This window comes from Ixodes scapularis, unplaced genomic scaffold (genome assembly GCF_016920785.2).
Source record: "Ixodes scapularis isolate PalLabHiFi unplaced genomic scaffold, ASM1692078v2 PGA_scaffold1__304_contigs__length_218370807, whole genome shotgun sequence".
NCBI lineage: Eukaryota > Metazoa > Arthropoda > Arachnida > Ixodida > Ixodidae > Ixodes > Ixodes scapularis.
Window position 1 is genome coordinate 195950762 of NW_024609846.1, and position 121896 is coordinate 196072657.

Consider the following 121896-nt stretch of genomic DNA (forward strand, 5'->3'; position numbering starts at 1 on the left):
ACGCAGGAAAGGTAAGCAGCCGTCGCTTTGACTAGCAGGCGTAAAGCAGACGGCGTTAACTGCGCCAACCCGCCGACGCCGTTAAAGAGTGAGAAGTCTCGCCGCACACGAAAGGAGGGAAAAGGTATTTGGGAGGGAACTTGCGGACACTAACCACCCTCACTCTCGGTTCTTAGCAAACAAACCTCGGCGCCTCGGGACACCTTGCCAGTGAGTCCTTTGACTTCCCTCCTTGATGCGCGTCGGCTAGTTGTTAGACAAAAACAACGTACCGCTCGAGTTATTTCGTCTGCCCCCTCTGAGTGGCGAAGTCGAGCTTGCTCGACTTCCGAAAGTCGCAGGAAAGGTAAGACAGCCGCAGACGACATTGCAAAGGAGCAGACGACGGTCAGATAGGGGGTCGCGATCAGCCAATCAGGGCTCGGCGATCTGACGTTTCCGCTACTTCCTTTTTCATGCGCAGAATACGAAAATGAGCCCACTTGCGAGGCGTATAGACGCTTTCAAGCCGGTGTGCATGGGCGCCGCCATAACCGACCTTCAGTTCTTGTTTCCTCTTATTCCGTTCGCTTCACTTTATCATTGCCACTGCAGGGCACGTTATCGCCACTTTAGGTGCTACTGCGTCCTTCTCCCCTGCATAGGCCTCTGTGGAGGCTCGTCAATGCCCGCTTCAGTGACTCGTGATTTTGGTAAAACAAGAGAAGGTCGGCTATGGCGGCTCAATCTGGCGCGTGATTAAAGCGTCTATACAAGCCTTCACAAGCCCCTCTATACTTGCGCGCCATCTATACCCGTGCGAGTGAAGCGCGCTCGGTGCGCCGAACATAATGTGGTCGCCGCGCGAGACAGAGAGTCATCACCTAAATGTATTTCTTCCACCGTGGCGCTAGCCCACTCGGCCGCCGAGTACATCATTTAATACTGAGGAACGGTGTTCTGCACGGCAGATCTTCGTCCGATGGCGTCAGGAAACCTCGCTCGAGCACACTGCTCGTGAACGTGCGCGCTCACTCCCCGCGCCCTTTGCGTCATACACAACAATTCACCGGAGGATTACCCATTGAGTGCAGAAATAAATTGTCCTAATATCATGAAAACTGAGTTAAAATCGGGTGTGCCTCGTGCACAATTGGAAGATGGAAAAAATATGGCGGTTCCTAATGGCAGTATGATGATAGCTGGCAAGAATTTTGCACATGACCTATACTCGCCCTGAACGGTTTGGGGACGGCTCTAAGTTGACGAGCTAGGCTCGCCGAAAATTGTTAAGGCGTTAAATAATCTCTGAATATGAACCTGAATAAGACATCCAGCCTCTATTACTTTCCGTTCAATACAATGTATTTTCAAAGAATGAATCGTGACTTTACTTGCAGGTTGAGGACTCGAAGGCTGTTCACAGGCTTTGAATTTAATTATTCTAGGCGGTGTTGAGTAGGGGCGCTTATACCCTTGTTACACGGGCACACTTAACTGCAGTTACGCTAAACCACAATTAGCGCACAATACTTGCCGACAACATTCTGCGGCGATGCAGTCAGAGCTATGGGCGAACGTGCGCTTGAGCATCTTGAGCACCGAATAAAGCAGTGCACGAGCTCTCTTCACTTCTTTTGAAATAGCTGTCCGAGGGTATAGTGCGGCATCTGTGCAGCCACGTAACCGCAGTTAAAGCTCAGTTAATTGCGGTTAAGTGTGCCCGTGTAACAGGGGTATTAAACGGTCCTCAATTTGACTGTTGCAAGCTTTCTTTGTGTGCTAACGCCATCATTATCAGCAGCCGAAGACGTGCTGGCTGTGCGCGTGCCCGTGCGTTCCACTCCGCCATTCGTCGTTGCGTTCAGGGACCGATAAAACCGACCTGCCCGATGCTGCGGGCTAAGGAGGACCTGGCTCGACGTATGCACGCCATCGGGGAGCAGCTTGAGGTGGGGCACTCCCAGTACCAAGAAAGCATCAAGGAGCTGGAGTGGGAGGCGTCGCTGCTCATGAAAAAGTGCACGACCTTGGTGGTGACTGGCAACAGTGCCAACAAGAAGTCCCAGCAGACTCGTATCTTGGAGCAACGGCGCAAGCGCATCAAGGAGCTGGAGGAACGCGTTGCGAAGCTGCGAAAGAAAGTCCAGGAGCAGGCCACGGTGATCGGGCTGAAGGAGGAAGAACGAGATGTTAGGAAACTCAAGGAAGAAATTCTGGAGATGAAGAAGACGCGCGTGCGGCTAATGCGCCAGCTCAAGGATGAGTCAGAGCAGCACCACCGGGCCCAAAGGGAGCCCGGTGGTGCTGTTTGGTGAACAAGTCGCGACTGGAGGCGGCACTGCAGACGCAGCAGGTCGACGCCGGCAAGACGGACACCCCGGGGGAAATGGCTCCTCGCATCCAGGGAACAGTTGAGCAGGAGCTCGCCCTTCCAGTGCGCAAACGATCGGAGCAGCTGCAGACTGAACCGCCAGGCGCGCAACGCCAACACAACACCACTCCTGAAGGCGCAGTCGAAGCTCCTGGAGGCTGAGACCAAGCTCCGGGAGGTTGAAGAACGCAAGGAACGGAAGATCAAGGGACTAGAGTTGCAGCTGCTGGTCACCAAAAAGGAGCACCGAGATTGAATGCTGTGCCTGCTGAAGCACTCCACGAGCACAACCTTGGGCAAGACCCCCACCCTGGAGACCTCCCTCAACGAAAGCCTCAAGTTGCAGGAAAAAAAGATCTCTCGGCTACAGGCCGTTCATAAAGAAATTGAAAAAAGACCAAAGAAGATGAGCAACTTAAGAATGAGCTTAAGCATGCCAGAAGACCTGTGCTGGGGGTGGACTACTCCGTCAAGACAGATAATCCTAGCAAGCCCATGCGGGTCGTGCCAGTAGCCACCAGCGACCTCCTCTTTGGCGACAGTCTCGATGACTACGGCAACGACGAGGACAATCCGGACTGTTCCGAGAGTCGGACACTTCTTTAGACGAGCCGCAAGAGGAACTCTCATTAAAGAGTTGAGTCGAAACTTATAAAATACCTTTCTTGTTCAGATACAAGTTAAAAATAATTAACTATATCTCCTAATGACAATCGCACGCTCGTATTTCAAACGGGTGGCTATATATTTCGTTATTTGCGATTGTGGCGGGCGCTTATACATCAGCGACCGGAGAGCGCTGTGTGTCTAGCGATATTCGACCCGCCTACGATTTGCCCGGGACGTCATCTGCCTCCCTACGGCCAAGCGTACCGTAGTTACGGCGTGTACGTGTTACTACCAGAGTACGCGAAGGCTGTAACATATTCCCGGGAGATTCTGGAGCCGGCGGAGTGGCGGAGTCGTGCGCGTTCTGAAAACAGCACGACCGACCGCCTCTTAGAGAGCGAGATGTTCCGGTGGGCGCTTTTTCGAGAATACATTCGGAAGTACTACTGAGTTCCACCGATTGTACCTGTTCGGTCGATTCAAAGTCTGCAGCAGAATGGGGTTCCTGACGCAGTCGTCAATCCGAAAGTGCTCGCCGCACATTCGGGTTTACGAGTCAACGCCGAGTCAACCGCGTTGACTCAGCGGGATGCCGAAACACTTTGTTGCATAAGGCTGTGGGAATACACTTGTGAATTTTGAGACGCCGGTACACAGCTCACGCGCGCTCGTCATTTCCAACCTGGACTCCTGCGGAAGGGGATCGCTTGTACGGCGAGCACGTTAAGGTGGAGGAAGTACATTAGGAACCCCAGTGTGCTCCAGAGTTTGAATTGATCGAACAGATACAATCGGTTGAACCCAGGAGTTATTCCGAGTGTATTCTCCAAGAAGCGCACACCGGAACAGCTCCCTCTCGGAGCGATGCTCGGCGTTAGTGTTGTGATAGCGCGCACGACTCCGCCACTGCGCCGGCTCCGAAATCTCCCGGTGGTATTAGGGAGTTTTAGCATAACTTACGTGATCTAGCGCACGCTGGAGCTAAATTTAGTGCTTGCGTTAGCGCACGCTACGCAAGAGACTTTTAGAATAGCGTTTCTCTGCCGCGACGCAAAAGCCCAAGTGTCTCGCGCTTGCAACGCCACCAAGATAGTCACAATTTTTATTCCACATATGAAATGCAGTAAGTTGAGAAAAAAATCGTTTTTCGGGGATCCAGAGTAACATTTTAGATTTATTTAAACATGAGAATGCTACGCGAGCGGTCGACCGGTCGTGTCCGCCTGCGTTGCCCGGGCAAGAGAGGTCTCGTGTACTGACCTTCGCACACCGTACCTTCGTCGAGAAATGTTCGCGCGCCGCAAGCACCAGGTTGCCGGTGATCGTTGCCCACCTTCCTGGGTTTTCGAAACCGAGTACAACGTCGTCCCATATTGAAAATCGCAGTCGCGACGATGCCGCCGACGTCGCGCTCACGACGCCGCCAGAGCGGCCGCAACCATGGCCCTGAGAGCCGCCAACTCTGCTCGTCTTGGCTTTAGTCAACTTCTTTCTCATTACGAATCTACCTTGGAGGACCGCAGACTATTGGCTGTGTATTTTCGGCAGAGATTTGGTATCCAAAAGGCGTGGCCAATGACGTCACGGACGTCAAAATATCAGCTTTTATTTTGAAGTCTTAGTTATTTTGACGTCAACAACACGTTTTCTTTGGATGCCGCTGACTGCATTTTGAAATATTGCTCGCTCGGCGTAAGTGTGGCTGGGTGCTCGGCGGCTCGGTGGTGTCCGCGCTGGTGCGTGTTGTCGACGTTGCCGCCTGTACTCGTCGCGTCCTTACGAACATCAAACCACGACCTTCTCTAACAAACTATAAGCGTTCTCCATTTTAAAACTTAGCCCGGTGCCGTCCGTCACTCCTGTTGCAAATGAAGATACCTGTACCGGAGGCGACAGAGCCCAGCCGCAGTAATTTCGTACGCATTTTTCTGAAGCTGTACTTCTGTGTAATGCGACGGATTATCACCCTTGCATAGAATAGCCGCAAGGCCGTGCAAGCGGCGAGCGGGTAGCCTTGACTGGCATGACTGCACCCGTTGCAAGAGCGCTCGTGCCGCGTGATTCGAAGCAACTAGCTCGCGCTTTTAGCACTGTCATCGACAAATGTTTTTTTTCAGTGGGTATATACTCTTCAGTTTCCGTAAAGTGAGCGATAATGATGTTTGTTCTTTGTATGTTCCTTAGATGACTCGCTTTTTCCTTCCTGTTGATTATAGTCCGTTTTTTGCATTCAGTACGGATTTTTTATCCTTATATACATGGCTTTTATTGTTGCATTTGTGTTATGTATGTGTGCCTCAGTTCTCTAAAAGTTTGTATCCTGCTGCTCTGTTAGATGTAATGCATTTCCATGTTATTTTTTATGTGTGGGCTGTAAGGGACCGGTGCCACGTGAGGCATTTTTTTTTTTTCTTTTTAGCCTTTTGCACTGGTCCTTCTTTCGGGCTCTGCCCGAAGGAAAACAAATAAAGAAAGAATAAATCGTAAAAAAGAAATGTCGTAAATATCGCCAAATGCCCCAACAAAACAAAATGTTCGAAAAAAAGAAAAGTAAGCCTCCACTGCGGATCGAACTTACGACCGATTGCGTATAAGGCAGACATCTTAACCGCTAAGCTACGCTACATTTTTTTTTCTTTATTGCAAGAAAGCAGCTGGTACAAATTCCAAATAAAAATGCACTGCAGCACACTTGGCAGCGCACATTAAAATTCTCGCATCTCGAGAATAGGGCCACACACTCTCAGCCACTCGGGCTTGGGCTCGCAGGCCGAAAAAACGCTCTCAACACGCTTCACGAGGTTGAAAAAATAAAACCGAACTTCCTTCGCAGTTGGGTCCGTATGTCTCACTGCCATACGCGAATGCCATATGCTGAAAAGTCCCAGAAGAAAAAACATGTCATGCGGTACATTGTCACCGTTCCTCACGTCCAAAAAACGCATGCCCAATGGGCTAATGGAAAACTGTTTCTTTAGCGTGCGTTGGAGGACATCCCAAAAAAAATAAAGCGTCCCAACAGAAAATAAATACATGCTCAATGGTCTCCGGTTCTTTGCATAAAGGACAGTCAACAGACCAGGGAATTTCTAACCCCTTTTCTCTTAGCCACGCCTTCACAGGTAAACTGTTGCTGTGCAATTTAAAAAAGAAAGTTTTCGCCGCAGGGGGTATGCACATGCGCTTCACTCGCTTCAAAACGTCTTGGGCGCCATTACACATAACAGCACGGTACATTGGGGTGGGAAATAAAGTGATCAGCAAGTCACGCTTGAGTGTTTTCTTGCTTACAACAGAGAGGTAATCTAAAGAAAAACGCGCATTCAAAAAAAGGACTGCGTCGACAACTTCTTTCTGGAAGCCAACCAGTCTCATTGGCTCGCCGTCACACGAAGATACAAGGAAGAAGGGAAGATGGGGCGCCAGTTTTACTTGGATAAATGTACGTATGAATGGGTGTTCGTGATCGAGCAAAAAGAATAAACGGGACACAAGTTGCCTTACAAACAAATGCGACAGCCCCAACCCACCATCACGTAGACGGTGAAACAAATTGTCACGTCTCATTGGTTCCCAACACGAGTTCCAGATGAACTTTGCGAAAACTCGATGCAACTTCAGTATATTTACGCGCGCACAATGAATGGCCTGCAGGACATACGACACTTTAGAAATCAGAAACACGTTGCAGACCATCGTTTTAGCAAAAATCGACAGATCACGCCTCTTCCAGCAAAAAGCGCGCCAGTCGAGGCCGGTGGCGACGCCCGACCAATATTGTTTGTTCTCCCGCTAACCGTTAAGAGGCACGCCAAGGTATGCGCACGGTACGCTGTCCCACCCCACACCTTCGTACACCGAAGGCGTCGTGGCCCACGCCCCATACCATAAGCCTCGACACCTTGACCAATTTACGGCAGCCCCTGTAGCCTCACAATACCTATTGACCAAAGTCACCGCAGCACTCACGCTCCTCTTGTCGCTACAAAAAACAGCTACGTCGTCGGCGTAGCTCATGACTTTCACTTCCACGTTTCCCAGCCGGAAACCACTACGCTGTTCACTGTTTAAAACGCTCAGACAAAATAGCTCCAGGTAAAAATTGAAAAATAAAGGTGACAAGGAACATCCTTGTCTGACAAAGGAACGAACGTTTATCACATCGGTTAACTCCTTGTTAACGATGAGCCGGGTTGTGCAATCTTTATACGCCCCATTCTGGCCCCCTCCAAAATAACTGTATTAGGTCCACTTCTATTTCTTATATATATTAACGATCTTCCCACGCATGTAACCTCTTCTATTAGCCTATTCGCTGATGACTGTGTGATTTATACGGAAATCATTAACGACTCTGACATATCTGCTCTTCAGACCGATATTAACAACGTCACCACTGGTGCGATAATTGGCTTATGGAACTTAACACCTTTAAACGTAAATCTATGAGAGTGTCCCGTCAAAATAACACTTGTCCCTCCTACTGTATTAATAACTCCACGTTGATTTCTGTGTCAACCTATAAATAACTCGGTGTTCATATAACTAACGATCTCTCCTGGAACATCCATGTCGAATATATCACTAACAACGCTAATCGCTTATTAGGCTATCTCAGAAGAAACTTTTCCCTTGCCCCTGTTTCACTTAAACTTCTCCTATATAAAACTTTAGTGCGCACCAAACTTTAATATGCAAGCTCTATCTGGAACCCTGGCGTATCCCTAGCATCATCCATTGAATCCATTCAAAATCGCTCCGCACGTTTTATACTTTCTAACTATCACCGTACAGCCAGCGTCACCTCCATGAAAGCGTCTCTACATTTGCCCAATCTCTCCTTTCGTAGAAAAATAGCTCGCCTCTCCTTATTTCACAAAATTTATCACTCTAACCCAGCACTTCGAGCCTTAATATTTTCAGAACCATCATACATATCGCCGCGCACCGATCATCCACTAAAAGTGGGAATCCACTACTGCATCACTTCAACCTTTTATGCCTCCTTCCTACCTCTGACCTCCGTCGACTGGAACCGCCTTCCCGCATCCGTAGTCTCACTTGCTGAGGCTGCTGATTTTAAAACCGCCATAACTGATGTTCTTAACAATGTTCTATAGCGATTCTGTACCTTGTGTTTTGTTTTTGTTTTTTTGCGTTTTGTTTTTATTGTTCACCTTATATTGATGTATATAATTCCACTCCTCTCTGTAATGCCTTCGGGCCCTGAGAGTATAATAAATGAAATGAAATGAAAATAGCTCGCTCTAAAACATCAAAGAGTACGTGATGTTTAACGCGATCAAATGCTTTATCGAAGTCGATTTGAAGCATGGCGGCCTGGCCGTTGCCGTTATCACACGCCTCCAAAACAGTGCGAGCTACGTGAATGTTTGTTGTGATTGAGCGGCCCTGGATCCCGCGGGTCTGATGCTCCCCGATCAGTTGGCGGGCTACGCCTTGAAACCGACGAGCTAAGATTTTGTAGCCGACGTTGCACAACGTTATCGGCCGATAACCTGTTACTTTACGTAGTTTATCGTCGTCGTCGCTTTTTGGGATAAGTACGGTGTGCGCTCGCCCGAAAGAATGAGGCAGCGTTTTACGTTCGTACGCTTGGGAAAACACTCCTAACAAAACAACGTCTGCTGAGTTTTTGAACTTTTTGTAGAACTCCGCCCCTATACCATCTGGCCCCGGCGTTTTTGCGTTGGGCGAATTGTCGATGGCCCAATGCACCTCCTCTATAGAAATGGGTTCTTCGAGCCTCTCCCGCTCGTCTGCGTCTAAATGGGGAAGATACTCTAGTAGGCTCCCGCACGCGGGGTCTTTCCTCCCTTTGGTATGGCTATCAAATAGCTGGCTGCAATGTTCCACGAAGGCCTTCTGTATTACAGCCGGGCTCGTGCTGCTCGCCCCCCGATATTCTATTTCCCTTATTTCGTTCCGGAGCGCGTACCTCTTCTCCTCGGCCATGGCACGTCTAGACGGAGCTCGCCGTAGTGCGAGCTCCGAGCGAGCTCGCACTACGGCTCTCCGGAACCGCTCGCGGTGCAACTCGTCCAGACATTATTTTACTCCCTCTAAATCTTTAAGTCGAGTACGAGGATTCTCACACTCGGCTCTCGACAGGGCCGCTAAATCGGCGGTTAAACTGTCCTCAGCACGGCGAGCCTCAAAAGCTAAGACAGAGGACCTTTCCATCGCAACCATTTTAATCTCTTGCTTAAAGAGCTTCCACGACTCAGAAATGTCCCCTCTCGCTCCTTCACAAGCTTTATCTGCCGCCATTACAAAGGCTTCGTCGTTGAGTAGTTTTGCATTAAACTTCCAGAGCCTCCAGTTGAATGGCTTCGGCGACGCATTTTCTCCTATAGTAGTCGAAATAAAACAGTGATCCGAAAAATAAACAGGCATGACGCGGTACTTTCTTAACACGGCTGCAACAGAAGCCGACACGTACACTCTATCTAATCGCGCGTGTGAGGACGCCTGGAAGTGTGTGAAACGAATCTCCGACGTTTCGTTTCTCACGGTTCCGGCGTCCACCAAATCAAAATCATCGATCAAATCACTTAGTACTGTAACACTCCTATCTGTGCGTTGCCGAGACGGCTATCTGTTCGCTGTTCGGATAACACAGTTAAAATCCCCACACAATACGACTATTCTATCACATTCTACAAAACGGCTCAAGCCGTAAAAAAAGGCAGCACGGTCTTTCACCGTACTGGGTGCATATATACAAATAAACCGCCATTGGACTGTTGAAAATAAGAAATCGCACACAATAAAGCGCTCCACTTGGTCGGTGGTGACTGCCAACTCCGAGAAGGGTAGGGACTTACTCAAAAACAAAAACCAACCCCCAGAAGCGCCGACGGCCGGCGTGACACAAACTTCGTAAGATGTTAAAAAAGGCTTTAGCGCGGTCGCTACCTGCTCTTCCTCAGCCATCTTATACCCCTGTCAGACGGGCTAGTTTAGTGTCACTACAAGCGAGTGCACTTCAACCCGTCGAAACACACTCCAAGAGAGAGAGAGAGAAAATCACTTTAATTAGAGCACAGATTAAGTACCCAAGATATCCTCCGCCTGAAGTACCAGGGCGAGCTGATCTTCCAGTTGCGGCGACGCCAACCATGCACTCCAGGAGGGTGGTGGGGGGTTAAGAAGAAATGAGGTGGTGTAGGCGACCGGGCAATGAAGGAGACAATGTTCTTGATTGGCATAGGGAGCTGGGCAGTTGGGACAGGAAGGGTCTGATCGATAGCGGAAGAGGTAAAGGCGAGCAGGTGTGACGAGTGTGTTTGTCTGGATTTTACGGAGAATGTGGGTCTGCGCGACACTAAGCTGTGGATGTGGTCGAGGTAGAAGTTCATGAGATATACGGATCTGTTTGTAATGTAACTTGAGTGTTTTTTTGTACTCTGCTGCCTCGTCATTGGTCGGGGGGCTTAGCCAGGGGATTGCAGGTGCCCGGCTGTGAAATTCGCGGGCGAGCTGATGTACCAGCGCATTACCTGCTATCCCTGCATGACCAGGGACCCATCGAATCGTGACCGAGGATGAGGAGAGAGAGTGTAGGGCCATTTCAAGGTCCTCTCGAAGATCGGCAGGAATTTGTCTCTGTTGCAAGGAGCGTATAGCAGCCATAGAATCAGAGTAGACAGTGTAAGCGGACGTGCGCGGCAATTGGGAGAATGATATGATGGCATGGATAATGGGGACAAGTTCTAACGTAGTGATTGACGGGGGGTCGCTGTATGGACCGCACGTGTGAAGAATAGGTAAGGAATGTTTAGGTATGTAGATTGCGTACGCAGCCGTGCCGGTGTCCAAGATGGAAGCGTCGGTATAGGCTACCGTCTGTGTCTGAAATGGTGGATTATGATGCAAGGCCTGAGCATCTCTGCGACCGTCGTCCAGGCCCGGAGTCATGCGGCGGGGCAGAAGAGCGAAACGCAGATTAGAGGGCAATGGCAAAGCGGGTAAGTGCAAGTAAAAAAATGAAAGCAGCTTACAACTCCCTGTAACGCCGAATTAGAGCGCAGCTCTTGAGGAGAAGGGAAGGGCACTGGGGGGGGGTTAAACTAACCAGGGGGGGTCACGTGACCTTGGGGGTCACGTGACCCCCAATGCCGATGATGTCATCACTGACGTCACTGATGACGTCATCAGTGACGACGATGCGGGTACCAATGACGTCATTAGTGACGTCACTGATGACTTCACCAGTGATGATGACGATGCGAATGTCGGTGACGTCATCAGTGACGTCGCTGATGACGTCATCAGTGATGATGACGATGACGATACGGATGCCGGTGACGACATCAGTGACGTCACTGATGACGTCATCGGTGATGATGACGATGACGATGCGGATGTCGGTAACGTCATCAGTGATGATGACGATGACGATGCGGATGCCGGTGACGTCATCAGTGATGATGACGATGACGATGTGGATGCCGGTGACGTCATCAGTGATGATGACGATGACGATGCGGATGCCGGTGACGTCATCAGTGATGATGACGATGACGATGTGGATGCCGGTGACGTCATCAGTGATGATGACGATGACGATGTGGATGCCGGTGACGTCATCAGTGATGATGACGATGACGATGTGGATGCCGGTGACGTCATCAGTGATGATGACGATGACGATGTGGATGCCGGTGACGTCATCAGTGATGATGACGATGACGATGTGGATGCCGGTGACGTCATCAGTGATGATGACGATGACGATGTGGATGCCGGTGTCGTCATCAGTGACGATGACGTCATCGGGGGGTCACGCGACATCGGCGGGGGTCACGTGACCTCGAGGAGGGGGTCACGTGACCTCGAGGAGGGGGTCACGTGACCCCGGTGGGGGGCTCGCGCGGTGCATTATGGGACATTTCCCATGATGCACCGCGCGGTTACGCCGACGGCGACGCCAACGGCGACGGCGACGCCGACGCCGCTCAAGCCGGAAACGGGCCCCTAAGAGCTGCGCTCTAAAAGTGAAAGCCGTTTACAAATCCCTGTAACGCCGAATTGGAGCGCAGCTCTTGAGGAGGAGGAGTGAAGGGTACTGAGGGGAGGGTAGACCCCTCCTCCTCCCCTTATTCTTTAATATGCTCCGGGGGGGCGGTCACGTGACCTCGGGGGGGGGGTGTCACGTGACTTCGGGGAGGGGGGTCACGTGACCTCGGGGGGTCACGTGACCTCAGAGGGGTCACGTGACCTCAGAGGGGTCACGTGACCTCAGAGGGGTCACGTGACCTGGGGGTCACGTGACCTGGGGGTCACGTAGGGGTCACCTTGGGGTCACGTGACCTTGAGATGACCATGGGAGGGGTCACGTGACCTTGGGCAGGAGACCACGTGACCTCGGGGGTCACGTGACCTCAGAGGGGTCACGTGACTTGGGGGTCACGTGACCTTCAAAGGGTCACGTGGGGTCTTGGGGTCACGTGACCTTGAGATGACCTTGGGAGGGGTCACGTGACCTCGAGGGGTCACGTGACCTTGGGAGACGTGGGGTCACGTGACCTTGAGATGACCTTGGGAGGGGTCACGTGACCTGGAGGGGTCACGTGACCTTGGGATGACCTTGGTGACGCCGACGGCGACGGCGACGGCGACGGCGACGGCGACGGCGACGCCGCTCAAGCCGGGAACGGGCCCCTAAGAGCTGCGCTCTAAAATCAATTGGTGAGAGTCCAGCTTGTTCTAGGATCCAGCGCCCTTGATGTGACCCCGAGAGGCGGGCTAGCTGTCGGTCACGATGGAGGTGTAGGAGTGAGGAGAGGGGAAGGAATAGGCCAGTCTCGTAGAGTCTTTGCGTTGAGGTATGGATTGGAAGGTTAAGGGAGGCCTTGTACAGAGTGCTTAATGCAGAGCTGAGTTTATTAAGTTGCTGTCGTGTGAGCGTGAAATATGGAACCGAATAAAGAATTTTACTAAGAGCCAATGCATGAACCAATTGACTCGCTTGTTTTTCATTGAGGCCCGCACGTCTTTGCACGACTCTGCGGACAAGATGTGTTATCGAGTGGCACGTGTTTATCGCCGGAGTGATGTTAGCCTGATTTGATCGATCGTGGAGATGGATGCCGAGGACCTTGCATAAGGATACTCGCGGGATGGTCTGATGGTCTAAATAGAGAGAAATGAGATGGTTTACAGAGCGCTGATACTGGGTTTGAGACAGCAGGAGTAATTCCGATTTTTCTGGGGCCGGTTTCAGCCCTGCTTGGGTTAGGAACACAGTTATGGTGTCTAGACCTTTCTGAAGAGTAGATTCAACTTCCCCTGGTGATCCGTGAGTGCACCAGAGGGTGAGGTCATCAGAATAAAATATGTGGGAAAGGTGGGGTATCTGCTGCAGGCAGCGAGCTAGCTGGGCCATACCCAGATTGAAAAGAGTAGGGGAGAGGACAGCCCCTTGAGGTGTACCTCGTGTGAGTGAGAATGGTTGGGACAACTCGCCCCCTATACGAAAGCATGCAGTGCGGTCCTTAAGAATGTTTTGGATGTAGGTATACAAATTTTGTCCGCATTCTGTTTCTCGAACTGAAGCGAGTATGTGATCATGACTTATGTTGTCAAATGCTTTGCGAACGTCTACTGTGACGAGCGCATGCACCTGACAGGAAGATGGGGAGAGGAATGTGTGCTGGAGTAAAAGGAATAGGTCTTGAGTGGAAACATGGGAACGAAAGCCGATTTGGGTGTGTGGCAGGAATACAGTGGCTTCAAGATGTTCTTGAAAACGATCGAGGACCATCCGCTCCATCGTCTTGCCCACGCAAGAGGTTAAGGAAATGGGACGGAGGTTATTAAGTGATGGGGGTTTTCCAGGTTTGGGGATCATGATAATAGTAGAAGATTTCCATTCCTTTGGGTATGTACCCTCCGACCAATGTTCATTTATGTAGGTCAGGAGCTGTTTTTTATTCGCTCCTGGAAGGTTACGGAGGAGGCAGTACGTGATGGTATCTTCTCCTGGGGCTGATTTTCGTGAGTTTTTTGCTAGGGCCAAGTCTAAGTCTGCTAGTGTGAAAGGGCTGTCTAAAGTCGGGTTTTCAGGGCCCGAGTAGGAGGGGTAGTTTGAGGTCAATGCTGGAGGGATGTATAGGTTCTGTAAGGCTTGGATAAGGTCTGTGCTACCTTGTAAAGCTAAGTGTTTGTCTAGCGTGGGAGCGGGAGGTGGCTGAGGCCCTAGAAGTGAACGGAGGAGATGCCATGCGGTCTTTTGGTGGAGGGTACCGTTTATCTGATCACATACTCTGTTCCAGTTCGAGATGTCGAGAGTGCTGCAGTGTGTAGTAATGTCTGCATCTAGGTGTTGTAAACGTTCTCGGAGTTGTTGATTGTGGGGTTGCTGGCTAATGCATCTTAAGATACGGTTACGACGTCTCCAGAGGCGCACTAGATGTGGGTCTGGCCGTATCGCCGGGGCTGTGGTGTTTTCTATTTTTGTGGCTTGTGTTCGGGCTTGTTTGATGGCGCATATCCAGGTCTCGTAAGAGCCTGATTGCTGCCCGGGTGAAACAAGGATGCTGCGAAATTTATCCCAGTTTGTATTTTTGACTGATATTTTCCGTGAGCGGCTAGAGATGCTGAGTGATATTGAGAGAATGAAGTGGTCACTTAGAAGTCTCTCTTGAGTATGAACCCAGACACTCGAGTTTCTGCCGTGGTATAGTGTGAGATCTGGGGTGGTACAGTGTTGCTGGCGTGTGCCTTGTCGGGTTGGCATGTCGGGAGTATTTAAGACAGTGAACTGGCGCTGTGAAATGTACGATTGCAGAAGTCGCCCTGGGCGAAGTGTGGATAGGTAACCCCAGCTGACATTTGGGGCATTAAAATCACCGCCCAGGAGTACCTCGTAATTAGGTATCAACTCTGCAGCAAAGTCGAAAAGTGATTTGAATAGGCGGTGCTCTGTGGGGGGATTATATAGGTTGAGGAAGCATATAGGTCTGTGTTTAGGGAAGGGATAGTAAGCACATGCCACTACATTTTGTCTGAGAGATGTAGGGATGATCAGTGGTTCATACTGGATATCCCGTCTTATGAATGTGGAAACTAAAGGGGCCTCGTTTGGATGGCCATGCAAAGCTCGGTATCCTGGTATGTTAACTGCATAGCGTGTCTCCTGGAGTAGTAGAATATGGGGAAGAGAATCTAGGGTAAGGAGCCATTGATGAAGGGGAGTGCGGTTTGTTTTGATGTTCCGGCAGTTCCACTGGATGACTTGGAACTGGGAATTTTCTACCATTATGAGGTCGTGACTGAGGAGGGGGCAGGAGGGTGTGCCCTTTGAAGGGAACAGGGGTGTTCAGTGGATTCAGGAGAAAGGGGTCTTTTAAGAGATTGGGATGTTGCTTCCATGGGTATGGGTGATGCAGAGAGCATACCGACAGCTTTTTCGAGGGATGCTACCGCCTTTGTTAGTTCTTCAATGCGGGATACGAGAGGGTTTACTGTGCCTAATATGTTGGACACTAGTGTTTCGATGTTGGCTATACGTTCTGTGAGTTGGGCGATTTGTTCTTCACATGGGGTTAGTCGTTCTTTTAACATTATGAGTTCATGCTCCATGTGTCGTTGGTAGTTAGGAGAATCATAGACGGGGGGAGTAAGCGAAGTGAGTGCAGGTGAACGCTTGCAGGGAGAGGGAGTAAGTGATGGAGCAGGAGCACCTATCGATGGCGGCGATGGTGCTGGTTCTGTGAGGTTTGCTCGTGTGGTCTTCGGTTCTTGGGAGACTATGTCAGACTTTGGTTGAGATGTTGTTAGGTCGGCAGGGTGCAGAAGTGACCGTTGTTGTGGTAAGTCTTCAGTCTGGGATGACGGTGAACGTGGAGTCGTTGAGAAGCCCGCAGAGGCGTGCCACCAGGTGGCCGTTGCAGGTAACATTCCCTTACGGGTTTGCGATTCTGTCGGTTTTTGCGAGTTGCGGAGTGATGCTTTCAGTTGCGCTTGTGCCTCTAGATGGTACTTGTTTAAGGATGGTGGTTGATATGGGTTTGAGGAACTCAGCTCCGTCTTGTGTTGAGCCGCCGATTGCTTTTTGTTCGCAGTCTGCACGGGGTAAGCTGGGGGCTTTTGCATATTACGCGGAAGGGTTTTTCGGAGATGCACACGATGTTCGTATGCCGCCTTCATGCTGGCTTGATCTTTTTGGCGCTGGACCGGGCAAGTCGAGTCGAAGGAAGAGTGTTCACCCCCGCAGTGGTAGCACCGAGGGGAGCAAGCGTGAGAGGCTTGTTGGTGAGGTATTTGCGCGGCGCATGTGGGGCATCTCCAAAATGTTGGGCTCTCTGGGCAATTAAAGGTCCGGTGGCCGTACATACGGCACTTCTCACATCTCAGGGCACGTGGGCGGTGTGGGTGACACCGGTAGGTTGCCCGGCGAAAGAGGATGGTGCGGGGGACGTTGGCTCCTTCGAACCTGATAAGGACTGACTCAGTGTCCCCCATCATGCGTGCGGTGGTAATGGTGGTTTGAAAGCTTTCAAGAGAGTGCATGAGGTCATTGGTTGTGAGTCCCGCTTCTACACCGTGGATGACCCCTTTGCAGGAATTTATCGGGGCGGCTAGGTAGGGGCTGATTTCATGGAGCTGATTCCTGACACGAATGCGTTTAGTTTGGCTGAGGCGACGTGCTGAACTTTCAAAGGCGGTTTTAAGGAGTATGACTCTTTGTTGGAGGCGGACGTCGATATTTACCTCTTCACTAGCGTGAGGTGGCAGGGAGGCTGCGGCCAGGAAGAAAGGGAGGAGATCGTACCGTTTGATGTCTAGAGTTGCAGGCTATGCGGAATTGGCACCACCACCGCATGGAGCTCATTTACCTGGCGCGGCAGGGTGCGTTGGTTCCTGGACTTGCGGGGCGTGATCCACCCCTCGTTCGGGTCTTCTGCCTGGTGAAATTCATCGGAGTAGTGCATCGACTCGGTGTCGAAGGTAGCTTCAGCAACCGACGTGCCTACGCATGTCGAGGCCGTCGGTTCCAGTTCGGTGGCATCCATTGCTGGGCGGGTTTCTGAAGTCAGGCGTCAGGCGCTGACGACGCAAGGCTTAACGGGGCTACCGAAGCCTTGGAACTGTAGATCGCTGGTAATCCGAAAAATTAAGACATACAACCGATGATATGATGTGAAACGGGAGCTGGAAGCCTCAAAACCACGATCTGCACGAATAATTCAATAGGTGAAACTCGAAAGCCAGGTGTCGGGGCTAAATATTCGGAACACGAAATGATTGGATCGCTAGGTTGGACATTTGAGAAAAGGTACATGGAAGTGACGTAATGCAAAGGAGGGGCGTATCCTAGCAACACTCACGTGGCGGCTCTGCCCACTTTGACGCCGCTACGTCATCGCAAACTTGACACCCGTCACCCGTTTCAGCGACGTCCGGAGCCAACCACCGACGAGCGGAAGTAGCTACGCATTCCCTGAGGCGTCCCTACGCGCGGGATACGGGGTAGGATTTACTACGACGCGGGGAGCAGTTCCTGCGTTTAGCGAAGGAACGGCAACCAATCCTGTGCGTCGCTGGCCGTCGCATCTGTTCTAGTACAGGTAAAAGTATTGAAAAACAATCAAAACCGTTTGGGCGTTGTTAAAAAAAAACCGCTTTTTTGTACCCTTTTGAAATACATTTAAGAATTAATTGGAGAGAAAGTTGTTCCAATATTATGCGGGAAGTGCGCTACGCGCCTTCTTCAAACCAAAATGTCGAACCACGAGGATACGGGTGTGCCGGGGGCAGCGGAGGGGTCGGCGGAACCAACGGGGAGCGCGCGAGTGACGGCTGCTTTAGTCAAAAACAATTTTTTTATCTTTCGAGAACTTGCTATTGCTGTGCTCAAATAAGAATGTTTGGCGCAACATCTGTGATAATTCTTTCAAAGTGGTCCAGTGTTTATATGGTGGTATGCTACTCAGAGAATATATATATTTTTTTTTCCTTTCGAAATTTAACTATTGTGCTCAAATAAGACCAGAGTGTTCCACAAGATATCTGTGATATATACTTAAGATTGCCCAATAGCTTACATGGTTCCAGTCGATGCTCAGTTTTACTTCCAAGAATGAAATATTACATTCCATGTTATCACACTTTTATTCATGAAGTCAGAGGTTTTTCTTTAATAAATAAAGCAATTTTCAAAACAAACTACATGTGCACTGTCTTGAGATAACACAATCACCTAACTTTGATGAAGTACCATAAAAGAGATAATAAAATGGAGCAGAAGGCAAGACGCTTTGAAGCATTTGTAAAATGAAACAATGTCCATGACAACAATATCCTTGGTTCAATCAGCAACTAAGAAAGCAATCTCTGCAAAAGCAAGCATTTCTTTCTAGAGGTAGTCTAAATTACTTCTGAGTTCTTTGCAGGGGCAATCCAGATGACCTGTTGGTCTGGCAACTAAACCTCCGAACCTTTTCTGTCACTGTCGACTGCGTCTCGTGCCTTCTGCTCAGAAAAATAAAAAAAAAAGGCTGTATCGATTTCACCGCGATGCACTCGACACGTATCCGGAGGCAGCACGCTGGCTGTGCGACGAACTTCACAAGGTGTAGGAGCTGAAGAGAGTATGTAGCTTGTGGACGGCCATGACTGTGGAGCAGGAAGCGAAGTGTGCACTTTACGGCTTCCACGGGGAGGGCTTCACTGAGGGCAAGGATGTGACGGGGTCCTTGGTGGTCAGGACCTCAGTCGTGGTGGCGAGAGGTTCCCTGTCGCTGGCAGCGTCCATGCTGGGCACCACCGCGGCGAGGGCGCTGAGGGGCTTCCCGACGGTGTCCCTGGTGGTCGGGACTACCGTCGTGGAGGCGGACTCCTTGCGTGTGGCGCTCCGCACGGGCACGTCTGCGGCGGGTTCCGAACCGGGCGACAAGGCGCTGCCTCAGAGCCTTCCCCCTGTCCGAGAGGCCGACCGGAAGGCCGACCGGAGGGCCGGCAGGAGCCAGCCTCTCGGGAGCCGACGCTGACCTCTCCGAGCTCGGCTCAGAACCGTCCGAGCTCGGCTCAGACTACAACTTGACTCTTCAGGGTCGGAGTCTGACTCCGGTTCTGGCTCGCTCGATGCAAGGCAGATGTTGTGGAGCACTGCACATGCCGAAATAATGGCGGTGGCTGTTGAAGGGTGGTAATACAGAGCCCGGTGCCTTTGCAGACACCGGAATCTGTTTTTCAACAGCCCGATGCAGCGCTCCACAACAGACCTGATCGAGGAATGCGCCTTATTAAACCGGCCGCAAGCGGTGGAGGTCGCGTGGTTCCCGGGGACAGGGGTGATGAGCCAAGGCTCCAAGGGGTAGCCGCTGTCACCTGCACATGTAGAGGATGGAACATATTACATTCTTTACTTTTTAAAATAAAAGGCAAGAAAACAGCTGTGTGCAACTATGTCAATTATAATGTAACTTAAGTGTGACTTAAAAGTGTGTTAATATTTCTGCACTACAGTATCAGTTTACATTATGATTAATTAGCACCAGCTTGCCTGCAAACTCCCTGTTATTTCATGTAACTATGTGTTTTCCTGGTGGGTTGTATGGGATGTGTGCACGATTCCTTAGGGGTGCTGTGTTGTATGCATGTGCATTATTAGGCCCTTGCATCCGACAGATAAAAGCTCTGTTGCTTTTGGGAGTGTGGCCGTGACCTTAGGCACGGGCAGAGCAGAACACGCTGGCCTTGTCTTTGGCAAGCAAGGGGATAAGGCGCCAGTTCGACGAACCTCTTTCCTAATCCTCGGTGGAGTTGGAGATGGGGAAAAGAGAGGGGGTGGTTAGATTGGAAAGGAGTCAGGTCCTGTTGGGACACGGAGGGTCTAATAGGAGGAGCTATATAGGCAGACCGAAGAAGAAGGGTCAGGGAAAAGAATCCAGTGTGTGGGACAGAGACGACCCGAGGACAGATTTGGCGAGCCCCAAGTGGCCAAGGAGGAATTGATCCCATTCCGTACAAACTGACGACCGTCAAAGCGACCAGGCGAGCCCCCACGTATCAGCGAAAGAGCTCCAACTTCATGCAAAAACCAACCAGCAAGCGGGTACAGGCAGACAGTAACAGTGAGTGGGCCGAACCGGACAGCGACTCGCACTGCGGTCGCATGCCTTGCATAGTCTATCACTGTCGTGAGATAGGTGTAGTGTGGCTTTCGTAGCCTGCAGAGTGTGAGAGTTATGTGGACATAAACAGAGATTAATGGCCAAACTTTAGGTGTTGTCTCACTTCAAGGAGTTCCAGCAACTGTGTCTGTGTGCCTCACAACAAGCACAGTACGTGTGGTACTGTGGCTTTCAAGCAGTGGGAGCCACCGTGTGCGTAAGGAATGAATTTAGTATGCTCACCAAGCAGGAACCGGCCGTCGCGTGGCACCTCCTTGCTCGAGTTGGTTTCGGAGCCAGGAAAATTGCCACACGAAGGAGTCGTGCACCGACCCGAGATACCGTGGGTCGATGCACATTATCCGGCAGTCGGCGTCACACAGCTGAAAGTGCGAGAGATATTGACATGTAATTTCCTGAATCCACAAGTAATAGATTGTACTTATGGTTCACAAAGCAGTCGTAATTTCAGAACCTTTTAAGTTATTTTGTCCGACACATGCATGTCAACACACCTTCCTGGATGCAAGGTACAACTAACTACCTTGAAACAAAAATAACGTTTTTTTTTTGTTTTTGTTTTTTACGGAAGCTTTAACAGACAAGTATTATTTTTGGGAGAAGCGTCTCACGGCTCACATGCTATGTAGAGCACACGCTCGCGCAGTCGTGAGACCCCACAGCCCGCAGTCATAAAACGGCATACTTAAACCGTATCGGCAATACGTTTTTTTTTTTTTTCTCTACAGATTTGGGGCGTGTTTTGACAACGTAACATGAGTGTACTTACCACCATCACGTTGAGGGCGTAGAAGTACTTGCGGCACCAGTACGCCGCCTTCGTGACGGTAAGGTCGTTCTTGGAAGGGCCGACGATGGAGACCATGGTCCCGTCCACGCAACCGATGACGCCGGGTATCCTGCCGAGCAGCCTGAAGCCCTTCTCCGCGTCGAACCTCTCGCTCGGCGTCTCGGGGAAGTTGATCCAGCCACGCTGGACCCCGAGACGACGCACGATAGCGACGGACACGGTGCGGACCGCAACTCTGACTGTCTTTTGGTCCCGCGCTACGTGTTCGTCGCTCGCCACCATCCCTTGGAAGCTCCCCGTGCCGTAGAAGCGCAGCGCACACAACACTTGAAGCTCCACAGTCATGACCGTCCACGAGGTACGCACTCTCCTCACCTCCGGTTCCTCGCGAAGTTCGTCGCACAACCACCGCACCACGATCTTGGGCAGGCGGTATTGCTTCCGAAAGATCTTCTCCGGGAGCTCGAATGCATCGCGGTGTTCCCGATACAGCCTTTCGGGCGAAAAAAAAAGCTCTATTAAAGAAAAAGTCGAATTGACGAGACGGCGACGCCTCACCGCCGAAAACATGCTGCCAATGACACCTAGTTCCGAGCAAGTACCTTTTGAAACGTACTCGGTACAAAACGAAACGTCATTTTGTCGTCACGTCCGATAGCCGACTCCGCCCACATTTTTCTAGGGAAATTACGTCACTTTTGTTTCCAACCAATCAGACGTGATGACGTCACTTCCGTGTACTAAAAAAAGGTACATGTACAATGTCGAACCTAGCTATCCAAGACGCCAGGCTGTCGTCTTCTTTCCCACTCCAAGTGTGTTGGTGCTACACGGGAAAATTTAGTGTCACTCCAAAATGATGGCAACGACGATGGGTAAGCAATGGGCACGCAAAATATTACAGTGCATACGCATTTTTTCATAAATACCTTCAGCGACTTATTAGAAACACGTTACCACACATTGTTGCGCTAAGTCACGAGCTTTAATCCAAATTTAAATCCAATTTGATAATTAGGATCAGCCATTACAAGCCAGTGATACACGTCCACACGCCGGTACGATACTCATCGAGATAGAAACGAGAAGGGGTAGGGATTGAACCCAGGATTTCTGGGTTCTGCAGCGCGAGCTTTCGCTCCGCGTGCTCCGAGCCAGTGTGCGCGAGCCCACTCGGCCACTCGCCACTCGCCACAACGAAACATCATGGAGTGTGTGGACGACGAGGTGGAGGGCGATATCCGCGATGTTGGACAGTGGACGCGCGTGGTTGGGGCACTTTTCTCCGTGAGAGCGCGACGCCTTTCAGATGAGAGGCAGCTGGACCTGGATGCCGACGCACAGGCAAGAATTTCAAGTGACATCGATAAGCAGCTGCAGGCCAATGCCTTCACCATAGCCGCCCGCTCTCATGACCGACAACCTACCCGTGATCAGTCAAGAACGGTGGACTTTCCAGAGGAACGAACTGTGGTTCGAAGACACCTTGCCTCATTTGGGCGAGTTCCATTTCAAGCAAGCCTTTCGCGTCTCTCCTGCCACCTTGAGATTCCTGGTGGAGTCTTGCAGGTGCCTCCCGGCCGTCGCTGGCCGTTGCGCAGGAGCCAAGGCTTTAAACTAAATTAGCCGCTTGTTTTTCTACGGTGAACTACTTTCCTGCCAATAAAAAACAAGTGCGCATCTAATATTACTCCTATCAAAATAATACTAATTTTACGCAGCGTTAATTTCTTCTATTATTTTTACTCCGTGAACACTGCTATCGAGATTACACACTTGGTCTAACGGAGCGAGCGTAGTGTGCTCCCCGAACTCACTTCATTGGTAGTGTGTTCTTCGGGCAGGGCTGGGGATTGAGCTCAGGATCAGTGGGTTCTCCAGCGCGAGCTTTTTCTCCACGTACTCCGATCTGGGGGGGGCTAGCCCACTCGACCACCGCTACCCCTTAATAAAGACACGTTAAAAAATTAGACGTTTACAATTCTCTGTAAAGCCGAATTGGAGCACAGCTCTTGAGGAGGAGGGGGGAAGGGTACGAAAAGGAGGGTATGCCAGCTGCTCCCCCTCCGTACCCTCCTATCCTCCTCTCTTGTTAGCATCCCACTTAGCGTAAAACTTTCGCTAAATTTCCCGCCAAATTAAGCCAGGAAATTTTCCCGCTGAATTGACGTGTGACGTCACATGACACGTCACCTGAAATTTTAAATGTGACGTCGCGTGACGTCACACGGGTAAAATTTGCCCACTAAATTTAGCAGAAAAATTTTCCACCAAGCTTAGCAAAACCTTTTACCGCGAAATTTAGCGAGAAATGTTTCCCTCGTGACGTCACACGTGACGTGATTTTGGGAAACAGCCCTTAATGCAACGCGCGGTTACGCCGACGCCGCTCAACTCAGAAACGAGTTCCTAGGAGCTGTGCTATAAAACAACGTTACATTAATGAATGATTTTTATGCCAATTGGATAAATCTCATCGATCCTCGCAAGCCAAGATAAAGAACGAAGCATATCCAACTTTGGCGTTCTGCTTCGTTCCATGGAAGTCTACGAGGAGGCCCTGAAACTGCCTAATTATACTTCGCGACAACTTTTCTTGGCCATGCAGTGGAAGGTACAGGCTCGCGTCCCCTCTCCCATTTTGAATGTGCGCGGGCTCTCCTCCTCTCCCCGGAAATGGGAGAGGAGGAGAGCCTGCGTACACTCAAAATGGGAGAGGGGACGCGAGCCTGTACCTTCAACTGCATTGCCAAGAAAAGTTGTCGCGGAGTATAGGTCATAATTATCCTGTTGTCTCGAATAGTTCCATACTGAAATAAATGTAGGCTCCATCATTCTCTGCTAAGATAGCCATTGAATGACTGACTTTGTCGTCGTCTTTTATCAATTCACGCTGCGCTAATCTTGGTTCAGATCAGCCTAAACTCCAAAGGGGGATCGGTGGCCGAGTTGGCCGTGCGCCACGCTGACAGTGACGCACGAGAAGCACAGGAGTACTTCCGTGAGAGCATTATTTCTTTTCTTGAACTCGTCAAGGCTCGTGAAAGTGTTCCCGAGTGGCTTCCGCAAATTGAAGTACTCGTAACCATGCGAAAAATTTAAACCCCAGGACGCTTGCCATGCAAGGCGGGCCATTTGTTCCTATGTTCTAGTGTGCCTATGAGTGTGTTCTTTTTCCCGGTAATAAAGAAAGAAAAAAAAGGAATCGGTGGCCGAGTGGGCTAAAGCGCACACCCAGTTCGACGCACGTGGAGCGAAAGCTCGCGCTGCAGAACCCAGGGATCCTGGGTTCGAGCCCCACCCCTGCCCGTTTCGATCTGGATGAGCATCGTACCGGCGTGCGGTCGTGTATCGCTACTGCGTGGTGCGCGTTAAAGACCCCAGGCTAGCGATTGTACCGCACTGGCTAAATTGCTCATCTACAGAGGGTAACAATGTCGCCATGTTCTGGCAGACTAAACTCCTGCTGTATAAACAACTAACGACCAATTTGTTTGTTAGCCTAAACTCCAAGTCCACCCCACCATTTTTTGCAATGCTACTTTTCTACATGTCCTCTCTTTCACGAATTTCTGTTTCTTTATAGAATAAAACTTACGCCACACTTTTGGTTTCTGTGTTATGTTTTACTGTTGAAACACACCTATTGATGCCACGCACCCGATTGAGCGAAGTGAGTTCGTCAAACTCACTCCGAGCCAAGTGTGTTCCTCAGGAAGGAGCCGTGTGGCACACTATAGAAATGACACTAAGGGCGAAGTGCACTCGCTTGTAGTGACTAAACTAGCCCGTCTGACAGGGGTATTAGTCTCCTGCACCGCTAAGAAATCGGGTCTCTCTTTGATGAGCAGACGCTGTACTTGGTACTGTTTTCTGCGCGTGTCTAGTCCTCGAACATTTAGCGTTGCGACTTTGATGGCTGTGCCGGGCGTACAGATCATGCAGGGCGTGGTGTAGCACTTGCTTTAGCCTCGCAAAGGAGTCCCTGATACCAGGCGTTACCGCCTTACTTGCTGTCGTGGGGTCGTCGGTCGTCTGGGGGAACGTTATGTTCCGCCTTGTGCCGAACGCGCTTGCCCACCCCTACCCACGGGTTGGGGTTGGGGGTCATCCCCGTCGTCGGGTCCGCCTCTTCGAGGCCCCACTTGATGGAGTCCGTCGTCTCGTCCATGTCCTCGTTGCCTTTGGGAGTGTTATTGGTCGTCACGGAACAGGCCGTAGATGAAACCTTGACGCCCATGGACGACGTCGCCACAGAGGGAGAAGGACCTGGACTTTGCATAGAAGCGACGTGAGCCGTCCCGGCCGCATCTTTCGCCACGATGACTTGTGGGAGTGTGGCGTCTCCGACGCGGAGCCCCTGCTGCTCATCAGGCTGCAGTTGAACGACGTGTCCCAGTCCTTGGACAGCCCGCTCTGCCTCCTCTGTTTCCATGGTCAAGGGTGAAAGGTCGTCCGTCACGGCTCCACCGGTGTCGCCGGCGTAAGTCTTGACACACTCGTCGCCGTGCTGACCAAAACGATAGCACACCGAACACTTTGGCGAGGGGCAGTTGCGTCTTATGTGACCGGTGCGCTTACAATGAAGGCAGACGGGCGCGTGTCCGGGGATCACGATGAGGACGTTGCCTCCCTGAAGCCTCAACTGGTGTGGCATGCTGTCCGGCGTGACACCGTTCTTTAGCGTCATGCGTACTATGCGCGTCGTCGATTCGATGCCCTGGAATCCCTCGACACGCCACTTTTCGCGACATACTTCGCCCATTTTCCCATATGGCTCAAAGAGCTCGCTCACCGCTTCGTCGGGGACGTGGTAGGGGACCCAGTGAACCCGAAGCCGCACCTCGGTGGAGCAGGGGTCGATGACGACGCACCGTAGGTTGTTGATGGTCAGCTCCCCCAAGTTCACCAGGCGCTCCCTGGCCTCTTGCGTCCGAAGGGTAGCCAGCCACACATGATTCATCTGATATGCGCCCAACGAGACGATATCAGACAAAATAGCGGTGCGCTTCAGTTCCTGGCGGAAGTCTTCAATCCCGTATGGACGCCCCTTGAGGTCACAATGCAGCAGGACAGTGTTGACGCAGGTTGCAGCGGTAGGTACTGGTGGCAGTACGATCCTGTATTCTTCCGTAGAAAGTACGGTGGCAAAAGACATACTACCGCGGCCGTCAAGGGCTGTTATCGCCGCTCCGGAGGAGCTAGTCATTCTGCGACTGTCGCTATCGGCAGCAGGAAACAGAATCGCTAAGCTACGCTACAACATTTTTTTTTCTTTATTGCATGGTAGTTACAGCAACATTCATGTCATTTTAATAGAGCTGTACACCTCTTTTGCACAGCGTATTTTCGAAAATCTCGTTTGGACAATTCGTTTTATACGACTTTCGAACAGCACTCAACACAGAGTACCGTCGGAGGAGTACCGTCGGGCGGCACTTGAACGCTCTGCAAAAGGGCCGTCGGACGATACTGTAGTCACTACGACTCTTCTTTTACAACAGGAGTGACCGACGGCACCGGGCGAACGAAATTGGAAAACACCGTTTCTGGATGTCGGCAAGTGATACGCGACGAGCACAGGCGGCACGTCGACACACACCACCGTGACACACACCAACGAGTACACCGAGCTGCCGAGCACCCGACCACGCGCAAACACTCGCCGACCGACCGACGTTTGAAAATGCAGTCGGCGGCATCCAAAATAAAACGTGTTTACGTCGAAGAACACCAAATAAAATTTGAACGTCCTTGTCGTCATTGGCCGCGCCCCCTGGACTACAAATCGGTGCCGAAAATGCGCACCCCAGACTCTTTGCGTACGCACGAAATTTCCGAAAAATATCGTACGATAAAAGAGTGCACGCAAAGCGCAAAACGTGGTTAGCGTTCGGCGCATGCGCAGTGGCGACGAAGCTATTCTTTGCGTACGCAAAGCTTTAGAGTGCGCTGTTGAAAAACTCCCTATTGCCACTAGGGGTGTCGCGAACCGGTCGAGGGTCGACTTCGATCAGGTTCGACTTTTTCGACCTTCTTGTGAAAAGTTCGACACAGGTTCGACTCAGGTTCGACTGTTATGCGCATGCGCGACAGGCTGGCCAGTTGGTTTTGGATTGGGTGTTGATGGCTAAGGGATGAATTAAGGGCAGCACTGATTGGCTATTTCGGTTAATTCAGTACAAAAAATTAAGTTAATAACTTCTTCAGTGATTACAATTAGTGCATTTTAATTGCAACTGTTCATAAGACTAAAAAAAACCTTTGCATAAAAAAAAATAATTCTCCAAACCTAGACAAGGTCTGGCCACACTGTCCACAAAGTCGAACCGGCCGAATCTGGTTGAAAGTTTGCAGGGTGCAACCCCGAAAAGTGTAGGGGGGGGGGGGGGGGGGGGGGGGGGGGGGGGGGGGGGTTTCGACCTATATATCCGGTTCAACAAAACTTCGCGAAAATCCTAATCGCCACTTCGCAAACTTTTGTCGAATTGGATTTTTAGGTCGAACTTTCGGCGTTCGACTAGGGTTAGACCATCCGTTTGAAAACGGGCGTGCGATTGTCATTAGCAGATATAGTTCATTATTTTTAACTTGTATCTGAACAAGAAAGGTATTTTATAAGTTTCGACTCATCTCTTTAATGAGAGTTCCTCTAGTAGACAACTTGTAAACCCTCAGATGGGGAACGATAAAAAAAGGACGCGTGGCTCGTCTGATGGAGTGTCTGACTCCCGGAACAGTCCGGGTCGTCCTCGCCGTTGCCGAGACATCGAGACTGTCTCCAAAGAGGAGGTCGCTCGTGGCTACTGGCACGACCCTCTTGGGATTGGCAGGATTATCTGTCTTGACGGAGTAGTCAACCCCCAGCACAGGTCTTCTGGCATGCTTAAGCTCATTCTTAAGTTGCTCAGCTTCTTTGGTTGTTTTTTTCAAGTTCTTTATGGACGGCCTGTAGCCGAGAGATTTTTTTTTCCTGCAACTTGAGCCTCTCGACGAGGGAGGCCTCCAGTGTGGGGGTCTTACCCAGGACGTACTCGTGAAGTGCTTCAGTAGGCACAGCATTCGATCTCGGTTCTCCTTTTTAGTGACCAGTAGCTGCAACTCTAGTCCCTTGATCGCCCGTTCCTTGCGTTCTTGAAGCTCCCGGAGCTTGGCCTCAGCCTCCAGGAGCTTCGACTGCACCTTCACGAGTGGTGTTGTGTTGGCGTTGCGCGCCTGGCGGTTCAGTCCGCAACTGCTCCGATCGTTTGCGCACTGAAAAAGCGAGCTCCTGCTCAACTGTGCCCTAGATGCGAGGGGCCATTTCCCCCAGGGGGTCCGTCTTGCCGGCGTCGATCTCCTGCCTCTGCAGTGCCGCCTCCAGTCGCGACTTGTCCACCAGCGCGTCCTCCATGCTCCGTTGCAGTGCACTGATCTTGAGGCCACTCTGGCGCTCTTGCCGCGCCGCCTGTGCCACCCGCTGATGCTCGCGCAGCCGCAGGGTGCTCACCTCGCGGTCGTGCTCCCTTTGGGCCCGGCGGTGCTGCTCCGACTCTTTCTTGAGCTGGCGCATTAGCCGCACGCGCGTCTTCTTCATCTCCAGGATTTCTTCCTTGAGTTTCCTAACATCTCGTTCTTCTTCCTTCGGCCCGATCACCGTGGCCTGCTCCTGGACTTTCTTTCGCAGCTTCGCAACGCGTTCATCCAGCTCCTTGATGCGCTTGCGCCGTTGCTCCAAGATACGAGTCTGCTGGAACTCCTTGTTGGCGTTGTTGAAAGTCGCCAACAAGACAGAGAGGTCGTCCCTCTCCTTCATCAGCAGCGCCACCTCCCACTGCTGCTCCTTGATCCTTTCTTGGTTCTGGGAGTGCCCCACCTCGATTTGCTGCAAGTTGTCGTGCATGCGGGCAGCCAGGGTCTCCTCGGCCTGCAGCATCTGGCAGGTCGGTTATATCGGTCCCTGAATGCCCCGACGAATGGCGGAGTGGAACGCACGGGCACGCGCACAGCCAGCACGTCTTCGGCTGCTGATAATGAGTGCGTTACCACTCAAAGATAGCTTGCAGCAGTCAAAGTGAGAACCGTTTAGGCGCCCCTACTCAACACTGCCTAAAATAGCCAAATTCAAAGCCTCTGAACAGCCTCGGGGTCCTCAACCTCCACGTAAAGTCATGACTCGTTCTTTCAAAATGTATTTTATCGAACAGAAAGGGATAGAGGCCGGATGTCTTATTCAGATTGATAATTAGACGTGATTTAACCCCTTAACCGTTTTGAGCAAGCCTAGCTCGTCAACTTATCGCGGTTAAATCAGCTTTAACTGCTGTTACGTGGCACCACAGTTACCACACTATACTCTCGGACAGCTATTTCAGAAGAAGTGAAGAGCGCGCGTGCACTGCTTCGATGGGTGCTCAAGATGCTCGAGCGCACGTTCGCCCATAGCTTTGACTGCATAGCCGCAGAATGTTGTCCGCAAGTATTGAGCCTGTGTCTCGGCATAACTGCGGTCAGTGCCCCCGTGTAACAAGGGTATTAGAACCTTCCCCAATTCGTTCAGGACCAGTATAGGCCATATGCAAAATTCTTGCCAGCTATCATCATCATGCCAGTAAGAGCCGCCTTTTTGTTTTTTTTTTTTTACATCTTTTATACTCTGTTTCGCCTTATGATGTACCGCAGAAAAGGCTACGAGCGCGAGCTCCTTGCTCTCAGGCAGATCTCGGCGGCACAAGCTCTCGTGCATTAAGGGAAACTGTCAACGCTATGAGCTCGCGCTTCTAGCCTTCGCTGCGGTACAACATAAGGTAAAACGGAGTATAGTTGTGGAAGAGGCGCATCTGCATTTAACTATAATATTCGGTATGATATTCGGATAATTTGTTTGTGCACTCAAGGGAGTGCTGTCCAGTTTCGGTTCAAGGAAGAAAACAAAGACTGCCGCGAAATTCTGGAAAAGGAATTGTCAGCAACGAGGTGGTAAGACTCGTCACTCAAGGTCAGTGAACGGCATTTATTGAAGACGTTCTGCGAAGGCTTTGTACTGAACTTGCAGCAGGTGATCATATTTTAGTTCTACGACTCTCACTTTACTAAGTTCATTGTCTCTCGGGCGAAACTATCGGTACGGGAACCCTCCAATATGCAGGAAATTTAATAATTCATCATGATACACTAAATGGCGCTTCTTTTTGCATATGGTCTATAGCTCGTCTGCTTTCCCTGGCTCAAGCACTGAACTGTTTTGGACGTAAGAAAATATTTTGATGGCCTAATTGGTTAAACATACGCTGTAAAAAAATGGACCGTAAAATTTACGGTCAAGTACCAGGCAGCGTAAACATAACGGTACACAGTAAATCTGATTTACGATAAATTAAAACGCTGACCGTAGAAATCTACGGTCGCCATTTTAATTTACGGTAATCCAGATTTACAGCGCGCCGTTATTTTTAAAGTGCGATTTCGGCAGCATGAGCTGCCTGGTATTTGACCGTACATTTTACGGTCGACGACCGTAAAATGTTGAAAAAGATGGCACTGGACCTCACCATTAAAATCATTGTAACAGCGTAAACCATACAGCGTAAAAGAAATTAAAGACGTTTACAGTTTTCTGTGAGGCCGAATTAGAGCGCAGCTCTTAAGGGGGAGGAGGGGAGGATATGCCCGTGTGACATCACGAGGATGACTTCACTCGTGACGCTCGTGACCTTAATCTTTCTCCTCATGACGTCACTGGTGACCCTCGTGACGTCATTCGTTGCCCTCGTGATGTCACAGGTGACGTCACGCGGTTACGCCGACGGCGACGCCGCTCACCCCGGAAACGGGCGCCTAAAAAATGCGCTGTAAAAACTCGGCCGAGTATTTTGGGGCTGTTGTTTTGCGCAGTTCAACTGACTAATCGCGCACATCTAAAGGGAATAATCAGTCATGCACAGACAATTTTGTCTGCGGCGAGGTCGACTGGTCTTGCAACATCCGATGCATTAATATCTGTGACCCATGCTGTCAAATTAAAGTAAAAATATCTTATATCTATTTGCATTTCCATTTAAATTCCACATTTCGGCAATTAGCTGAATAACCTTTTTGTTTACGTATGTTTTCTTCTGTCTTTTTATTCGGGTTCCTTGATCAAGGTTAATCCCAACGACATCTGTAAGAACACATATACAAAGCAGTGTTTTACTACCACAGCTCATATTAGGACAGGAAAAAAATAATTAGTCAATAATAAATACCTAAATTCGCCAGTAACTAAAGCTTTTGAAGCACTGGTCTTCAGAATGTGCCTAAGTAGCCTGGCACTCAATCTTGTAGGTTAATGAAACTCCCCCATATAAACTTCTAAATTCACATAGACACTTTTTTTTACTAATCTCACGCCAGGTTAAAGGGGCGATGCAACGATTTTTGTATTTTGCGCAAATATCGCTTAGAACGAACCCCTGATGTTAATGACCTGTGAAATACCCGTTCATTTTTCTCCACACGCAATTGAAGTCGCAGTAAAAAATAAAGAAAAACGAGCAGAATTTACCCCCTCAACTCGCAGCCAGAACAAGCGGCCACGTGATCCAGAGCCGATTATATGCCGCCAATTTTGATCATAGCCATGCGCTGGGGTTGGCAAGGCACAGGACAAGCGCTGAGCTCCAGACATTGTTATGGTTCGGCTGTTGTCGTCATTGCAGCGATTGGACACAGGACACTACCCGAATGCTTCTCGAGCTATCGATTATCACGAGCCCAAATCGAGTGTCCACGCCATGCTCGGGTCCAATTTATGAGCCGCATTCAAATATCGTCACTGGGCGGTACTGCTACCGCCCAGCTACGTCATCAGGTTTTGCGAAGGAGAAATTGAATGAAAACACTCGGTTTTGTCCTCGAAATTACAGCGCAACAAAGGAGTTTCTTGGTCAGTGTCGTTGCGTGCGAGTATCCTTGAGTCCCACCAGTGCCAGTAAGCTCGTGTAAAGTGAAAAACATATCAATTGAATATCGTTGCACCGCCCCATTAAGGATCGAACAACCATTCACCGAATTACATGTTTTGGTGAGTTGTAAATTACAAATAAAAAACGAAAGGGAATATCTGCAGGTTCTCAACTTTAGCCTTTAAAAAAACGCATTATACATTAAAATATTTTACAATATTATCGGCGGTTGCTATATATGAAACCGCATTTAGAACTGTAAAATAGATCACTGCCCTTTTCTTTTTTGTTTGTTCTGCACTGATAAATTGCCCGGAAATTAGTTATGTCTTTTTGTTGAGAAACTTGCCCATCTTAGAATGGACACACTGCTATTATTATGCAACAACAATATTCACTCGAACCTCTTTTAACAGGACCTCCAGATCTTCGGGTCATTGAAAATGTTAAAGTTCAGAAAAGATCTCTCTGTTGGATCTAAAGCTGCAGCCCTTGGAACCGATTGATCTTTTTGTTTTGTAAAAAAACTAGCAGTGGAAATAAAAGCCTTGTTCTTTTGAATAAACATTTTAAGTCTTTTTGAACAAAGACTAGTCGCCGGTGGCGTCGTGAGGCAGGTACAGTCATTTCTTCAATAATATAGCGCATCCCAAGTTATAACGGAGACAATGCTATGAAGAGATGATTATATGTAAATGTCAAATGAAAAGTACTACAAATTAAATATCTCGTTCGGTAGCGTGTATTCGCACACTACCAAATATATTTGAGTAAGCAAAGGACAAAGAACACGAAATAAAATAATCCTACTTCATTTTTATACTACACCATCTCACTATGCCAGAACTGGAGACTGAAGCTAACGAAAGCACGTTGGGATTCCATTTCCTATGTATTTTGTCAATAAAGGCAACGTGGGCGTTATTTTGTTTACAAGCCACTACTAGAAGCTCGTTACATGGCACGTAAACAGCGTCTATAGGTAAGGATCATGGCCCGTGCGCGAAGGGGGGGGGGGGGGGGGGGGGTTCTGCCCCCCCCCCCCCCGCATCTCTCCAGGGGCATGGGGGGGGGGGGGGGGCACGAGCCCCGATGCCCCGCCGTAGTCTACGCACCGTCGTGTCGGAATAAAAATGGTATACTAATATAGAGTTTTAGTGAACCGTTTTTGCACATCCGATGCGGTACGTTGGGCCAACTGCGCATGCACTACCGAAAGCCCATTGTACTTTTTATTATATCTGCAAAAATGGTTCTCTAAAACTCTCTAATAACAAAGTGTACACTGTTAGAAAAACTCCTTTCAAAGTATGGGACACATACATGCTAACCTTGTTGCCACAACATGTACTGTATTACCGGACTACAGAACATGTTCCATACTTCTTTAGTACGGGACATGTTGCTGTATGGGCAGCCACAATAAGTTCCATGCACCATCATCACGGAACAAGTACTGTATGCTACAGGAAATGTACCATCATGGCACACAGCAACAGATGTTCGGTTGCAAGCCATGCGAGAACATGTACCACTTTTACGAAGTACTTCACATGTTCCAATGCGTCCAAAATGACACAGGTCACATTTCTTGTACGTACGGAAAAATTTCACTCTTGTTTGTGATAGTACTCGCTCCATTTTATGTTACTACCACTATTCACGAGTATATCCGGACTTTGTATGTCACACGCCAAACTTCTCCTTGAAAAAAGTTGAAATGTGACATGCGAAACAGGGATTTCCTGACAGTTTGCAGGCGCACGCTTGATACGATACGATACGATACGAACTTTATTTTTCACCACAAATACAAGTGGTGAATGGGAGGCCGAAGAAAAAGCTGCATAAATGCAGCTTGACGAGGCTCCGGGCCCCCCATTCAGCAGCTACGACGGAGTACATACAGTACACTGGTCAAAAAAGAAAAAATCAAATGAACAAATTGAATATTTGGCTGTTGGACAATTGCACAATATCTATGTTTTTAACAATATATTCGTTCAGAATAGACGGTAAAGCATAACTTATTTTTTGTTTTCCATACTTTGTCCTACATTTCGGAATTTGCCAGGGCTGGTGATTTCTCGATGAATAATAATCACTTTCTCCTTTTAAATCAGACAGTTGAAGAATTACATTTGAGCGTTCTAATGCCGCATATTTATACGCCATCGTTAAACGATAGTTATAGATTTGGTGAATACTAATAATCTTGTATGACTTGAACAGTGAATCCGTATGATGTATGTAGGGAACGTTACCTATTATTCTTAGCACTTTTTCTTGCAATAAGTGTATTATATACAAGTTTGAGTAAGACGTGTTACCCCAGATAAGGGTGCAGTAACATAAATGAGAATAAAATAAGGAATTGTACAAAACCTTTTTTACGCTGGATGGAAGAACGTGCCTATGCTTGTTCATAATTCCTGCGACTTTGCCTAATTTAGAGCAGAGATGTTTTACGTGATTTGTCCAGAGCATGTCTTCGGAAAAAATGACTCCGAGAGTTTTTATGCTATTTACAAATTCAATGTATGAAGTCCCGAAATGAAGAGGAGTGTAAACTCGGTTACTTGAGCCGCGTGGGCGAAACATCATTGCTTTTGTTTTCGAAGTATTTATAGTCAAGCAATTGGACTGAGACCATACTTTTAACTTTGAAAGAAATGCGTTAGCTTTATTTATGAGGGCCTCTTCGGATATATCAGAAAAAAAGATACTCGTGTCATCCGCACAGATTATATATTTACAGTTTGAATCAATGTTCACAATATCATTAATATACAACAAAAAAAGAAGTGGTCCTAGAATACTTCCTTGGGGCACTCCAGCTGATATGGTTAATGGAATTGATTTCTCATTATTAATTTGCACAAACTGAAAATTTTATGTTGCAAGTCTTTGCAACATAAAATTACCCGCAATGCGCAAATGTTCCCCAAACTTGTATGGAATATTTGAACTGTCGTATCTAATGGAAGCACTATCCTGAAAACAGAACAATGAATCCGTGAAATATATACTTAATAAAAGGGCCAGGAATGCTATGAAAAGGTGTTCGCATGCTACGTCAAGTTTAGAGAGCATTGTACATGTAGTGACGGGGATAAAGGCAGGTAAACATTTGTAAACATCCTTATGAAACTAAGTTCACGCTTGGTCCTTTTGGTTCCTAACCATAGCAACGGACCCATTGCGAAGAAGACTGAACAGTTTGCTGCTTCAAAAATATTTACATTTATTTTTCTTTTAAATGAATAGAACACATAAACAATAAAAAAAACATTTCATACCGCAAATATATTTGGGGCAGCTCAGCCATCAAAAAAATATCAAAGTGAGCAGTCTCCTAAAGAAAAATGTCACAAAAAATTATGCTGACATGCTACACCTCGAAAAGAACCGTCTTGGCCTATGACAACAAATAGTAATATTAACAATAGAAAAGAAAAATTAATCTAAACAAACACCGACGTTTCTTTCCACTTCTTTTAGAACTTCGAGAACTCTTGGAAGGCTCACTGCGCCATCAGATGCACCAGAGCAACTTTTCTTGAAGGGGTACTCCGGCGATTTTTCCATGGTCGCTGATTTGCCTCAAAATTGGTTCAATAAACCGATAGAAATGGCTCTACGAGTTCCCCAAGTATTGTGTGAAAATAAATAAAATTTTCGAAGTTATTGAATTTTCGAATTTCGTTTTCATCGTGTTTCTCAAACCGGGAGCCCCTACTCGCAACAGTGAAGTGTGACGACAGAAATGGCACAAAGTGGGCGGTAAGCCATGTTTCCAACTGATTACAAGACGTTTGATGGAAGGAAAAGAATGTTTGGCAACTGATTCACTGAGAAGCACGCAAAAAACACTCGACATACTTTGTTTAAGACTACATGCACGACCTGAAAGTATGTACCATCTGTGACATCACACCACTGAAGAGCGCGCGAAAATTTGAATGCTGGTTTCGGCATCATCTTTATTTACGGTTTTCTCAATTGCTATTTTGAATTTCGAGAAAATAAATAGCATACCATGACGACTGAAGTCCGGGTAGTCAGAAAATGATATTTGTTTAGGTAGCTCAAAAAACGGCCGGAGTACCCCTTTGAAGACTGCCAAGACCCCTCCTGTGGGTTCATTGCAACAAGTTGCCTGAAAGAAAGAGCACTTAAATAATGGGTGGGATGATTTAGAGCAAGATGTATAACAGAAGCTAAGGAGTTCCTGACTCTTTCTTTAACTGCTCTATCGGTTAGTAATTCAATCTGAACAAATTCTAAATCTGGTCTATAGTATACTTAGAATCCGAGACAAACGCCCTTAATTTGGACAGTCCGTGCACAGACCATGAGCCTCCAAGTATGATCCTTGCATCAAGACGGATTTTGATTGTACACGAAAAAAGAAAAAAAACGTTTCAGTCCACTGGCATCAGTTCTCAGTAATAACCGGACACATTTAGGATCTTGTGTCAGCACACAACGCTAAGACATTCTACAACCCGAGACTGAGGCTACAAACGAGGACAAATACATCCGTCTCAATTGAGACGTATGCTTTCGTAGCCTCCATCTCGGGTTGTAAAATGTCATATTAACCAGCTCGCCTGCCTAGTAACGTTGTACACAACAATACTTCGGTTAAAAAAGGAATTCACAGTACCAGTGAATGCAATATTACAAAAAAGATTGCCTGAAGTGCTTAAGCAGGATATTGTGGTTAATAGTAGAACGCTGAACATTCATGTCTTTTGGTTCATATTACTTATTTTAACTGATAAGCATAGCCCGGTCACAGGTATATTTATGTGGCCCTGCAGAACAAGGGGTCATGCATTTGCAGCCGACTGATACTAAGGCGGGCTGAAATATAAATTGCACGCACCCTAGGATGCATAAGCTCTAGTATTGGTTCTATATGACAATATATCTGAATACCAGATTCGTATTGATTCTTTCATTATATTGCAACATAATACGATTTACAAAGCAACGATCCTCCCCAGCAGGTCACGCAGTTACTGCAGCACATCTAATTAATGTGAGTAACGAATATTTCCAAGCGAAATGTAAATAAGGGTGTCCAGAAAGCAGCACACTAACATCAGATTTTTGCCTTTCTTAGTGTAAAGTTTCAACAAAAACATGGTTCAACATGTTCCAGGTTGCTGTTGAACGTACCAATCAAACACAAACCCTGAAGCTAATATGCTGCTCTACAAAACATTTTTTTTTTCAAATTGCTGTCGAAAGTTAGACACTTTGCTTAACGTAATTGGCAATGCCTCAGTGACAGTGTGATCAAGTTGAATGAAACCTCTTAATATTTACATGGGAATACTGCGATACGTTCGAGGAATCGTTATGCGTCTGCTATGCCGGATTTTTTTTTCTTTTTTTTTTTTTTTAAAGGAAGGCCATAAAAGCTACACTTATGCGGGAAGTGCGAGTGAGTTATACGCCCAGGGGTACATTATGGGGGTGGCTAATCTTCGCGATAAGTCGGCTAATTAATTAAAATGCGTTAATTAGGTTTTTAATTAGTGAAAGTAGTCATATGGTTCCAATTAGAAATTTGCTGAGCGTCGTCCGAATCCCCTAGATTAGTCATTTTTATAAAGACTTTAAGCGCGTGAAAAGCGCAACAGTGCGCTGAAGTTACTACTCGTGGAACAGGTACAAGGCTGGGGCTAGCTAAGAGACGGAAAAATCGCGCGGGCGCCTTATCGCAACCGCTAGCCTTGTGCGTGCTCCACAAGTGGTAACTTTAATGTGCTACGCTTCTCACGCGCTGAAAGTCTTTCTGAAAATGACTGATTTAGTGGTTTCGATAACACTCAGCAAGTTTCTGATTAGAACGCTATGTTTATTTTCACTAATTAAAAAGTTAATTGACAAATTTTAATTAATTAGCCGACTTATCGCAAAGGTTAGCCACCCACATAATGTCCCCATTGGCGTATAACTCACTCGCACAAACCGCATAAGTGTAGCTTTCATGGCTTTCTTTAAAGAAATCTGTAAGAAGAAAAAAAACGCCCTGTATATGTACAGTACTCACCAAAGGAACACGCTACTGTATTACCTCTGGAGATTACATCAATCCATGACTTAGTGCACAAAATTGTTGCATTAAGCGCCATGTTATAGTTGTCGTTCGGCCACCGACATGTTAGCACTTTTATGAGGTAATGAACAGTTGGCGTGTTCCTATAAGTTTCGGAAACATTGCGCATTGCCAAAAGGAAAACAGTATTTGAACTTTTTGACTTGCACCCTATACTGTACACGACTTATTTTTCGCGGGCTCAATATTTCGCGATTGAGGTAAAAGTTGAAGATTTGGAATAATTCGCGGGATCTAATTTTCGTGATGCGTTGGGATCTCAATATAGATTCCAATGCGTTTACATTTTACCAAAATTGTTCGCAGAAACTTTTTTTTTTTTGCAAGTTGTAGGCGATTCGTGCAAATTAGGATCTTGCGAAAAATAAGTCGCCTACAGTCTTCAAAATATTCAATTCTGAGCCAAATTGGCTCTGCCGGATATACATTGAAGAGCACACCACCATTCAAAGGTATGCCACACTGCTTAGGATGTTGGCAAGGACACGATAAGAGATTAGGTACATAATTTATTGCTAACGGCCTTTTATGTCATTAACGCTGTCAAAAATTACTTATCACTCCTTGCTGCTTCCCAGACAAAAAAGAAATCGCCTATTTATTTCTACACGAGATGCAATATCCACTTGACAATTCACCATTTAAAGGAATTAGAACTGTCCATACGATACATTTTTCCAAAGCAAATTCACAGTGCATATTTTCATAACTGAAAGGCACATTCATAGTTACCTCTAAACGAACTTCAACGCTGCTGGCAGCTCAGCAGGGTACTTTAGGTTCAGACAACAGTATGTGGCGTACATCAGCTTCATGGCAGAAAGGAAGCTGACGCCTTTGAAGCACCTGGTGCCATCCAGTGGCAGTGGAAAATGCTTCTGCCTGAAAAAAAGTACATTTTTTAGTCATAAAAGAACGCTGAACCAAACGTTTATGATTGCAATTGTGTTTGAGAGCATTAATACCTAGGACTTTGGGAGTTATACTGTTTTCAAACATGGCACACCTTTTCAGTTTTTATCTGAAGATGAGATTTTCAGTTTCTTCCGGTTAACATGTATACCCATGAGTTTTATCATTTTATTCAGGTGATATGTATAGTATCTTCCTTTAATTCACAAGGCGAAACCGCACTCCGTTGCGGTGAATGAACTTTATAAGCGATGAAAACAAGTGAAATCCCATCCTCTCTCTCTAAAAAAAAAAAGAGAACTTGACACACAGAACCCAATTACAATTCACGAGCATGCTCATGAATGTGCGAGGCTGCATGCACAAGGCGCCGAGTCTGGTCGCATATTCACGAGCAAGCTCGTGGATTGCGAGGTTGGTTAGGTCATGATGGGCGAACATATTTGTTTGAGGGCTCTGCAGTAATTTGTATTGGCAGAGCGAAGCTCTGCCACTACGGCCAGGATTCGGGTCGTCCAATGAAAGAACATTAATGCGCGTCGTGAGTATAACAACTTCCGGTAAAGCTGCACGACGTCGTGCGTGTAGCATTACTCTCCATGAAAAGGGTGTCCTCAGGCCATAAGCGGGAGTTCACTCTGAGCATGCGCAGCGTTCAGAGAGCTCCAATGTGGCGTCCAGTGAATACCACCTATTACTATAGAGGTTTCGACTCGACCGGGGTAATTTCGAAGTATATTCGTTTATCAGTAGCCCAAGTTATTTCGGAAATATCAGTTCCGAAAAAATGGCATCAATTTAGACCACAAAACACCCGGAGTGACGGAGCATCCGTGGCAGGCACACGAGTATTAGCAAGACGATGATTGATTACTGGCTCAGCGCGGATAAGTTTACTGGGCGACTCACAATTTCACACGATAATGCTTTACTATTCCTAAGATGCAAAAGCCTGCATTATTTCTCTGTATCAAGCAGGTGCCACCTTTATTTGACCGCATATTTGGAAAGCTGCCAAGATCGCTCACACGGTCGAGTAGCTGAAGAACGCAGTGCGCCACTGTACTTTCAGACGCGTTAAAAAAAAAAAAAAAAACAAGCTTAATTTATTGAACGCTCTAATGAGAATATATTACGCTTTCGACCTTAGGAATATACTTTGTTCCTCAAAACATAAGTGACCAATGTTCACGTCTTCTAGACCAATGTACTAGAAATGAACTCCCTCTCCTTGTGCGCTGTTTAATTATGTATAGCAACCACCAACTAGCCCAAGTATCCACCATTTTGAAGTTCATTTCTAGTACATCGGGCCTCTATCCTCCTCTCACATGTAAATATGCCCCTTTCAGTAACATTTTTCATCTGGTCAACCTCGCGGCCCAGTGCATGTTTAGTGCCAGAGTGGCCTCCTGGCACATCAAGAAGGGCCTCTGTCCAGTGGAACTCCATGGATTGTGCGGTATGCTACAACCGTCAGCAGGCCATGCAAGAAGACTGTGTCGGATTCTTCACTCCGAGTACTGGCGGCAAGAAAGGTATTTCAAGGAATGCCTTAGAGTGGCTTGTGCTGCTCGTGGAGGCACCGAGAACCAACAACGAAGGCTGTTCTACAACATGAGCAATTCGGAGAGACAAGTTGCTGAATTTCTCTGGCGGGGGATTCTTCCCCAACTGCTCTGCAAAAAGAGAAACTTGACTGCCGTCAAAGGGACAACAACCATCTTGGGCGACGTTAGTATTCCTTCTCCTGTAAGGAAGACTTTAGACCTAGGCCCTAAATTTTCCGTGGAACCCACCTTACAGCCACCTGCTTTACTAACCTTGGCAAGGAAGGTAGCCTTCAAAGTTCCAGAAGCAGATCGTCCCCGATGCATCTCAGAATGTGTGAACGTCATCACAAGCTCCATCAAGAAAGGAAGACAGCCCATTCAAGTCAGACCCGTGGTCAGATATTTAGGACAAAACTCCCAGAAACTTCTGCTCTCAGATAAGGAGGCTTTGTCGTCATGCCCGAGGGTATGTACAATGAAAAGGCTAACGCTGCTGTAATGAAAAATTTCAAGCCTGTAGACATAGTACTGAAAAAGATCAAGGAAAGAGCATATGCCACCTGTCAAAAGCTAAGTCTCAATCAGCTGGCGGTAAAAATAAAGAAAGCTGAGGGCTTGCACCTGGATATATTTTTTAGTGCAAAAACCCACAAAGATGCATGTCCCTTCAGGGCCATTGTATCAGAAAGGGGTACTTGGCAGAAACAGATCGCCCTCTATCTCCAGACTCACCTCTCTAGCCTCAACATAGTTGACCCGTTCCTCATACACAACTCCGAGGAGGTAATTGATTTTTTGAAGAGTGACACCAATCAGAAGAGAGGAGCCTTCAGCGTAGACGTGGTGGACCTGTATTACTCCATTCCACAGGATGCTCTCCTGGCTTCAGTCAAATCAACTATTGAACAATCAGGAGAAATCAAGTTTCAGAATTCGAGTGGTACTTCAACGGAAAGCTTCATGGAGCTACTAGACTTTTATCTGAAAGCCTTGTTTGTAAAATGGCAAGATTCTTCATACCTACAGCGGTCTGGAGTGTGCATTGGGTCATGTGTTGCTCCCATCTTAAGCGACATCTTTCTGGGAGGCGTAGACATGATCCTCGCACCGCTTTTGAGCACTATGTCTATTATAAAAGTCTTCAGGTACGTTGATGACTTTCTTATTATCCTCCAAGAAGAACAAACAGAAGACTTAATAGATACAATCCTGAGTGTTTTCTCCAGAAGCGGTAAAGGTCTGAGTTTTACGTATGAACAACCTATTCTAAATGTGCTGCAGTTCCTGGACCTATCTATAAAAATCTCAGATCACCACATTTGTTGGTCCTACCTACCACGCTCCAAAAAAGAAATTCTTAATTACCAATCTGCCCATTCAAAATTAATAAAAAGAGGGATAGCCAGTTCGTGCATGTATTCAGCTTTGAAAAAATCCTGTCACCACACCATCGAACAGAGTTTCAGCACTCAAGTAAACAAACTCTCAAGATCCGGCTTTCCATCAGCCATGTTAAGTGAAGTTGCGGGCACTCTGATACAAACCTGTAAAGGATCGACCAAAAGAAAAAAGAGCAAAGACCTTACCAATATCCGACCACTAGTTATACCATACATCCACAAGACGTCGCATAACTTAAAAAATGTTGCCAATAGATACAACGTGCCCATGGTGTTTTCAGCCCCAAACAAACTGGGTAGAATTTGCACGCTTGTGGACAAGAACAATGACAGCAGGGCTTGCTCCATGAAAAACCACAAGGTGCACTTTCTGTCTTGCATTCTACAAGTGGTTTACCATCTTCCTCTGTCCTGCGGGAAAACCTATGTCGGACAGACTGGGCGTTGCCTCAACGACCGCTTGAGGGAACATAAACAGTCTCTTCAAACCACCACTGGAAGCCACCTAGCCATCCACTGCAGAACCTGTGGATGTGATCCAGATTTTTGTGCAACAACTGTTCTAGCTTCCCATAAAGAAAAAACAACAAGAGAAATAGTGGAAGCCTTTTGGATAAGAAAGCTCGAATCCAAATGTGTGAGCCAGCCATCATTAACACTACAAGACAGCGAGTATGAGTTTATGGGGACAGCTGCGCACAAATAGGTGTATGGTCAAGGCTTCGGAGTGCCGGCACTGGACATGCCTAGGACTTTGAGAGATTGATTTTCATTTTATTTTGTTTTCCTTTTCAGCTATAATTATTTTAGGTGTAATTTTATTTAATTTATTAGCTTTTTCACATCTTTCTCTTTTCCGATATATGTTCATGTGTGTAGTTTTCTTCCTTCTCCTTTTCATAGTAAATCGTCAGTTGCGAGTCAGCGCTTGCCTGTTCTGTCTTCCTTTTCTTTCCCTCTCCTTGTGCGCTGTTTAATTATGTATAGCTCTGCACAATTTTGCATCGCTTCTTTAAACTGTCTTCAATAAACATATCTTTGTATATCTAACATTGTTTATACCGTCGGCTTTCTAAAAACACTATGAGAGAAAAAAATCAGTATGTGCCAGTTTTAGCGCATTTACAGTTTTTAACGGCAACCATGGAGCGCTAAAGCAAAAAGATCAGCTGACATCATCGACATCGCCGCAAACTTGATGAACTGGGATTGATCAGACCTGCTACCAGCCACGAACCTATGTTTGCATAGTTTATTCTGTCCTAATATACCTTTGTTTACGTTATTGCGTTGACGTTCATGTGTATGTATTGAGTGGGCAATCGGTTTCCTTGTGTGTCGCGGTGAATTTCAATTTTTATTCTTTAATTCCGTTTTCTTAAGTTCCGTGGAGTGGGGATGGTGGTACAAATCCTGATTATAAGCAGAAACAGCGTGGTTGATGTGAGATACGTTCTTCCAGGATCCCATAAAAGCTTCTGCTTGTTGCGAAAAGAATCCCGATTATAATCTGAAACAGCATGGTGGATGAGAGATACGTTTATTGCCAGAGCGACCCCAAGGCATGTGGATGGCATTTTGTGAGTTTACACAAACCGCCTGGGGAACTGATCACTGCAATAAAGGAGCTATCTCAATGAAAGACTGGGCTGAACATGATGTTTAGACCTCGAAATTAGGTGTAAGCGACACTGAATATGCATGAGGTGACGAAGTGAAATGTTAAGCTCAGGGTCACATTTCAGAACAATGGTCGATCTTCGGCATGCCGCCAACACTACGTCTTCTTTCTTGAATGAAAACGACCCTTAAAGTGTAATTGTATGCATATATGTTTAGAATGCAAAAGGGCAAAATGGCGCCTGACACCTCTGCTGTAATGGGCAAATTAGCGAATGCAGTACAACTGCAATTTTTTTTTTGTAGTGTGAATTTTTGTACACAGTGGGATACATACAGCTGATTTCAAAGACCTCGAGAACCCATGAACAAGGCTATTACGTAATGAAAGGAAGAATCACGACAACAGCATGACACTCGAGGTTAGGCGTGTATGAAGTCGGGAATCCGATTTTGCAGTATGTGAATGGTCCTTCAAAGGGCCGATCTGTGTTCTGGGGTATGACAAACAGAGTCCAAAGTTATAGCCACTTTCAGAAGAGAACATGTCCTAGGGGGACATTAGTTCACGGTCAATTCCATTCTAAAGGCTGAACACCGGAGATCTCTTCACCCTCATCCTCATCGTCAGTTTCGTCGTCGTCTCCACTCTCCTCCTCCGTGTCGCTTGCATCGAGGGGTATGATGACTGGCTCGAGGTTCGACTATGGGACATCACATTCTCGAAACTTCGCCTCCATTTTTTTTTTTTTCACGTGCTGTACACAGTCATGCCAATGGACAGCTGTTACTTTGTCCACTGCTTCCCTCAAGAGCCACTCGGCGTCATTGGGCTTGAATGGGATGTTCTTGGAGGCGAACTCCTGCTTGACTCGTGCCCATATCAACTCTATGGGATTTAGTTCGCAATGGTACGGTGGGAGCCTCAACACTGTGTGTCCGGCGTCCGTAGCCATGACGTCAACTTTGTACTATGTGTAGCGATCCTTCACCGTTGGCACGACGCTCAGAATGTCTTTTTTCTTCATAGTGGCAGTCCAGTCTAGGTTCTTGGAAGAGAGCCACTGCTGGATCTCGCCCTTCTTTGTAGCAGTTGTGGGAACAGCTTCAGCCTTTCTGCTGTGGTGTGGCGCGTTGTCTATAACAATTACGCTGTTAGGCTCGATGTGGTCCAGCAGATGAAGAAACCATGCTTCAAACCTGTTCGAGTCCATTTCATCGTGGTAGTCCCCCTTCTTCTTCCCACGGAACACGTTCAGGCAGCCGGACACGAAGCCAGTGTCACTACCTGCGTGGGTGACAATCACTCTTTCACCTTTTCCAAAAGGAACCTTTAGCCCGGTCGTCAGTCCAGACATGAAGGCTTGCCTTGCTGACTTTATGGTGCTGTCGGTCCACACCTTGTCAACTGTGAGGCCGGCGTTCACCCAAGTCTCGTCCTGGAAGTAGATCTTGCGGTTCTGGGTTCTGTGCTTTCTGATTGCCCTCAAATACCGCCGTCTCCACTCGACGATGTCCTCTCTCTCAATCAGGAAGGAGTTGCGATTCCGTTTCTGTTTCTCGAAACCCATGTCCTTCAGCAGGCGATACAGGGTAGACCCGGAACAGGACGGCAGCACGTCGTCTTCTTGGAGAAGAGCGGCGATTTTCTTCAACGTTGGGATCTTTCCCCGACGGAAGAAATTGTGCACGCAGCTTCTCACGGCGGTCAAAGTGCACGCGTAATGATTTGAAATCCTCTTCCTTTTCTCGGCGAATTTCGGGCGCTCCTTTGAAGGAGATTTCACAGCTCCGTTGGCACGTTTGAAGCCACGCTTGATCTCGTAGACCGAGCTCACACTGATCCCCGTTGCGGCGGCAGTCAGGTTGATGACTTCCACCACATTTTTTTTTTTGGTACTGCCGCCGCATCCAAGAATAAACGTTCAAAACACACTGCCTTGTCTGGCTCGACAGGACATTTCCACGTCCGTGACGTTTGTAGTACACCGGGGTGGAAACGTCTTCAGGAAGGAGTGCTGACATCACAGACCGATCAGCCAGAGCTGTTGGAGTCGCCATTTTGGAAGGCGAGCAACAGCGGCTGGCCGGCTGGCTACGAACATCGATCCTCAGATCTTGTGAGGCGTTGAATTACGTGAATACACGCGTATACTACGGAGGTGTATTATTTATCCTACTGAGAATAACGAATTTATTTAAGCTTAAATAACGCTAGAGCAAACTTTTATCGGAACTACTTCGCAGAACGGAATAATATGTGCGACGGCATGCGACCAATAAGCAAGCGACGAGAGGGACACACCCACTTTTTTCTTAAGGTGAAAAGGGGTATAGGGGTGTCGCGAACTTTTGTAGAATTGGATTTTTAGGTCGAACTTTCGGCGTTCGACTGGGGTTAGACCATCCGTTTGAAAAACGGGGGTGCAACTGTCATTAGCAGATATAGTTCATTATTCTTAACCTGTATCTGAGCAAGAAAGGTATTTTATGAGTTTCGACTCATCTCTTTAATGAGAGTTCCTCTAGTGGGCTCGTCTGATAGAGTGTCTGATTCCCGGAACAGTCCGGGTCGTCATCGCCGTTGCCGTAGACATCGAGACTGTCGCCAAAGATGAGGTCGCTTGTGGCTATACTGGCACGACCCTCTTGGGCTTGGCAGGATTATCTGTCTTGACGGAGTAGTCAACCTTCAGCACAGGTTTTCTGGCATGCTTAAACTCATTCTTAAGTTGCTCAGCTTCTTTGGTTTTTTTTTTTTAGTTCTTTATGGTCGGCCTGGTAGCCGAGAGATCTCTTTTTCGTGCAACTTGAGCCTCTCGACGAGGGAGGTCTCCAGGGTGGGGGTCTTATACCCATGGGACGTACCCGTGAAGTGCTTCAGCAGGCACAGCATTCGATCTCGGCGCTCCTTTTTGGTGACCAGCAGCTGCAACTCTAGTCCCTTGATCTCCTGTTCCTTGCGTTCTTCCACCTCCCGGAGCTTGGCCTCAGCCTCCAGGAACTTCGACTGCACCTTCAGGAGTGGTGTTGTGTTGGCGTTGCGCGCCTGCGGTGCAGTCCGCAACTGCTCCGATCGTTTGCGCACTGAAAAAGCGAGCTCCTGCTCAACTGTGCACCCTGGATGCGAGGGGCCATTTCCCCCAGGGGGTCCGTCTTGCCGGCATCGATCTGCTGCCTCTGCAGTGCCGCCTCCAGTCGCGACTTGTCCACCAGCGCGTCCTCCATGCTCCGTTGCAGCGCACTGATCTTGAGGCCACTCTGGCGCTCTTGCCGCGCCGCCTGTGCCACCCGGTAATGCTCGCGCAGCCGCAGGGTGCTCACCTCGCGGTCGTGCTCCCTTTGGGCCCGGCGGTGCTGCTCCGACTCTTCCTTGAGCTGGCGCATTAGCCGCACGTGCGTCTTCTTCATCTCCAGGATTTCTTCCTTGAGTTTCCTAACATCTCGTTCTTCTTCCTTCAGCCCGATCACCGTGGCCTGCTCCTGAACTTTCTTTCGCAGCTTCGCAACGCGTTCATCCAGCTCCTTGATGCGCTTCTGCCGTTGCTCCAAGATACGAGTCTGCTGGGACTTATTGTTGGCGTTGTTGCCTGTCACCAACAAGACAGAGAGGTCGTCCCTCTCCTTCATGAGCAGCGCCACCTCCCACTCCTGCCCCTTGATCATTTCTTGGTACTGGGCGTGCCCCACCTCGAGGTGCTGCAAGTTGGCGTGCATGCGGGCAGCCAGGTTCTCCTCGGTCCGCTGCATCTGGCAGGTCGGTTATATCGGTCTTTGAATGCCCCGACGAATGGCGGAGTGGAACGCACGGGCACGCGCACAGCCAGCACGTCTTCGGCTGCTGATAATGATTGCGTTACCACTCAAAGATAGCTTGCAGCAGTCAAAATGAGAACCGTTTAAGCGCCCCTACCCAACACTGCCTAAAATAGCCAAATTCAAAGCCTCTGAACAGCCTCGGAGTCCTCAACCTCCACGTAAAGTCATGATTCGTTCTTTCAAAATGTATTTTATCGAACAGAAAGGGATAGAGGCCGGATGTCTTATTCAGATTCATATTCAGACGTGATTTAACCCCTTAACCGTTTTGAGCAAGCCTAGCTCGTCAACTTATACCCCTGTTATACGGGCGCCCTTAACCGCGGTTAACTCAGCTTTAACTGCTGTTACGTGGCACCACAGTTACCACACTATACTCTCGGACAGCTATTTCAGAAGAAGTGAAGAGCGCGCGTGCACTGCTTCGATGGGTGCTCAAGATGCTCGAGCGCACGTTCGCCCATAGCTTTGACTGCATAGCCGCAGAATGTTGTCGGCAAGTATTGTGCGCTAACTGTGTCTTAGCATAACTGCAGTATTCTTGCCAGCTATCATCATCATGCCAGTAAGAGCAGCCTATTTTTTTTACATATTTTAGTTGTGGAAGAGGCGCATCTGCATTTAACTATACTCTGTTTCACCTTGTGTTGTACCGCAAAAAAGGCTACAAGCGCGAGCTCCTTGCCCTATGGCATACCTCGGCGGCACAAGCTCTCGTGCACCAAAGGCAGCTGCCAACGCTATGAGCTCGCGCTTCTACCTTCGCTGCGGTACAATATAAGGTGAAACGGAGTATAGGTTTTCATGATATTCGGATAATTTGTTTGTGCACTCAAGCGGGTGCTGTTCAGTGTCGTTTCAAGGAAGTAAAGACGGCTGCAATATTCTGGAAAAGGAATTGTCAGCAACTAGGTGGCAAGACTCGTCCGTCACTCAAGCAATGATCTGCGCTATCCAGGAGCCCTATGTTGCACGTTTTGGACTCCCACGGCGACTATGGAGAAGGAAGTGACGTCAACAACGCAGCAAACGCAGATTGGATGTTGATTTTGTTTTCTTCTGTCAATATCCAATGTGTGTCTGCTGTGTCCTTGACGTCACTTCCTTCTCCCTAGTCGCCGTCGGAGTCCAAAACGTGCAACATAGGGCCCCAGGTCAGTGAACGGCATTTATTGAAGGCGTCCTGCGAAGGCCTTGTACTGACCTTGCAGCAGGTTATCATATTTTAGTTCAACGACTCCTACTTTACTAAGATCACTGTCTCTCGGGCGAAACTATTGGTACGGGAACCCTCCAATATGCAGGAACTTTAATAATTCATCATGATATACTAAATGGCGCTTCTTTTAGAGCGCAGCTCTTAGGCGCCCGTTTCCGGCTTGAGCGGCGTCGCCGTCGGCGTCGCCGTCGCCGTCGGCGTAACCAAGGTCATCCCAAGGTCACCCCAAGGTCACGTGACCCCCAAGGTGACCCCCACGTGACCCCCAGGTCACGTGATCCCTTTGAGTTCACGTGACCCTCCCGGAGCATATTAAAGAATGAGGGGAGGAAGAGGAGAAGGAGGAGGGGTCTACCCTCCCCTCAGTACCCTTCACTCCTCCTCCTCAAGAGCTGCGCTCCAATTCGGCGTTACAGGGGGTTGTAAACGGCTTTCACTTTTTGCATATGGTCTATAGCTCGTCTGCTTTCCCTGGCTCACGCACTGAACTGTTTTGGACGTGAGAAAATAATTTGTTGTCCTAGTTGGTTAAACATACACTGTAAAAAATGGACCGTAAAATTTACGGTCAAGTACCAGGCAGCTGATGCTGCCAAAATTGTACCGTAAACATAACGGTGCACAGTAAATCTGATTTACGATAAATTAAAACGGTGACAGTAGAAATCTACGGTCGCCATTTTAATTTACGGTAACCCAGATTTACAGCGCGCAGTTATTTTAAGGTGCAATTTCGGCAGCATGAGCTGCCTTTTATTTGACCGTAAATTTTACGGTCCATTTTTAAGCTACCGTAAAACGTTGAAAACGATGGTACTGGACCACACTATTAAAGTCATTTGAACAGCGTAAAACATACAGCGTAAAAGAAATTAAAGACGTTTACAATTCTTTGTGAGGCCGAATTAGAGCGGAGCTCTTACCGCTCATTCACACTGGAAGCGGATCCGCGTTCGCAAAGCGGTTGCGAACGCAGTTGTATAAAAATTCAGTACAATTGCACGCGCACTCGATGACATCAAGTGCGCGTGCAATTGTACTGACGGATGATTTCAAGAAGTATACACGACATCCACAGCGCATTACATCGGGGAAGAAGTTGTGTTCACGTGAGACTTCCCCAATGAACGGAAAGCCGGGGCCAACATTTGGAAGGAACTAGTACGCAGGTTCTTGAAGCTGAAAATGTGTGATGCCGCTTTGAAGAAAAAAAAGAAAAACGTTTCTTTACGTGGTGAATGATGTTGATTGGGGCGAAGCTCTGGTAGTGCTTGTCTGCGTAGACGCTGAGCCGCAGGATGCCGAGCATTTCGTTCGTTTTCATCCATGTCACGCTGCGGTCAAATGCTCCAATGCGTATATAACCACGTTCCATACCACACATTCTCTTTCTGACATGGATGAAAACGAACGAAAGGCTCGGCATGCTGCGACTCACCGTGTACGCAGACAAGCACCACCAGAGTACAGTGTTACCAGAGCTTCGCCAAACGGTTGCAGCGAGCTGCTTTGAGGCTATTTGTAAGGAGCCAAGATGGAGCTTGAACGAAAGCGACTTTTGGCCGCGGTGACCCTGGCGTTGACTATTGAGGACGAGGAGGACTTAAGTGAACCGAAAAGGGCATGCATCTATTGTCCCACAGAGCGGGGAATTGCTCCACGAGCGCGATGAAGTAAAAAGTTGCATCGTCGCACCATGCTGCCATCGTCGCACAACAAAAGGTTCGCCTTCTTCGTCTTCAACAGTTGGCGCCAAAAGAACACGACTTTGTATATAATTATAATGCAATTAAATGCAAAGGTGCAAGCGAGCCGGACAATAATGACGAAAATAATCCCTGGAGAAGGGGAACAAGAGGGACAGAGGACAAGGTTGGGAGATTTATGTTTGTCCTCTGTCCCTCTTGTTTCCCTTATCCAGGGATTATTTTCGTCACGACTTTGGATTTGGATTCCAATCTAAACAACAAAAGTCAGCTTGTTGCCATACTTAGCACTTCAATTATACTAAAAACGCCGCGGTCCGCCGCCAAGGTCCGGGCGAGAAAAGCGCTTGGAATTTCTCACAAGCGCGGGCCGCGGACCGCCGGCGGACCTCGAAAAGCGGTGACATAAGATCACGTGATGCGCGGCCCGCGGACCAAAACAGCACTTTGGTCCGTCGTGTGGATACACCTTCATTTGGTCCGTCGAGTGGATACACCTTTAAGGTGTATCCACACGACGGACCAAATTGCTGTTTTGGTCCGCGGGCCGCGCATCACGTGATCTTACGTCACCGTTCTTTGAGGTCCGCCGGCGGTCCGCGGACCGCGCTTCTGAGAAATGCCAAGAGACTTTCTCGCCCGGACCTTGGCGGCGGACCGCGGCGTTTTTAGTATAATTGAAGCGCTAAGTCTGGCAACAAGCTGACTTTTGTTGTTTAGATTGAAATCCAAAGCCAAAGTCGTTCTCTTTTGGCGCCAACTGGTGAAGACGAAGAAGACGAACCTTTTGTTGCGCGACGATGCAACTTTTTACTTCATCGCGCTCATGGAGCAATTCCCCGCTCTGTGGGACAATAGTCGCGACGACTACTTAAATATTCATCTAAAGATGTCCCCATGGCTTTTTCGGTTCACTTAAGTCCTCCTCGTCCTCAATAGTCAACGCCAGGACCACCGCAGCCAAACGTTTCTTTCGTTCAACCTCCATCTTGGCTGCTTACAAATAGCCTCAAAGCAGCTCGCTGCATGCGTTTGGCGGAGCTGTGAGGTCGAGGGTTAGACCGGACCGTTCACTCTGTCGTCTGCTCTTTTGGTCCGCCGTGTGGATGCTCATTGCAGCCGGGCGGCCCGCGGGCCGCGCATCACGTGATCAATCGGTCCGCGGCCCGGTCTGTCGTGTGGATACACCTTTAGGGGTGTATCCACACGACGGACCAAAGTGCTGCCGTGGGCCGCGCATCACGTGATCTTACGTCACCGGTTTTCGAGGTCCGCCGGCGGTCCGCGGCCCGCGCTTGTAAGAAATGCCAAGCGACTTTTCCATAGAGTTGGTCGTGCTGTCAATGCTAAAGTCCGTGTGCTCTCAGTGCGAGGAGATAGAAACTCTACTGGAGTCAAGGAACAATCCAGTGGTGGAAAGCGTGAACAAGACAGCACTTAACAAGTTAATCGAGTTCCTGCGACCCTTCAAAGATGCTAGCGATGCGCTCGAGGGGGAAACTCCAACGTTGATGAAACATCTTGAATATGCATGTTCAGGTGTCTGCAGTAGAGGCAGGTGAAATCGAGCTCATCATGCTCGTCATGTCCTGGACACGAAGTTCAAAATTTCCTTCCTCCCCAAGACCGCCACATTCCGTCCACTCCGCATGTTGCCCTTTCCCCCCCCCCCCCCCCCCAGTCTCGGGGTTTTGTCCAAATTGTCAGAGATCTACTTGCCCGTGTCACTGAAACAGTGACCCAAGATGAAGATGAGACTAACGATTACGTTCGAGATCCCGCTTCGAAAAGAAGATGCCTGGGTTTGTTCCAAAACTCGTGTGACGCGGAGGATGACAACGTAGCGGCCACCGACGAATCGGAGTATCTGCACGGCAAGAAGGACTACCCGCGCTCAAGAGTGTTTGAGCTTTATGACTTCTCGAGAGGGTACGAAATGGAATTAAACTGCATCCTTGCTACAAGTGCTAGCAGCGAGCGGAACTTTAGCTCGGTGGGCTACATCGTGCAAATAAGACGGACCTGCCCGCAGAAAGAGTCCATGGACAATTTATTGTTTCTCCACAAAAACATGCAGGAAGGAAAGTTCTCTGTGAAACGATTTGAATGGAACAACGAAAAGTGCAATATCTGTTCAAGAAATTGATAAATAAAATATTCCCCACTTTTAATTGTCTCAAGGGCAGTGATGTGATCAGGGTGTCGAACCGGAACAGAACCGTTATTTTTAGCCGAACCGGAACTGAGCCGAACCAAAATCTTCGCCGCCATCTTGGAACTGAACCGGAACCGAACCGAAAAAAAATATAACGGTAACCGGTTCAAAACGGTTCAAGGTAATATTTCTCTTTTTCTTTTTTCTTAGTATCACAAAATGAACATATGGGAATAAAAAATTGGCGGCTGTATTTCTATCTATGGATCAAATAGTCATTTACAGAATTGAAAAGTACGGTAAGTTGTGGGTTTTCATGGCACTATGATTAACCATGTGTCACGTTGTCACGTGACGCCATGGTGTCAATTGATGTTGTCACGTGACCTCGTGACGTCACGTGACTCACTGCGTCAACTCGATTTTATTTGAGGAAGTCACTTGATGTATTAACATTGTTGACAGCATGACGTAACATGACATTACGATTTCGCACCGAGAGTCACGTGAAACCGGGACGTAAGCGATATTCATAACCCCTAGTCGAGTGCTCGGGTTCATGACAATCAGCACCACCAAACATTTGGGTAACAGCTCATGTCAATTAAATATGATAATAGCCCAACTCTAACAATATCCGAAGCTCAGCCCAAGCTTTTGCTTTCCAAACCCCAGCCGCCTAGAGCATGACTGTGATGAACACTGGCGGTATCAGGTCACGTGGCCGCTTGTTTAAATTGTGAGTTGAGGAAATATCGACATCTGGTCTCTTTCCTTTATTCTTTCTGCCTCTGCTATTAGGGGAAAACTAATGTACGTTTCCGCAAGCTATCAACGTTAGGGGATATTTCTTAACACTATTTATTGAAAGTACAAGAAAAAATGTTGCAAGACCCATTTTACATTATTGAGGCACCGAAATATTTTTTCGTTGTTGCTGAACTGCATCTGAAAGATGTCCCTGAGAATAGAAGTACTAAAATTACTAAATGCGACTTATCAATATGATGTTACATAGAACTACACGTGTGTACGGAAGGAATACAAACAAAAAGGATATTTTAGTGACCTCAGAGAGACAGCCGAACGTTGGCAGTTGCTGTAAATCACGCGAGCGTCGTTCTCAAGTTATTGCCCAAGTTTCGACTCCCTCTGTACTTTGCTTAAAGGAGCTATAAAAATATTTCTATACGTTACTAAATACTACTCAGGATCACCACCCTAACGTTAATAACTGCTTGAACTTGGCTTTGCTATTTTTTCTAAGCAATGGCAGTCGCCAAAAAATTCGTGAAATATGAGCATCGTTCATCCCCTCAACTCGGAGCCAGAAGCGGCCATGTGGCCTGGTGCCTATCTTATGCCGCCAACGTTAATCATAGCCTCGCGCTGGGGTTTTAAAGGAAAAAAGCGCGTGCTCAGGCTCCAGGCATTGTTGGAGTTCGGCTATTCTCATCACGCAGTGGTTGGACCCGAGCCACTACCCAAGTGTCTGCCAAGACATTGATTGTTACGAGCCGATGTACTGTGCTCACGCAGTCCTCCTGTCCAATCCATGAGCCGCGCTCGACTGTCGTCAGGCGGGTGGTTTTGATCCTACAATTTCGACATCAATCTTTGGGAAGGCAAGACTAAAAGAAATAGGCTCATTTAATTCTCGCAATTTCACCGCGACAAAGAAGCTTCTGAATCAGTGGCGGCCTGTGCGAGTGTACTTGGGTCGAAGGACCAGTACGCCTCGGAAAAGTCATGAACATTCCAACCCGATGTTGTTTTATGACCCATCTAAACTTCACGGGGTGCAAAATAAAATCAATGAAGGGTTGCGGTTAACAAGTGTCAAATAAATTTGTCGAATGGACACACACCAACGGAGGAGGCAATTTCTCAGGAATACTTTCAGCTTTTCCACTCTGGTGAAGAAGGAAGACCAGCGAAGTTGTACTCTGGTGTAAATAAAGTAATGGCCGGCCGCAAGTCGGCAAGAGTGGAAAGGCTGAAGAGGTTGCCACCATCTATGCGTGACGGCGGCAGCCAAACAACCGGCAAGCCGGTTGTCCGGTTGCCGTCGTCATTTATAGAGGGCGGTAGCTTACCAAAAATCACGTTTTTGTCGTATCAGACGCTCGCGCCGTTCCTAGTGAAAAGCGTCTGACTCGCAACTAAAGGGTCGTGGGTTCGAATCCCGCCTAATATTCTTAATTTGTTTTTAAGACAAAATAATTACTTTCAAAAGTGAAATCATTTGAGACATACGGCGACCTTTAATTCGCATTACATGTCATGTTTTAATCACTCTCATTTCACGCGTGATGTCACGTTTCCCGTGAGCATTGTGGGTTGCTTGAAATTCTTGCACGAGGGTATGTAGCTCTGACGTCATGAACCTATCGACCAATCAGGATTTTCCAGTGTCGCCACCGACATCGGCTTTTATGCGACATGAGCTCCTTAACGCTATCGAGTTAAAATCATCAGTTAGCAAAGGTGATGCTCATTTGCAAATTAAAATGACCGGCATCTTGTCAAGAAGAAACCTCAACAGTCAGACTATGCCAGCATATTCTGCATAAGAAAATGTTCACTTGGGCAAGCGCTATTTTGCGTCAGATTCGAGAGAGAGAGAGAGAGGTGGCGTGAGAGAAGCAGGGGAGGTTGTTCTAGCGGGAATGCTGAACTGGTTCCCCATGAAAAGAAGTAGAGAGAAAGGATCTGAGTGCGAAGGTGCGTATAGATTAGAGTGAACAACTGCGATTACTTCATGTTGCATGATTAGTGGCATGCATGCGGTGCTGAGTGTAAACAATGTTTGGTTAGAACAACAAGCATTTGGGTTGCCGCTCGGTGTTTCTATAAAAAATAGACTGAAACGAATTATCCTAAAACTTTTGTTACATTCTGAAAATTGCATTGCTTTTAGCTCAGTTGTGTCGTCATCATATACATATATATTGCGAAGTGTATTTCGTAAACCTTATTTTATAATTAGCATGATCACGAGGTGCTCATTTTATAATTTTATGTGATGTAATTAATTCCTTAGTTCAAGGACACAGTCACGATTTCATTTTTAACACTGCGTCACAAAGTTGTACCAATCACGGGTATTTTATTCGACCTAGATCACTTTGCGACAACATTTTATACCGTGTAAATAAATCAGCTTGAACTTTAGAATTTTACTTAAACACGAAGAAAGCACAATAAAATACAATTATAATGCAATTAAATGCAAAGGGGCAAGCGAGCTGGACAATAATGAAGAAAATAATCCCTGGAGAAGGGGAACAAGAGGGACAAGGGACAAACATAAATCTCCAAACACAGCTAGGTGACTGGTGAGCGACCGAAAAAATCCGCCTGGTCCGGGTATCGAACCCGGGACCTCTCCATTACAAGTGGAGCGCTCTACCAACTGAGCTAACCAGGGGTTAGACGTCAGTAGAGCAAACGGGTTTTATCAGCTGCCACCAGTCTAACACCAACAAGGGTGAAGCTTGCAATTTAATGTTATAATTATAATGCAATTAAATGCAAAGGGGCAAGCGAGCTGGACAATAATGATGAAAATAATCCCTGGAGAAGGGGAACAAGAGGGACAAGGGACAAACATAAACCTCCAAACACAGCTAGGTGACTGGTGAGCGACCGAAAAAATCCGCCTGGTCCGGGTATCGAACCCGGGACCTCCCCATTACAAGTGGAGCGCTCTACGAACTGAGCTAACCAGGGGTTAGACGTCAGTGGAGCAAACGGGTTTTATCAGCTGCCACCAGTCTAACACCAACAAGGGTGAAGCTTGCAATTTAATGTTATAATTATAATGCAATTAAATGCAAAGGGGCAAGCGAGCTGGACAATAATGACGAAAATAATCCCTGGAGAAGGGGAACAAGAGGGACAAGGGACAAACATAAATCTCCAAACACAGCTAGGTGACTGGTGAGCGACCGAAACAATCCGCCTGGTCCGAGTATCGAACCCGGGACCTCCCCATCACAAGTGGAGCGCTCTACCAACTGAGCTAACCAGGGGTTAGACGTCAGTAGAGCAAACGGGTTTTATCAGCTGCCACCAGTCTAACACCAACAAGGGTGAAGCTTGCAATTTAATGTGATAATTATAATGCAATTAAATGCAAAGGGGCAAGCGAGCTGGACAATAATGATGAAAATAATCCCTGGAGAAGGGAAACAAGAGGGACAAGGGACAAACATAAATCTCCAAACACAGCTAGGTGACTGGTGCGCGACCGAAAAAATCCGCCTGGTCCGGGTATCGAACCCGGGACCTCTCCATTACAAGTGGAGCGCTCTACCAACTGAGCTAACCAGGGGTTAGACGTCAGTAGAGCAAACGGGTTTTATCAGCTGCCACCAGTCTAACACCAACAAGGGTGAAGCTTGCAATTTAATGTTATAATTATAATGCAATTAAATGCAAAGGGGCAAGCGAGCTGGACAAGAATGATGAAAATAATCCCTGGAGAAGGGGAACAAGAGGGACAAGGGACAAACATAAATCTTCAAACACAGCTAGGTGACTGGCGAGTGACCGAAAAAATCCGCCTGGTCCGGGTAGACTGGTGGCAGCTGATAAAACCCGTTTGCTCTACTGACGTCCAACCCCTGGTTAGCTCAGTTGGTAGAGCGCTCCACTTGTAATGGAGAGGTCCCGGGTTCGATACCCGGAACAGGCGGATTTTTTCGGTCGCTCACCAGTCACCTAGCTGTGTTTGGAGATTTATGTTTGTCCCTTGTCCCTCTTGTTCCCCTTCTCCAGGGATTATTTTCATCATTATTGTCCAGCTCGCTTGCCCCTTTGCATTTAATTGCATTATAATTATAACATTGAATTGCAAGCTTCACCCTTGTTGGTGTTAGACTGGTGGCAGCTGATAAAACCCGTTTTCTCTACTGACGTCTAACCCCTGGTTAGCTCAGTTGGTAGAGCGCTCCACTTGTAATGGAGAGGTCCCGGGTTCGATACCCGGACCAGGCGGATTTTTTCGGTCGCTCACCAGTCACCTAGCTGTGTTTGGAGATTTATGTTTGTCCCTTGTCCCTCTTGTTCCCCTTCTCGAGGGATTATTTTCATCATTATTGTCCAGTTCGCTTGCCCCTTTGCATTTAATTGCATTATAATTATAACATTAAATTGCAAGCTTCACCCTTGTTGGTGTTAGACTGGTGGCAGCTGATAAAACCCGTTTGCTCTACTGACGTCTAACCCCTGGTTAGCTCAGTTGGTAGAGCGCTCCACTTGTAATGGAGAGGTCCCGGGTTCGATACCCGGACCAGGCGGATTTTTTCGGTCGCTCACCAGTCACCTAGCTGTGTTTGGAGATTTATGTTTGTCCCTTGTCCCTCTTGTTCCCCTTCTCGAGGGATTATTTTCATCATTATTGTCCAGCTCGCTTGCCCCTTTGCATTTAATTGCATTATAATTATAACATTAAATTGCAAGCTTCACCCTTGTTGGTGTTAGACTGGTGGCAGCTGATGAAACCCGTTTGCTCTACTGACGTCTAACCCCTGGTTAGCTCAGTTGGTAGAGCGCTCCACTTGTAATGGAGAGGTCCCGGGTTCGATACCCGGACCAGGCGGATTTTTTCGGTCGCTCACCAGTCACCTAGCTGTGTTTGGAGATTTATGTTCGTCCCTTGTCCCTCTTGTTCCCCTTCTCCAGGGATTATTTTCATCATAAAATACAATATAGTTCTAAATTTGAAGCTGATCTATTTACAGGTGTATAGACCATTCCATTTAGCGCTCTCTGGGCGGCGCCATTTTGTTCGACCGCAGCACTATCTCCACACATCCGAGAACTTCAGCGGGTTCGGCGGGATAAAAGGAGAGAGAGGGCACGCGCGTGACTCCGCTAGCAGACGACAAACCGGGAGGTTGCCGTTCTCCATCTTTGGGCTGTATCGGTGGGCTCTACCAATACCACCTAGAACACAAGGCCTGCGCGTTTCCTCCTCTAAACGTCATATCTAGTAGATCCCCGCAGCGCCCCCTAGGTAGCCCGGATGAGCTCCATCGTCTGCTACATCGTCTGCTCCATCGCCTGCTGCCTCGCCTGCTTCAGTGATCGTGCTGAGAACGAGTTTACGTGGCTAAGATCGGCAATCTTGATGGTGTCGCATGCACGTCGCAAATGAACTGTGGTAGCTCGTCATTAGCTAGCGCTAAGCAGTTGCGCACGCAGCTGTGGCCGCCAGTAAATGCGGCGCAGTTCCTCCGAAAACCCACGAGAGGGGCGGCGAACGCCGATAAAGGACTCGGAGTCTACGTAAGCAGACGCTTTGTGAGCCCCGTTTCGTCACCGCAACAGCTGAAACAATTCATTACGGTCAGTCCGCTTGCGAAGCGGAATCCACTGATCGCAACTGCAACGACAATCAAATAACAACGCACGCATAAACAAAGATAAAGCAGTCTATTTAGCGGCCTTAAACGCCACTCGGGGGAATCACACGAGTTTGGAGCGCATATGGGAAGCGGAAAAAAGGCATTTAGCTACTCGAACTACGTCGTAAGAGGTTACTGTTGATCCGTTACAGACTGCGTTGTCACAGTTTCTTACCTGAATATGTGATCATTAAAACGTGTGCAAACAACATGTTAAGATTATTAGAGCAAGCGAACCAGCCGCTGCAATAAAAAAAAAAAAAAAAAAAAGTAACGAGAAAATGACCGTGGAAACATTTTCCGAACTTTGCAGGAAAGATGGGGTCCCCTTCTCGGACGAAAATAAAGAGAAATGGGGAACAAGTAGCGAACAACGGCGAATAAAACAAAACTTTAGCAGACGATAGAAAAATACAAATCACCCTGCAAAATCTCCTTCAACGACGACGGTCATTGCGGTGCATAGGAAAAAAAAAAAAAAAAAAAAAGGAAAGCAGCAGCATAAAAAAAAGAGCTTCTCTTTTCTTTTTGTTGTTTGTTTTAGCTTAATTTTAATGTTACAGCAACTTAATTACTCACGTTTGTTCGGTCTTCGGGAAGTGGAAGAATGACTTTCTAACACATCGCAAAAACTTGTGTTTGCAGTGGTAGGCAGCACATGACACGCCTTGGTGTATGCCCGAAGGCAGCCAGTTGAACAACAAACGATGACCCATAGCAGACGTTCCGGCGTAGACAAATAAAATTCGAATATAAATGTATAACGAGCTTGCACATTTTAATATATTTAAAAAATACCAAAAAAGCACCATATGACGCTTTCGAATTAGAAACTCAAAGGCGGAAATAGGAGGTTATCGCAGACGACAGTGGAAGAAAACAACAACAACAAAGTTGCAGACGGCTCTCAAAATGTCCGGGCACAGCGTAGCAAACGGACTGGCGGTAGTAAGCGCCGAACTGAAGGAAACAGAGCAAAAACTAATCCAAACAAGTCAAAACAAACTACGCGATGGTTCGAACATAAACAAAAAGGGGGAAAAAACACAAACCAAAACCACATAAAAGCAGGAGGAAGAAAGAACACGACGTCGTAGCGTCCCCTCGAAAATAAAAAGAAAGTAGACTTGGAAAAATGGAAAGAGTTGCTGGACGGTCTAAAGGGTGCCGGCTTTTATTGTAGAAGGCGATGAAGACGTTAGACGTCCGGGCGCTAACAATCGGAACTTGTGCAACCGAAATCACCTTCTTTTTCTTTTGCACTAAAATGCTCTCCTCGTTTGTTTCTTTTTTTCTTTTTTTTTTTGGACGTGCTAAAAGTTTGCTTTGCTTGTAACTCCGCTTTTATTAGTTTCAGTTTCAGTAATAGCGTCAGATTTGCATGTGCACAATCGAATTCTTCCAGAGCATACTGACATCGCAATAACGTGCGTGGTTTGAAATTGACTTTTGCTTCTTCACCCTATTCGCCTATTCGACAAAACAGTTATTAGCAAGACATTCATGAGAGATGGGAACTGCGACAACAAAACAAATTGATTGATAAGAACAGTAAAGTTGAAACGTAATTACGTTCTACAATGTTTCTACATTGCCCTATTTTCAAAAGACAGTGTGAAGGTACATTCGTGTTTTGTCTCGCTTACATTAGTGGTGACAGGGTGTTTTCTTTATGAGAGTCCCAAAATTGCAACTGAAAACTCTAACATCTTTCCCACGCGAAGAAAATGTCCTTCCCTTATGAGGAGGCACCTATTTTTCTAGCATTCAAAGCAGGGAATACCCGTGACACCTCTTTTTTATTGGTCACCTTGCACGGAAATGGGCAAAACCAATGCGTAGCGGAGAATTCGTCTGCTAGCGGAGGCTCTGAGCTCGCCAGGGGCGCTGCGATGACGCCCGTGCTCCGCGGGGCGCCTACTCTCGTCAAGCTTCGGGGTGTTTGCCGCTTGGGGCGGGTCGGGGATCTACTAACGAAACGTCATGCGCAGGCCTTGTCTTCTAGGTGGTATTGGCTCTACCCAACATCGAACTCTCGCTCGTGGCTGCCGTTGTGAAGTGGTTCGCGTTCTTAGAATAGTTGTGGCTACTCCAAAATCAGCCTATAGCTCTCTGTTGTTCTATTTTGCTAAATGATCAACTAGCATATCTTTTTTCCGTTACTTAAATAGCAGTTGAGTAAGCCGGCAGTACTACCCTCAACTACTGCTTGTATTGCGGCAGGAGAGCACGTTTTATTTATTATTTCAGACTTCCACTCATGGTCGCTAAAGGCCTACACCAGTACGAACTTTTGTATATAGTAAAAAAGGTACAGCAACCGGATTTACTTTTCACCAAAGAGACCGGCCAATCTGACACAGTTTTTCCTATTTTTTTCTTTTATTTGCACGCAGGTAACAGCTCCATTGGACCCTGTGAGTCTTTTTATCTAGCATAATATTACACGGCAACTGGTATACCAAAATCTGCGCATCTGCGCTTGAAAGTTACAAAATGACGCGATTTTAAACAGAGTTTGCACGCCCACTCGGCGGAGCGGACGGCATTCGGGGTGAAAGGGGGAGTGCATTTTTTTTTTTTCTTTTACCCTCTCTGCTATGACCCTAATGGAACGTAACTCTTTACTCTTGTACTTAAACATTTTGATTCAGGTAAAATATATGTTACTGGTAAACAAAGGGATGTGGAGTCTTATGAACACGACGTTATGTATGTTAATGTAGATTTTTTCTACTCTTGCGTCGAAATTAGATAACTGAATTTAATATTTCTGGTACCTAAAAACAAAAGTAAATTGCACGGACGATCGAAGAAACTATATAGTTCAACGCGAAAAATATATTCTCAATTTAGCGGTTCAAACCGGTTCGAACCGGTTTGAACCGTTATTTTTTGCTCCCCGGAACTGAACCGGAACCGAACCGAAAGCCGTGAACCCGAACCGGAACTGAACCGATAAAAATTTCAGTTCGACACTCTGGATGTGATTGCTGCCCCAAAGGAGCTAACCCTGATACATCCTGCTACGTTTTGCCAAAATATGGGTAATCTGAGCCAATCCTGCGCCAAAGGACCAATTTCGGTCGCCTTTCAAAAACGAAACTAAATGGTGCCGTAGTTGATCATGACTGAGCTACTTTGCGCAAGCGGCCCCACGACACAAAGTTCCCGCCGTCTCCCGTTTCGCGCTCCCATCGTCTCGTAGGTCTCGTCTCGCTTCTTTTTAAAATTTTTGCAACGATAGATGCAAGTGTGTGCAGACGCTCCGACGCTAGCGTGCCGGGTACCAGCCATGCCGTCATGCTGTGACCCTGGGTTAGCTGGCTCAACGACACACGAACTTGGCTTAAAGGCGAGGTGGCGCTAGTCACTGCCTAATAGTGGTCTCGGTGGAAAGGAAGCACCCATTTAATCCATTTGTCTAAAAAAGCCGCAAAAATGTCATGACAAATAAAACTTTTACGCAATAAAATTAACTATTACTTATTAAAATAATTCAAACAATAAACAGAAAGATTTTTTAAGTGGAGCACTTCCTTTCTGGCTCTAATAAAACAATTGTTTATCTGTCGCATTTGCTGCGAAACGCCAAGAAAATGGCGCATAATCATGGAAGTCATAACGATCTCTAGAACCCGCAATTTCTCCCTGGATCATGTTATTTTCTCATTGATGGTACTCACCCGTTTATTTCTAGAGTGACACACGCTTAAAAAAAGCGAGAATGAAGCTTCTGCACAAATACATCGACAAGGACGGTAGCGGGTAAGCCTTCCAACAACGTTCATGTGCCTGTCCCAAACGACTCGACGGACGTGCAATCGTGGCATCGAATTTCAACAGCCTTCGCTGCCAAGGTCCCCGTATTGCCCGGTTTAAACTCACAGACTGTAATTAAACAGAGCCTACTTCCAACGCCTACATTTAAGGCTTTGTGGAGGAATATGAGGTATTAAAATTGTGGCAATCACGGTAGGTATTCGAAAAAAGAATCTTGGAGTGCAGGCGAGGTGGTGGTGCAAATCGAACATGATTGTAAACTCCGTGAGTGGGCGGAAAAGAGTAAAAACGGTAAGAGATGCACTTTTGGTTTGTTTTACTCATTTTTACCTTGGTTGTAGGGTTTACCATTATGTTCAGTAGTAAACACTCCTCCAATCAGCACCGCCGAAAGGTTTTCCGAAGTACCCGTAATTTGACAGGTCGAATTTTATCCGCCGTTTGGATCCGGTGCTGTTCGTCTCTAGCCGCGTCTTTATTTATTTACTTTTTTTTATCTTTCTGGCATTTAGGAACGTTACCTGTGTTCCTGAAGAAGCAGAGGACATGTGGCACGCGTACAACCTCATGTCGGAGGGTGACAGCCTCAAAGCCTCAACCATCAGGTCGGTTCTCTTACTTGCTCGGAAACCCCAGTACCATTTACAAACTGTGATCGCACCTGTCTTCCTATTTATTTTTGTAAGTAATTCCTGCCGCAATGCCCACATTTGACTACTACCATCCCACTCGACAGCTTTTGAGAAACCAATGACATTACTCCATGTTTTAAGTCCTTTCTATACAGCCAGCTAGTTCCTTCTGTGCTAGGGGTCTGTAAGCAGATTGATGATAAACTTCAACGGGCGATACATCGGTTATTATACTTTCAGTGAATTCTACTTAGAAACGGTCTTCGACATTCATAAGCTATAAAATGTGCGTCAGTTTTTCTGTCCCCACGTTGGCAGGCGCTGAGCAAATGAGACAAAAATGAGCAGCGTTCTACCCCTCAGTTTGCAGCCAGAACAAGCGGCTTGCTGCACGACATGATGCCGCTTAAACACCATCTCAACGTCATGTCTCAGCTGTTACGCTTCTGGCTGAATGGGATGTGGGTAGGTCGGGCATTTCTTCGTTGTAAACCTGCCTTGTCCAAACTCCACAGACTTGTGTAGGCTAGGGCTGCACTGAAAGAGCTGGGACAAAGGTCAAGGTCAGTTCGTGAGTTTCTGGCTATCGGTTCCGTCTGAGAATGTTGATAGGCGCCGTGAAAAAAGAAGACTAGACGCCGTTGGACCACGATCGCCTGTGTGGCAAGCGTTTTGGGGCGAATTCATGGAGGTGCCATAGAATTTATTTCTATTCTACCAACATGACTGTGGGAGATCCATAAATATTCTGGACCACTTGGACCATATTCAGTGCATCTTCACGTTCAGACAACTGTCTGCACGCTCAAATGAATGACTTCACACTTGAACAAAAACAGCTCAAAGACCACATCAAGGTTATATGTGCTGTCGACACAGTAGTTGCGATACAAAGTAATTGTAGGGCCCTAAAGACTCGTAGTAAACTTGAAGGGTGTCTGGGGTAACTCAAATTCATGTAAACGGCACACACAGAGGTTTGCCATTGAAACTGGTGGCAATAGCAGAGTTAATATGCCCAATATGCAAAACCCAATTTTTTTTTTTTTTTTCCCAGTTGAGCGTTGCACTTTTCGTCTAGATTTCTCTTGTGGCCTGAGCGACGTCAAAACTGAATATAGCGAGCCAAATTTCATTGTTTGAATCACTCTTCAACATTCATTCAGCTGTGTCCACGCGGAATGGTTCGCTGTATTGCACATCATTCATGCAAAGGTTTGCAGTGTAAAGAGCAGTGTCCATTTCGCCGAGGCCATTAAAGTTGTCAGACATTGCTATATTCCGCGACAACTTTTCTTGGCATTTTTGGGGAGAGGAGGAGAGCCCGTGCACAGCTTTATTCAGCGCTCCAAATGGGAGAGGGAACACGTGCCTGTACAGCTGCAACGGAAAAAGAGTAGCACAAGTGACCGATCACCGGAGTGGCAAAATCGCGACACGCGGCGCTATTGTTCCCGAGCACGCCGATAGCGAGAGTGCCAGTCATGTTGCATGTCCCAGCGTGGGGGGTGGCCGGCAGAAAATTGAGGGATAAGACAGCTTTTAAAATGTGGGTGGACTTTAGGATGGGCTGCTTTCTGCCGGCCACCCCCGCGTTGAGACATCGAACGTGACTGGCACTCTCACTATCGGCGCGCTCGGGAACATAAGCGCCGCGTGTCGCGATTTTGCCGCTCCGGTCATCGGTCACTTGTGCCACTCTTTTTTCGTTGCAGCTGTACTCTCCACTGCATTGCCAAGAAAAGTTGTCGCTGAGTATAGGAAGATGAAGAATAAAAAGATTTGACTGTAAAAAAGCATGGACTCGCACAGACGTCGACATTGCATCCCAATAGTTAGTTGATGGTTGATGCCGTGCTTCTTGCCCACACCCGGTCACGCATCCGCCATGCTGCTGGCGCGTCTCTAGGGGCTCACGGATTCGTTTACGATTGTGAGTTGGTGTATATGCCGACAATGTTGATAATAGCTACTAGCTGGGGTTGGCAAAGCACAGGGCATATTCTGAGTTCCTTACATTCTTGGGGTTCGGCTATTACCGTCCTTGCAGCAATTAGACACGAGCGACTGCCAAGATGCTTGTCAAGGAATTATCTGAGAACTACCTAAATACCTGTCGAAGAATTATGAAAGAATGTGGTTGTCTTAGTGCTTGTCCTCCTCTTTTTATTCTTTTGATTTTAAGAATTATCTCCATCGTCAATATCCTAAATCGAGTGCCCGCGCAGTGCTCGTGTCTTGTCTCTAAGCCGCACGAACCCATGACTACGGGGTAATCCCCGTGATGAGGTCATCAAGTTTTGCGGAGGGGAAACTAAAAAATTTATTTTGAAATTACATTGCAACAAGGACGCTTCTCCTTTGTCAGTGGCATTGCGTGTGAGTATAGTTTTGTCACAGTGTGAGTAAGCTTGTTTCAAGCGAGGAACATTCGAACCCAATATTGTTGCGCAAAACCTTCAATAGCATCGTTATCTCTCTCAGCTTAGTGAAAAATAAAATGCTGAATTGGACAAGGCACCTTGATTTTGGGGCGACTAAGTGCAATGGTGGGAGCACATGATGTCAGTTGCACCTCGCCAGCAGTTATTCTTGCTCACTAAAAGCCCCTAAAGCTGATTTGAGGTTGCGATTCTCCTAGTTTGGGGCAGTCGGTGTGGGAAATTTAGAGTCGGGTGTGTCTTAACATCTTTTAAAGGTGCGCAAAATAAGGCGGCAGTCCCACTGTCACTACGGCAATTCCAGTGTAGGTTCTGCTCAGACTCGTGTTCGCGGAGCAGAGTTTGCAACTGTGTGTGAAACAAGCATTTTGTTCCTATTACAATTCGAATGACAATTTGCCTTCATTTTTTAGTGCAAGAACGGAACTTACCTCAGAAACAGTAAACGAGGAATGCAATTTTTGATATTTTCGAGGACATGCCTCCATGCAATCCATACTCGTTTTCACCTGAACAACCATAGTAAATAAGAATTTGGTTCTTCACGGGGTGTTACTAATTTCCCCCATTATGTGCAAACGAACATGAGCACACCAGGAATCGGCAACAGTAGTAAACAGAAAAAGCGTACAAACAAATGTTTCGGGTGGTAGCTCACGCCGCCTAGCCAACAGTGGAGGCAGCAGAGAAAGACATGCAGGTCGCTTGCCTCCGCCACCGTCAGCTAGATGGCACGACCCGCCACACGCAACATTTGTCCATTTGCTTTTTCTGTTCTCTACGTCAACAGTCGGTACGCACCGCTGTCACAGTGCCTCGCTCTGAGGATTTTATTGGCTCACTAGGACAGCAGCTTCTACTGTTGGCCAATTTGTGTCGAGATGGCAAGTAGATTAACCTAGAAGGGGCTGGGGGCTGGGAGGGGATTATTTTGTACTAACACAAACGACCCAGCATGAACACACTATTATAACTTTTTCACACTTTACTCGTATAGTATTATAAAAAAAAAAAATTTCCTTCTAAATTGCTGTTTAATAGTGAATTCCACTGGTCATTTGGAGTGCGCCGGGATCGACATTTTTGGAGCGAGCCTATTTCACTGGGCGATCGGGATCGAGACGGACGTGTTCCACTGGTCGTTTAGGATTAGCTCCCGCTCCAGATCTCGATCTGGATCCGAGAAAAGTCTCTTCGACGATTTCGGCGGATTCAACTGGAAGCTAGCCGGGCCAGCCCTCGGCGCACACACGTGACTTCCTTTCTCGCGGGGGCATCTTGCCTGATCTCGCCCATCTCGCCTCAGAACAAGGAGGTTAGAAGTACTAGGAGGGGGCACGTTGCAATATTGGTGAAGCCTAGTCGTAAAAAGTTTAAACAATGTTGTGGCCAACGTGACCGTAGATCTCTCTGGCAATTGGTGCGCGGGACATGTCACGTGTGAGATGGATGGTTGATTGTAGAAGGACTCCTTGCAGGCTTGCACGCGCTCCGTCCGGTAGGTTTTATCAGATCAAAGGCTTGACTGTGGTATATTCTAGTACCCCATAGCTAGACGAAGGCTAGCTACGGTCATGTGATGTGGTCATGTTGGCCTGGTAAGTGAGGAGAGTAAGGGGGAAAATGAGAAAGAGGCGAGGCGTCGAGGGAGCACGGCCTGTGGAGGCTACGCGGTGTTGGCTGGAGTCATGCCCTCTCCTACACTTCCATCCTCCTTGCCTCAGAAGAATTCATAATGGCCGCTTGCTTACCCCTTGGCTCGACAGCCGGTTCGTTTTCCACGAAGGAGAAGGTTTTGCCGCGCTACGGGCATTCTGGCGATCTTTGCTAGAAGCTCCTGAGCCATTCCTGCCGCTCGTGCCTCAAACACGTGTTAGTGCCGCGATTGCGAAAGCGTCTTCGAAACGACTGCGGCAACCGCGGAAAGGAGATTCCCGGGCAGTTGAATGACGGGAAGGCATCCGCTGATCCCGGAGCAGTGGTCATGTTCCACTGGGGATCCGTAGGCAGCGCAACCCCGTTCGGATCGTGCGTTCCATTCCGGATCTACGTCAATTGATCCCGGCGCGCTCCAAAACGCCCAGTGGAATTTGCCATTAGACTATAAAGGTTTCACTAGAAGAGTAATTTTAAAGATGGCATTTCTGTTGTGAGTGAAAAACAAAAAACTGGCCAATGCGTGTTTGTGTTAACCACATTGCGCTCGATACATAACCTTCTCGGACAATTGAAAACATTGTCAATCTTCCTAAGTAGTACCTTGAACGTGCCGGGTGCTCCCGTGTGCGATTGATGAGACGATGAAACTCATGACGAGTCGTGGCACGACAGGAAGGTGACGACGGAGTCAGCCACGGGCAGCACCGGCAGCAACCGGGTGCGCACCACGCTGGTCATTCGCATCGAGACCATCGACTTCGACACCCAGGCATGCATGCTCAGGGTCAAAGGACGCAACATCGTCGAGAACCAGTACGTGAAGGTGGGTTGCCCTGCACATTCTCTCGACAACCAGTCACTCACTCGCAATGTGAATGTTCCTTTTACACGGAAGATGGGTGCATACCACACTTTGGACCTGGAGATGAACCGCAAGTTCACCCTCGCCAAACGGGTGTGGGACAGCGTCCACTTGGAGCGACTTGGTAAGAACCCGTCTGGTACCTCTTCACTGTTCTACTGGCTCTATGCCTTGAGCAATTATAAACTCCACAATAGGTATTTTTTTTTTTTTTAAATTATGGATTTTCTGGCAGAACGATTGCACTAGCCATTTCGTCAAAGCACCTCCGGAGGCTGCCAGTTTCAAGAACGGCATCCTTTCAAACATTGAGCAGATGCAAGTTGCATTAGTAGCTGGCATTGCTTAGTTCTGTCCAAAATCGCTCGTGTACCAAATGTTTCGGTAGTTTTGCCGATGGCATCTTTCACGAAAAGTCAATTCTTTCCATTTAAATAAAACAAAAAAAAAATGGTTGGCTTTTTTAGTAGCTATGCTATTAGAACATTTGAAGAGTAGTAGTTAGCTCACCTGCCCTCTTGCTGTCCGCCTAATACAATACAAAGGCGTCGCAATGTTTGAACGAAACTTTGAGTTCTCCAGGTGTTCCGTTGATGGCAATAACTCAAATGCCAGTTAAAAGTCGACCAAGCTGCTCGTGCCAAAAGATATTCAAGCAGTCTGGAGCAAGCATTGATTTCTCTATTGCCCGGTTGGGATTGGTATTTTCTCGAGTGCCCCATTTGAGGCACTCGAGGGACAAAAGCCCATTAGGAGTATGGAGTGTGCTGTAAGGACACCGTACTGAAAATCCCCGATGTTAAGACTGTGTTCTGTTTGTTTCCCTTTGTCCCCTCGCCTCCGGGGTTTTACAGTATGATCGCTCTCCAGCTCGCCTGCACAACCACCCTTATTGCTGTAAGGGCACCCCTTCCAGTGAAATCAATCCTTTTTTCAAAGTTGGCAAGTGTCAGCAGACTCTGTCAGTTGACAATCTTTTTCTGCCTTTCTGTATGTGCATATATCACGAGTTCTAGGAATAGCCCACACAGCTACTCCAGGGGTTTATCCAGGATTGGCAATCTGGGCGTTTGTCACAAGTTTCCAGCATGGGCTTGGGGGGCTGAATCCTCCTCCGATCAGGAAAGATAGTCAAGAAAAAAACATAAAACTAGTTTATTATATCGGCAGTTCTATTAATAAAAAAATATATATATATATTATTTAGACCGGAGAAACGCTTGGTACCACATTGAGTACCTCAGGTCTTTAGGATGGGGAAGTCTCGAAAGCAGTTCCTGTTTTGCAAGCAATGAAATGTATAAAAGTATAAAGAAATGTTTCCATTATAACCTGGATTTCTGCATTTCATCTGGAGCTTGCTTCGTGTTCTGGAAAGTTCTTGTACATGTCAAAGCAAACCTTGTTTGCCAACATAAAAACCCTACGTTTTTTTTTGTTGTTTATGGTTGGTTGGAACACTTTTTTTTTTTTCTTATCTATGCTCTTTTTCCATTTCGTAATTGCGCACCTTGTCATCATTACGAGCGACGCTGCTGAGGTCCTTCCCGTCATTTCCTCGTAGCTCGGCTGTTTGGTTGCAGATTCTCCTGTCCTGTTGGACATAACTGTGCCAGATTTAAATCTGCTAACTTCAAATCGGTCCGTAACCGCTTATATGTTTTCTTCCGTCTGAACTCTTTCTAAGAGACGCTTTACGATGGCCCTACAATGTTCGAGTTCCTTTGTGTCACAGTCGAGAATGGTTGTTTTCCCGTGTAGATCACAAAGTCAAGAACAAGCCCCTCAGCTGTAGCTTGGCTAAATTTCTTCTAACGAACGGGGTTTGGCTTACTGGTAAAGTACTAATGAGCAGGACGCCACCCTCTGAACAGCATCATCTGCTCGTCAGTGGAAAGTTTTTGAGGCTGCGGAAGCTCCAGACAAGCTTTTCAGAAGGACTCACAAATGGGCTCCATCCTAAACAACTCGCCGTCCGGGCTTCCCAGATTGTTGCCCCGTCGACAAGATGCAACATGCCGCTCTTCCTGAGAAATCGGTTGCATACCATGTTCTCAGTCCAAATACGACCAGCTCGCTCTTGGAAGCTCGAGGAGGCTCGTGATCATGCGGATACCGACCAGTTTCTGCAGCTCTGTCGACGTTGTCTTCACCGACCCGTGAGCTCGCACCAGGATGGAAGAGGGATTTGTCTGTTGTGCAGCGAGTTTCCAAAAGCCCCCCGGAAGATATTTTTTCAAGTAGCTGAAAGGTAAATCAGGTGTGGAGAAAGAGGACATTGGATAGTTCCAGACAAAAGGATTGTTTTATTTGAATTCATACGATGCCGCTCTTTGGAGGGACTGACGCTTTGTCTTTGCTTCTGGGTACAATGTTTGTGGAGCTTCTGTGTCGGTGTTGGTACTTTGGGCCAAATCCTCGCCGTTGTCGTGGGGATAGTCCCCGGTTTCGTCATCGTCGGACGGCTCCACGTCACCCTCGTCTACCAACTGTGGTATTTCCTCGTCTGTTGGGTTGTTTTCGTACGCAGGATATATTCTAATAGAGCAAACGTGCGCACACTGAGCGTACTATATATTTTTCTTGTGTGGACTCGTGACTCCTAGTACCCAATTCCCAGTACTCGTAGTTCCCGATAATATATCCTAACAATCTAAAACAATAAAGTATGTTGGGTGCAACAAATCTTTATAAACCTTGGCTATATACCCTTATGAAGCTTTCTCAAATCAACTAAAGACACATTTACAAACAATTGCAGAGGTACAGTAACTTGAACTTTAACCTCATGGCAACGTGTGCTTCCACTGCTGGAGCTCACCACGTTTAAAAGTCCCGACAAGCCGGAGCAGCATCGTTTGCGCCATCTCGTTGCAGTTTGGCGAACTGATAAATGCCCAACCGGGTGCTTTCGGTCCCATGTCTATTTTATTTACAACAAGCTGGTAGTGAGGGCTTTCCAAAGGAACTCAATTGGGTGCCACAGCACTACAGAGGGTTATACCATAGGTTTGTGTACTTTGTCCATTAAATTGGGGAGGGGGGGCGGCAGGGGGGGGGGGGGGGGGGGGTGGCATTTGGTGTTGTGTTGTACAGTAGGCTGTCATTAACTCAAACTCCAGGAAACAACAAATTTTGTGTAAATTATCAGAAGTTTGAATTATCAGAAATTCATGTAAATTTGATGCAAGATAAAATGGATATTTGCCATATGAATGGCTATGCGTACAAGGCAGACATTTGATGATTTCCTCCACATAGGCCTCCTGATCAGGCAGGCAGGCATGCCACACAAGAAACGTGTGAAATCTGTAACAAAAGTTTATTTATCCCTCAAAAATGTTGTTTACCGTGGACTCTTTAGACAGCACACAACAACTCAAAACAAAATTAAGGTCATTATGCGAAGGTCTAACGTGAACTATTAAGCAGGGGACGCACGAGCGATGAAAACGGGCACCGTGCGGCAGTTTTCATAGCAACTTGCACGAACGCTGTGACGTGGACTCATGCCATGCTGCCACGTCACAGCGTCCGCGCGAAGTTGCTATGGAAATTTCTGCACTATGCCCGTTTTCATGGCTCACGGTGCCCTCGTTGAGCCTTGTCGAGTGCGCTTTTCACCGAGCACTGGTTCACTGCGGAGGAGCAACAGTCGATGAAGCAAGCTTCAAGGGTGTTGCTTCTCTGCAGTGCACTGGTGCTCAGAAAGAAGCGCACTCAATGGGGCCGCGGGAACAAGAAGTTTAAATTACACAAAAACGCCGTTGGAATTAGGTGGCCAATCAATACATGAAAACCATAGTGGGGCAACCAAAATTTTGAAATTTGTTTCATTTTACCAGAAGTATGAAGTATCCAAGTTTGAATTATCACAATCCTACTGTTCATCGTTAAACTTAGCCTAGGAGGCTGTTAAAGCTGTGTGTATAAAGCTGGCCTACTCTATCGCAGGGCATGGGAACAGCCAATCCCTGCCCGTTATGGAAAGAGTGCAGCGAATGGCGAGGTACTTCTGGCAAATACAACACAAGTCTAATTTTAGAGCCAAAAGACTCGATGCATTGCCACTCACTCTTTTTTTATAAATGACAACGATAGGCTTCCACCTGCCCCGTGGGAAAGTAGACACACAAAAAGTTTGCACTGTCTGTTAGGTTTTGAGGCAGTTGCTAAGCATTATCAGGTACACATGTCGCGTGCGACATACCAGTGATGACCCTGTCGGGCACTTGCTACTCCTCTGCCCAGACCTGGCCTGCGACCCGACCCAGCATGCGGACGTGGCTGCGGTGGTGATGCAGGAGGGCCTGGCGCATGTCTGCCTGGTGACGTCCGCCATGACGCTGGTGCGCGCCAAGATCGACATCAGCATCCCCAGGAAGCGCAAGGGCAGCTGCTCACAGCACGACAAGGCAAGGACTGCGCTCTGTCGATTGTAATGCGTAAAACCCGGGTCATTCAAGAGACGCGGGAAGGAAGACATTTCAAACTCGGCTAACTCGCTCATTTCTCTCGCTTCTTATAGAGCCAAGGTGCTGTCGTCAGCGGCCTTTTTCTGGGACGCTGCCTTTGTTAACAAACCAAAGAAAAGCAAATCATGAACTTTCGAAGCTACGACCTTTAGACCTGCGCCGTGTTTCAATTAAACTGCACACCTTTGTTAACAAACCAAAGAAAGAAAATTATGAACTTTAGAAGCTATGACCTTTAGACCTGCGCCGTGTTTCAATTAAACTGCACAACCCACTCTCACAAAAAAGAAATGTGCACACACTTAGTTTTTTTTTGAGAACGAACTACATACTACAACACCAGTACAGTTGTCCGCCGTGGGATTGTGTAGGAATGCAATGAATTTGAGTTTTACTCTGGATCGTTTCAGGCACTTTGGTTCTATGAAAAAGAAGTGTTTTTCTTGGAGAGGGGATTTGTGTCTAGCTGAATTCTGAGTTGGTTGTGGGCATATCCCTATTCCAGTGATCTGATTGCTGCACAGAACCGCATCAAAAGGCTTACCCTACCACATCCTGCTACATCTAACCAAGATAAGAGGAATTTGCAGCAGCATTGCACCAAAACTTGATTTTTATTAATGCAGTCAAATCTCGATAGAACGAATTTCATCGGACTCGCAAAAATCATTCGTTATTCTGAAATCATCTTTATAGTGAAAAACTCGTAAATTGTAATTATATCTGAGGGAAGATGACCTACCTTTGCAATAGGAATATCCGGACGCTCGGTTTTATCCGAAACACAAAACAAAAAATGCTCCATGTAATTGAACACTACACATTTATTGAAAGAAATCAGAAAACTTCTGATAGGTCTAGCACAACGCTACAGGGAGAACGATTTGATGTCGTCCACCTTGTTGACGGCTGCGGTCATACTGGCACCGCTCACGCGATTGAACACTGCACAGTTGCTGGAAGAAATCCGAAATCTTCTTCTGGTAGGTGTAGCAAAAACGCTCAGGACGAACGATTCGATGTCGTCCACCTTCCTGTGGACGGTCGCACTAGCACACCTTCCAAGAAATATGCGCAACTTCCTGATGGCACTAAGGGCATCGGAGTTGGAGACGATTCTTCCTGCTGATCCATGACCGTTGCCTCCTCGTCTTCATCGTTCGGGTTCTCCTCGTCGTTGCAGTTGTTCTGCTCACGAACGCTGTTTAGGATGTCGTCAGTCATCAATTCTGCGAGCAGCACACCTTGCGTCCGGAGCAGTCAGCGTGAAGGAGAGGTCTGGCAGGAATGTGAAGTTAGGTGAATAGGGTTAGGATTTGTTTCCCGGCTCGATCTTTGATGATGATGATGGTTGGGCGTTGCGGGAGCCGTCAAGCAGCCAAAATGCGCGTCTTTCTGTAGTTTAAAATTATTTTCGCCATCCATCGTTTCTTTCGGCCGTTTTTTTGCAATATAAATTCGTAATAGTGAAGTGTTGTTGGCATATAAGAGCTAGGACGCATTTACGTTGCCACCGCAGAAGATGGCATCCGGTTTTCACATGTGTATGCAGTTTGTCCAGACCAACGTCACGTTCCGCGTTACCACTGCCTTTGCCAGGCTATACGACAAAGGGGCGACCCTTTTGTAACGGTGGAGAATTGAATCAAAATATTCAGGGACAACCTGGGAAGGTCGGGATTTAAGAGAAGCAATTTAGTAGACACGCTGGAGCAGTATTTCTTTATTTTTTTCCGTTTTTATGTAGTAGCTGGGCTGTAAATGGGCTTGGACGCAAGTTATCATGTGTTGAACCGCATCCATTGAGCTCCAATTTTTCCGCTTGCAGGGTCTTCAACGCTTCTATGAGGCGGTGATGCAAGCCATCCTTCGTCATGTCAACTTTGATGGTGAGCACAATACTTGCAATTTTATTTTTTCCGGTCACGTTTAATTGCTTCGAACACCGTGCATTTCTTTATTGCAGTTATCAAGTGCGTGCTGATTGCGAGCCCTGGTTTTGTCAAGGTGATAAAGGTTTTCTTTATATTTTACTTTTTTTTTTATTTAGGATTTTATTTACTCGCTCGTTTCATCTGCTGTATCTACTTTACGGAATGTTGGTGGACTTTGAAATAGAGCTTACGCATTTATTTTCCTGTGAGAAGATGGAAGTGCTTGTGTGTTCAAAATCGAAACGCAGATCAAATTTTTGATTCCGACATGTTCTGTGTTGTCATTAACTTGTCCACTACAACGAGGCACTTGATTAATTCTCCATGCTCCTCTCAAGAAATTGTACAGGTGGGCTTTGCTCCATTACTGCATGCGTTTGCTCGTAAACACGATAATAAAGCAATCATCTATAATAGAAGAATTTTGAAACTGGCAATGTCCAGTGTCAAAATCAAGTTCAAAATATATATCTTGCTTGTCTCGGCCTTACCGATATTTGCACATTCGTGGCGTTTGTTCATCTCGTAGTACAGCACCGTATAATGGTTTGCATCTTGCAATGTCACAAACGTACACATTACTTAATCCTATGCATCGCTAATGATATGTCAAAAGCGTACAATTTTCGGTACACCTGTGCTTCAAAGGGGCACTTTCGCGATATTTATGTATAAATTAGAGTTTAGAACTAGAATTACAAGTAGGGTTCCGTGTTTTCGGATAATTTTGAAAAAAACTCGGAAAAGCACTTGCCAGTAAATTTTTTGTCACTTTAAATTTATCCAAAAGACTCGAAATTTTTAAGTCTCGAAAGAAAATAAAAAAGCAAAAAAGATGTTGTACAAATTAACTTTGTAAGGGCACGGTGGCAGTGGTGCTGGAAAGATGTTGTACAAATTAACTTTGTAAGAGCACGGTGGCAGTGGTGCTGGGGAGATGCGACTTCAGCTTCCATTGAAATCTAAAACTATGGACAAAAGGTGGTGTGCCTTTTAGCGCGTCTTTGTTTATTGGGGACAGCGGGTCGTAGTACCCGGAGTTTGTTTATTTTGTTTTTGAAATTTTAAACGACAAGAACACCGTAAAGTAAACTTTGAATTTTGAAGAATTGGGAATGTTACAAAGATAAACTTCGATAAACCCCGAATTTTCGGTAAACAATGAACTCCGAAAACACAAAATCCTGCTTGCAAGGTGAGGACGGCAGGGAGGAGCTTCGATTGTCCCGCCCACGTCGCGAGCTTCCAGCCTTCGACGGCAATTCGGCGTCTCATGCACCCCGAGCACGGCATGTGTGCCGGAGGCTCCACGTTCGAAAGATGCGCCCTGCTTTTCTCACTTCGTTGGCAACTGCATACTCCCTCTTTCCTGTGGCGACACGCGCAGAAAAAGACAATGCGCGCGTCTTCCTCTCGTACGTCTCGACGACACGCGTGTCGCTTAACGCGTCGTCAAGCAAACTGCGACAGAGGCAGTTGGCGCTTGTACCAAGCGATCCAATCCACGCTTGTCGGAACTCGGGGAAGTGACGTGTTCCCGGACGGGTTGTGACGCAGGACCAGTTCTACGAGTACGTGTTTCAGGCTGCGGTCAAGCTGGACCTCAAGGTTCTCCTCGAGAACAAGGGCAAGTTTGTGCTGGCCCACGCGTCGTCGGGGTTCAAGCACTCGCTCAGAGGTGGGCATCGCAATCCCTGCTAGGGGTTCCGGGTGGCATGAACTCGCCACTAGACTTTCATTCTTTCTAACTCAAGGACGCAATGGACGTTTGTTTGGGTTATCGGAAGCGGGCGTTACGGTCGTGTCCCGTTGATACAGAGCCCGTTAATGCAGATGCCTTGCAATGTGGATTGAGATTTAGGGGACGAACTGGGCAAGGTACTTGCATGTTTTTCTTATTACGGACAGCTTACATTATGGACAGTTTTTCCTTTCAACCAGAGGCATCCTTATTAACGAGACATCACCGTTTTTGGAATGCAAAATGAGCTTACACTTGCAGTACAATCATGTGTCGTTTATGTGGACCCCGTTAATAGGGATACCCCTCTATATGGACACTACTATCGGGGACAAACTGTAAAAATACATGCATTTTTGTCTTGTTATTATAGAAAACTCACATTATGGACGATTTTTTACGGGAACGGAGGTGTCCATATTAACGAGACATCACTGTACTAAACCACGCCGTCTTGAGGCATGAAATGCTTTTTAACAAACTCCCAATCTCAAAATTTTGTCCGTGCGTCCATCCGTGCATTTCTCAAGAACTCGTGTCACTAGACCTACAGACAAATTCAGTTACCCCGCTAGATTTAGCGGGAAAATTGATGTTACGTTACCTGAGGTCACGAGACCTATAGACCAACACGCGGCCCTGACGTCACGCAGCTGCAATGGCACTGTCGACGGCACTGCGTGTGCGCAGACGCTTCACTCCTCCCGAATTCGGTTTGTGCGCACGCGCAGTGCCCACACCTGGTGTGGGCAAACACGGGCTTGTTTGTAAACAGGGTGTCGGTCTATATGTAAATTCAGTTTCTCTGCTAAATTTAGCACATAAAATTGATGCAATCCGACTTGATGTAGCACCAATTTCGTTTCCCTCTATACTCCTTTTCACCTCAAGAAAAAAGGAAGTTTTGCGCATTGTTCATACACCGCGAGAAATAGGTCCTATAAGATTTGGTTCTTTGAGGAAGAAGCAATGCTTTTGGCATTTGAAAGGTGTACGGCTTGATAAGATATCAGCTATCTAATCTGCAATGCTCCTACATATATCTTAATGTTCTACATGAAAAGAAAAATTAGTAATGTTCCGCGAAGAGCCGGACTTTTTTTTACTATGGTTCTTGAGGTAAAAACGAGTATAGCTTTATCGGGAGAGTTGATGTCGCGTGACCTTTGCTCCAAGTCAGTTTCCCTGTTAAATTTAGCGGGGACCTTCTAAAAAAAGAATTAGGTTCTGAAACAACTGTTTAATGTCTTCTGAACAAATCTAAACGATCAATCCTCAAATACTGTAATTCATGCGTTACACTATATCCCCTTTAAAGTAAACTTGTTGGGACTGAGCATTAATATTACTATATTAGAAGTTTTACTATTCGCGACTCCAGCAAAACGGACGCCACCAAGCGGGAAAACCGGGAACCAGCCGGAACAGGTCGCTTTGTGCCCCTCCGCGTCTCTGGCGGCTTTCGCAGACACGTGTTGTCGGTGCGGTGGCGAACAATGTAATTTGCTGAAGGTCCGAAAATTTTGTAAGTTTACCTGAGTGTTCATTAGTGGGGTGAAGACTCAGTAGATTGTTTCCTTCCATCACGTGTTTGAAAGCCCGTTTACTCCACGATACACGGTCGCGTGCTTTTGATTTCTTGGATGGGGAGGAATCGCGAAAAAACGTTTTGATTTCTTATCTGTCTTGAATCACATTCAAAGTGATGACCACTTGGTAACTGATAAGTGGTTTCTTTATAAGGATGTAGAACAATAGACATGAGGACGATAGACGAGGTGTTTCACTGGAGGGAAGGCCAATGTTGCAGTCAAGTGAATGGGAAAGTTCGATAGCTGCTTTCGTTGAGTTTGGTTGTGTTGATTAGCTTCTAGTTTGAGCCACCCACGCCGGTTGGTGCATTGGCTATTTATCTTGGCTGCCTTTCGCCAAAAAACCTCTGGACCACACCGAAGGAGTTCGGGTGATTTCGCAATTACTTGATTCCGGAAAACCTGCTTGCTGCATACGATTAATGAGGGAAATTGTCTGCTTTCAAAAGCTGGGGGACGCATCTCGCCAAGTTAGAAGCTGTCACGGCATTATGATCTATCGCGTCCTCCAATATTTATATTATACCCCCGTCGAAGCCGGCAGCAATATACGTCTACATTGCTCAGGTTGACCGGGCACAAAAAAATACTCATTTTCTCTGTTCAGGTTTCGAAGTCAAGTTCAATGCAGAGAGGTTCTGCGTGAATCTCCGATGAAGACTCTCTTCAGTTTGTTTGTATTCGTCTCTGTGTGACCGGCTAGAACCATTTGGCTGAGTTTAAGTAGTATCTCTGTCTGACAAATACACTTTTATTCAGCAGTACACTAGCTAGTCAACTAAGCTCGTATTTCAACCCGAAGAATATACTGATATTGCTTTAGTGGGACATAGTAGTACATAATATAATACATAACCCGCTTGTCAAAATGACTTCTCGATTGCTACTAAAACTTGAATTGAAATACGAGTATCAGCTGCTTAGTGGGGTGCCAGCAGGTTAACATGCTCCTTGGCTCAAGAAGCACTTGCTTAATTTTTGTAATCTTCCTGCAGCCTGTGTTGTTGACCGAGCAGACGACTGGAGCTGTTTGTTAAACGCGTATACGCACAAAAGGTTGATTTTGCAGACAGATAAGTCGCATGGTTCAGGCATGCGAGTTAGCTGAAGATTACTCTCGGTGGAACAGTTTTGTAGTCATCGCCGTTTTTTTTAGCTGACCAAAACTGATTAGAGTCTATTACCGTCTCTCCAAAGCCCATATTTTCGATTTTGAACAAAATCTCCGACACGAAACCTTGACATGAAAAGAACAAAAAACATTGGGAAAACAAAACTATGCTCTGCAAGTTTATATGCACCGGCCACACTTAACCGTCGCAGTTCAAATACCTATGAAATTGGGCACTGAACAAAATAAAATCTGTTAAATCGAATGCACCACCCGTTCAGGCGGCCCGGCCGAGCCGACGCGATCTGGACCCAGCTGCCATGTTTGTTTGGTGGTGGCGCCCCCTATAGGTCGCTGGAGTCGCGAATATCAGGAGCACCTTAAAATTTCTTATTGCAGCTAACAAAAGGTAATGGAAATGAATAAAATGTTTATTAATCCCAAAACAAACACCACAACTATAAAAATGTCACTTACGTTGCAGTAAACAGCTGGTTTGTAGGTGCTTTGCACTCCACAAGGAAGCTCTTGAGGCTCGTCATATGGGCATAGTGTTGCCCGTTAGCATTTCCTGCATTTAGAGTGCTCCCAACCGTCCAAACCCAACAAGAGCACATCTTGTTGGATTCAGTTTCTTCAACACTTGCTCGGTTCATGAATCAACGGATGCGTCAGAAACGGCGCCTTTGTCGCCCGTCTTCCTATGAAAACTAGGACAGTTCCTCACCTTGAAATGTTCGGTCTATCCGTTTGATGCCTCCAAGTCTTTTTCTCTCGTAACAGGTTCGTTGACTGGCACATTTGCAGCGCAGGCTTGTCGAAACCCTTGAAGCAGCTCTGTGCCGACATTCTCCTTTTTGGAGCTTGAGAATATTTCGCAGCTTCCACTGTTTCCTTCGGCAACTATGTCCTCAATAAGTTTCCTGTTTTCCAGCAAGGCCAACACTGTTACCACAAAAACGCCGAATTCAATTGCGATTTGCTTTTGTGTTTGGTCGTTACCTCCTTTTTGATCGGGCGTAGTTCAAGTATGATGCGGATCGGTCATGATGCGCAGTTCAGTCCCAAACACTCCGAAAGAGCCGCACCTTTTCAGTTTTGTTAGGCCTGTTGTATTGATATGGCAGACGATCCCAGGCCACCGAGAATGGAAACAGTCACGAGCGACCGCAGCACCGCTCAGAAAACTGTCGTCGTACGACGTAGCACTGTAGCCTGTAGCGCTTTGGTAGTTAATGTACACTTTTAGAATTTCTAAGAGCTGATCTCACCGAGAAATTGTGCTGTTGCAGGTAAATAACATTTCGTCAGCACTGCTGTGTTTTACTATAACCAATATTCCGAGTGTTGACGACTTACTATATCAGAATCTTGAGCCATCAAGGACACGGGAGTTCAGTCGATACTGACGCTTCCTTTTACTATAATCGGAGTTTTACTCTATGCGGAATTACTCTACCAGGGTTCTACTGTTTAGAACTTTGCAGATGAAGGTTGCTGTAAATTTTTTTCTTAAACCCCAAATCCACTTGTCATTGCACTTAAGGCGTTTAAAAGATCGGCCTTTTCTCTCGTGATCGGTGCACTTTCTGGCATGTTAGAGCTTCATACTCTCTTTAGCGCCAAGCGAAGTGCTTTTTTGAGCTGTTGGTGCACCACCTCTCTGAGCCTTTTTCTGTCCGGTGCGAATGTGCTTGCTTTCTCTCCAAGCTTGTTCTTGACTTTCATAATCATTGTTAGCGTGGTTTTGGTGTTGCCATATTTCAATGGCACTGCAGTTTTTTTCACGCCGATGTTTCCTTCCCGGAGAGCGCTTTATAGTAAGTAGTTGCCCCACAAAAACATTCTGGCGATCAAGAAGAGAGGAAAGTAAGAGCAAACTTAGCTGTCTTATTGCATTTAGGTCTAGGGCCGACACGGCGACGACACAATAGGAGATTCTATAACCTATTCAATAATGAAATGGGAATTGTCTGGATGAACAGTGCTAGCGGATGCAGAGCCCCAGCCACTACTTGGTGCCGTTGACTCGCTCACGCTAGAAACCTTGGGACATGGGACTTTTTGGGAACGTCTGCAGCTGAAAGAGGTTGCCATGTTGCTCGCAGAAATCCTCCAGGATCCTGGAGTGCAGTCCAAGCTGTCGGACACCAAGGCAGCCGGAGAGGTGAAGGCCCTAGACCAGTTCTACCAGGTGCTGCAGAACGAGCCCAGCCGTGCATTCTACGGGACAAAGCACGTGGAGCGGGCGAACGAGGGACAGGCCATCGAGACCCTGCTCATCTCTGACAAGCTCTTCAGGTGATGGCATGGCTCTGCGCGTGGTACAAGGAAGTTCTAGTACAATGCCCGTAACGCGTCCAATTGGTTCGTCGGCTGCGTCCTCGTTTGCGGTCCCTCGATTTCTGCCCGACGACATTGCACTCGTGTCGTGACAATTTTGGCGGCAGCGGAGGTGGCGACAGTGGCGTCCTGTTCTACCGTAGGTCTCGCTCTAGCTCGACAGTTCGCAGAAGCTTCGGCAGCCAGGAAGGAGTTAGACACCGCAACAAAAGCGACGCTTGCGTCCATTCTTTTTTTTGCTGGAGTTTGCGCGATTAATTGTGAGGATTGTGGCGTCCAAACGTCACGACGTGCTGGCTCCTGCGACGCAGTTTGTCGCCACTTGGGGACTGCTCAATGCACGGGTGGCGCGGGACGCCAAACGTGCCTGTCGAAGATCCGTTCCAGGAGTGTTGAGACCGGTCATAACAAAGTCAGTTATATTGAAATAGCGGATATAACGAAGTGATTTCCGATTCCCGTCGACTTCGTTATAACTGGTCTCGACCGTAGTGGTTCGGTGGTGCAGTCGACGTGGTCTGGGCTTGAAGGTTGCTGACTGAGACCATTTGCACACTCGCCGCTCACCTCAGGTGCCAAGACGTGGCGCAGAGGAAGCGGTACGTCGCCCTGGTGGACTCGGTTCGAGACAACGGCGGAGACGTAAAGATCTTCTCCAGCCTACACATTTCAGGAGAGCGTGAGTGGTCCTTTACAGTACTCCTTGGTTTGCTCGTACTTAATGGGTTTTTGATGGGTGGGGAAATGTATGGCGGTGTACGCGGGGAGAACTTTGTGTCGCAATGGTGTTGTACGTGTGGGCGCTCATGCACCTTAAGAGCCGCGTGTTCTTCATTTCTGAATTGCTGCGCAACTTCTCCCAGCGAGTATAAAATTATTGACGCTTCTAATGATAATGTCGGTACTTGAATTTAAACAACATCCTTCGTGGCTTGCCAACATATATCATCGGTAATATTTAGATACTTGCAAATATCGGTGCAGTTGAATGTCGTTAAAATAAAGCAGCATTGGGAGAGAAAATCTGTTAATTACACACCGGCCATAAACTTCCGGTTTTAACCGAAAATATTGATAAACGTCCGTCGGCGTCAAGAACACAAAATCGTTTAAAACAGAACACCGATTTCTGGAAAGTTTTTCTTCTAGGGAGGACTGTTTTCGTCGAGACTATCTTAGACGTTTCTCAGGAGCATGCTCTCGCAGATGCATTAAAATGGAGATGTGGACTAGCTGGTACATGATTCTTTAAAATGTATGTGCCGTCAAACGGGAACAAAAGGAGAGGCGCACAACAATAAGCGCTTCATGTTGTGTGTTTCTTCTTTTGTCTCTGTTCTGCGGTACATGTTGTTTAAAAAATCTTAAGGTTGGTTCACACACTTGCATTTGACTACAACTGAATATGCCACATCGGTTTTAGACCTCTTGTGACCTCTTACAACCAGTTACACAGCAGAGCAGCCAGTTGTAAGCAGTCGCAAGACGCTTAAGAACTGGTTGCAAAACATTTGGCGTAGTGAAACGCAGGGTGGGAACCAGTTTTTGCCGAGAATCATGCGTCCTACCTGTCCTGAATCAGTGGAATTACTCACCTTGTAGGACAGTGGCACGATAGTTGGGTCACTTAGCCAGTCACTATGAATTCTCACAATGGCTTTCTTCTATTATTCTTCTAACTGAACAACGGTGTTAAAACCTCATTGGCGGTTGAACCTTGATAAAAAAGCAGCATGCCTTCCTCATATGGTGAAAACATTTTGCCTGAAAAAAATTTAATTTTTTATGCCACCTGGAGCAGAATGGTCACATGATACAAACAAAAGGCTCATAATGATTGTTAAAGAGCACTCTGACATTGGCCCATGTTTGGACCCATTGTCCGTGGTCTGCAAGTACTGTCAGCTTATGATATAACTGTAAAGCATCGTAAGAACATATAAGAATTGTAAAAGAAATTTGAACTCTTAGTTCATTAAGAGTCTCTTTCACTATTAATAAAAAAATATTAACAACCATACAACACAAATTGCTAAGAAACAGTGATCTTTGAAAAATACATGAACACCAAGACACAGCCAGTTTTTGTTATGTAGATAAACATGGGAAAATCCATGACCTAGATATATTTAATACTTTGTAAACAAAAATAGACACGGAAATTAACACAAACATGCAGTTGGGCTTGCGAAGGAGGTGCTCGAACATGCCCAATGCAATGTAGCATATATCAAAATATGGTATTACAGTGGCTTAAAGCGGGTAGCGTAACGAACGAAACCGGAGAAGCGGCACAGCGTTGGAAGACGGCCGCGGGTGGCGCTGGCGCTTCCAGCACCGTCGTTCCGGCTATGGCTCCGGCTTGGCCGCTTGGTCAGCTTGGCTCCGGTCAGTTCCTGCCGATTCGCAGCTGTCGACTACACTGTCGTCTGCTAGTTTCGCATTTTTTATTCACCTTCAAACTCAAATCATGTCGTTGGAAGTTCACTGGAAACAAATAATTGTTTTTGATGTATTTATATTAGTTAGAAGCGTGTTAGGGTGCCTCTATCTGCCGGCCGATTGAGGCACCCAACGGAGCTGCGGATTGAAGCGCCACCTACATCGTCTTCCAAGGATTGGCCGTTCCCGATGCATGGTGGAGGCTACGCGATAACCACACTACCCCCTTTAAAGGGGCGATGCAACAAGTTTTGTATTTTGCGGAAATAGCGCTTAGAGCGGATCCCTGACGTTAATGACCCGTGAAATACCCATTCGTTTTTCACCACGCGCAATCGAAGTCGCAGAAAAAAAAATAAAGAAAAACAAGCAGAGTTCACCTCCTCAACTCGCAGCCAGAACAAGCGGCCACGTGATATGGAGCGGATTATATGCCGCCAATGTTGACCATTGCCATGCGCTGGGGTTGGCAAGGCACAGGACACGCGCTGCGTTCCAGACATTGTTATGTTTCGGCTGTTGTCGTCATTGCAGCGATTGGACACAGGACACTACCCGAATGCTTCTCGAGCCATAGATTTTCACGAGCCCAAATCGAGTGCCGACGCAATGCTCGGGTCCAATCTATGAGCCGTATTCAAATATCGTCACTGGGCGGTACTGCTACCGCCCAGCTACGTCATCAGGTTTTGCGAAGGAGAGATTGAATGAAAACGCTCGGTTTTGTCCTCGAAATTACAGTGCAACAAAGGAGTTTCTTGGCCAGGGGCGTTGCGTGCGAGTATCCTTGAGTCCCACTAGTGCCAGTAAGCTCGTGTAAAGTTAAAAACATTCCAATTGAATATCGTTGCACCGCCCCTTTAAGCCACTGTAATGGTATATTGGACCTCAAGCCCCAATACGAACATATACATCTATCATTTCGAGCTCCACTGAGAAGTAGACAGAAACAACATGATGTTTACTTATATCACAAGGAAAAATGTTTGCAGGGCAAAGCAGGTTTGGAATGGGGATTCACAAACATGGCTCATGGTTGTGCTTTAAAGGGATACTGAAGGAAATTTCAGCGCTTCTTTCTTGGACTATTCGTGTTCAAGGGAGCAGTATCACATCAAACACACCAATCTCGTTGAAAGTGAGTGTTCTTCTAGTTAAACCAGCATGTTGGAAGGCCCTCTAATAATGCTTGACTGTGAGCCAAATGCTCCTTATTGTGTGGGTTATTGTTCGCAAGGCCTGGAGGCTTCTAGGTGACTTTATTTGCAGCACTTGTGAAACCGCTATAGGTGTTCCTTGCCCATCAATTAAGAAAGAGTAGTTTTACTCCAGATAAAAGAGCCTAAGAACCCTGGAAGGGTGTGATTTTAGATTTAGATTGCTGGTTCTTCGTTGCATTCAAGAGAACAAACATTCTAGCACTAACCATCAGTATTGCCAATCTAGCGGTTTTCCTTCAAGTTTAGCGGACTTCTGAATTTTCTAGTTAAAAGAATTGCTGTTTTGCAATTTTTAGTAGTTTTCAAGTGATGTTAGCACTTTTTTGGGTGTTTGGAATGTTCTCAAGTTTTCTGTTACAGTCTAAGCTCATTATAACAGACCTTGATTTGGACTAAGATTTTGGTCTGTTGTAAAAGGAGTATGTTGTATGCAGATATGAAATTAAGTCAATGATGCATAAAGACAAACCAGCCGTACTTCACAAATTGGTATGTTATATCCAAATGTCTGTTGTAACCAGGTCTGTTAAAATGAGCTTAGACTGTATCAGTCGTAATCGCTTTATCTGTTCGGTAAGTCGGAGTTGTAGGGCCGTCGTCTTTGCTTACTCTCAGCAAAATTGTCGTCATTGAGATTAAAGCGTGCTACGCCTTTTAGCTATATTACTGTAGCAAACCTCGAAACATGTTTTCAACAAATTTCTTCAGTAATGTATAAGTTTGATTTCCAAGTCGGCCAGATGAAATGGGGCTATATGTTTCTAAACTTACAAGAGTGGTTATTGGAAGTTCCAAGAGTCATTAGACAAGTCGGATGCCTCTACTAGAATGTAAAACTTTTTGGAAAGCATGTGAATTTGCTGGGGCTGTAAACCGCCGCCAAATATATTGCACTAAAGATTTGTAGAATGGAGGTGTACGTCGGCGGATATGGCCAGACAGCACACCTTAATAACACCTGGTAACAGTAAGATCACGCAGTGGACATAGTTCTGTGCAAAGAAGCGATCCGAGTCAACAACCTAGCTTCCTTCTAATGGTACTTTTATTTATTATACTGCTTGCACACTAATAGTAATAAATTGTTCTAGAAAGTCATCCTTATCCTGCACCTCAGGTTTAGCTGCCTTCAAGATTTCTATTGTGGGTCTTGGATCTTTTAGTCTGCAACACTGCTAGCCGTACATGGGAATGCCTTTTCCATTTCACTGGTTTTGACTTTGGGAAATTTATTTCACTAAACAGAACAATGATCTTTTTATCGTTTTTTATTTTTTATTCTTTTCAGAGCTAGACCTGCTGACAGGCATTGCGGCTCTGCTCCGGTATCCGATGCCCGAACTTGAAGACGAAGAGCTGAGCTCTGACGAGGAGGGCTAACAGCTGTGTGCCCTAGGAAGTTTTAATTTAATTACCGCTATTGTTGTTACGAGGAACGGTGTACATACACGACGACTGTCATCTAAATTATTGAGAGCTGCGGAGAAATGGCGGGCAATTTTTCCAGCATCAAATGCTTCCACCGAATACTTTTACTACCATTTTAGGATTAGCCCAATTATGCTAGGAAGTATGGAATAATATCCATTCATTTTGTAATGTAATGCTAATATATTTGCATATTCTGCATTTGATTCTGGAGTTTAAAAGTGTCCGAAAACGATTGCTAAACTATGCACGACGAGTAAAAGCTCAGGCTAATGAAGCTGCGCGAGAGGCGAAAATTGCTCGAAGCATTCCCTTTTTGAGGATATATAAACATGTACCACTTTTGCCCGTTTTATTGGTTGAATTCATTTTTGAGGGGATTTTGTCAAGAACAGTGATGTGATTGCTGTGCCATTTTCGCCAAAGGGGTTACTACATCCTCCTAAATTTTACCAAAATGTGAGGAATTTCCACCAACGTTGTGCCAAAACTTCATTTCCCTTCAATAATACTGAAAATAAATAGCTCAGGCCTCGTGCAGGTTTTCAGAACATTCAACGATCTCCTTAAATAGCGTAATACCATATTTTCCGGACTATAAGTTGCACATCCGTATATTGGGCCGTTTTCGCAGAAAAGTTTGTATAGGGTGTTTTCACTGACGTAATTTCGTCCACCATTTTGTTGTTGCGATCTGTCTGGCGTGTGCCAAACTCGAGCATTCCAAGGATTTACATGCTTTCTCAAATGCGTAGAGCACCGCTGACATCATTTCAGCCAGTTTTGATGTAATCCTTCAATGTAGTAAATTTGTTTGAAAAACCAAACTAACAACAAAATGGCTGATTGACGTCATGTGCAAACAACCTATACAAGTCGCACCTTTGTATAAGTCACACCTCTTTGCACGGTTCACACCATGAGATTTTTGTTTTACGCACATTGGTATCGCGAAATCGGAGTTACGCACAATCGGCTAGATCGCACATACCGTTTGACGCTGTGGGATTTTGCTATTAACTACCAACAGATGTACCGATAGAGTAACCAAAGGGTTATCTCAACAGCGGCGGCAATCTCAAAGGAGACGTCAAACCTAGTAGCGCGGTCCCCACATCTCCACGGCAATGTAGACGGCGTTTAGGGCTTCATCACCGCAGGTCAGTTCGATAAATTACTTCCGTCGGTGCCAATGATCGACTACCCTGTCTCACTCTCTCGAATATAGCAAAACAGAAGACACACGTACCAGAGTAAGGAGAGAGTCCAGTGAACAAAAGGTAAGGGCGCAAACGAGCTGGTGGTGGTTAAACATTTCGACAAAAACCCCGAGACTGGGACAAAAAGGGACGGACAAACACAAAGTCTCAAACACAGCTGAATTTTATTTGACAAGGAAGGGTGCTTATATAGGCGTCAAATCCTACACAAATCAAAAGAGACGAAGGAAAGAGAGGGAGAAACCTTCACAAACAAAAGAGACGAAAGAAAAGAAGAAAAAAGAAAACTCGTGCCACAAGCAGTACAACAAAAAACAAGCATTACAATAGAACTGAAAAGTTTATACAAAAACAAAAGCTAAGTAGAAGGACTAAAGTGCATTAGTCCCCAAGAGACCCCAACACCCAAGAGACCCCAACAATCCAAGAGCCTTTATTATAACACCCTTCTAAAAGAACTACAATGCCCCCATCCAAAATGCCCCCCGCATCAGCAAGGTAAGAAAAGGACCTTCCTTACCTGCAAGACGCAAGGTTCCTGAGAGCCAAGATCGTGGAAGCATCGGAGAAGTCGCCAATACACGTCCTATCTCTTTCGTAGTCACCGGACGAGTCCCTTTCCTGAAAGCGGGAAAACAAGGGGCAAAACCCCTTCGCCTGTCAGCTGTGATCTGCATCCAAGCGGGGGAACGGAAAGCAGGGGCGGCTCTACAGGGGGGCAAGGGTGGGCAGCCGCCCCCCTTAAATTTCTGCCTGCCCCCCCCCAAAAAGCTGTCGGGGGGGAGTTCAGTCTGCAAAGCAAAGGTCGTGGTTTCCCAAAAGGAGAATTAACGCTGCACATTACGGGCACTTTAGCAATGGACGCGGAGCATCCGTCCTTTCAAGCCAGCCAGGGATGGGCAAAATACATGCAAATATGTATCGAAATACAAATACTTTGTCAAAAATGTATTTAATTACAAATCTAATTACATTTCCAGAAAAGCATTTAAGTACAAAATACAAATACAACCAAATGTATTTGGTCTGCTCCAAATACTTTTTCAAATACATTCCTCAAAATTTGCGTAAGCAACTTCAGGGCACCTGCAACGGGTTTCTGGGTATCTCATTTTAATTTTTGCATCGCACACCCGGGAGTTAGTGTGCGATGCTCTAGTAACGTAATAGAAATATAATCACAAAAAAATGTAATCAGCTTGGACGTAATGGGTGAAAAAAGTACAGAGCTTCAAGCAGCTTTTTTTGTCGATTACATTTTGGTATAGACCAACAAAGAACCGAGACGACCAAGATGCGCAGCACTAGCTAGAGAATATTTTGTTGTTGCAACTCGCACTAGTTACGTAAATCTGGACGACCCGCACATTTAGAATGATCCAGGCAAAATAATGGATGGAAATCAGGCTGGAAAGCATCACAAGTTGTCACAAGCACTTATTTAACCAGTCTGCCTGTGAACGTCGATTTCGTCACTATTCTTGCCCTGGACTAGCACCGTAATCACAAAGTCACTAAACGTTTGTGCTTGATTGAGAGACACTGCATTCGGTGCAGAACGTAGTTTTCTTCCTGCTCTGGACAGTGACAATAAATTTGAGGGATGTATTTTCACCCACAAAATTGTATTTAATAGACCCTTCCCGAAATTCAGTCTGGCCACTTTGATTACTATCATCATCTGTGGAACGGCATTTGTGCCATACCAATGGCGGCCTTCTAGTGGCTGATAAAGGAAGACGTTGAAGATGCTCCTAAGCGGATGATGCGAGGCCTGTACATTCGGGGGTCAGTACGACGCGACGTAGGAATGGAACACACGAGCTACATAAGCGTTTATTTCTAATAATTCAGATTCATTCAATCTGTGGGCAGCACACAATCGTCTTTAAAGGGGCCCTGCAATCATATTTAAGCATCTACCTTTTTTGCGGTTTCCACGTCTCTTGGGGTTCGGGCAAGCCAGCGGGCACGGAGAGAGTAACTAAATATCAGTGCGTCATATTTTAACCGGACGACGCGGAAACCTCCTCCACCGACGAGGGCGACCCACGGTACCGAAAGCGCGCAAAATGTGACGTCTTTGGTCCTGGGCTTGCCACTGGTCAAAGCCGCTAAGAGCTTTTTTTAGTCGAGATACAAAATAAAAGTGTCGCGAACCGTTTCAATTATGTATGAAAGTAGTTTTTGTTCACTATTTTAGATCAGAAAAGAAACAAATGCAGTTTAGAAAGTACGGAAACGAGAAATGACCCGTCGACGTACCCGCCACCAAGCGGCGGAGAAAAACGGCGCATACTAGAAAAGGCTAGTGGGATGAGGCTACGTCGAACGAGGAGCGTAGAAAGGTCCCGGATGTACGCGGCTTCGCTGTGGTCGTATACCGGCTCCAGAATCCGACCGGTTCCGAGCGTTCCGAAGGCCTTCGGCGCGGGCCCTGCTGGCAATTTGGCCATTTGGCGGTGCGTCAGCGCGAAGTGGCTCCCGTTCTGAACTGATCTTTACCCCGTGTTTGCTGTCGTTTGTGGCCAATGAAGTGTTATGCCGAATTAGTGATTAGTCGCGCAGCAAATGCAATGCGAGCTGCCCTGGCCGCCCGCTTCATACAGCGTATCCAACACGTGCTTTAGTGGCGCCCTCTCGAGCCGTCGACACGGAGTGCGGCAGCCGTGTGCGCTCGATGAGCTCACTCAGCTCACTACTCCTCCTCTAGTTCAAGGCCACTCAAGCCAGGACCTACAACGTCATGAAGGAGGTTATTTTTTGCCTGTTTTTGTAATTCTAATTTGCCTATAACTTTTAAAATAAAGCGAAATATGAGAAAAGAAAAGTTGGATTAAGTTACTACGTTCAGTACGCTCAGGTTCAGTGCAAATTAAAAACCAGTCAAAAAGTCATTGCAGGGCCCCTTTAAAGCACTTTGTTGATAGAATTTTCTTGGGGCATCTCGGTGGGTTGGATCTTTGTTCTGGATGCGGGTTCTTGCATGGTCACCATCGAATTGAAAGGGATCGAGGAAGAACTCACATTGAAGAATTCCTCGCGTGCCGTTGACTTGCAAAAGTGACGGTGCCGATACAAGTTCATTTCCGCCATTGATATGGCAAATCCTTAACTGCTTTACGAACCACCAGATGGCACTGAATTTCGGAAAGGGTTTATTACAATTGTATTTGAAAAACCCACGTTTTAGTATTTAAATACGCACGTCAAATACATTACCCAATTTGTAATTAAATACAAATGCAAAATACACAAAGTATTTGAAATAGTAAATACGTATTTCAAATACTTGTATTTCAAGTACTGCCCATCCCTGAAGCCAGCCATACGTCCTTGGAAGGCCCCCCCCCCAAAGCAGGCAAATAAAATATAAGAATAGAGAAGCACGACACTATTTTTAGAAGAGACATACCACTCCCATCCAGCGTACTTTTCTTACTTTGATTGACTTCTTTCGGTGGAAGCGGACCCTGCAGGACCCCTTCGTCGAGAATAAGCTTTCTGGTTTTTGTCCGGACGCGTCTCCCTCTTTTGGGTGCGTGCCATAGCCGCTTGACCTTCAGCAGCGGCACAGCGCTGATGTTGCTCGCAGATTACACCGCCCCGCGGCGGTACCATGTGCAGGAAAAGCCGAAAGCGAGGTGGAAAGAGGGGAGAGAGACCTCGCTTGGTAGACGATGCCGGTTCGGCTGTTCGTCTGGAAGGATTTTACTATTGCCTTGGCTTCCACACTCAATAGCGCGGCTGCGAGATCCAGGCATCCCACCGTCCAGCGTAATTTCCTTCCTTCAACTGGATTGTCTTGGTGTAAGTGGGCCCTCGATTGTTCCGCTCACTTCCTGGGGAATGTAATCAGTTCTAGGAAACGTGAAGGTTCTTCCTCTTTTGGGTGTGTCAGAGTGCCATTGCCGCGCGACCTATCGGAGAGGCGACACGGCGGCCATGGTGCTCACGGAACGCACCGCTTGCCCTGCGGCGGCATCGAGTGCACTGCTGCTCAAAACACGTAAGGCCAAAAGCAAGGGGGAAAGAGGTGAGCGGGACTCTAAGCGAGGCCGTAGGAAACAACGCCGGTTTGTCTGTTTGTCTGTTGGGATTCCCCAGTAGAATCTTTGGAAAGTATTCAGAAGGATACAAAGACAGTCCCAGGGGCGGGGCCATAATCTATCACCTGGACCAAAAGCCCTGCCGGTCTCAACATAACAAGCCATTTTCAAAGGCCATTCTTGCTCTGCTACGTTTTCAGCCTCGGTGCCAAATGTTACCAGGATGACGGACACGAAAAAAGTGCCCTAACAATTCTGCTGCTGAACCGAACATGTGCAGCTGAGCCCGATTTCAAGACTCCAAAGGAGACACAAAATCGCAAAGGAGATCAACCGCAGATTTTTTTTTAGTCTTCCAACAAGCGCGTCAAGAAGCAGGGCGGCGACCCTTCCGAACCGCCCTCTTTAGGTTCAGAAAACCTGGAGATCGAGCAGCAGCGGAAGGATCATCCCCAGCCGTACAGTCTTCCTGATGGCCTTCCCAGCGCTTCTAGCGACGCCCACCATCCTTCATCGGAACAAGGAACAGTGAAAGCGACAAGCTTTCTTCGTGAGACGAGACGAGACTGCATCGGAGGGAAACGACCATCTTTCAGGTCAGTTGGACATTTCCAAGTATAAGACAGAGTCGCCGCTGCAGCCAATAGTGAACTCTTTCCCACCGAAAAAGTAAAGAAAAAAGACTGTAAGCTTTCAGTCTGACTGGTCATTTTCTTGCCTAGAATACAGCACCCAAGTTGATTCCGTTTTTTGATATCCCTGTAGAATGTTCTCTACCAAAGCGAAGGAGAAATCCACGTTTGGCAGCTGTGGCTGCAGTTACTGGAAAAAAGCTCTGGACAAAGAATCTGGCTTTAGAAAGCACGAAACCTCACTCACGCATAAGTCATGTCAAGATTCGTGGGTTTCCTGCATAGAAATGAAGTCGAGAAAACCAAACGAGTGAATCGAACAAGTTTGAGTTTTGAAAACGCAGTGCGATCCTCCTCGTGGTTTTTCCGCTGACGAACTTGCGCACGTCTGAGATAACATTTTTTTTAAAGGACACATTCGTTTAGAGTTTGCAATGTTTTTTTTAAATAATCTGGATATTCACAGCGACAAACAAAACGCCATAAAATAATAAGGTTCCTATTATACTCAATGGGATTAATTACAGAAGAAACAAAAGAGGGGCATTTTCAGTAGACAAGAGAGACTATATGAATTAAATGATATCCAATGAAAACGTTCTATCTAAATTTCTATTGGATGATGCCTATATTCAGCGCTAAGCCCTCCACAATTGCGTAAGTATACTTTAGGTGAGATTTCTGCTCGTCAGCAGAAATATTTTTGAAGGTAAACATAAACAACAAAAACAAGACCCACCCCCCGAATTCAGTATACTATATTCATGCAGCCCCCCCCCCCCCCCCCCCCCCCCCCCCCCCCAGAAAAAAAATTCTGGCGCCGCCCCTGACGGAAAGAGTTCCCCCCTGAGAGAGTGAGAGGAGCATCCTCCAAGACGGGACCCTCCGCTTCACGAACGGGTCGGAGCTCAGGGCGAAGGAGGCTGAGCGTTCCGATCCGCAGCCGTTATCGCAGCCATCGGGGAAAAGAGATCACAGGAATCCCCACAACGCGCAACTTTGACGTTTCGACTCGCGAGAGATGCCCCTTAGCACGGCGCTGTCTGGCGAAGGCACTCGAGTGTTTCACAGCAAAAGGACTTAAAACGCGCAAAATGAGAAGGCAGTCGGCTTTATTCGAACGTACACATGCCGAGCTAAAGGAAGTTTAACATGCCAGACACTCGTGAACCAAGCTTTGGACCACTAGGCCTAGCATTGACCAAGTCCCGGAGACGACGCGAGCAGCGACGCGAGCAAATAGAAAAATCTTGGAACACTTCTCTTGAGAACCGCTAAAAGATCAACCAGCCACAATCCTTCCTTTTACGTGTAGCAACACGGTTGGAGCATGGCAGGTAAGGACGGCTCATTAAAGAGAAACTAAGAAAGACACAAGAAACTTTTCTGCAATGCGTGTATACCAGCCCACTTATTTTTCAGTGTTACTGGACTGAGGCAAAAGTATACAGAACCATGGCTGAATTAGGCAATATCGATCACATGCTGTAAAGGTTTTATTATCACTGTCTTGCCTATCCACATTGAAATGCCTTGGGGAAAGCGCGAAATTTCTCACTTTCCGAGTCAGCTACAAAAAGTGTAGAAGAGTGCGGCGACAGCACTGCCTCTTGGATGGGGCAACACCTCCTAATGCTACTTAGTTACTGCACTCTACAAAAGATGGCACGCAGCGCATTAAAAAAATAGTGTCGCACTGTGATATAAAAAAGAAATGCGGATAAGTCGCATTGTTGTATAAAATGCATCAAGAAATATGTTTGAAAAAAACCGTGACTTATTACAAGAAATTACAATATTCGATTTGATTTCATGCCAAACAGTGGTGGTACTCGGAAGTTTCGCAATAATTCTCATGTTCATGGTCTCTTCTGTTGAGTAAAGGCTGAAATCCACGGAGTGAATAACTGACAAACATTGCTCGACGACACGGATGCTTTGCGTGCGACATCAGTCACTCTGCTGAGTTCACGCGCAGTCCAAAAGCCGCCGGGCAAAATTCGTCAATTTTTCGCACGATACTGTAAACAACTTAATTTTCGCGAAGCCCAAATTTCTGCGAATCGCCGCAATTGGCGAAAAATACGTTCTGCGATTAAGATCCCACCGCGTCGTGAAAATGAGAACCTGCGAATTATTCGAAAACTTAAGCTTTGACCTCGATCGCGAAATATTGACACCGCGGTAAATAAGTTTTTTACAGTATTCGTCCCATGGATTTCAGCTTTTACCTATTTACGTTGAGTGCGCTTCTCAGCGCACACTGATGTACTGCAGTTAAGCGCAAACTGCGAAGTAATCATTGGGGAGTTTTAGAATAGCGCAGGTTAAAGCTTTGCATACACAAAGAATAGTGTGGTCGCCACTGCACATGTGCCGAACGCTAACAACGTTTTGCGCTTTGTGTGCACTATTTTAGCATGCGCTATTTCTTGGAAATTGCGTGTGTATGCAAAGAGTCTCTGCGCTCCTCTAAGGAGGATTCGTGATGCGAAATTGGCTAAAGCAAAGATGAGCACAGTTAAAAAATGACGTCTCCCAGGACCATGTTTGCGGCCACCTTGGCGGCGTCGTGAGTGAGACGTCGGCGGCATTCTTGCGACTGCGATTTTCATTACGGGACGACATTGCACTCAGTTTGGCAATGGTCACCGGCAACTTGATGCTTGCGGTACGCAAACATCTTTTGGGGAAGGTCAGTACACAAGACCTCGATAAGCGACGCAAGCGGACACAACTGGTTGACCTCTTGCGTCGCATTTTTATGTTTAAACAAATCTAAAATGTTACTCTGGACCAAAAAACTGTTTTTTCTCAAGTTGCAGCATTTCGTGTGTGAAATAAAAATTGTCTGTATTTTGGTGCCGTTGCGAGCGCGAGATGGTTAGGATTTTTTGTCATGGCGGAGAAACGCTATTCTAAAATTCTCGTGTGTGGTGTGCACTAACGCAAGCGCTAAACTTAGCGGTAGCGTGCGCTAAAATTGCGTGCGTTACTCTGAAACTCTCTATTGTGGTTTTTGTGCATCTTGCTTTGCCGCAGCGCACCCGTATGCTCAAGGGAAAGCACTCCTCCAGAGCGAGACTTGGCACAATTTCTGAATCCTATGTTTACATACCCACAGTCCAGTGTGCAATCTTCACAGCCCAGCACGCACGGGCTGTGCTGATACAGAAAGCGAGGAAAGTGCGCCATGCGCACAAAATCTGAAGACTGCCTGTAGCTCTTTTCTAAGAATTGCAGCTCAAAACTTTGAGAAAAAAAAAAATGAATGTTTAAAATTGTATTCTAACATTATTTCAGTGCGATTTCATACTTAAAAGTAACGATTCATGGCAGTTTGCGCTGTCCTTCATCACTCATCATCTTGCTACCGTGTCTGGTGCTTCTGCATGCAACTAATCAGGTAGTTCTGTGTGGGAGGGAATTGCTTGTGCTGGTGCAATCGATGCTGACAAAAGGTTACACATAAGCGAGAAGGCAAAGTAGACATTGCCTCTTAGTTGGACAGGCCAACGGATAAATCTTAATATTATATATGCAGTGATACGAATTAAAATTAACTGCGCACTTATGCTCCAAAAGTTTTTTTTTTTTTTTTTTTGCTCCAAAATTATTTTTTGACTGCTCCAAGACCTGTTTTAAAATGACTCGAACCAATCGCATCACTGCAAGAAGAACCACGGTGTGCTGGCTCTTTGTATGGGTTGATTAATCTGACTCAATATTAACAGTATGATCAAATGCACCATGCAGAATGTTTTTACATATGCTTCTCAACTGCCTTGCGTGTCTTTTTTTTTTCTTTTTCTTTTTTGGTACTTTAGTGCAGAGGTGTGCACAAGTAAGCGTGTTACATTCCCAAACGGTCCAAACTGGGCTTTACACGTACCTCTTGGACGTGGGCCAAGACAACACTCTTTTATCCATCAGTTGACAAGATCCATGGAAGGGCATCGTCCGAAAGCTGTTCTTCATTTCCCGATTGTGAGCAGGTACGGGATCCTAGCACCACCAGCGGAACCAGTCTCCTGGGCGATGGAGAAGAACCATTTTCGAATAACGCTCTTTTTCCGCAGACTTCCTGTTCGCCACAAAAATCACGATAGAACCACTTTCTACCGCAAGCAGTGTGCTTCCAACGTTCCATCGCTTCTGTTCATGTGGGCTTGGCTGATAGCCTAGCGAACACCACTGAGCGGACATGCAACAAAAAGGCGCCAGGTGTCCTAGGAAGCTCGACAAGTGACTGATTAGTAACATTGGGCAAAGGCACATTGCCCAATTCTCAAGGTGACAATAATTAGTACAGTTCTAAAGAGTGTTACTGAGTATACTTAGTGAGGAGTATTGTGTAGATTCCCCTAATGGAATAGCCATATAGAGCCTGCACTAACAAAATCGAGCAAAATGTTATATATTATACGCCAAAACTCCAGTAGCGTGTCGCGGAATGTAAAAGAAAGTATTTTTCTGTGCTGAGTTCTATTTTAGATTACGCTCGTGTCATGGGATTCCTGTCCTGACAATCTTAAAAATAAAATAAAAGAACTTACGAATTAGGCCGCACGCTTTGTTCTAAGTACCTCTGACCCTTGCATTAGCGTGTCAGTACTGAGATCTGTGCTGATACAGGAAACACTCAAACTTGTAAGAAAAAAAAAAAAAAAACCAACTAAGGCTTACATTTTTTATTGCGTATTTTATGAAAACACAAATTGATAAAAGATCTGTTTCTTCTCGTTGCGACAATTCCAAAATGATTAATGGATGCCGTAAGCAGACTGTTTTGCGAATCCATTATTTCTTAAAACGTCCAGAGAGTGGAACAATCTTCCAATGAAGTGGGAAAAGAAAATGTTTTTTTTCCTCACTTCTCTTAATATATAGAATAACCCCCTACGATATTGCCCACATGACAATGTAGGTTCAATGTAAATAAAAATATCAATGGTGTTTACAAGAAAACCACCGCCAAGTATATTTTGTGACGTAATTCACATTTGTTTATAACACTTCAGCATTTACTTCACATCCTTTGATATGTATGAGGTGTGGCAGAAAAATAGGAAGACTAGCAACACTGCATGAACTGACAAGTCTGCTCCTTACCCCTTCACGTGACACTTAGGTAAATACCTCCAATAAACTCGGCATAAGCTTTAACCCACTACGCTTGATACCGATACCTGAGGGCGTCTTAAGTTGTATTTTTGAAGTGCGTTACGAAAATGAACTGGAAAAAAGTTCGAGCAGTGTTGTGTCATGGAAAGGGATTTTAGCACGACGCATTTGATCCAAACATCAAAGCGAATTTCACTTGGACACCGCTATATAAAACTTTTTAGAGCTATTTTACAGGAGATAGCTGCCATCTTGCTCGCCTGCGGTGTGCTCGGGTGCGAGCATAATCCGATCACGATGCCTTGCTACGGCATCGTGATCGGATAATGGGCATGAGCACCCCAAGTGAGCAAGGTGGCGGCGCCCGGAGCCCTGACTTGCAAACGTGCATAAACCGTGCAAAGTCGAGCTACAGTAGCAAAAAAAAAAAAAAAACAACTATGTTGCGAGATTTTTTTTTTTTTAATCTTTTTACTCTACTTTTTTTGTTTAACTTAGGCATGAATTAAGCTGTTTGCTCCTCTGTATATTGAAGTTAATTTTTTTTACAACTACTTCATATTATGTTTAATGCAGTTGCATGTAAATATTTTCACTGCTTATTCTTTAAAATTATTATTTAGTTGTGTCCTCTAGGAATTTTCAGCCTATTTTTATGATTCATTACAATTATTATGTTATCTTATTACGAGGCCCGGAACGCGGCTTTGATTCGTGCATCCCAAGCATGAACAGTGATCCCGTATCGCAGGAGCCGGCCTGTTATGCTGTCGGATGTTGCGATCCTGGCGGTTGGTTCTAGAAATGCCGGCGAAGAAGGCAAGTGGCCGCAAGGGTCACTGTCGTCGCGGCGTATCATTTACACTCTGCTCGTCTACTTTCCCGCAAAACTCTCAAAGAGCCAATTATTGCGATCTAGGAAATCAGCTCACCAAATGATGAGGCAGAGCATCTGTTTAGACCTTAAAATTGAGCCTGCGCTGTGTCATTACGCAATGCAAGCATGACGCTTTGTATTGCGTAATGCCACAGCGCAGACTTAATTTTTAGGTCTAAACGGATGTTCCCCCTCATCATTCGCTGAGCTGATTTTGGAGATCGCAGAGATTGGCTCTTTGAGTGTTCTGCGGGGAAGTAGACGCGCAGGCATTTGTTGGAGTGTAGTGTCTGCCTTGGGTTTCCATCGACTGTCTAGATGCAAAACTAGATGCAACAGAACGGGCACTGCCGTTTCTACCGGACGCAAGGGTTCATGCTTGTTGCAGCCGACTACAGTCGATTCCGACAGAATAGACCATTTGCTATATTCCCAAGCGCCCTGTCTCGTGTTGGTCAGCGTACATATGGTACGCTGTCCAACACCTGCCCCCCCCCCCCCCCCCCCCCCTCAGGAAATTCCTGCATCCGCCCCTGCAAGCGCCTGTCATATCACTTTTAAAATTTCTCGTCAATGTCAGCATTTTTGATACTGTGTATGCTGTCCACCCTTCAACCTGGCTGAGCTGCAAAAATCTCTTACAATATTATCATTCTCGTGATCGTTGTTTTAGCAGGAATTGCTGAAAAAGCCAAGAATTCACGAAAACAAAAACCATGCAGGATTTAGCTCGGAGTCAGTGGGGCATTTTTGGCGTTTCTAACTTGATATCAGCGTCTTTGAAACTATACGAGAATGATAATAATGTAATATTTCTGCAGCTCATCCAGGAGGTTGAAGGGTGGCCTGCACGCACAGTATAGAAAACGCTGGCATTGAGGAGAAATTTTAAAAGTGATATGACAGATCCTTGGGCACTATACGACGCTTGTTTAGGGTGACTCCGAAGTACACCCAAAACTCTGTAACCATGGAAGTTGTCGAAATTACCGATCACTAGGGAGCTGAAGGAACACCGTTCCCATGATTCCTCGAGCGCGGGAGGGGGCTGTTTGGGGATTTAGCAAATGGTCTAACCGCTCATTCACACTGGAAGCGGATCCGCGTTCGCAAAGCGGTTGCGAACGCGGTTGAATAAAGATCCAGTACAATTGCACGCGCACTTGATGTCATCGAGTGCGCGTGCCATTGTACTGGACCTTTATACAACCGCGTTCGCAACCGCTTTACGAACGCAGATCCGCTTCCAGTGTGAATGAGCGGTAATTTTGGTTGTAAGCTGCTTAACTCCGTTGCCATAGCAGCTGGTTCACACTTCCGTGAGTGCGACCGCAACGACTTGTAGCGTTAATCATTTTACGGGTTGCTATTACAATGGGGTTTTGAAGAGCCCTTGAAAAGAAAAAAAAATATTTTTTAAACAGTCTGATTGGGACACGCGTGTCACAAAATAATTTTTACGCGAAAAAGAATGTACAGCAATATTGACGGAGAGAGATTTATTTAAAATTCTGCGCGCACGTCACGGAATGGTCATTCGGCTCAAAAAGATGGTAATGTGCTCTTTTTACCCCAACGTGAATGCGTAGCCGATCCACCTCTCCTCCACGCGCCCGAAGCGCCGAGAGAGAATACAAGTGGAAAGGAGGTGACCACCGACTAAATCGCGTCTCGCGCCGTCAATATTGCTCTAAAAAATTTTTTTTTCGCGTGAAATTAGTTTTTTGACACGCATGTTTTACCCAGACTGTCTCGAATTATTTTAGATCCGGAGCATCTCTTGCTCGGGTCTATGTCCCGCGGCGTCGTAGTCCGCACTCACACTACGCATGCGCAACTCTCCTCCTTCCCTCTTTCCAACAGCTGTGCGTTACTCTCTCCGCTCTCTCTCTCTACCAGCTGCGTGCACTTCGCGTGCGTTCGTTTCTACTCACACCGCGCGCGCAGGCGCAACTTTCCTCCTCTAGTCTCCTCTCCTTCAAGTGTGAATATAAGCAGCGGTAGCCCGCTGCGCGCGTTCAGTTCACCCGCTGTTGACTCCACTCCGTTCTTCCGATGAAGTGTGATGGAAGCAACAGTCCGGTCAGTTAGTGGGTTGGCGCAAGCAAGCGTCAGCACCATCCCACAAACTAACGTAATAAAAAGCAAGTTAACAACGTTACTAACAACGTTACTAACACCGTTAATAACATCGTTAATAACACCGTTAATAACGATCCGCGATGCTCCGCATCACCCCATGGTTCCCCTCGGGAAGATGGTGTAATTTTTGTTTTTGTGTGTGTCCGTGTGTTTTTACGCCGCTCACGACCGCCATTGTTGCTGCGCGGCGCGGTCGCAAGAGGCTTAAAGGGGCCCTGCAACAACTTTTTTGACTGGTTTTTAATTTGCACCGAACCTGAGCGCACTGAACGTAGTAACTTAATTAAACTTTCCTTTACTCAAATTTCGCTTTATTTTAAAAGTTATAGGCAAATTAGAATGACAAAAACAAGCAAAAAATAACCTTCATGACGTCGTAGGTACTGGCTTGAGTGACCGTGAACTAGAGGAGGAGTAGTGAGCTCATCGAGCGCTCACGGCTGCCGCACTCCGTGTCGACGGCTCGAGAGGGCGCCACTAAAGCACGTGTTGGATAGGCTGTATGAAGCGGGCGGCCAGGGCGGCTCGCATTGCATATCCAATGCGTTTAAAGATTAGTCTTTAATCGCATTGCATTTGCAATTAAAGACTAATTCGGTATAACGCTTCATTGGCCAAAAACGACAGCAAACACGGGGTAAAGATCACTTCAGAACGGGAGCCCCTCCGCGCTGCCATACCTCCAAATGGCCAAATCGCCAGCCTAGCCTGCGCCGAAAGCCTTTGAAACGCTCGGAACCGGTCGGATCCTCGAGCCGATATACGACCGCAGCGCCGCCGCGTACATCGGGAACCTTTCTACGCTCGCCGTTCGTCGGAGCCTCATCCCACTAGCCCTTTCTAGTATGCGCCATTGTTGCCGCCGCTTAGTGGCGGGTTTGTCGACGGGTCTTTTCTTGTTTCCGTACTTTATAAACTGCATTTTTTTTTTTCTGATCTAAAATACTGAACAAAAACTACTTTCATACATAATTGAAACGGTTGAGACACTTATATTTTGTATCTCGAGTAAAAGAAAGCTTTTAGCGGCTTTGACCCTGGGCTTTGAGCCCAGGACCAAAGACGTCACATATTGCGCGCTTTCGGCAACGCGGGTCGCCCTCATAGGTGGAGGAGGTTTCCGCGTCGTCCGGTTAAAATATGACGCACTGATATTTATGGCGAATTCGCGTGGTTCTTTTAGCGCGCTCTCGAGCGCTCTTTCCAGAGCGCGCGAAATCGGGTGGTTGAAAGAGAGTGCTGTGGCCTGATCGGGTGGTTCATTCCGAGGGCGCCTCTCCCTCTCAGAGCGCTCTCTGGCACTCCGTCTGTAGCCGTCGGAGTGCGGAGCGGCGCAGGCGTCACGTGGTAGCTGGACGGTGATCACGTGGTTTTTTTGACGATGGCCAGCGGTGGTTTGTGGTGGTGGTGTGCGGGGCCGGCATGACGGTGAGTGATGTGGTTCTACAAAGTGCTTGTGCATTCGACGGTGCGAGGATTACAACAGACGGGACGACATTCGTTTGCGACCGTAAGGAAAAGCCGACGTGTGAAGTGTTCCCAGTGCTTTCACAAGATCGTTCATCTCACGGCGGTCAATCCGCTAAGCCTAACCGACGACGAAACAGCTCGCAGAGCTCGCCGCTGTTTTACCGGATTTTGAAGTCGCTTCAAGAAATTTTTGAGGTTTGGTGAAAGTGCGTTCAAAGCTTTGTGTTGTAAAATAAAGGGAGAGCCGAATATAATGCACCGTGATTTGTGTCACATTGCGATGCTTGCACGATATTTCGCCGTGAGAAAACTGCTGTTTACTAACCATTTTATATTCGCCTGCTCAGTCGTACGCATGACCGCTATCGCAGCGCGTTCACTGTCGAAAACGTGATGAGTTGACAACTGTTTCCAAGCGTTGGCTTTCGTTCCGTTCTGAAAAAATCAATTCGCATACTGTTGTTTTCTTTTTTTTTTTTTTTCTTTTTTTTACATGCCGACGAGTAAATTAATTTACGTCAAAAGCGTCATTTCATCACGTTGCGAGCGTAAATTTCGCTCAATTGTCCACCGTACGCTGTAAGATCGTGTTATTTTTAATGCATTGCCAATGTCCAGAAATTTTAATTCCTTGACTGGTCTGAGAATCTCGGAGCGCTCTGCAGCCAGCAGTTGTGATCGGCTGAAAAGGATCCCGAGTAGCTCTGGCGGCGAGGAGGGGGCGCTCTGCTGAATCGAGGTCAGAGGAGAGAGGCGACCACCCGAATTCACCATTAGTTACTCTCTCCGTGCCCGCTGGCTTGCCCGAACCCCAAGAGACGTGGAAACCGCAAAAAAGGTAGCCGCTTAAATATGATTGCAGGGCCCTTTTAAAAAACGGTTCTGTCGGACTCGGCCATAGTCGATTGCAACAGTGTGAACCAGCCTTCCGGTATACGCGGTGTAGGAGTACAAACACGTAAGAAATTTGAAAACAAAAACGGAAAGTTACGACAAAATCGAATTGCACCAGAACCCTTTTTTGGGCACGATGATTAAATCGACGAGAAAGTCTCCAATATTAAAATAATGCCAGAAATAACCTCTGGAAAACAACCTTACATCCCTTCAAAACCCCTAGTCGCGCTGAAAGTAAATATTAATAAAAGCACGTGTGCACACCATTGCTCTGAACCCCGAGAATAATAAGGTGAGGAAAAACACGTATTTTACACACTTTTGAAAAAAACGGAGACGACCCGAAGAAGAGGACAAACACAAAACGTCTAACACGCAGCTATACTAAACTTTATTGACACGACCGTTTATATATCATCTCCTTTTGTTCCCTTCTTCGTCCGTAATCTCCGTTTATTTTTGTTTTTTCTTTCTTTTTTTTAAGTTGTGTGACATCATTTAGCTCGCCTGTTTACTTTTTCTTCATTTGTTTTGTTGTTATTTTTGCGAAAGATGGTACCGCACGATGGCCGGTTTATTCTTCGCTTCCTACACTGTGTACCTTTTGCTTTTATAAAAATGTATCATGCCCTCTTAATATTTTATGCAATTTATGTATATATATATATATATATATATATATATATATAACACCGGGTGTTCCATTTCAATTCGAACCGATTTATTACAAAACACTCGTCAAACGTGCACTAATACGGTTTGTGCAGGTGAGTTATACAGCCATGGGGACACCATATAGGTGACTAATCTTTGCGATAAGTAAGATAACTAACTAAACTTCCTTAATTAACTCTTTAGTTAGTAAAAATAATCATATGGCTTCAATTGGGAACATGCTGAGTAAAATCAAAAACCACAATATCAGTCAATTTTAGGACGACTTGAATCGCGTGGGAAACTCGGGTGCTCAGCAGTGGCGAAACACGATGATAATTATAATCATCCGCGTTTTGCCACTAATATACTTCGTTTCAGCTTCGGTCTGAGCACGGCCGATGTTATGAGCCAAAGGGCACATCAAGCAACGTCATGGCGTGCAACGTCGTGGCGTGCTGTCTGCGCTTGATAGGACTAGCCGGCGGAGGAGCACGCACAGAGAGACGGCGAATACAGGCTGGTCCTATCAACTTTTATAGTTATATCAACTTTTTTTTTTATAGCTTTGCGCCTGCTTCACGAGTGGTACCTATAGTGCGCCGCCGAGTTTCCCACGGGCTTCAAGTCGTCCTAAAATTGGCTGATATTGTGGTTTTTGATTATGCTCAGCATGTTTCGAATTGCAACCATATGTTTATTTTTACGAATTAAAAAGGTAATTAAGGAAGTTTAGTTAATTATCTGACTTATCGCAGAGATTAGTCACCTATATGAGCCCCCATGGCCGTATAACTCACCTGCACAAACCGTATTAGTGCATCTTTTACGAATGTTTCGTAATAAATATGTTCGAGTTAAAATTGAACACCCGGTATAGTTGAGCCAAGGTTTAAATATATGTTGGTGCATTTTAGGAAGACGAAACCTAATGAATAAGGTTGTTCATTGGCTGGAGAAAGTCGGGCTATATTTTGTACTTTGCCCAATTAAATAATCAATTAATATTAATTTATTCACCTTTGAAATATTCAATTTAGAGCAGACGTTCCAAAGACAAAGTTGTAGAGCGTCCACAGAAACATCCAGTTCAGTGGTTTTTATATAAAAAAAAAAACATTACACTTTTTTATGGGCTTCAAAAAGTTTGTGAATTAAGAAAAAAAAAAAAAAAAAACGCGTGACTACGCATATGCACTTCGTATTGCAGCGCTTTCGGCCGTAGCTTGAATAAACTGGGCCTGCATGCTGACTAGAGCACTGTTGACTTGGCCCTATTAACAAATTTCAATTTTTTGTGTTTTTTTTTTTATATCGAGCACTTTTTTTGAAGCCCGGAAAAACGAACCGTGTTAGAGGTTTCTTGATAAAAACTACCGAATTGGATGTTTCTGAGGACACTCTACAACTTTTTCATTGAAACTTTTGCTCTAAATTGAATATTTCGCAAGTATTTGATTAATCTTAAATAATTACTTAATTTGTCAAAATACGAAAAATAGCCGGACTTTCTCCAAACGATTAACAACCTTATTCCTTTGGTTTAGGCTTCCTAAAATGCACCAACATATTTTTTAAACCTTGGCTTAAGTTACGTGGAACACCCTGTATAAACATAATATATATTATAAAATGACTTGCGGTGTCAGATTCATAGGCATCGGGTAAACTAACTACGCCGCCGACTAGGACCGAGGAGTTTTAAATGTCCTACACGCGAGCAGATACATGGGGTATGTTCCAAATCTTACCCGAGTAACCTGTCTCCTACGTCAGCGGGTAATACCACGTGACATCGCGAGTAAACGATCCGCGACTAGAATTTGGAACGGCCTGGATGATCACCTGGATACTACGCGGATTGGCTTCGTCTTGTGCTACGGCAAAACGAAAGCATTGCAGGCTCGATTCTGGAAATAGCAGACGATCTGTTTTGATCATGGAGGAAGCATTCGAAGAGACGATGATATTAACCGCTGCGAAGTTTTTCTTTGATAGTGACGACGCGGCGGAGGAGTGGGAAATCCTAGAGAGTTTTACAACAAAGAAGAGGTAAGGAAACATTTCCTGATAAACTTTAAAGCGGCATTTAGCGCGTTAATCGAAAAAGTATCCAGAGCGTGCTTCATTGGCACACCTTGCAACGCCGACTTGAAGCTTATATTAGTTATTGTATACAAATAAAAGCGAAACTATTCACTCCGATGAGAGCGAATTACGTGTTCACTCTCATCTTATTCAATAAGCTGCGTGGGACGTAAAATATAGAAAGGCAACATAAAAGAACATTTGGCCGTCATACGTATCTTAGTAAATTATGTTCTGCGTGTGGGCTTTATTTATTTCTTTAGCTTTTATATAATGTACCATGAACGTCCACACTAGCTACGCTTTAAGTCTAAAGGAAGACTTCGGGCAAAATCCGTCCCTTCAGTGCTTTTTTTTTGTTTTTTTTTGTTTCTATATACACATACACAACCGACTTGTTTGTTCCGAATGAATTGTTTTTGTGTTACCAGGCTTGCATTCTATGAATCGCTAGTCACCGGGAAAAAAAAGATCACAAATCGCACGTGTGTTATGAGTAGCTGGTTGATTATTGTCGGGGATGGAAACCACACCGCACAAAAACGACGGCGTCGAGTTCTCAGCCATTCTTGCAATCTGTCACCGAACGCAACAACGCAAACGAGCTTTGACGGCTGATAGCGCAGAAAGCAGACGACGAGCAGATCACGTGACGTATTTACTCGATTTGATCCGACGTTACCCCCCGATCGAGGAGGGTAGCGCGAGTAATTACTCCGGAGTAAACAACCCGCTTCTGAAACGCGAGTTGTGACGTCATCGAGTAAGCTCGAGTAAGTTTTGAAACGCCACGGTGCGAAACCTTTACTCTGGGGTCGGATCGAGTAAGTTTTGGAACACACCCATGAAGACTCGTTGACGATTAAACATGTTGTCAACGAAATGGATAGCCTGAGTGGAAGGAATGTCCGCAACAATATTTATGGCAGTCGCGTGTCGTCCACGCGCAAGCGACCGCGCGACCGTCCAGCAACAGGGCGAAATGCGTGCAGCTGACGGAATCCTTCCTAAGAGCGTTGGTTGCAGTTCGAGAACGACTGCCGGTCGTCGACAAGCTGCTGGCCGTGCAGCGTTGCACCCGCACTGACGACAACACGCGGACTTGGGACCAGGATACGTGAAATCCGCGGCCCGGCAACGTGGCGCCTCGGGGCTTAGCGCCGATTGCGTCATCGAGGGGACTGTTTGGCTGCTTTCTCGAGGGGCCTCCCCGGCTGCCTTATCGAGGCTCTCTAATCGCACGTGGCCGGCCGTGGAGAGCAGGACAGTGGGACTGGCGTCGACCGGGCCGTCGCACGTGGATGCTTCCGGTGCGTGCACCTTTCCACAAGACGGCTACTAGCCGTCGTCATTCGGTGCTCACCTCAATGTGGATAGTGGGGAAGAGTATCAGTTTGAGCGGCTTGCACTAAAAGCCACCTTCGCTCTAAAAATAAATCGTCTCGATCATTCTGATCAACCCGGGGCGCACTGAATGTATCGTGCGGACATTATGCGACGGGGAGCTTTGGATTGTTTCGGATGCGCGGTATACGCACAACACGCTCGTGTGTTCGTAGGGTATATCGCAGTGAACGAGACAAGTTTGAATTTATTTAGGAGAGGACGTGTTTCACGAGTATGCTACGGACCTTTACAAGAAATCGCCTTCTGGGCGCTGCCATCTTTGTCTGCTGGGCTGTGGAACGCCTTCTGAGCATGCGCTGTTGCTCTGCTGTGCGGTGTATCAGACGCTGCGCATGCGTCCACAGCTCAGTGACTCAGCATTTTTCACCCGGGTGATAAGCGATGCAAAGGTCTATACGCCCGCTGGACCAACGCCTAGATAAGAAAAATCAAGTGCTTTCCTAAGTCCCTAAAGAAGGTACCCGTACAGGCCACAGGTGGGACACGACGACGGCGTCAGCCTTCGGCTAGGACTCCTGTTCTCAATGATTGGACACGACTCCTATCCGAACGCGACGCCGTAGTCGTGTCCAATCCCTGACCAAGGGTGACCTTCTTTAGTGACGCAGGAAAGAACTTAGGCTTTCTTATCTAGGAGGTGTTGGTTGGGCAATCCCTTGGTACGTTGATCCTCTCCGTGATATCGGGAGTCCACGTGGCAGGCTACGCTTCGCCATTCGGGAGCCAGCGTTGCGCTTTCCTATTTTCTTTCGCTTCTTCCTCTCCCCCCTTCTACCCTGTCCTCCATTGCCTGTTTCCTCCCCCACCCGGGGGGGGGGGGGGGGGGGGGGGATCTTCTGCCTTGCGGAATCTCGAGTCTGGTCGTCGGTCTTTTGATCCAGACGATAGTCTATGCTACGAGATGATGGGACCACGCAGTCACAGCTTCAAGAGCGCACCATTACGGCATTCGTCATGTCTATCATCGCTCAACCAGTCATAAACAAAAAAGGTCCAGTGAGTTTCGCTTCTGTGACGCTCCTTGATTGGTCCAGTTACTTCGCAGCGTCGGCTGCGTCTGGACTTGCGAAGTATAGGCCTTTCTAATAATCGGCTTGTGGGCTGCCATCTTTGTCTACTGAGCTGTGAAAGGCATTATAAGCGTGTGCAGTAACGCTCTTCCAAGAAATAGGAAATGCCGCGCATGCGTCCACGGTTCAGTGACTCAGCATTTTTTTGCTTCAGTGATAAGCGTCGGAAAAGTCTACCCGCCGAAAGTCACCTTGGGGATAATTATGCGGGGGGCTAGATATGGGACCCGCCGCCGCCGATTCTGGCCTCAGTATGAGGCATTCCCCCGACGGTCACCTGCGAACGAAGTATGCTGAACTAAGTATAACTCGCTGCCGACGGTCGCCTGTGTGGATCAAGTATGCTGAACTGAGAATGACGCGTCGCTGATGGCCGTACTAGTCACGCTGTGCAAAATATCACTCGCCGCGAACAGTCGCGGGCTACCGCAGGCCAACCTCTGTGGCAAGTCATACTTGATCTATTGCTGCTTGCGCTCTCTTTTATCTCGTCCTTGTTGCGCCACCTTGGACACTAATGGCTTATTCACACGGTGCATCTTTTCAACGCGCCACAGTTTAGGGAAGCCGAGATTTCGCGAAATTGGCCTGTTCACACGTGGAGTTTGACGCGCGAAACCTGTGACGTATTGACTCACGAGAATTTCGCCAAACCTTGTCATCTGCATGGGGAATACCAAGCGTTTCGCATCAAAATGATATGAAGAACGCGCAGTGTAAAGAGACAGTCTGTTTTATCCATACCACTCAATAAACTTCGTCAGACTCGTCCTGCCAAACCCTGGAAAGACCGCGAACGTCAAAGAACAGGCGGATGATCTCGAAGCATTTCCGACATTTTTGCACAGCTAAAAGAAGTTATTCCCAGTTATCACGTTTATATGCGGTGCTTGCACTCGTCGCGGCTGTTGGTGAATCTGCACCGCGCCACCAACCCGTACTGCTAAAGCGCCGTTCGCACGCCTTCAACCGAGTAGGACCCGTACGCACCACGTCCCCGCTTGTCGCTCGCCATGTTTGTTTGTCTCTTATCGGCTTTGGCTCGGATACGGAATCGGCCAAAAATCAGACTCTTCCAAAAGCTTGCTCCGCCTCGAAGGTCAGACGTCATAGCCAAGTCGACCGGCCATTGGCAGCGTCCGCGTTTCTCCTTCGGGTGATTGACAGGCCTCGGTGAGGTTTCATCGAAAAATTGCTCCAGAAGCGAGGAAGACGCGCCACTTTTTTCGGAGGCGCGCCACTTTTTCGGTCGCGTTCAGACGGGGAATCTGTTTCCCGAAACCTAGTTTCGCGACACAAGATTCGCCAACCAGATGCATCGCGTGAATAGACCTTAATCACCGTGGTTGTGATTTTTTTTTTTGACGTGTCTGCCTGTTTACATGTTTTGAATTTGCACGTGTTTGTTTGACTATGTCAAAATCTGACAATAAAAAAGAAAAAAAAAGAAGAGCCTCGTGTATCGAAGGAAAAACGCCGAATTCACTAAAGAAAGAAGAAGAAAAAAAAAAAAAAAACGCCGTACTGCAGTACTACATGGTCCAGGGTTCGATTCTCGCTAAGCCCCTTCGTTAATATTGCTGGTTGAGATTAATTATTCCTAGTTATGACTACATATGGATAATTACGACGAGGTAAGTACACCTTGTATGCGTTACCTGCTATACATGCTTTAAGCTTGCGTGTAACACTTTTTCTTCGCACTAGAAGGTTAAACTTTTCGCATGAAATCTTGCGCACAAACGCTTGCTGTGTTAAAACAAAAGCTACTCTAAACTTAAGAAAGGCAGGGGGTTACCAGTCTCAAGCATCTTAGGAACAAATCACGCATAAAAAAGTGTGAACAAGTTAATTTTTTTTTATACTGTCAGCCCTTGCAGGGCTATTACAGGAGTGGTGATACACTATGACAAAGAAAAACGTTTATGCACACACAAGTAAAAAAAGCAGCATACGAACAGCTTAGAAGTAATAGAATCATGGCATATTGTCAAACGCTATGCTTTTTATATATTTCACGAAATCACAAACATGTGTTAAAACAGCGGTTTTATTAAACAGTTCCTTCCATTCCCTAATCACCCTTGGAAAGAAACTAAATTTAAAACAATCATTCTTAACGGCTGGTTTCCTAATATACGTGCTATGCCGGTGTCGCGTGTACATTCACCAAAGCGCTCATCCGTTTGATTATTCTTGTTCATTTTATCTAAACCTTGAAGGATTGGGAAAATTAATTTTCGGCGATCACACTTTGTTCTTAAAAGAGGCGACGCAACAATTTTCTACTTTCAATAAATACAGATTACAATTATTCCTTGACATTTATGACGTATAAAACACACGTCGCTTTTTTTTTTTTTTTTTTACGCAATGGCTGTCGCAGAAAAATATCGAGGAAAACGAACACCGTTTACCCCCTCAACTCGCAGCCAGAAAAAGTGGCCACGTGATCTGGAGCCGATTATATGCCGCCAACGTTTTTAACATAGCCACGCCTTTGAGGTTGGCAGACCACAGGGTCGGCTGTTCCCGTCAGCTGCAGTGATTAGGCCGCTACCCCGAATGCATGTCAAGGCATTGATTGTCACGAGCCAAACTCGAATGCTTAGGCAGACTTTGTGTCCACCGTGTGAGCAGCATTTAAATGTCGTCGCTGCGGGGATCCCAAAGCTTGATGACGCGCTCCTGGGGATCGCATTGCTGGCGTTGTCCCCACGGCTCCGTCATCAAATTTTGCGGAGGAGAGATTAAGACAAAAGGCTCACTTCAATCCTTGGAAATCCACCACGACGACGATGCTTCTTGGTAACTGACGTTGCATTCTAGTACAGTATTCTTCGGTCCCATTAGTGCTAGTAAGCTGGTGTAAAGTCAGAGACGCTCCCACCCAGTATCGTTGCGCGGGCCCTTGAACGCAAGGGCAGGAAGTTCGGGAAGTCTGCAAGGTTCAGTGTGTGAATGGGAACGATGGTATTTGTTGAAAATGAACCTGGATGCAAGCCGCTCGACTTCATCGAGTTTTGACAAATTTGTTACTGTACCATACTATGTTTGCATATTCCAGAACAGGTCTCACCAAAGTTTTGAAAGCCAGGTTTTGTTTTTATTACTGGCGAAGCACTTGCGATACTTCTTCCTAAATACCAGAGCGCCTGCTTAGCTTTCGTGAAAACAATGTCCATGAAAGTATTCCATCGCAAATCACCTGTGAACGTCAATCCTTTATACTTACTTTTGTCTACACGGTCTAGTTTGGTATCACCTATGGAATAATACTTTTGTCTAGGACTAGTTTGGTATGACCTATTGGATAATCTAACTTAGAAATTGCTTTTTTTTCCTCGTCATTGAAATCAAGACCGATTTTCGAGGGTTTAGCACAATTTTTCATTCGTCGCACCAATGCTTGATTTTGAGCAGGTCATCGTTTCGATTAATCTCATCTTGAGCAGTTTTGATTTTGTTGTACAATACACAATCATCAGCAAACAAATTAAATGGGACGGATATACCGCACAAAATGTCGTCTGTGAGCAAAAAAAAAAAAAAATTTGGCAGGGACTGTAAAAGACTATAGGGGACTAGAGTTGTCAGCGAATATGTAGCTTGGTCCTCGCCATCCAACCAATAATGATATGTCTCTTATACTCTAAGAAATGTGTGCGCGTGTATTTGCAAAACACTTAAAGAGCCAATCATTGCGATCTAGGAATTTAGCTCAGCGAATGATGAGGCGGAACATCCGTTTAGACCTAAAAATGAAGTCTGCGCCGTGGCATTACAAAATGCAAAGCGTCGTGCTTGCATTGCAAGCATGACGGTTTGCCCCAGCGCAGACTTGATTTGAAGGTCTAAACAGATGTACTGCCTCATCATTCGCTGAGCTGATTTCCTAGATCGCAATGATTGGCTCTTTTCAATGTTTTGCGGGTAAGTAGACGCGCAGGCATTTCGAAGAGTGTGGCATCATTATGTGCACTCAACCGCAGTTTAATGTTTACCAACGGTTTGAACTGCATGGTTTAACGCACTCTGGGTATTTGTGGTGCATTCAAGATGTGTGTAAAACTGAGACAAGCACGGGCGCTAGTCACAAAGCAATGAAAACGCTTTGGTTTTTAAGACGAAATCTGAACTGTGCTGCACCTCAAGCGAAGTTAATGTCCTACACAACGTATATTAGGCTAACCTTGGAGTACACTGCATCGGTATAGGACCCCTAAGATCTAATTGGTGAACTCGAAAAAGTTCAGAGGAAGGCGGTGCGGTTTATTCTATCCAAGTACAAGCGACTTGATTCCGTCACAGATATGCTGAACAGCCTCAATCTCCCCTTACTTTCTGTCCGTCGAAAAATTACGCGACTAAAGTTTTTATTTGTGTTTTCTCATCACCTGTAGAATATTGACCCGAATTCTAGATTAACACCTCGCGCATCGAGAGAGCTGAGATCCGTTAGCATTGACTAGTTTGAAGTGCCCAAAAGTAATATTGACGCTTATAATTTCTCTTTCTTCCCTGTGGAACTGTAAAATATTGGAATAAACTCCCACAAAATATTTTGTCATTGAACTGTTTAAATGAAATTGAGAGCGCCCTTTTTAATATGTGTAAGATGAAGTGACAATAGTAGTTCTAATATTTTTGCCAAGTAGTGGATGTTGAGGGGTGAGAATTAATTTTGTTCTGTGCTAGGTACTATATTAAGTATTTGTGCTATTTCAGACCCTTTATTATAAGTAGACGTCGCTGAATGTCTACTGTATTGTAGTCCTGATGTTGTATGTTTGAGTGTTCTCCTATATTCACACCTGTTAAAATCCCGCACTTAAAATAAACAGTATTCACAAGTAAAACAAAAAAATAATACCCTTGAAAATCTGATTTTGTGTCGCGACTGCGTGCCCCCACGAGTCCTTTCTAAGGTTACGCGCATTCGCGTGGGGTTTCTAGAATGTGATGCGCAGCACGTGTAGCGGAGACTAATTCGACGTAGCCGAACACGTGATTCCTGACCTCGGCAACTGTTGTCCTCAATGTTTAGACGCAGCAATAATATGCGACAAGAAGATAACAGAGAGTAGACCCAAGCCTCAAACGACAGCCATTTCGCGACTGACCCCTTGTTCTCGACAGTCAAAAGTAAGAAGGTTAATCACCGTAAATAACACACAAGTGTTCCGAGGAAGGCTTTTAGTTAACACCACGTTTCAAAGAGCTATCTCAACCTATTTCACATAAATAGCGCGAAGGATAAAAATGACGCAGTAGACGACCAGCGATATGAATATGTGCGCTACTGTATCCTCGTCTGTCCTCCGCCCATTTACATGTAATATGCGTAACCAACTAGCCCACCTTAATATTTCAGTTCCTCGGACTTTGCTGGTCAAATATTCTTAATTGCCTCTACAGTTTGTACATAGTTTGACAGCCTTGAGATTACAGGGCGCGTAATGAAAGGGAATTCTTACACGTTTTTTTTGCTTGAGATAAAATATAGCCGTTCCCATATACCATAAAGTCTTCATACACTTTCGGAAAAGTGAAGTGACCTCGCCTGCCGTGTTAAAGTTTTATTTAGTAGTGAATGTTCTTTCATTTCCTTTATGTGTTTATCGCACACCTTAGTAATGATGTTTGGAGCTATAACCGCCAGTACTGTGAAACGATGCTGCGTGGAAGCTTTAGTTACTGATTAAACTGTTTGAGTTTACATCGTACACATACATATATATATATATATTACGATGTCTCACTTTCCACATTGGGATCCTCGTTCCTCAAATCAGGTACCAAAAAAGAAAATCATACTAAATGTAAGCTGTTTAGCCAGCGTAGCCTTAGCTTGCAGAGTACCGTAACACTCTTACGCTCTAGATTATACATTGATTGAACCTATGATCCGGAGTTTTACTGCGCGAGCATTCGCTCCAATGTCTTCTTGCTAGCTAACGGATTCAATCGATAACTTTTTTTTTTGATATTGTTGTATATTCACTGTGTTTTAAAAGAGAGAGCCGAAGTAATCCCGTTTTGAAGCTGCTTTTTAACGCTGCCCCCATTCCCAAAATTGTGCCGGTCCGTACGTCCGTGCATTTCCCGCTAAATTTAGCGGGAAAATTAGTATCGCGATATTTGTGCACGAATTCACTTTCTCAGCTAAATTTAGCGGAAAAATTGATGCCACGTGACTTGACGTCACGGGACAAAAATACCCATTCAGTTTCCCCGCTAAATTTAGCGGGAAATTGACTTCGTGTGACCTGTACACCAATTCAGTTGCCCGCTAAGTTTAGCGGGGATATTCACGTCTTGTGATCTAGACACCAATCCAGTTTCTTCGTCATATTTAACGAGGCAAATCGACGTCACGTGACTTATAGAATCATTCAGTTCTCGGCTAAATTTATCGGGGAAGTATACGTCACGTGACAGAGCTGTTCGCTCGCCATTTCCCTATAATGCATTTCATGCATTATATGTCTTTAAAGGTGCCTCGAGCAGGTTTTCGAGATCGCCTAAAAATGGCGACAACTCACTCTGCTGGCTCTACGCATCCTAGAAATCCATAAATCATGACGAGACGCGGTCGATTTCCCCATTAAAAAGTAATCAAAGATCGCCACACACCGAGGTCCTCTCCGGCGTTGGGAGGAGCACGTTCCGAAACCAGGACCACTGCCAGGCAATGACAAGCGAAGTGATCCTCACGCCTCCGATCGGTGGAACCGCGGAGTGATATTTCGAATGCGCGCGGCTCGTTGCCCATACAGCCCGGACTACGATTTAACCCAGCGAGAGCGCGCTCGAGAGCTGACGACTGGGAACATCACTCCCGCAAAAGACAAGAAAAACAAAAACAAAACAAAACATAGTGCATTGTTAAGGAGACGATTATTGCAATGTAATGTTCCCTCTCCGTGAAAATTAACATTTTTTTTACTTCTCTTATTAGCTTTAATCATCTACAAAAGCATACACATTTTGGAATAACAGCGTTTGCAATCTCAATGATAAGTCGCGCTTTCATTGGTCACAAGAACAATGCTCCTCCTATTGCCGGAGATGACCTCGGTGTGTTTAATTTTTGATCGCTTTTTTAATAAGGAAATCGGTAGCGCATCATTCTGATTTCTGGATTTCTAGGTAGCTTAGAGCCCACAGAGTGGGTTATCGCCGCATTTATGCGATCTCAGCTAGGAACGTCTTCATGGCCCCTCTAAAGGTAAAAGTGCCACGAGTCATCCTAGTCAATCCAGTGTTGCAACCTACCGCGTGACTTAAATGGGCACTGACACATCAAAATGTTTTTTTTAATTATTATCTGAAACGATTGAAAACAATGCCAGGACATTGCCCTCAAAATTCGAAACTTGGCAATTCAGGATTTGTAAATTAAAAAAAAAAAAAAATCCAAATGCTGACTTTGAAGTTCCCGCACGATTCGCGCCAGTGCAGTGACGTCAAATTTTACGGTCTCCTGCGAGTCGACTTTCTTTAGGATTTCCGCTCCACGCTACGAAGCGAAGCGCCGTTGCCACCGCGACCCGAAGCGAGGATGAGGTGAGGAGCGGTATAGAAGGGCGCCGGCGCGGGAAAAAAACGGTTTCTTCCCCGACTCACCGATCATGCTCTGCTCGAGCGCCGTCAAGTTTTCCGAGGGAGGATACAAATCCAGGAAGCGACATCACACCGGGCTCTGGTTTTTGGTAGTTCAAAAAGAAGGACCATAGTGCGTTCGCAATTTCGTTAAAAAACATATTTTACGATTGCCGTTATTAAATGTTATAGAAATCTTGCCTATAAAGCTTCTGAATTTCATGATTTTTGACGTCACCAATCAAAAAAGCAAGGAGGTGAGCAGCGGGGGAGAAAAACGCAAAAAATAAAAAAGGCGCGCGCGCGCGGGGGAATATTTTTTTTTTGTGATGCGTTTTTTTTGTGTTTTTTTTTTTTTTGCGTGTCTATGACTACAACTTGCATCGTTTTAGACAATAAAAAAAAAATACGACCTTTGGGGTGTCAGTGCCGCTTTAACACTTCACTCGTCGCTCCACCCGGCTTAACTAAATGAAAGTCAGTTGGCAAGCTTTCTATACTCCGTTTCATACTTAGCGTGCAACGCTGTTGAAAGCTACTGGCGCGAGCGCGTGGCTTCATCTATGGTTTTGTTTGCGCGAGAACGCGTGCAAATGATCAACGAGATCAAGCTCCACGCTTGCGCCAGTAGCTTTGACAGCGTTGCACGCTGAGTATGAAACGGAGTATAGAACACCGATAGCCTTTTCGGGGCGCGTCCGCTCGGTGGCGCTCCCTGCGCTATCAGCCTAGAGTGCCTTCATACACACGCGCGCTTTTGCTTGAGTGGTGACATCTCAGCCATTTTTCCGCCCAATCGTTTTTTTATGCATTTTGAACTGCGCGCAATCCGGTGTCACTCAGCTCGAGCGCGTAGCTTTGGCTAATGCATAGACGCCATTTTACCGTCCAAGTCACGCACCGAGTGCGCGAGAACGTCACGCGCTGGCACTTTCAGGGCAACAATGGATGTCTTCACCCTGAGACAGACAGACATGTAGGCACCCTATATCAGCCTAGGGAGCCTACATAGTCGGCGAGTATGTAGGCTCCCTATATCAGCGGCGAAACCGGTGGAACTTTAGACTCATATGGCCTGCATGGGGTGGAAAATGCCTTTATTGACTTTTATGCTCAACACAAAGTTTGCGTAGGAACAACGTTTTTTTCGAAAACGGCCCTACATTGCCTGTGGAGGCGTTCCCGCTGGTGGCGTCAGGAATGCTGCCCACCCGTACCTGCTCGCGTGCGACAGAAAAGAACCGTTTCCGAACGACGCTCTTCCACGAAGCCAGCAGGCCCCCCATCCATGCACCCCTTGGTGCTATCATTGTGGCGGTGAGCACCCGTCTTTTGATCCAGCATGCCAAGTACAGCACCAGAAAGACAAAGCAAGCATCAAAGCAGCATATGACCAGCGACTCCATCTCCGCAACACCTTGCCGCGGGTTACACCACGACCAACATCGTCCCACCAGCGAGATTATCATAGGCAGCGAGCGGCAGCTACGCGCACAGCACAACCCACGCCAACGGACATGAACCAACATGCGCCCTCACCTCTACAACACTACCGGCAGCCCCAGCAAACCTTACAACAACAAGCGTCGACTCCCGAGTCAACATCATTCCTTCCCCGAACGGCGGAATGGGGACGCCAATCTCCACCACCTGGTTCGCCGACACATCAAACAAGTCAGCCCACGATCCAACGGCCGCTTCTCCGACCGGCCGTTCTACCTCCTCGAGCCACGACGCTCATGGAACCCACTCCGAGGACCAGAATCCCTACCACGAACCCTACAAATGAGGCTCCGTCATCGTCGCTAGAGCCAGAGTTAACCCCAGCTAGCCCTTCGAGGATAGGTCCATCGTCGACGCCACCAGGTACTCCCGAACTCCCCACCACTCTCCGTCCCGCCTCTCAACCGCCCGTTACCCCTTCCACCCCCATTTCCACTTCTCCACAATATCACCAACATATGAACGAGCGATTTAATTCGATCCAGGAACGCTTGGCCCCATGTGAACAACAGATCGCTCAACTCACCGACCGCATGATGAGCCTAGAAAACATGATGTCCAACATCTTAAGCGTAGTTGACCCCCTAGTTTCCCGGATAAATGAACTTACGAATGTGGTAACTTCTTTAGAAAAGACAATTGTTGCGCTTACATCACCCACGCCTATGGAAGCCGTGTCCCAATCTCTTAAAAGACCCCGACCCCCCACACCCACAGAACAAAGCGCCCCTCCCTCGCAACCACCCCCTCACACCCCCGCACCAACCACAAGGTAATGGCCAAAGCTATTTCATTTCTGGTCATACAATGGAACTGCCGGAGCATCAAAACCAATCGCACTCCCCTTCATCAATGGCTTCTCACCCTCGATATAGAACCCCAGATCTTACTTCTCCAGGAAACGCGACACCCGGCAAATATTCCAGGATACCGAGTAGTACATGCCGACCCTAACGGGTCCCCCCTAGTGTCCACGTACATTCGGCGAGATCTCCAGTACGAACCGCTGGACGTCCCCTCGTCTCTAGCACATAATCTAGTGGCATGCGCTTATTACCCCTCCCCCCAACACAAACCGATCTGCTTTCTCAACTTTTATAACCCCCCTAAAGAGCATCGTCTATTCAAGGCCCTCTTCGACTTTACTGCGGAGTTAACATCCACATACGAGGTTCTCCTGGGTGGAGATTTCAACGCACCGAATGTCATCTGGGGCTATCGGTCTACTCTCCGCCCAGGAAGAATTTTACATTCTTACATTTCACAACACCATTTCACTCTTTTGAACAACCCCAACGTCCCGACAAGAGAGGGTACTGGTAGGCAGCAATCCACTTCTCCGGACCTTACACTGTTCCAGGGCCGAATTGAAAGCACTTGGACCCACACCCAGGAAAGACTCTTGAGCGATCATTTCATCCTCTCCATAACACTTAACATTTTCTCAAGTCCTCGTAAAGTCTCCATCAAACACACCAACTGGAACACCTTCCGCAGCATCTTGGCCTCTACTAAGCGCCAGTCAGAGTCGTATGAGATCTGGATACACGCGATAAAAAAAGCTCAGACACAGGCAACCAAGCCAGAAAAAACAACAGCTCCATCACCACAGCCCGATCCTTACCTGACGCGCCTCTGGAAACGACGGAAGCGAATCCTCAGACACATAAATCGACAGCCTCTTAATCACCAACTTCGAGAACGATTAGACGATGTCAACAAGGAAATTATTACGCACTGCGACGTCTTAGATATCTCAAACTGGAACAAGATATGTAATGAAATCAACGGTTCTCTCCACCAAAAATCTTCATGGAATCTACTCCGATCCCTTCTAGGACCCCACCCTCCCCCCATACCTACCTTGGCTAAATATCTCACCCTTCAGGGCTCAAGGCAGCTGACTCAGACACTAGAGGATTTGTACATCCCTGCACCACTTTCGTCGAACTACCCATCCTACACAGGCCCTGAGAATTCAGAATTAGACCGCTCCTTCACCTTAGCAGAGCTGGACTGGGCTTTCACACAAAACATTAAAAAATCTGCACCCGGAGAAGATGCCATTACGTACACGCTACTCCGAAATCTCCCACAGGAAGACAAAGAGCAGCTCCTGGCTCATATAAATACACACTGGTCGGAGTGTACCTTACCACAAGAGTGGAAATCCTCTATCATCACCATGATACCGAAACAAGGAAAACCTCCCTCTCTCACCAGCCTTCGTCCCATTTCGCTTACCTCCTGTGTGGGCAAGACGATAGAAAGGATGGTGCTGGACCGTTTCCGGGACCATCTGGAAACCATCTCGTTCTTCCCCCACACACAAATTGGCTTCCGTTCTCACGTATCCACACAAGACCTCTTTCTCCTTCTTCAACACACTTTTCTTTCCCCACCATCTGCTCAAGTCCACGCCCTTGTCACTGTAGACGTTCGTAAAGCATTCGATTGCATCGGCCACGATCACATACTCGCCTCAGTCCGAGAAACAGGCTGCGCACAGAGGCTTTACACTTACATCCGGAACTTCCTTAAAGACCGCACAGCCAGTTTTCGTATTGAGGCTGAGACGTCCCCACCGATCACGCTCACACGCGGCACCCCACAAGGGGCGGTGCTGTCTCCTACTCTATTCAATCTCGGCATGGCCCAGCTGGCCTATCGCCTCCAACAAGTCCCCCAACTCTCACACATCTTCTACGCGGACGACCTCACCCTCTGGTGCACTCACGGGTCACCAGGGGAAGTGGAATCGACTCTGCAGCAGGGACTGGACATTATAGCTGAATATCTTGAACAAGCAGGCCTTGAACCTGCCCCAGAAAAGTCGGAACTGCTTCTTCTATCACATACTCAATATCAGCGATCTGTTAACCAGCACATATCCTTACACATCGGTCAGCACCCCATCCCGAAAGTCTCTACATGTAAAATTCTGGGCATGCATTTACGGGAAAGATCACATCAAGCCAACGTCGTTTCAGTCATAAACACATGCCACTCGGTTACCTCCCTGGTACGCAGAGTGGTCAAAAAGCACGCGGGTCTCCACGAGAAGCAGGCCAGTCACCTAGTTCATGCGTTAGCCCTTAGTAAAATTCTCTATTCTATACCATATGTCACACTCACACAACAACAAATCAACAAACTCTCAGCAGCATTAAACACATTATACAAGGCCTCTTTAAACCTTCCCATCTCCACCTCCAACCAAAAACTATACGAAACAGGCCTCTTTCTCCGCCTCACCTCTCTTTTGCACCTGCATCGAGATCGGCAGATAGCCCGCCTCTCAGGAACACCGCAGGGTAGATGGATCCTGGAGCAGGCAGGACTTTCCCCCATAGACCTTCCCTTACATATACCTACCCCAGCCCTACCGTTAAATCTGCGCTTCGCCCCTGTGCCTCGCCGCATGTCCCCGGGCCTCAACGACGGTCGCAGGAGGGCGCAAGCTATCCATCACAATCCCCCCTTTCAGACACACACCGTAGCATATTCTGATGCATCCATCTCCAACACAGGAGATACGGGAGCTGGGGCATATGCAATCTATACACCACAATCCCCAACCGCCACAGTTCACACCTGCGGTCCATATAGCAACCCTCCAAATATCATCACACTAGAAATAGTTCCCATTATACATGCTATCCAAACCTTCTCCCAACTACCTCTTACATCAGCTTATACAATCTATACGGACTCCCAGGAAGCCATACGCGCTCTGCAGCAACGCAAAATCCCACCAGATCTCAGATCGGTCCTCGATGAAGCTCTGCGTGCACTAAACCCATCCTCTGTCACCGTTCGGTGGGTCCCTGGTCACAGCGGGATCACAGGTAATGAGTTGGTTCATCAACTCGCTCGCGAAATGCAAATCCGAGCGCCTGTGATCCCGTGGCCTAGCCCCCCGACCAGTGACGATGCCTTAATCTACAAACGCTCAATCAATTTCTATTACAAGCAGCTCCGTAACTCTCAACAACGACTACCTCGACCCCACCCGAACCTCAATGTGGCACAAACTCACGTCCTCCGAAAAATCCAAACGAACACCGTTCTTACTCCCGCTAGGCTTTTTCTTCTTCGGCGTCGTTCTGATCCTTCATGCCCTAACTGCCCCTCCCCATACGCCAACCTGGAACATTGCCTCCTACAGTGCCCTATTGCACTATCCACACCGTTCCTCCCTAACCCCCCTCCCCTTTCCTGGAGTGCCTGGCTGGCGTCAGACGAACCGGATGACCAAATGGCCTTGGTGTTACAAGCCATGGATGTTTTGAACACTTACTTTGTGCTCAATATTAAAGTGCATTCTCTCTCTCTCTCTCCACGAAGCTCGTCAGCTGAAAGATCTAAGATCTAAGATCTCCATTCATCCGGAGGTTCGCGTGGCTCGCTCCGAACAATCGATTGTCTTTGGTAGGAAGCATATCGTCTGCCGCGGTCAGTGTTGGAACTAACGCGTTACAAGTAACGACGTTACTGTTAATGCATTAGTTTTTTTAGTAACGTACTAACATACTCGTTAGAATCCCAAACGACTAACGAGTAAAGTAACGTCGTTATTATTTTAAGGTATCTGCTATCAAATTACGTTACCATGCAGTTACCGACCCGACCGGTCATTATCAAGTTCCTAAGCTTTAAGAGGAAAGATGAGGTCCTACGAAATGCCCACAAACTAAAAAATGTGGTGTCTACGAAAGTTTGG

General features: G+C 46.8%; 3 protein-coding genes across 3 annotated transcripts; 2 read left to right on the forward strand and 1 right to left on the reverse strand.

Annotated features, from left to right (window-relative positions):
- Positions 1-10033: 10033 nt before the first annotated feature.
- LOC120845797 lies at positions 10034-28832 on the reverse strand. Its single transcript, XM_040217343.3, has 5 exons — positions 28407-28832; positions 27941-28171; positions 24928-25292; positions 12670-13665; positions 10034-10970 (listed from the first exon to the last, which is right to left on the reverse strand). Exons 1-5 carry the CDS (start codon positions 28830-28832, stop codon positions 10034-10036), a joined length of 2955 nt encoding a protein of 984 aa, XP_040073277.3.
- A 33514-nt stretch (positions 28833-62346) lies between these two features.
- Positions 62347-86788, forward strand: LOC8038407 (protein pelota). Its single transcript, XM_029991327.4, has 11 exons — positions 62347-62540; positions 63068-63160; positions 67960-68110; positions 68183-68273; positions 72401-72564; positions 74453-74513; positions 74591-74631; positions 76116-76236; positions 81111-81303; positions 81918-82024; positions 86296-86788. Exons 1-11 carry the CDS (start codon positions 62500-62502, stop codon positions 86385-86387), a joined length of 1155 nt encoding a protein of 384 aa, XP_029847187.2. The 5' UTR covers positions 62347-62499; the 3' UTR covers positions 86388-86788.
- A 30409-nt stretch (positions 86789-117197) lies between these two features.
- Positions 117198-121548, forward strand: LOC120840286. Its single transcript, XM_042290440.1, has 5 exons — positions 117198-117344; positions 117659-117790; positions 117891-117945; positions 118100-118492; positions 119516-121548. Exons 1-5 carry the CDS (start codon positions 117198-117200, stop codon positions 121546-121548), a joined length of 2760 nt encoding a protein of 919 aa, XP_042146374.1.
- The last annotated feature ends 348 nt before the right edge of the window (positions 121549-121896 follow it).

Bases quoted from the DNA above. Each gene is read 5' to 3' on its own strand.
- LOC8038407 (XM_029991327.4), top strand. From the start codon at position 62,500: ATGAAGCTTCTGCACAAATACATCGACAAGGACGGTAGCGG. The intron at 68,274-72,400 runs GTAAGAACCCGT...TCCTCTGCCCAG, and splicing joins CGTCCACTTGGAGCGACTTG to ACCTGGCCTGCGACCCGACC. The intron at 82,025-86,295 runs GTGAGTGGTCCT...TATTCTTTTCAG, and splicing joins CCTACACATTTCAGGAGAGC to AGCTAGACCTGCTGACAGGC.
- LOC120840286 (XM_042290440.1), top strand. From the start codon at position 117,198: ATGCGCCCTCACCTCTACAACACTACCGGCAGCCCCAGCAAACCTTAC. The intron at 117,791-117,890 runs GTAACTTCTTTA...CCACACCCACAG, and splicing joins TAAATGAACTTACGAATGTG to AACAAAGCGCCCCTCCCTCG. The intron at 117,946-118,099 runs GTAATGGCCAAA...CAAATATTCCAG, and splicing joins ACCCCCGCACCAACCACAAG to GATACCGAGTAGTACATGCC.
- LOC120845797 (XM_040217343.3), bottom strand. From the start codon at position 28,832: ATGCTGCAGGCCGAGGAGACCCTGGCTGCCCGCATGCACGACAACTTG. The intron at 28,172-28,406 runs GTGAGCACCCTG...TCGCTTTTTCAG, and splicing joins AAAGGGAGCACGACCGCGAG to TGCGCAAACGATCGGAGCAG. The intron at 10,971-12,669 runs TTTTAGAGCGCA...GCTGCTTTCATT, and splicing joins GCTGGACTCTCACCAATTGA to TTTTTACTTGCACTTACCCG.